Source organism: Zingiber officinale, chromosome 7B, assembly GCF_018446385.1.
Source record: "Zingiber officinale cultivar Zhangliang chromosome 7B, Zo_v1.1, whole genome shotgun sequence".
Taxonomy (NCBI): domain Eukaryota; kingdom Viridiplantae; phylum Streptophyta; class Magnoliopsida; order Zingiberales; family Zingiberaceae; genus Zingiber; species Zingiber officinale.
The window spans coordinates 119,263,831-119,402,984 of record NC_055999.1 but is presented as its reverse complement, the minus strand read 5'-3'; the positions used below and the strand labels follow the sequence as shown (position 1 = coordinate 119,402,984).

Sequence of the window (139,154 nt, the reverse complement as noted above, 5' to 3'; positions counted from 1 at the left end):
GCAAGATTAGATTCAGAAAAAACAACCACACCCGTAACTAACTTGAAACTAAAAAAGGGCATGACGCAATTGGTTTTATATCAGAATTAAACAAAGGGAAATCAAACAACATATTTCAACAAAAACAGCGTTAATTTAACCGAACCTTGAGATAAACCACACAGGATCGAAGAATAAGTTGTTGAATAAGTGAATTGAGAAGAAATGGAAAATGAAAGAGGTTCTATTGTAAATGAGATTTTAGTTTCATATTGAAATTTTTAAGATATTTTTATTGATTTATATTGATTCACATACATTAAGGATGTGAACAAATATATGATGAGAGACTTTCTCTCACGCGTGGGTGCATAATGGGTGCAAATCTCAGGTTTGGATTGCACTGAATCAAGTTGAACCAAGTGGAGCAAAGGCTCTTCATTAGAAGACACAACAAGCAAAGCCTCCTCCTCTGTCGTGCATCTCCTGCTCGACGGAGTGACCGTGTCGTGACCACCTGTGCTGGGTCGGATTCACGATTGGACGTTGTATCCTGTGAAATAGACAACCCTTGTAAGCCTCGAATCACAGTCGGAAGTAGATGAATCTGTTTCAAGAAAACTACGACTCACAGTCTGTTTGCTCGGCGGATCATAAGTTTTGAAGAGGAATAGCATATACAAGAGAGTGGAGCAAAGTAACCCTCGGAAGTAAGAGTGAGCATTCGGTTAGCAGAATGCTAACCGAATGCTCATCCCTATCCGGAAGGGACCGCCCAGAAAGTCGTTTTTATAGAGAATCCCGGGTGGGGTTAGAGTGTTAGACAATGGCGTCTAGGGATTTTTTCCTTGACCGCCCGATTTGTCCATCCCACGGTCTTAATTGATTTCCCTTTCATCTCCGTTCGATACCAATCCAATGGCCATTATAAAATTGATCGACTGGAGATTTACACTTTGGCCCTTATACTTTGCTCATAGACAATTGAATTCAACTGAATTCAATTATTCAAATTAAAACCTTCTCGACCCATTCCACTGTTGATTTCTCCCTCGCCGAAACCCTCGCCGTCGTCGAGCTCCAGCGCCGCGGCCGTCGTTCTCGAGCTCAGCGACCCTTCCTACCCACTCGTTCTGCACTTCCGTCGTTCTCGTTCTCTAGTTTCTTATCGTTTGCCTACAAATATGCCAATCGCTCAGACAATGCCGTGACGGAGTGAAGGAATAGCATCACCATCTTTGATTACTGAAGACCTGAAAACTATGGACCTTGCTCTCCTTGCGCGACTGCAAAACCAGCTCTCTTCCTCTTCTGCCGACTCACCTCGTTGCCTCAGGGCCCTTTCCTTGGCTCGATCTCTCCTTACGCACCCCGATTCCACTGAGAACACTCGCCGCTCCATCGTTGACATCCTCATTGGCTCCCTCCGCCACCGCGCTGACGACTCTACCATCCTCCGTTTGAAACTCAAGATCCTTGGTGATGCAGCCATGCTATCCCGAGAATTCGCCTCCGCCGTGGTCGCTGCTGTTCGTCCTTTCCTTGATAGTTGCGACAACCTAGCGGCGGATGCCCTTGCAACTCTTGTTTCCGCCGCGGAGGCACATGCACTATGTGCTGATAGAGAAGCTGGTGATAAAGGGGGAGGAGAGCTTCCTCTTATTGCATCCGTCTTAAACGGCGATATTCTTATATCGCTTGCTTCAAGCCCAATTGCGGCTGTTCGGTCGGGGATACTTGATCTCTTGGTGAGGAGTGTGGAGGGAATGCGTGGCGATTTGTTTAGGCGTCATCTAGTAATCAGAATTTTTCGCAGTCTTGTGATGGATCTCTACCCCTTGGTTAGGAGACGTGCGGTTGATGGCATGATAGCTTTGCTAAGGTATGCCGGTGGTGGCATTGATAGTTTGGACGTGGAGCATTTTTTTGATCGTGCTGTTGAGCTTCTCAAGGACGAAGCGGAGGTAGTGAGATTGGTTGCTGTTCGATTGGTAAGGATTGGTTTGACATGAACTTGCATATTTTTTTTGGAAATGTTTGATCTGAACTAGCTGATATGCTTGAGATGTTATGATTAGATCAGCGAATGTGGGGAGATTTTTACTGCCAGCCAACAGGGTGCTGAGCATAGTGACCAAATGACTATGATATTTGTTCAGGTGAGCACTTTTTTCTTTCCTTTCTTGATGCCCGAGTTATTATCTTTTCTGAGTTTATTTCTATCTCTTGTTTTTCTCTTTTTGTGTATCTGTGGCATGTTAGATTCAGTATTCTTCATAAAAGTTTTTGGTGATCTCCTATCATTTTTTTTTTTCAAACAGGTAGCTCTTATATAAAACTTTATAGTGAATTTAGAGAATTTGTCTGATTGTTTTGCATTTTTCTTTTTTGCTTCTTTACTTGTCATTTGAAGGGGAGCATTGGTGCAACGGTAAAGTTGTTGTCATGTGACCAAAAGGTCACGGGTTTGAATCCTGGAAACAACCTCTTGCAAAAAGCAGGGTAAGGCTGCGTACAATGGATCATTCCCCGGGACCCCGCATGGCGGGAGATTCGTGCACCGGGCTGCCCTTTTTTTTTTTTTTTTTTCTTTACTTGTCATTTATATGCTTTTCATCCCAGCTTATTCGAGATTCCTCCATTTGCTTGAATGAATTAAGCTTTAAAATAGTTGTTCCAATGGCCAAGTTACCTGGAAGTAGGTTTCTTTTATCGTAGCTATGTCTTGTTGATCTATAGATTTTAGTATCTCACATTTGGTCTACTGGGAAAAGACAAAGTGATTTGCTACCATGTTGGATGCATTGTAATATTCACGTGCTATTCATTGGTAGCTTAGCAGAATACTATAATTTTAAGAATCTAGCTTAACCTGCTTGAGTGCCCCCGATCTCCTTTCCTATAGTTTGCAAATGTTTTATTGACCATGATTTGTGTCTAGCTTGTCACACTTTATTGCACCACTATCTTGAAGTTTAATTTTGTATATCTAAACTATATATTCACAACAAAATATTGTTCTAGACAATAGGAATGAGATTGCTTTATCAATCTTTTGCTAGTTATTATTTTTTGTTCTATTACTGATCTCTATCATTACTTGTGTCTAAGTCCATTATTCATATTTCAGCTTGGTTCAATGGCAAGAGATATGTGTGTGGAAGTTAGATATGAAGCTTTTATTGCTCTTGGGAGAGTAAGACTAGTACAGGAGAATGTCCTGTTACAGTCTCTCTCCAAGAAAATATTGCGCGCCAAGAGTGGATCTCATGTTGAAAGTTCTGTCAATGGAACTAAAATTTCATTGCAATCGGCTGCTGGCATTTTTGTGCACGGGATTGAAGATGAGTTTTACAAGGTGATTTCCAACTTATTATTCTGTTTTTCCTTATCTTTTCAGTGACACATTATAATTATGTACTTCTGCTTTGTAGTTTCGATGAAGTGTTGACTGTTATCTTTTCTAGGTACGGGAAGCTGCCTGTAGATCAATGGGAAAGCTAAGTATTTCCTCCGCCCAATTTGCTAATGAGGCCATAAACTTGTTAATGGATATGTTAAATGATGATACAGAGGTGGTTCAATTACAAACTTTGCAAACACTGTGTCATATGGCAACTTGTAACAGCCTAATAATACAGAGTAAACACACGCAAATGGTATGTGATCTAATCTTATATTCCTTTCTTCGTTATTGTAATGTGATTTATTGCTGCATCATGATTCATGTCTCACTAATGATCTAATGCTTATTGTTTATTGCCACTGCGTATGATGTGAATTATGGATAGATGTGATATCATTCATAACCTTCATGATTAGTCTTGCGCAATAAATAGCATAAATTAGCCATGGTTGAATTGAATTCCAGTTATGTTTTACTCTTCTTGTTTTTATGTGATCTAAATTGTTTGGGAACCTCTGCAGTTTCTTTGGCTGTTATCAGATATTAATGCCTCGATAAGATGCAAAGCAAGGAAACTGCTTCAGCTAGTGAAGTTGCCTGATCTTGTGACATTCACTAAAGCAATTGATTCTCTCATCACCAATTTAGAGACATTCCCAGAGGTTTGACTTTGTAGGATTTGCTTTAGTGCATTTCCATGTTACACTCTCTAGAAGTATATTTTTCTTGCCATTTCTTGTTTTATGCACCTCAATAGTCACTCTTTATGTTGATCCCTTAATTAAATCCCATTAGATATCTGTTTGTTTATAACTGCTAACTCCAATTTGTTTATGGATCTTGTCGCAAGACTACTAATGCTTTTCTTTGGAGGAACACGGACAATGATAAAATGCATTTCTTTGAAAGAAATTAAACTTTCATTAATCACAAAATTGATCTCTGTACTGTAATTGGTAAATTATATGCTGAGTTTTTATTGCTGCGGGTAGTAAAGGATATCATCCATGCACTTGGTTCTGGCATGGCACCATAGTTCATAGACTCAACAGAGCTCGTTTTATTCCTCTTGTCCCATGGAACCAACCATTCAAGTGGATTGTTTAATTTCTTGTTGGCTGAAAAAACAAATCGAGGTGAAAAATAGATCCCCCTTGTTTGAACAAAACAAATCTGATTCTTCTATTTTCATCTTTAAAGAAAGAAACTGTTTCTGAAAATGTGTTCATTGTGGGTTCAATACAATTACCTGCACAATATACAAATATTTTTGTTATTTTTGGGAAGATCAATTGTTCTTCCTATAAAAAATAATAATTCTTTATCATAAAGACGGAAAAGGGGCTGTGCCATTGATATATGCCATTCAAGTACAACTATGACAGTGATGTTTCCCCCTTTGCTTTGAAATTTTTTGCATGTTCTTTTAAGAGATTAATTTAAATGTAACTATGTTTATTCTCTAGTTAATGACCTCTATCATTTTCTTTAAATGCTTTATTTATCTTTACTTTGGTAAACTTTTCCCTGTTTCAACTTATATTATCCACTGTTATGTTCTTTTTCTTAATTTCTAGTTGAAATAATTTTCTTCTTTACCCCTGTTTTTGAAGTTTTGACGCTACATCATGAGAAAATTACTGAAAGAGAAAATAAAAATATTTACTACTTGCAAGCAATTACGTGTAGCTTTGATAGGCAGATAAACAAAAGATGACATAAATTAGATTAAGTTAGTATATATTTATAATAATAAGATTCATAATTATGTAGTTTGCATTAGTTTAAATCAAGGGTGTGAGGGTGGATCAAGACAAAAAAAAAAATGCTAAACATTGGCAAAAAAGTTAGGTGTTTTAGGTGCCACTAACAATATGGTCGTACAAGATTAATGATAGGATAAGGTCCATTTTGCCGGTTCCAAATAATTTGGAGATATCCAATAATTTATGGAAGCTTCATACCACTATTGTGTTCCATTTGAGGATATCTTGATTAGCATTGCTTTCAAATAGTGTCTGGATTACTTTCAATCTCTGCATGCGGTCATTAGTTGTAATAAAAATATAATCTCTCTTTATAAATTTTTTGGCAAGAATACCTTTTCAGAATCCTCTGATCAAACTCATGGTAAAGCCAACTTGGTGATAGAAAAATGGCAACTGACAAATTCTTTATTTTGCTATTCGTTCAAAATCTTCCTAATTGGTCCTCAAACTGACTTGTCAAGTATGCCACATCTTGTTGCAGGAAGAAAAAGATATCTTCTTTGTTCTTTTCTTTCTTGGTAAGAATCACAAGAAGTTCTCGACTAAGGTAGCTAAAGAATTTGCGAAAAAGGTATGTCATTTTTTTATAGATATAAAGGAGCATGTTGCCATGTTCATAAGATCCATTTACTTCACAATCCATGTTATAATTGTTAAGATTTGACTTAACTAAATGCACTGGGACACTAATGCTAACTTTCATTTTCAATTATCCAGACAGATCTCTCATGTGGAGAGCTGATCTTAGATAGTCCTGGGGCAGCAGCAAAGTTAGTGTTAATCATCTCATCATCTTTCTTCAATGAACAGCGAACTACTGATATACCTGCGGTTCTGTTTTCTTATGCAGTTCCTCTTTGTGGAAGAATTGCCTCAGCTCTTAGAGGTGCTATAAGCCAAGATTCCCTTGTTGCTTATTTATGCTCTCAAAGCAAAGAAGTCAATAAGTTATACAGTTCTGCTGGCCCAGTTGATTTCACAATGTTTGATTTTGCTTTCAAGGGAAATACATTGGATTTTAGCGAGATAGTAACATTCCCTGAGCAACTGCAGGACAGCAGTGAGCTGTTGAATGATGAAATAATGCACTCCATTAAGCTTAATTTGAAAACTATTGGTGAAGCCTGGCCCTTGATCAAGTCACATCAGCTACATAAAGTGCGAAGCTTGTTAAGGTACTCTTTGTTCTTTTGGTGTTTAGTCACTCTTACAGTAAATGCATTTCAATGTATTTCAAGTTATGTTGTATGATTTCTATTTCACATAGGGATTGCAAAGAAGAATTAGAAACCATTGCTTTGGATGTTGACCAATCTGCTTGTGGATTTTTAGACTTTGTATCATTGTACATTGAGGCAATCCATTTGATTGCTGAAGTGTGGGAGAGGTGTCTATCAACTGGATCTCACTTTATGGGTATGACGGCACTGGATATCAAACTGGAAAAGTTAGACTCAAATCTCAAAAGATTGAGGAATGCCTTCTGTGATCTGCAGAGCGACGAAGAGTGTCATGTTCTAGAGTTGACCTTACTTAGTTATGCTTTTAGACTCACCGAGATTGGGGTACACCCTGAACCTATATTCGCAGAGCTGAAATCTATAATTTTGCGCTTGGAGTTCCTTTGTGAAGGATCATCTAATCTTTCTGCTTTTGCCAAAGAAGTCAGGCGTGTTTGCAATGGATGCACAACGGATACAGACTTCCATCCACATGTGTTCCGAAAGATGGTGGAACTCTTCTATCCTCAAAAGGTGACATATTCTGGAAGATTCAAACAGAAAAAAGCCGAAGTTCGAGTTATAGGAAATGATTCAGAAAACCCTCTGACTTTTATTCCAGGACTACCAGTTGGCATCCCCTTCCACATAACTATATACGAGGTTTTAAACAATGACAGGCTCTGGATCTTAATGGAAATGGGCAAGTCAATTAACTATGTCTTCCTTGATCTAAGCCAATTCAAAGGATCTGAGGCAAAGAGAAACCAGACTCTCCATGTTCCATTTTATGGAACTCCAAAAGCACCATCCTTTTCGTTGAAAGTTTATATAGCTATGGAGTGTCCTGACGATCCCACAAACCAGAAGAGAGGTCAGGGCGGGCCAATCAACAATTTGGCTATAATATCTATCGAAAATAGTGTTTATTTTGTTAACGTCAGTAACAAATGACACACTGGAGCCTAAGCTTGGACTTGCTGCTCCATTTCTCCATATGTTTAGTGTGATGAGAAAATGTGATCAGCCATCAGCGACCCAGTATGGCATTATGCAGAATTTATTCATTTACTCAAAGAACACCACTTAAGGGATGTTTATCTTCCCGACATTTGCAACCTAGGATTCCCATTTATCCAAGAGCTGCAATAATTTACATCAACCCAAATACTTGCAGAGTGGTGTGAGGCAAGTCCTAAAACTCGGTATGAGATTCTTTCATATGTCCATGAGTGCAAGCAATGCTTCAGCTTTCTATTAGAGGATGCCCATTTCGTCATGGTTGAAGGAATATCATGCTGACTTCTATTTACCTGATACCAGTACATCTATCCAAGATCTGCAATAATTTACATCAACTCATATACTTGCAGAGTGATGTGAGGCAAGTCCTAAAATTCGGTATGAGATCCTTTCATATGTCCATGTGTGCAAGCAATGCTTCAGCTTTTTATTAGAGGTCCATTTCATCAGGGTTGAAGGAATATCATCAGCAAAGCTACAATCCGCTTAGAGGAACTCAGATTTTAGAGAAGAGCCCTCCATAGGAAACACCAGAGCTGAGATGGTTCATAGGTTAAAGCTGTAATCTTTACTATGTTAATTAACCAATTAGATTCAATTAAATCCTCAAATGTATCATAATGGCTCAGGTATATCCTATGGAGGTTCCTTTTTCAAACGTTGATTTTTTTTTTTTGCAACTTCGAGTTGTAAAATAGAGTATGTATACGGCACGATATGTTAATTAGAGGTGGTTATGGGTTTAGGAAGGCTGTTTTCTTATTATTGTAATTGTTACGTGTTGGATTTTATATTTGGGAAATTTTGTATGCAATCCTCAATGCAGTCTCCATTATATAAAAAAATTTATTTTCACTCTCTACTCAATCATATTTACCTAATTGTCCCTGATATTTTAAGTATAAAAAGTCTAAAAATGAATATAATTTTTCTTAAATTCAGTATATTAAATTAGAAGAACGATTTTTTTCCCATTCAATTGGATAGAAAATATATTATATTTCCTTTAAATAGTACTCAATTGGATGGAAAATATACTAGATTTTTTTTAAATGATGATAATTTATGAGTAATTATATTAAGTAGGAAAAAAATCGTACTCAATTTAATAGAAAATATACTCAATTCTAGTTTAAAATGTTGAATTTAACAGAAATTATACTTATTTTTAGACTATTTGTACTTAAAATATATGAGAGACAATTTTAATAGAAAATATATTTAATTCTAATAAAAGTGTTTTTAAGAGGAATTATATTCATTTTAGTATATTTTCTATCAAATTAAACACGATTCTTTTTCCACCTCAATTGGATGTAAAATATACTAGATTTTCTTTAAATGATACTTAATTGAATAAAAATATATTAGATTTTATTTAAATTGTGCTGAATTTAGAAGGAATATATTAAAGCAAGAAAAAATTCGTGCTCAATTTAATAGAAAATATACTCGATTCTAATTTCAAGTGTTGATTTAAAAGGAATTATACTCATTTATTGATCTTTTGTACCTAACAAATCTAAGGGTCAATTAGATAATAATATTTGCATGAAGGAGTTAAGGAAATAAAACTTTGTATGCATAGAATGGTAACAAAGTTTTATTGTGATTAGAGAGTAGGGGCTGCATGCAAAATTAAAATTGTGATAGTGTATTTTTCTCTACCTAAAGCTAGCCTAGTTGATTTTTAAAACTTTTATATTTTCTCTAAAAAAATCATCTAAAAATTGCTTAAATTTATTTATTAAATTTTTTTATCGAGTTCAATTTATATTATTTTTATTTTAAAGATATTGTAAATAATTTAATATTATAAATTTTTATACTTTTTAAAAAGAAAATTTATAGTCTTCAAATTTTTTTATTTATTTATTTTATTAAACATATATAAAAAACAGAAGTCATACATCTTGAGCTGATGGTCATCTTAGAAACCCAATATCTGCTTCAATCTTTATAAATTTTTGTCATCGAAGCTTCATCAAAAATCATCATGATAGGACGTTCTATTTTAAAATATAAAAAAGATGTTTCATTTTAAAATTTTTTCTTGAATGATCCTTTTCAGATAATATATAATATTTTTACTCAAAATTATGTTGGGTGATGCTAGGGATATAAATAAGTCAAGCCTCTTGTGAACTATTCGAAGCTCGATTTGATAAAAGTTCGTTTGAGCTCGTTTAATGAGGCTCGTTAAGATAAACAAATCAATCTCAAGCTTCATAATATTCGGCTCGTTAGCTTGTGAACATGTTCATTAAGCTCATGAATCAATTTTTAAATAAAAAAATAATAGTTTTGATATTAAATTTATATTCTATTTATGAAAAATATAGATAAATATATTAAATTTATTTATTAGAATAAAATTATAAATTTTAACCAGAATATTATATTTTTTAAAAAATATATAATTTAGTTTTTAATGAATATTTAAATTTATAATTTATAATTTATATTTATTAAGCTCGTTTAGACTCGATAAAAGCTCGATAAAGCTCGTGAGCCATGAATATATTTGTTAAATAAAGGTCGAGCTCGGCTCGATTATAAATGAGTCAAACTCAAATATCCAAGAGTTCGGCTCAACTCGATTATACCCCTAAGCGACGCGCGTCACCCCACGCGTGTTGTCGAGCATATGCACACAGCAGCGATGGACGACATCCGACGTTAAAATTTAATTTTTAAATCTCTACATGTAACAACTTTTTTTTTTTCTTTCATCACATATAAGATGGTGCTAGTTTATACAAATTAGTACCAAGATGATATTGACTTTTACAAATCAGCTCCACTTTCAATACTAAGGTGGTGCTCACACCACCCATCTTGGTGCTGATTTATATTATGTAATCTAATTATATTATGAGGTCATCGTTTCATCAAAATTTAAATATCGAATATACCCCTAATTCGCTGCCGACCTCCAGTTGCCAGCGGGCCGCCGATTGCCTGGGCTAAAATGTTGAACCCAGTAAAACCCAGCCCAACATAGCAAGGTTAAGACCTAATTAAAATTGCTAGGCATTGCTTACTCACCTAACCCTGGGCTAAAAATGTTGAACCCAGTAAAGCCAAGCCCAGCATAGTAAGATTAAGGCCTAAAATTGCTGGGCATTGCTTACTAGGTGAAGCTAAAATTACCGGGCATTGCTAGGCTGCACTAGGCTAGAGCCCAGTAAAGCCCAGCCCTGGCTACGCCCTTGGCGGCTGGTGATTGTCAGCGACGGTCGGCGGTTACCGCAAACTCCGACAAAGGTGCGGCGGGCACCAGTAAAGGTCACGGAATATTTTTATCATTTTATAATAATACAAATTACATATCTTATAAAATGAATTTGTAATCAAAAAATATAATCACCCTAAGGTATGTAATCACCTTTGTAATCAAAGTTTACTTACATTACATTATCAAATATAGTAATGTAATTAAGATTACATTACATTATAAATTTGATTATATTACAAGTTAAATTGCATTACACCTAACCAAACGTATCCTAAGTGCTTGTTTACAAATCAAGTACTGGTTTCTACAAATTAACACTACTTGGTGTTGATCATTAAAGACCAACACCAATCGTTGGAGTTGATCTTTAAAGACCAGCTCCAAAAGACCAAGATGCTGGAGTTTAATGACTAACACCACTTGACAGCACCAACGTTGGAGTTGATTTTTAAAAACTAGATTCAAAAAACCAGTATGTTGATACTCGTTCATGGAAATCAGTATCAAGGTGATACTGATTTTTACAAACTAATATCTAGGTGGATGATACTGGGTGTTAGTACTATCTTGCATGCACTACCTTACTAAATGCACCTTCGGTTTAGGATTTACATGGTGGTAAAAGGTGAATATGCTCGCCACCAGCGGCTCTGTCCCATGGTCAACACGGTGAAGGTAAATCACGGACGGTTACTAACCTTTGGAATAGTGACTAGCACATAAGAAATACATTTACCTTGGTTTTACCGAAATTCTAATCCCAGACCTCATGATGATAATACTTCATGTGTTAGTAACTAGACCCATGCGAGGGGACCGGTTTAGGATTTATATGAAAATATAGATGAAAGATAATAATGAAAATAATGGAGTGGATAATTATTTTACAAAGCAAGCTGACGGTATAGAGTGCCCTTTTGAGAAAAAAAATAAAAATCAAAATGAAGTGCCTCTTTAAATAGTTGGAAAAAAAATATCCTTTTATTTTTTATCCAAATGGTTCAAAATTTAGAAAATAATTAGAGCGATGCAATGAAAGGTTGTTGTGCTATTTTATAAGATGAGCTAGTGGTGGGTGTCCTTATGATTTTTTATTTTTTATTTTTTAAGTGGGAGATCTGTTGGAATTTGAAAAAAAAAATACCTTGATTTCTGTCAAAAATATTTTAAATAAAAAATTATAAATGAGATATTATTTTAATAATTTTAAGTGTTAGTGTCTCTTTATCGTTAATGTTATGGATCAAAGCGGCTGTTTTAATTTTTTTGTCTAGACCGTTGACCGTTATTTTGGTGTTCGTATGGATAAAAAGCACATGCATCGCTCGATAGGAGCGTTCGTAGAAAATTAACGGTTGCGATTGAACTCTCCGAGTCACCACACCCGTTTGATAGAACAAGCCAATCTAGGGTTCTAGCAAAAACCACCACTTCCCCCAAATAAACTCGTCTTTCCTTCTCAGGAGAAGCCAGAACAGCCTGAAACCCTGCAATTTGAGGTATGCAGCAGATCCTATTGCAATTTTCCGGCGGCATCCACTGCAAAAGTATCATCTCCTGTTAACCAGCGGCGATCTTCGAGCTTTGAGGAACCGATCATGACACTTCTCTTATTGATTCGGGGCATTCATTCTACCAAAATTCTCTCCCGACTGCGTGCGTCTCTGATTCCTCCTAGTGTTTCTGTTGGTTTTCCAAAACGTTACTTTTTCTCCTGTTCTTCTCTTCCTGCCTCGTCCCCTAGAGCGAAATTCCCGTGTAGAGGTTCCAATCAGCGTAACACCTCACCAGCTGATCACGGAAGCGCGTGGCTTTGTCACAGAACCTTACTGTTTTCCACTAGAGATGCCTTCGTTCTCAAGAGCCATCTAAATCGGCAGCAAGATCGGTTTTTTTCTAGCACTCGAGTTGCTCTGGCTGCTTCAGTGTGTGCAGAAGAACTTCCTGATGCTTCTTCTGGACAGAGAATCACTCGCTCTGACCGAACAGATGCTCAAAATGCTTTCGTTGACTACCTTCATGTTACCAGAGGCCTGCCTTTCATGGACGCTGAGCACATTAGCAAGAACTCTCCTGAGTTCCTCCAGCGCATACTTGCGAAGATTGACAATGATGATGATGTAGGGAGGTCCCTCTCTAGATATCTTCGCTATCACCCCATCAATGAATTTGAGCCCTTTTTTGAAAGTTTGGGTCTGAACCCATCAGAAATTCAGCCCCTCCTTCCTCGAAATCTGATGTTTCTCGAGGATGATGATGTTTTGCTCGAGAACTATAATATTCTTTGCAACTATGGAGTTCCCAGAAGAAAGATTGGTAAGATGTACAAAGAAGAGACTGAAATTTTCAGGTATGATTTTGGTGTTTTGCACTCAAAGCTTTGTGCTTATGAAGCACTTGGGCTCAGCAAACCTACCATGATCAATCTTGTTACATGCTGTCCTTCACTTTTAGTTGGTGGTGTAAATGCAAACTTTCATAAGGTTCTTGGGAAATTGAAGAGCCTAGGTATTGAGCTGGATTGGATCCGAGGATGTTTGTCAGACAAGAGCTTTTATAATTGGAAATGGATTCTTGGTATGCTGAATTTTCTTGATGGAATTGGTTGTGATAAGAATGAATTGTCTTCTCTGGTTAGAAACAACCCAAATTTTGTTTTTGATGATTCTGGAAAGAAAATATACATTGTAGTTGCAATCCTGTTAAAGCTGGGTCTTAGAAAGTCCAATATATTAGTTTTATTTGTGCAGTACCCGCAAATCCTGGCTGGGAACTTCACGAAAAACTTGTTGCAGTCTGTGCATTTCTTAGCAGAGATTGGAATGTTGAGCGATGATATTGCTAGCATTTTGTCTTCCCATGCCCAAGTTTTGGGTTCTTGTTCTTGTAAGAAACCTGATGTTGTTTTGACAGACCTAAATGTATCCAAGATAACGTTGTGTGAGATTATAAAAGAAGATCCCAGTCAGTTTGGAACATTAGTTTCAAAAAAGAAGGTTGATGTTCTCATTTTCCGTAACATGGATGGACATTTTCTTCAAGAAAAGACCAATTTCTTGTTGAAGCTGGGGTTTATAGAGAATTCTGATGAAATGGCTAAAGCACTGGGCAAGTTCCGAGGGAGAGGGGACCAACTGCAAGAGCGACTTGACGTCCTAGTGAATGCTGGATTAGATTGCAACACTGTTTCTCAGATGATTAAGGCAGTTCCTGCCATTCTTAATCAATCAATAGATTCAATTGAGAAAAAGATTGACTTTCTTCTGAATCACATGGGCTATTCGATTGAATCACTTGTTGACTTTCCAGCATTCTTGTGCTACAATATAGACAAGATCAAGCTGAGGTTTACTATGTATGCTTGGCTCAAAGAAAGAAAGGTAACAACTCCTAGGAAAGCTGTCCACTCAAATGTAGCCTTGAGTACGATTCTTGCATGCTCGGACACAAGGTTTGTGAAATACGTTGTCAATCTTCATCCCGACGGGCCTAATGAATGGGAGAAGTTGAAGCTGGGGTTTATAGAGAATTCTGAAGAAATGGCTAAAGCACTGGGCAAGTTCCGAGGGAGAGGGGACCAACTGCAAGAGACACTTGACGTCCTAGTGAATGCTGGATTAGATTGCAACACTGTTTCTCAGATGATTAAGGCAGTTCCTGCCATTCTTAATCAATCAATAGATACAATTGAGAAAAAGATTGACTTTCTTCTGAATCACATGGGCTATTCGATTGAATCACTTGTTAACTTTCCAGCATTCTTGTGCTACAATATAGACAAGATGAAGCTGAGGTTTACTATGTATGCTTGGCTCAAAGAAAGAAAGGTAACAACTCCTAGGAAAACTGTCCACTCAAATGTAGCCTTGAGTACGATTCTTGCATGCTCGAACACAAGGTTTGTGAAATGCATTGTCAATCTTCATCCCGACGGGCCTAATGAATGGGAGAAGTTGAAGAATTCCTTCTCATCAAAATAAAAGGTTAGCAACATTGCCTACCCTTCGCCAGTTTCCATCCTCACAAACATTCGATGATGCTCGTTTGGCACCAATGTTCTTCAAAGTGGTATAGTCATAAGCAATGGCCGGTTTCTGAGCTTCTAGCAGCTTCTCTAAATTATAGATCTTCCTAAACCTTGTATCACATTCAGTTAGTTTTTTGGATTAGTAGGCACCATTTTTTGATCGGTTTGTGTTCCAGGGCCACAATGACAACTCATTGTAGACTTGTAGCAACTGAAAGTTTTTCATAATGATATAGCATCTCTGAGGCCACAAAAAACATTCCATGTTATATAACTTCAGTTTTATGGATTCTGAATTTCTGGTGGATTGAGTTGGAGAATTGTATCATCCATAAGTAAAGTGGATAAACAATTTCCAACTGAAGTTACTTAAACTCGAATATAAAAAACTCAAAAAGAGATTCTTTGTTTTTTTAATTTTTTGTGATCCAAGGTTTTGCAGATAGCAAGATGGCAGTAGACTGGTTGCATTGTTGGGTTTCCTGGTTGGGTTTCCTGGATGAAGTCTTCTGTCATGGTAAGATCGATCATGTTAAATTTAGACAATTAAGGGGTCACTTGAAGAATAAACTTTAACGTGTCTACCTAAAAAGAGATTTTTGCTTAATATTATAATTTAACTTTTGAATCTTTTGAATCGATCCCTGATCATTGTATCAGAGATGTCATGTATCCACCCGTTTATGCTACATATATCTGATTAATGGTTGAACATTTTAGATATCTGATTAATCATTGAGAGAGTATAATTGTTATACAGTAGTCTCAGGGTTAATCAAAAGTATTACATAGTATTAAAACAGTTTGGAAGAAACAGTGATAACAATAGTGGGGCAGTTTCAATCGACACTGGAGGCTGGAATAACTTTGATTTGTGCTGTGGCAATTTTGATCAGCAGTTTTATTTAAATTTGAAGTCTTTTTCCACATCATTTTAATAATAATAATAATAATAATAAAGAATATTCTTAGTACCTGAACTCTAAAGCCATCTTCAATCGTGAGCACTTTTTTTCCTCAACCATGTGATATGTCACATAAATTCCATATTTAAATCATAAAAATATACTACTCGTGGTAAAAAAGTCATCCTATAATTTTTATTTTCCAAACATTAAAAAAAAATGTTTTGAATTAACAGAAGCAATATATTAATATCTTTTTTTAAAAAGAATTAAATAAACTTCTCTAGTCATTATACCATAAATGTCATACACACGGTATCCGGGGCTATAAAAACTATGCATTAAAAAATTGCTATCGTAGTAGCTCTCTTAATATCAGCCTCACAAATATAGAAGGAGATAAATATATATATAGGTCATAGGCGTATAGTAGAGTAAACTTCAGATCGTCAATTCCTAAGAATCAATCACTGATCATTACGATAAAAATGTCATATGTCTACCGTCTGTGCTATGCCGAGAGACATAAACACTACTTACTAAAAAAGGTAGATCCGCTACCTTAGCGGCCCCCTAGTGCCGACATAAGCACTACTTACTAGCTTCTATAACATGGAGTGCAAAAACTATTAGGTAGTCGTTATATATTGTAAAAGTTACATGTTAACCACTACATGCTCGATGATGATTAAATTATGTTAATTTAAAATATAATGAGTATCATAGAGCTCCATCTTTTGATTTACTTGTTAAAATATTATTTTAATCAGGTTAAAATCAAAATGATATAAAGTTATCATTATAAGCTAGCAACTAGCTTCTATACGTTATAGAAGCTAGCAACTAGATTTTGCACGTTGTAGAAGCTAAATGCTAGCTTCTACACAATCGATCATGATAAGATAATATTCATTTAAAATATAATAAGTGTCATGAAGTCTCAATTGTCTATTTGGCTAGTTGAAATATTATTTTAATCAGGTTATCAATCACATAAGTAAAATTAAAATGATATAAAGTTTGTACTCTAAAAGCTAGTTGTTTGCTTCTATAACATGAAAATGTTAGTTATTAGTCTCTACACAGCCGAATAATCAAAAAATATATTGTATAAGTAGCTCCTACATGTTATAAAAGTTAGATGTTAGCTTCTATAATTGTAGAAGCTAGTTGCTAGGTTCTACGCAGTTGAATGATTAACTAATATAGGATATTTTGGGTAGATCATTTTAAAAGGGGCCTAGAGAGGTGTTCATTTGATTTTTAATCATAAATAAAATACACGAAAACATAAATAGGTGCCCATTTAATTTTTGCTTTTTTTTTTTTTTAATGATCTTACGTTATCAAATCACTCTTCTTTATTTCGAATAGCTCCACCCATATTATATACTAATTTCAAGAGAGAAAAAATAGATTTAAAACTTCATAACTACTATTGAAATAAAAACCTCAAACCTTCCGTCTACCATGATTTAAACTTTTTTATCAATTTTTTTTTTTCATTTTACAACCTCTTAAAAACCTTACTCTGGCCGTCTGATCACGCACAGACGGCCAGAGTAACAGTAGGGCCTATAAAAATAAGCAAGGTGCATGCCAAACTTGTAGCTAGATCCTATCGAATCTTTGGTATATATTGGTGTCTCAGTATTTATTCCTTACTAAAGACCTTCCCCAGTAATAATCAAGTCTTCCTCTTATTAAGTGAGATTTATTAGTGATCGAATTAGTAATATAATTAAATTAATTTTGATCGCTAATTAGTGATGAATGTCAACTAATTGTTTCTTGTCATAGAATGAACCTGTGAATGCAATGGAAGGGATCTAAGCGACAACCAAAGTCCTCGTCTCAATGGCAAGTAGAGACTAAGAAGAAAAAGCTCATATTTTAATATCCTAGTCTCACGGAAACTTTCTATTTATCATTAGGGTAAATTTAAAAAGTACAAATGGGCCCTAACGAATGACCTAACATCATGAGTGATTCGAACGCCGATCATATGCATGATATGTCCTTTGAGAGATTGGAATCTTCATTACATGGGAGCCCGTCCTACCTCTATCGCACCGTGTCGAGGGAGACTTTAGTATCATCTATTATAGCAAAGGTTATAGCCCTCATCTGGGGGCTTCTCCCAGACTATCCCATGCGATCTAGAAGGAAGATAAATTAAGTGGCCCTTTGCATGGGGTCAGGTGACTCACGATTCATTTCGCACACGTTGATAATCGATCTCATGATCTATTACAGCAACATCACATGTAAGTGTCAACTGTGTCAGTCGGTGGGAGCAACTTCAGTATAATCTAACATCATGCTCAAATTGAAATCAACTCTCTTCTCTTATATCAAAATCATCGCCATGGAAGGAAGATAAATTAAGGAAGATTTCGTCAAGCACAGTAACCCTTTGCATGGAATCAGGTGACCCACATTTCATTTTGCATATGCTGGAGAATCAATCTCATGACTTATTATAGTAACATCACATAGAAGTGCTAATTGTGCCGGTCGGCAGGGGCAATTTCAACATCATCTAACATGATTCTGAAATTGAAATCAATCCTCTCCTCTTATACAAAACCTACCCTACCCTACAAAGACTATACATCTTAACCGTTATTAATATTAACCAATCAAACTATTGAATCTACACATGCAATCCACATCTGATAACTTAATCCATTTAATACCACATGTATGAGACTTAATTCTTCAGTTTCAGTCAAAATGACTTTATATTGTAATAATTTGAATCAAAATGACTTGATATCATTTCATTTTACCATGTCACAAAGGATGACTAGCTCCATCACCCCAAGTATCTTTCATCGTCGGTTATACATCGTCAGTTATGCAGTGAAATAAAGACAGTAAATCATGATGACTAAAAAATCTCTTTAGATAAGAGAGATTTTATTCTTTAAAAATTATTCCTCCGAGTCTTCGATCCTTACTTTTATATAGTAATCTACCTATCAAATACTAATTCAGTTATGCCCGAAGGACCGGATTTCATTTTACTGGCTGAAACATGGAGAAACATTTGAAGCCCCACACACTCATTTGTAAATTTCATCAAATGCTTTGCTCCCACCACAAATCATATCTGCATGCCCATCATTAACAGCCCTTACCCATCGACACCTGTAAAACAATCAAGAAACACTCAGACCCTAGATATCGATATGAATTAATATGTGTGTTCCAAATTTATAGAGAAGACTGTCTATCTTCCGAATTAATGGCATAAAATCTGAACTCTTAAATTATAAAGGGTAAAAATTAAAAGACGTCTTGTTACACTGTAACTACTGTTTAATATTATTCCCATTATTATTTTATATCAAAATCTCCCGTCTAAATTTTAAATCGATCAAATGCATTATAAAAAAACAAATAGATCCATTTTCTTAATGTCTCCAAGTGATAATCTCATGGATATGAAGAAAAAAAATATATATATATATATATATATATATATATATATATATATAAAAGTAAAAGGCGTATGGTGAGATAAATCATGTAGATTATTCTGATAATCGACCCTTAACTATTTCGTTAAAAATATCATACACCGATCTTTTACGCTACGTCCTGAAGACGTACACATATTATAACAGTGATAGTTTTGTAACTATTATAACGTAAAGAATAGATTGACATTATTGAGATCTTGTTATAATAGCTAAGAACGTTAGTTGCTATAACATGAATATTTTTAAATATGTTAAATATACATTGTAACAATTATGAAATTATAATTGCTATAATATACATGATCATGTCCGAGTGCTAAGTCGATGGTCGTGGGAACGTGGCGCTTTCGTTGACTCCGCGTGACCCTCTGAGTGACGTAGACCTCCGGCGAAAATCTACAAGCACAAAACCGAGCTAGGAAGGGGTTCGGGTTCCCGGCGGCGGTCCTCCGACGCTCAAGTCAGCTCCCGACGACAAGAAATTGAAAGAGAGTGACGAGAACTGTAGCTACAGTGATGAATCGCGCATACCTCCGTTGAAGTCTGGACTCCCTGAAGGCGCATGTACGCTTACCGAGACGTGCATGCTTCTCAACGCATACCTGTAATAAGTGTGTCAGAAAAGCACGTCTGACGCCATACCTCAATAGGACGAGCATATCCTTGACGTGACGGTGGAAACTTCCGTCGTACGATTCTCTGTCTGATTCGGCCGCCGACCATGCTGCCTGTCAGCGACGCTTGTCTCGAGGAAGAGAGTTACCTGCCCCTTTTGTCTTGTCCCAAGCCGAACGGAAGAACGGTTCGGTTGACGTCGCGGTCGGTCGAGCGGGACATCTGCTCAGCCAATCATACGGCGGCCCCGGCGCTGCCCAGGCGAACGGGAGAACCTCGATGACCATGGTTCCCGCTCGGCCGAGACAAAAACCACTCAGCCCTGGTTCCCTGCTGTTAAGCCGTGCTAGTCACCTGCCGAACGTCAGGAGCTCGGACCCGAGCTGAACCGTACTTAGGTGATGACCGTTGACTTTTACCTTGACGGTTGACTTTGACATCACACATAACCTAAGACCCTCTGTCGGACGAGGGCCTATCTTACCGTTGGATCAATACATAACACCTATTAAATGATAGCAATTATAACATATCCTACCGACTTAGGATTTACACATGAGATAGTAATATAAAAATGTTAAAGCAGTTAAGTAATTGTGAATAGTGGGGTGGAAAGTCTTTTGAAAAAAATAAATAAAATGGGGCATCTCTTTGTCATGATTAAGAATAAAAATGTCTTTTTTACTTTTGCCCAATTAGAAATGTATATTTTTCTTTTAAAAAAAAATTACGCATCTCTCGTAAAAGTTGGTGGCCGTAACCACATGGGCAATGATTTGAACTTCCTTTCATGAATACTGAGTTTTCTCTGTGATTGGGATCTTGAATTTTTATTTGAATAGTTAGCAAGTTTAATATTATAAAATTAATTAATTTATTTTAATTTTTGTGATGTATTTATCAGTCTGTATTTATTATGAATATTTTATAATTTTATTTATAAATATTAACGAGCTCAACATAAAGATATATTCAAACTTATTCATATTAAATGAGTGACCTCTCAAAGTCCCCGCTTGGAAGACAATTCACTACAAGAAAACTGATATTTAGCGACGAACTATTTCGTCGCTAATATATTATATTTCGTCGCTAACCATTATTTGTGACGATATAATTTCGTCGTCAGAATCGTCGTTATAAGCTTGTCGTAAACAATTATTAGCGACGATTTTATACGGTTTCGTCGCCAATATATTAACGACATAATTAACTATTCGCTAAGTCATTTAAATCGACGCTAAACCTTTAGCAACGAATTAAATTTATTCGCCGCTAAGAAATTTGTTTGCAACGAATCCAACTTTTGTCGTTGCAAACACGTTAGCGACGATCTCCCGAATGTCGTCGCTAACGTGTTTTATTTGGCCGCAAACGGCCACGAACGGTATCGATGATGTTAGCGACGAATTAGATTAATTTCGCAGCTAACATTTTAGCGACGATTTAAATCGTCGCTAACCAAGTTTCCTTTCGCCACAAACCGCTAAAATGTTAGCGGCGAAATATTTCGCCGCTAATCCCATTAAAATTCGCCGCAAACAATGATAAGGTTTGAGTTTTTAGCGACGATATTGCTGTTTTTTGCTGCTAAAATATTAGCGGCGAAATATTTCGTCTCTAACCCCATTCAAATTCGCTGCAAACAGTTACAAAAGCAAGTTCGAGTTTTTAGCGACGATATTGTCGCTAACCTTCATTTTTTTAAAAAAAAATATTTGCTGCATTATCTGAATACACATCTACAAACTCATACAATAATCATAACTCTAACAACAATATTCACAAACTTATACAAATACTAACTCAAATAATAAACTCACAAACAACTCATACTTCATCAAAGTATAATTCACAAATCTAGCAACATTTACAAAAAAGAGATACAAGTACTCAACATCAATGTCTAACATCAAGTAACATAACAAATAAAGTACACAAGTAACAATCCGAATAAAGTACAAACAAGTAACAAGTTCAAAACATCAAGTTCACATCCAGAAATCCACAACATCATAGTGGACCTAACTTGCTAATTGAACTTTGGTGTTTGCTAATTATTCTTGAGTGGATTCAAGTTTTTCATGTAATACGGTGTTAGTTGATTTGCTTGAGGAGGTGGCATCTGAAGAAGTGGACTTAACTGGCTTTGGCCCACTTCCAAGTCCTCTAATGTATCCCGAACGAGTACTGAGGACCTAATACAAGTTTCAACATATTTAAAAATAGCACATGATTGTTTAATAATTAGTAATTATGAAAATCCTAGAAAAGAGTAACAGCATGTCATGTCTGATGTTTCCTCATAATCTTAACAGTAAAGCAAATCAATATTGAGTGATAATCTAAAAGCCTCAGATATAAGACAAGAGATACTTCTATGGATGACATTGACAAGTATGATAAAGTTGAGCTTTCTGTGTTGCTTTGTGATGATAATTTTATCCGAAAGATAAATAAAGAATGGCGGGATGTGGATCAGGCTATTGATGTTCTGTCTATGTCCCAACATATTCCTGAGCTAGACCTTTCAATTGTAAGATGTTGTTGACCTCTTTCTTGTTGGCTATGTTATCTTCTTGTTTGTTTAATTAGATTTCTCTCTTTTTGTAGCTTTCATTGGGTGATGTAGTTATGTCTCTGGAAATAGCTACCAAGCAAGCAAAGGAAAGAAGTAATACACTTATCGATGAAATCCGAGTTCTCATGGTTAAATAGATAATTACTTCCCTTCACTCATGGGTTCATTTTCTGTTCATAGCATATATGTTGTATTCTAAGCACACGAAGTTTTGTTAGACATTTATTGGCTTGTTTTGCTATTCACTATCATTTTAATTCCCTAGACATGTTGAAATTGTTGACACGTTGAAACTGTTGGACATGATTACTTGTTGAAACATGATTTTAATTCCCTAGACATGTTGAAACTGTCGGACATGATTTTAATTCCCTAGACATGTTGAAACTGTTGGACATGATTTTAATTCCCTTTACCTCTTCAATGCATAACAACATTCTAAATTAACCCACTCAAATATTGAGTCCTTAACCTCTAAAGATATGACTAAAAAGAAAGATCATATAATATATTTTGGATGTAAGGAAAAGATAACAATCTGTATGGCAGAAAGATAATATAAATAAAATTTATGTGAATAAAAATTTTAGTATGGCAGGAAAGTATAAGAACGAGTATCGCGGACCTGATCACAAACTGTATACGCAATTTTTACTACATTGATGATCTCTTCTGGATTTTGTGTTTGAATACACTCATCACGTAGTCTCACCATATCATCCTAGAAAAAATAACATGTTAAAAATATCATAAAAAATAATTATACACAGTTAAGAACAAATTCACTAACAAACAATATATGAAAACTATAAAAGTAGCACTTACACTATCGTAACTATATTGAATGAATGATTTAGAACCTCCACGATGGTTATATGGAAGTTTCCCTCGATTTTCAGCATTTATGGTAGATCGTTTCTACAACACAAAATTTCATATAAATAAAATAATAGTTATAGAACAAATAATTAAATTTTTATATAAAAAGACATTTATTATAGAATGAGTTACCTGAAATGCCTCAGATTCAAACAAAACACACATATAGTCCCAAACAAAGCACTTACACCATCGCAACTCTTATAAATAAGTTTGATGATAAGTTTTAATGAAATTAATAAGCAACTTACATTAAATAACTTAAATAAGTCAGGATTCTCTTGATTCTTTTGACTGTTCATGTAAAGAAAGACATGTCCTTTGGACTATTGTCTCAACTTCAAAATATTCATCTCTGATGTGAATAAAATCCTATATGGTCTATAGTTCAAATAGGAGTAAGCAGAAATATTTGATAATCCTCAGGCAAACTAGAAAAATAGATTTGAGTCAACCTAGAATTTTAACTATTTCAAGTTTCAGCTCAAGATTGAAATATTTAAAGTGGTATTTGGATTTTGGTTTTAATTAAACTTTCAAGATTCTGAAACCAAAAAAAAAATAATTGGAAACTCAAAAACTAAATGGAATACTTTTTTTATTCATATCTAATCTGACTATTGTTGAAATTTCTTGATAATTAAAATTAATTGGGTTGGATCAAATTTTCCAAAAATCTGACTTGACCTATTAGGATTCCCACTTCTAATATGGATCCTATCTAGTAAACATGTCATCATAACAAGTATTTATTTTCTGTTTTCTTGCCTGATTTTATAAGGCTTTACACGTCAAGAATCATCATTCCCCATATTCGTATATAGATCAATGTTCCAAACTCTTTGCAATGAAGATAAGATGACCATAATATTTTAGCAAAGTAATGAATGAAAAACAACATTTATACTTCATTTTAATGGTTTTGAAATATTGCAAAAAAAACAGTATAAATCCAGTCATTTTCAGTAGATGAGAGGTGCAAAATATTTATATGGATAGTTGTTGAAGTATGCAAGACAGTAGTAACCATATGTTCCCTTATCAACTGTTGGTTCACTAGATACTTGAAGTACATGTGTAACTGAGACAACCAGTAGAAAAAGTTATTAGAACTCTTGCTCAGCCATATTAAGATCAAGTTTTTCACTTCATGCCTTGCTAAATTAATGTTGTAGCACAAACATTATTCAAATGGAGAGAAAAAACTGATATATTGAAAGTACCTTTTCTCAGAGCGGGAAAGAAGCAGAGGAGGAAAACCTGAGCTGGGTAAGAGCAGAAGTCACCGGAGCCGGAGCAGGATTCGTCAAACAAAGAAGATTCACGGCGGCGTCGGAGGAGAAGAGATGGCACACCCAAACCCTAAAATTGAGGCAGCGGCGGAGGAGAAGAAGAGATGGCGCACCTAAAACCTAAAATCGCGGCAGTGGCGGAGGAGAAGAAGAGAGCGCACATGGAGACAGCGAGCGGACGGAGAAGAAGAGAGCGCGGAGAGAAGAGAGCACGCGGAGGAGAAGAAGAGGATCGCGACGCGGAGGAGAAGAAAAATCGCGGCGGATTTGGGAAAGATCGCGTTGGGGAGAAATACGAGGATTAGCGGCGAATTCTATAGAATTCGCCGCTAATTCTTATTATTAGCGACGAAAATATCAAATTCGCCGCTAATGGTAATATTGGCGGCGAATTTGCAATTTTCGCCGCTAACATATTAGCTGCGAATTTTTAATTCATTATTTCGCCGCTAATAATACAAATTAGCGGCGAAATTATATAAATTCGCCGCTAATAATAAGCTTTTGCGGCGAAATATCGGATTCGTCGCTAATCCGTATTTATTCACACCGCTAATATTAAAATTTTAGCGGTGAGTTTGATAATTTCGTCGCAAATATAATGACCTTGGGAAAAAAATATTTTTTAATATTATTATTTGCGACGAAATTGATTTCCGTCGCTAATAGTCTATTTTTGCTACAAATAATTATTTCGTCGCTAATATTTCGTCGCTATTTTACTATTTTCTTGTAGTGATTGCTCCATAAGACCAAACCACGTGACCGACAATATGAGATGTCGGTTAACATTCTATGACACTTTAATATTCTAAATGATTTTTTTTATGATTTTAGTATACCATATCAATATTATAAAATTTTATTGAAACATCTCCAATGATTAAAGTTCTAAATGAAATTTTTTATGATATAATTCATAGTATGTAGTTGCATGACTCCATACATATATACAAAAGAACAATTTGAGTTTTCATTACTGTTCTTGAACTATAAATCTCAAATCTCAAATCTCATATCTACAATGGTTTAAACTTTTTTATACGAATTTTTTATTTTATAAATCTCTCACAAACCTTGCATTAGAGATCTCTTAGTATCTTATAGAAGCCAGCTAGCTAATCCAACATTGTACATTTCTACTACTGCAATATGGTTCGGCCTGAACCGATTGAGAATTAAACCAGACCAGGACGAGGGGATCCGATAGGTCCATCTGCGATGCTGAGCTAATAACAACATGTCGCCACCAAGCAAAAACCGTATTGGAAAAGTGTGTCATTATGAGTACTCATCAGTCGCGCTAGATTGAATCTAGATCTAGACACACCCATCATTGTTAGGTAAATAATTAATTTGGCGGCCAATGATTTCATAATAGAGCGAGATTGGATCGTGCTTGCGGCTGATGGAACAATATCACTCTCATCTTTATGGGGATCGCAATGGATGTGCTCATCAATCTTACTTGGCTCATCAATAATTTGTGACCTAATTTTACTATTATCTTAATACTCTCCTTCGATGGTTCTTATGCTCGAAGGAATTTTTTTTCACATTGCCATTTTGAACACTAAATATCATGATCATCATCATTAACGAGCAACAGCATTAGTCTTTTATTGTAGAAAAATATAGAATTAATTAGGGTTGACCATAATCACTATCACTTGCATGAGTACTTCATGACGCCAGGGATATGGATGGTGGAGAAGTAGAGCTCCCAGTCAACGTGCTTGGGGTCAAAGTCAAACATGTTGACCTCGCAGTCAACTCTCGGCGCCATGCTCCTCCTCAGCCCTTCCAAGTTCTTATCGTCGAACCTTCAACCAAAAGCAAAACGTTTGTTAAAAATGTATGCATCGAGTGAATCGATTATCTTTTTACCGCGCGAAGATGTGAAGTTACAAGTGTGCAAGTCATTTTACTCGATTGAATGAAAAGATTTATCGAGATATGATACGCCTACCGGCCTTTGAAGAAGACATATGGTTGGTAGAGGTCGACTAGATGCATTCCGAACTTATAGATCCGGTTGAGCTTCTTGTATTCGCTCGCGAAGATGGCTCCGCCCGAGAGGAGACTCACAAGGTGCATTAACTAAGTAAATAAATTCATCCATGAAAAAAGATTTAAATTAATTAGCTTCTAATAAATGATTTCTGAAATATAAATATAAATATATATATATGATATTTTAATTATGAAAAAATTATAGTTAAAAATAACTAATAATTTTTCTCATCAAAACTACTTCAAATTGATTTAACATTAGTCAAAAACTACTCTAACCTAATTAAAATTATTTTAATATTAATTAAACTACTTTACTTTACCTTTATCAAAACTACTGCACATAAAAAATTAAATTTCTATTAAAACTGCTCCGATCCAATCATATAAATAAATAAAATTAAAGGAATTGTACTTTATTTTTTTATTTTCTCATTCAATTACATTTATTAAATTGTACCACTGTAGTATTAGATTTGTACTTAATTTGTACTTATTATTATTATTATTATTATTATTATTATTATTATTATTATTATTATAAACTGACCTCTAGAGGGAGCTTGAATCTGAGAGCCATGAAGGCACGGAAGAAGAACATGTTCTTGAACACCGGCATCCTCTTCGTCTTCCTCGTCTTTCCGCTCTTCGTCACGCGAGGGTTCTCCAGGAAGTATCGGAACCCGCACTGCTCTATCAGCGAGAACGCCACCGGGTTCCTCACCGACGACCCGACGTGGTAGATGAACTCGCCCCCTTCTCCCGCGTGCGCCGCCATCGCCGCCGCCATCGCGTTCACCACCATGTCTCCCGGTATCTGCACGTCCGCACTCAACCTGTTCGACGATATGCCAATACCAAAAATAAACATAACAAAGCTCAAGGACGATCCACCACTCACCACGTCGCTGATCAGGTCCAGGTCTCCGAACAGGCACGACAGCTTCCCCTTGGCGTACCCAATGATCAGGCTGTCCACGGTCCTGATCCATGTCATGAACAAAAATCTATATTATTAATTTAATTACGACAATTATCGTAATTATTTTCTTTCTATATATATATTCTTAATTTACTTTACCTGGTTCCCTCGATCCAACCAGGCAGGGGCTCTCTGAGTGTACTCAGTATGATGGTCGGCCGCAGAATGACCAGAGGCAGCTCGGCCGGCCGCAGATGCCCGAGGACCATCTCGCCCATCGCCTTGGTGAAGACATAGGTGTTTGGCCACCCAAACAACTTCGCTCTTCATTCAATTTGGTTCATCAATAATAACAATAACAATAACAACCAAGTCTTATTCTAATTTGTCGCGACTAATTAGCCGCGACTTACTACGATAGGAAAGCAAAAGAGATGCATTACCTTTTCAGGCCTAATTCCTTCATTGCTTGCCTCTGGGCTGCTTCAGTGACATTGGGATCGGCTTGCAGCTCCATCTTCCTCGTCTCCGCCAACTCTATTTCTGCCTCTATGTCGAGATAATGATCGGAGCCTCCTCGGAGAGTCTCCCCCATTCCGAATCTCTTCTCCAGTATGAGCCCGCTTTGTTCTCCCACCACATAAGCTGCAGGCTCGGTCGATCGGAAAATCAGTAACAAACTTTTACCTTGGAGCATGAATTCAGTCGACTAGACTACTACCGGTGGAAACATGAAGGAGCATTTCCAGTTTCGCGCACCGTCTCGCGAATTCCAGCACACGCTTAGCTCCGAGCACGTTTATACTCAAAGCGACATCGTATCTACATTCAAAGCTTGTTCATTTAGTTTAACGAGTTGTTCAAGTTTATGATTGTGGATGATCACCTATCGTAGAAGTTCGTGGTGGCCGCAACATTGACGACGATCTCGACTTCATTGCACAATTTCTCTTGGAGATCGGGGTCTTGAATCCCCAAATTTGGATAGGTGATATCCCCGGCCACGGGGCACAGCTTGCTCGCCGCGAACGCCGGGAACCCATCGCCGTGCTTCTCCTTCAAGATCCTGAACAAATCCTTGTCGAGTATCTGGAACAAAAATTAAGTCAAGATTCGTCTTACTCCGATGGTGGTGCTGTTTTTCAAAATCAATATAAATTTTACCTCATTTTGCAAGCGCTGCTGTGCGGCCGATATAGCGTCGGCCGCCCTGATGAGAAGGAAGAGCCGCTTCACTTCCGGCTGGACCCTCAGCAGCTTCTCCACAAAGACTGCATCAACAAGAAACAATCAATCAGTTTTGAACACAAAGAATTATAATTGCATGAGAAGTTCAAAGCTTGCTTAATTACTCTTCGCCAAAAAGCCGGTGGATCCGGTGATGAGGATGCTCTTCCCCTTCAAGAACTCCAGAATTCTAGTGCTGTCCATCATCATCGTGGTCGTTGTCGTCGTCGTCGTCTAGCTCGCAGTTTCTTAGCTTCAGGAAAAGAATCATAGCTGCTGCTTCAGCTGGTTCATATATATATACACAAGCCAAGCTCAAGAAGAACAAAACGGCACTCTTTTTTTTTTAAACAATATTACTAAAAAAGGACAATTCATTTTTTTAAATTATTAAAAGAATACTTATTTATAATTTTTTACTGAACACATTAGGGTTTGTGTGTGTTTTTTAAAAATAGTGTTTAATTTGTATTTTCTATGTCTATTTTTTAAAAACAATAGATAGCTTTTTCTAGAAAAATAAAAAATATCTAAAAATTATTTTCTATTTTTTAAAAAATATGCTTTTTCATAAAATGAAAAGAAAAAACATGCAAATTTAGTTTTACTATGAACTGGACATTCGAGAAGAAAGGAGAGAAAGGGAAATTGCTTTCTAATGAAAAAAATAGAAAATCATAAGATATTGAAAGGGTTTTTCCCCAATTTTCAGTAGGTATAGTTTATAAAATTACGATCCTATTAGGATCGAACAACATTATCTATATCAGTATGCAACAAGTTATTTAAGTTGTTATATTCTTGATTTAATCCTCAATTATAATAAATTTATAGAAATTTTTCTTTCAAATGAGATGTTCAATAAGATCAACTGAATTTATTATTTTTTAAAATACTCCTTTATGCTTCACCTTAGAGCGATTTTACGGAAAGCTAGCGACGCGCAATGAGAATTTGGCATAGCTTTCTTAGAGCATTTTTTTTTTTATCAAAATGAGTTAATTTATAACCATTTTGATCAAAATAACTGATCATGTAATCTCTCAAACATTCATGGTTCACTTCCTAATTACCAATATTGGAATGACAAACAGGGTATTTTTTGGTTAATTTTTTATTTTTTTTAACCAAAGATAGTTAATTCATAACTCCTTAATTTAATCAAAACAGCTCTAACATGATATAATTTTAATAAAAAAAAATAGCTCTAGAGCATACAAAAAATAATGATAAAATTAATAAATAAGGTATCCTCTTGATATATAATCTTTTTTGGTTGAAAATGAGGTATTTTTATAATGCTAAAAAATACCTATCTAATTAATTAATTAACTAATTTATCTATTGAGCAATATTTAAGAGTTGGAGTACAAGCAAGAACAAGAATACTTAATTAATTAAGCATGGATGGTGCTACGTGGGGCTTAAATTGAGATAAACTTTGTTCTTGCTTCCCTCAACCCTCTCTCAGAGTTGGTAACTAGATTGGATTCATTAAAGAAAAGAAAAAGAGAAACACTTAAAAACTTTGAATTTTGAGAGAGAAGAAGAGAAAAAGATTTAGGTCATCCATCTTCAACTCACTTTCACCAAATCAGATTAGTCTATGATCTTTGTCTCAAATCCATGAAGAACACCTGGATTGTTTCTTAATGAATATTCCACCCATTAGACTTTCACAAAATATAAAAAACAGGATGTCATTTGAAGTCTTAGTGGAAGCATCAGAAACCATAAGCATTCAACTAATTAAAGATTTAGCTCTGAACGAATTAAGAACACTGCTTTTATTAATTCATTTTTATTGTTGTTGAATTGGTGAATTATAAGTAGATGGAGAGAGAGAAATAGAGATGAATTTCAGTTCAAATAAAGATGATTGCTGTTAGTTTACCTACTTTGGTTGGCAGATTCAATTGTCTATATTAGAGTAATTGGTTGCTATTGCTTAATTGGCCAACAGCAGTTCACCTGATTCATTAAAGCCTAGGATGCCGACAACTTAGTTTGATCGAAAGGTTAAAACAAAATAATAATAACTCGGTGTACGAAATTCCTACCGCGATCCAACTTTCTCTTGTATTGCGAGAGATTATTTTCGTAACTAGAACTCAGGACCTCCGTATCATACGGTACTAATTTTACAGTTGTCTAACTAGTTCAGTTTTAATAAAAGTAAAATATTATGTGAAGAATTATCATTTTCATCTAGAAAATATTTTGTGCTCAAGGGATAATTAAAATATCTCAGTATATTTTAATTATGAAAATAAATTTGTTAGACTTAATTAAAATTACTCTTTGATCAAATTGTTTAAACGAAATTATTTTAATTTAGTTAAAATTACTTCAAAATAATGTTTGTAATAGATGTGCCATAGTTATTACAACTTTATAGTAGTTATTGTCAATATATAACTACTATGAATCATGAGTTATAGTAGTTATGGACAATGTACAGTTGCTACAACCATATTGACTCGATTTTATTTGAGTCCAATTGTAATTTTGATCCAACTTAAATAATTTTAGATGACTATTAATACAGGTGGTCAAAGTATAGAGGAAGATATGCTCAGATTTATCGAGTTTCAATCCTAAAATCTCATATGCGACAACCTCCCATGTCTCAACCACCACACCGCCCGCGGAAATAAATACATTAGAATAGTAATATTTTATGTTAGACGCTATTTTAGCTACGATTTTAAATGGATCAAATATTATTTATCTATATTAAATACACATAAAGTTAAATAAATAAATACATTTAGCAATTAGTTAAATTAAATAAATAAATTTAAACACATATATATTTAATTCGTTAATATTAATAAATAATATACATGAACAAGATTTATAAATAATATTCATCAATAAAATTATTATTGGTATAAAAAATTTATAAAAACCTTTAAAATGAATAAATAAACCTATATTATCAACTAAGTTTTTAAATGTTAAAAATTTCAAAAAATCATACCATCTTAAATTGAGAGTTCAATAACATCTAAAGGAACCAAAATCAAGTTCATTTTTGACTCAATGCACTTGATTCGATTACTTTATTAAATAAATTTTAATACCATAAAATTTAGCCCTACTTGACTCATTTAATACCCTAATTTTAACATACATGATTCAAGAGATTTTTATTTTTTTAACCATAAGACTATGATATAACTGTAACGAACTATAGAGATTTTTCTTCTATTGGATGGCATGCCTAAAAACATTGGCTACTTAAATGGATCTCCATTATCATTTCTGGTTTTATTTTGATAGCTGATGATAAATTTCTATGACTGAACGGATCACCTAAATTAATTGATTTGAAAAACTAAATACCTAGATCATTATTGTTTTATTTTCACCCTAAAATGGACCGAATTCCTCGCTGTCTGATTGCTAGATCTAGAAACACAGAAAAGGAAAGGTTTAATTGCGATAGACAAAGACCGTGACCACCCCTCCTCCTTTAATATCAAATATTCATAAGCAGTCCACAAGTTGTTGTGCAATAATTATAAGCACCCTCGATTACACTCTATATATTAAAGCTTGGTATGTTCGATTAACCGTTAACGTCCTCCCAGGTTATGATGTTGTAATAGTATATTCAGGTTGTCATCCAACTATGACGTATTTGTAGAAATTTTTTCTCCAAATAAAAAACGTAACCAAAGGATACTGGATTTTTGGGTTCGTCACCGCGTGTATTTCCCGATTTATCTTGATGACCAGTAAAAAAATTTCATAGAACGAAATTGATCACATTAGATATAATAAATAAGATTAACTGAAATTATTATTATTTTTTAATATATTCGGTTAATCCATAATCACGTGGTTGATACTTGAGGTGGGCATCGTGTTCATCATCATCATACTGGTTGTGACCATTTCGACAATGATATACAACTTAATGTATGGGAATAATTCAAGATGTAGTTGGTCTTCCTTTATTTAGTAGGCGGACATGATTGATAGCATATTCCTGTGACTTTAAGGCACGTCACTTAGACTCCTTATTGCCCCGGCAAATATAGTCGAATTAGTACTTGGAATTAGTACTTGGATAAGACTTACAAGACTTGTTTATGATATAATAGTCGAATTAGTACTTGGAATTAGTACATGGATAAGACTTACAAGACTTATTATCATAAACATGATATAATTTGATGTTTGATAGGTATAAATATTATTTTAAATTATCTGATGCCCTCAGTTTAAAAGAGTTACTTAGATAAAACGGAATAAACGTTATTCTAAAATATATGAAGTCAGATTGAAGGGACCGTTAACCGTGACATGTGACAACTTAGAAGGCTTGAGAAAATTAATAAATAAAAAAAAAGTAAAAAATTGTATTTACTATATGACCGAATAGTACATCTCATGCATCTTAAAAACACTTATAAAATATTTAAATACTTTTATAATAAGAAAGTCTTTAAGCAATTTTTAGAATGATATTAAAAATATATTTTTCTTAAAATCTCAAATTTAATTTAAAAGCATTGGAAGCTCATTGTAAATGAAATACCAAACCCTCCAATGGAATTTTTTTTTAAAAAAATTTCCCTCTAATGAAATTCAGACTTAAAAATACTAACCATCTAGATAAATCTCTATTACCACTTTCTAATTTATCCCAATAATCGATAAAAAATTTTACAAAATAAAACCAATCTTCACAAGATTAACCAATTTGAAAGAATGGATATCCCATGTCAACTAAAAAACATTGTTAAACCCCCAAATAATGGTGCAACGACCTAACATTTTCTTAATTTTCAAGTATATAAAAATCAAGTCTCAATTTTATTACAAGTACTTTTCAATTTATCATAATAATAGATTAAAAATTTCTATAGTTCAAACCGATCACCCTCATATTAGTCGATGTACTCAAATTAGTTAGTGTAAGATAAATATCTAATACCAACTAAATAAAAAAATGAGAAATGCTTTAAATAAATTAAAATTATTTATATAAAATATGCTATCCATAGCCATAATGTAAACTATAAATAAAAAATAAGATCATAAATTAGTTGTTGAGGGGATTTTTTTTTTGATAACCAAGAAACAATAAGATTTTTTACTTTCAAAAAACCCCTGAAACAATCTCCTACCACATGAGATGCGATGAGAAACCATAATTATTTTTTTTTTATCTATTTAAAATTTTAGCATTAAAAGATTATTTTTGAAACATACTATTTTGAGTTTATGGTGAGAAAAATCATTAATATTTATTATTTAGTTATTAATATTTAGACAAATTAGTTAAAGTTAAAAATAATATCCCAACGATTAATAGATCAAACGATTGCAGACTGACATAAAGAAGATAAAGATGTTTGTCATTGCCATTGGAAGCAAAAGATCTCAAAAATCTTCAAAAAGTTTTCGGTTTCGAAAGCTCCGTCTAAAGAACAGAAAAGAAAAATAATAAACGAGAATGACTCTGGAGAATTACAAACTCAGCGAAACTTGAAGGTGCGATTGGTCTTTCGAGTGGCTTATTGGCATGCTAAATATATAAGGAAACATGATACCTTTGAAGGTTCGTCTACTGTCCGACCTTCTCTCCCACCTGCACAAAAACAAGAAAAGAAACATGTTATTTCGGTGTGAGATCGATTTGTTGTAAGCTTTACATCGTTGTGAAACTCGGTGGATCGAGAGTTATAGCGAGTTAAATGTACCACACTTGATGGAAACACTCCATAGGGAGGAGGCCAAAACTGCAGAGACCGGCAAGCTGCAGGGTCTAAGCGGGAGGAAATCAAGGGCAGTAAGGAATTCTATGGACATAAGCAGCAGATGGTCGATAGAGGTGGAAGATACCGGTGATGATAATAGATGTGGCGCTTATATTATTTTGCAAGGAACAGTTGGATGATTATCTGAAAGTGACAGAAGATGATGGATCGATAATCAGTATAATTTGGTCCTAACATTCCTACTGCTTCCTCTTGTGATCAAGTAACCGATCTTATGACTTAACTTTCCTCCCTCCTCTCCTCTCCTCTCCTCTCATCTGAAATACTAGTCTTAATCCTTACAGTTCCACATAACCGTGATCATACGAATGGCATCTTCTTAAAGAAAATAACTGAATAAACGTTTGAAATCGAAGAACTTTTGATTTCTGTGGTAATTAGGCATAAGAAGACTGATATGCGAAACTTATGTCAATACCTCTTGCTTGCTTTCCTTCTTTCCGCTAAAAGCCTTGTATCCACTATAGATGAGCAAACCCCAACCGGATAGACAGATAATTACCATCTGCAATAAGATAAATTATGATGTTACTTGCATAGCTCGTATCAGGGCAAACTAAAGTAAAATGCTTGGCCTACTTGAATTTGACGTTTAAAAACAAATGGCACAAGCAAATAAAAGACTAGACGAAGTTCTATAAATGTCTCAATGCTAGCATCTGAAAAACTAGGTGTACTAGGGAAACAAACTTAAATATTTTATTTCCAAAGACCAATCCATGTGTTTGAAGTACGTCCATATTCCATATAAGACAACAAAATGTTACGATTGAGGGATAATGCCAAATGAAGATAATCAAAAGAACAACTCAAACTCTAGCAAGATAGCTCCTGAATTGATATTACTGACTATTACTAGATACGATACTGAGAAGATTGAAGCATAAAACAAAATTTGAGATAGGGATATGAAGTCAAAAACCCCAAGAATTTTCATTAAGGTAATCGCTTTTTAAATCCACTTAAAATAGGTGAACATAAAAACTTGATCACTATGATAATCGAACTTATATAATTATTATGACAAAGCATTTTGTTTTCAAGCACAAATCATAGTCTAAGATTATTATAAACACACATATATTCTGTTATCAAGCAAATTCAAGTGTGAAAACTGGTAAGTCATAAAACAGAGCATCTAAACTCAATTTCACATGATTCCAAGATTCTTTTCTTATCTAAAAAGTTGTCATAACCTAGAAAATGAATGATTTAAGCTAAAAAAAGAAGTTGAACTCGTGGAAAAGAACAAATTTTTATTAAATTTTATGTTCCAGATTCATCAGATCCGGATTTTCAAGTCACAATAAATAAATAACCAGTTTTATTAATTTGATAACCAGTTTCAAGTCTTTAAAATTTCTCTTTTCTTAAGATAAATAGATATAAATATTAGGTTTGATTTGGGTTTTGAATAGCAGTAAAAGTATTTGAAACTTACATGTTCTTCCTTCCACTTAGCAGGGCTGAGTGGATCTTCCCAAAAGTTAACCTTCGGAGGTCCATGATGATCTACAGAGATTGAGGTCGAATATTAAACTAAGAAGTCTATACAGCTATATCATAGAATGACTGTAGTGAAAGTATGAAATAAAAATAATCACCTTCAAAACAAACTCAGAAAACAAAATTAAGAATAAAGTCAAAATCAGGACTCAGCATTAATTAAGAAGACAGCAGGTTTGAATGCAAGTCTAGCTGGAAACATTGCACATTACAAGTTGATGTATTAGTATTTATAAAAGAGTTAAGCCTTGTTTTTTTTTGTTTGTCGTTTCGAGAAGAACAAAAGGAACTTTAATACTCAAGGCAATAGGCAAATCAAGAATACTGGATACAGATTCCTGTAGCTGAGATCTTAAAAAAAATATCTATCATAAAATTGAATTCACTAGATAATCTAATGATCTGTGGGCCTATTTTGAATCAGAAATTAGACTTAATTACCATCAACTCTATTGATCATCATCGCAATGCATTATCTTTTGGACTGCCTTATATTAAAATTTCATTTTGCAGTTATCCAACGGTCTTCGAGTCATGATATCATCGTGTTCTTACTTCCATTCTTCCTTCATGTTCCTTACTTCCATCAAAATCGAACTTTATTAACTAAGATAAAAAAGCAAACAGCCAAATCAAACTCCAACTTGGAGGCCAAACCCTAACCTTGGTCACAGACAACCATCGGCGCTTGGTAATCATGCCAACAAGAGATAGTCAAAAGGTATTTTCGAGAAACAACTTTATAAAACAAAACTATTGCTGCAAAATCACGATATTCTGATCAGATCCTTTGAGTCACAGCCCAAGAGCAAATCACACATTCAGGATGTGAATTTAGTGCCTAAAGAATCCCATAAAACCACAAATTGTCAAACAAGATAAAACTTTGTCGAAGAAATCGAGATGAAGAGGCGCAACAGGTAGTCGGACAAGTGACGAATCTAAAATGTCGATGTACTAAAGAGGAACGAAAGGTACAGTAGACCAACCTCCGCCTCCGGCTAAGCCCCTGCGCGGGACGAGCCTCGCCGACTGCGTGGCCGCCGACGAACGGGAGATGGAGAAAGCCGCTGCCTTGAGCGCCGCCCGTGCCGCCATCAGTGTCGATCGGTGTCCCTTTCGCTCCCAGAGAGTTACCAAACAAAATCTAGGGTTACTTGGATTTCCAACTGGAGCAAATTGTTATTACTACTAAAAGATTTTAATTTAATACAAAGTCATAATTAAAATGTCTAAATTAATTTTTGTGAATCAAACCAAACCCGGTTCGGGTTGATTTTTTTCGACATTGTACTAAGCCGCATATGTAATTTTCAAAATTTCTCATTGGCGTATCTAACTTTTGTAATACCAAAATCATCCCGCACATTTCTATTATACTCCTCCTCTCACCTCTCTCTAAAGATTTTTTTTTTAAATTAATTTCTTTTTTTTACTTTACCTATTAAAAATTGACTCAATTTACATTGTGGAATACAGATGTAAAGAGCATGAATATATTTTTAAAAAAATATCCCAAAATATATATATATATTGACTCTAACTTCCTTCATCAATCAATTTCGGACAAATTGTCTCGTTGAAAAATTTTAAATCGTCTCAAATTAAAATTAATATATTTTTTTAAAATCTCATTTAGGACGATAAATAAATCAAGTCGAATTGAACAGGATGGATTCAGGATTTTAGATCTAAGAAGGTCGTATATTAAATGACGAGGATGAATATTAAATAATAAAAATAATTATTAAACATATTCTATTATAATGATCTTTTCAAATTTCCATGAATATTATATATTTAGTTAAATATATTATATTATAATGATCTTTCCAAACTTACTATATATTTAGTTAGAATGTGAAATATAAAGGAAAAAAATATGTTTAGTTAGAATGTGGAATATAAAGGAGAAAAAAATTAAAATTCAATCCAACAAGAATTCGAACTTGAGAAGCGTGTTTGAAAAAAATATAATCTTACCATTAGACCAACCATACACAACTAAATCTAATGGGTCAAATAATATATATATAAATATAAAATAATATTATTTAAAAAGGGGGGGGGGGGGGGTCGTGGCCCCCTTGGGCCTTAACGTAAATCCGCCCCTGGAACAGAACTTTGGGATATTTAAACTTATTTAATAAAGTAATTAAGCTGAATCGAACCAAGCTGAATTTAAAATGAACTAAGCTTTTAAAATGATTGTTCAAGCTTGACTTAATTTATTTTGTATGAGCTTGAGATTATTTGAATTTGGCTTAAACTTGGTTCGTTTAAATATTATCGAGCTCTTAATTCAAGTTTGGCTTGCGCTTTGTTCGAGATCGAGCTCTTAATTTAAGCTTGGCCTGAACTTGATTCGAGCTTGGTTTGAGCTTGGTTCGTTTAGATGTTATCGAGTTCTCAATTCAAATTTGTTTGATTGTTTGAAACTTTTAGTTGTTTGATTGGTTATTGAGCTTGATAATTTAATTATTTTATTTTATTTTCTTGTGTATTTAGCCTATTGCAAATAGTTTTATTAATAAATATGGTTCGTGAACATTATTGATGAACGTTGTTTGTGAATACTATTCATGAACGTTGTTCGCGAATACTATTCACGAATGTTGTTCACGAATGTTAACGAGCTGAACACATATATGTTCAAGCTTATTTGTTTAGCTTAACGAGTTGTTCAAGCTTGTTTGTTTAATTAATCTTGTATATATTGACGAATATAAATGAGCTCTTATCAAGCCGAACACCAAACTTGTTTAAGAACGTTTGGTTCATTTATAACCTTAACCTCGTTAATATATCATGCCTTTAGATTTGAATTTCATAATAAATTGAGAATAGTGAATGCTTAAACTTGTAAAGACCTAATAAAATTTATCACAAGTTAATTACAAAATATAGGACAATAACACTCACTAATTAACAATATCAAGAATTTCCTAGTATTCCTCTTATTTGAAAATTATCAAACTTTTAAATTTTTAAAATTGTATAGACAGTTTAACCTAGAGAATTCTTAATCAATTCAAATCAAAATTAATATAGTTCTAAAGCCTCTTTAAGATATCTATGCCCAACGTAAATTTAGAACATTAAATTTTTAAATAGATTGAATACAATTTTAAAGAAGAAAGATAAATTTTTGAGAGTAAGGGGTATAGAAATTCACTATAAGATTTTGATATCATGAAAGTCAGATACATGAAGAAATCTCATGGGGGTTAGCGAATATTATTTTGACAAATTATTCAATGGCGTAGTTAAAGTTGTCGAATACTTAAATTCCATAGCTAACTTTCAAAATTATCAAATGGCCTACTCCATTTCTATTTTTCCTTTCGTATTCCCTTATGCGTACCCGAATTGATTGCTATAGTGTGAAAATCAATTAAAAACTTGATTCGTAATAAAAAAAAATATTACTTTTATGAAATATCTGTTGGATCGAGACGCACATGCATAAGAGGGGGTGAATCAAATGATTTTTAAAAGTTTATCTTTTTATTTTTTTTAAAATAAGAGTACGCGGTGGGAAAAAAAAGGTAGAAACGAAAAAAACACGAACACAAGAATTTTACTTGGTTCGGAGTTTTCGGCTACTCCTATTCCAAGACTTATGTCCCGTAAACTTATTGATAGATAATTCACTAAAAGTATCTTCCGGAACCATTGGAAGAGGGGATTGAGTACAAAAGAATCGGAGAAGTTTAACAGACTACACCTTTCGTTTATAGAAATTATGTTATGTTATCAAACACTATCGTAAATGGTCTGCTTGAGTTCGGTGTTTGGACGGCTTCTCGGCGGCAGTCAGACATGTAATAGAGTAGCAATAAGGCGACAATCAGGCGTAGTAGAGTAGTAGCAGGAAGCCGAAATAGTTGGAAAGCCAAACCGAACACGTAGGAGCTCGGATTGAAGTTGATACTTGAAACTTGGTCGAGATACCCTTATAAAGGATGTGGAAGGCGCCTTCCATTGCCTTAAAGGCGCCTCTAACATGTGGAGTTTGATCCTAAAGTTCTTGCTCCTTATCTGTGACGAAATCTGAAGTTTATCCTGCGTAAGGCACCTTCCACAGTACTGAAGGCGCCTTCCATGAACAGTACGAAGACGTCTTCTAATGCTTGAAGGCACCTCGGGTATTATTCACCCGAGGCCTTTTTGCTCCTTTTACTCTGCAAAAAGTGTTAGTCTAATAACCTGCAAGACAAATGTTAGCACAATAATAATGAGTAGTAATTAGACATTGTCTCCTCGAGACCAGGATCTAGTTAGGGTCTCAATTTATATTTTCGAAATGAACCTAAATTAGACCAACGCCTACTATCTCTTCGAACGGGGACGCGTCCTCACTTAGTCATACTCCTCAGTGACTTACCTCTACCTACCATGTGTAGAGTTACCTTCGGAATTACGCATATGAAGTTCGGGAATCAAACATTCCTGCCTACCATTATCGCACATCCGATATTTTTCAATCGGGAATCGCACATCCTGAATTATCATAATCGAACATTTGGTCTTCTTCAATCAAGAATCACACATCTCGACACTTGTCAAAACCCTATATCTGGAATTCAACCTGTCTGGAATCGAACATCTTAACTTGTCGGAATCACACATCCTAATCTTTAACCAATCAAGAATTGAATATCTTGACTGAGGTTAGTCAACTTTGCACACTCGGTAATAAGATTAGATTGTAACACATCTAACTTTAACTTATTTGTCATTCATCAAAATTTTGATTTAATCATTGTTGTCGATTGCACCAAGAATATCGAAATAATATTTGAGAGTGTTATGCAAATAGGACTAACATGAAAGAATAGTATGAAAGAAAGAAATTGTGGGAAGTAACTAGATAAAGACACGCAAGAATAAGCAAACGCAAGGGGAAAAAAAACAAAAAGAGAGGAGAAAAATTATCATGATTGAATGGTGAACCTATTCAACAAAATAAAATGATCAAAAGTTTTATTAGAAAAAATCATAATAAAATTCAGTTAAGAATAAAAAATCATAAACTTCTTTCATGCACAATACTGTCTCGTTAGGTAGGCGTGAAGGGAGAAAATGTGTAATAGTCATTTTGACTAGCTCACGAAGGAAATCACCTGCTGCAAGCAAAGTCCCAAGTACCGAAGTGGTATTACCCATTTTACGCGTCTCGCTCCTCGCGTCGCCGACGATCGGGCAAGAAGCGCCGCCGTCCTGCCTACCGAGTCCCTGAAACCAGCTTGCCCCTGTTCTGAGCACAAGAGACGCTGGGAGAAGGTACTCTTGTAAACATCGAGGTGTTTTTTTTTTACCCCCTTTTGCTGACTGCAAAGTTGATTTACGGAGGAAAGTTAAATTTTTGACATAAAATTCACCGTGAATTCATTTCATCGGTTCCGATCGTGAATCGGCAATCGGACTGAGCGAATTATCAGCTCGAGGTTGACCTGAGCCAATTAGTGCACTCTCGGTTTGATGCCTAAAAGGGTCGTCTTCGCCTTCGAGTTGCTCGAATCATGGGGAAAGTGCGCTTGTTCTGGTTTGCGAATGTTTGATGAGCGAAGAACAGGAAATATGCGTTCTTATTTTCACTTAGGTGATGAAATTAAATAAAATCTTCTGAATAAATGTTTGACGATCAGGGTTATCAAATTTAGCAATGCTTCTTGTAGTTTGAAACTTGGAATATCACTATGACTTCACTTTGCTGTTGCTGATGTCAACTACATTTTTTTTTTCTTTCATCCTGGATCAGCGTTTTTTTTTTCTCTGTAATACAAGACGCGCAGAAAACAGAGAGGAATCCTACTTGGCAATAGAAATATAAACATAGATGCTGAACATATTATTGCAAGTTTTTTCCATTGTTTTGAGAGTGCAACTTGTTTCTCATTTGACATTTATGTTCATGTATTAAAGAAAATTGTTAACTAATATATACGTTTCTTCTTTCACTTTTTGCTTAGATTTGACAATTCAAGGGAAGTGAAGGAGGATAAAATGGGTGGTAATAATAATGAAGTGGCTAAGGAAGCAGCTCGCGACATGAAAAAGTTGGACATCACTGATTATGAAGCCTCACAAGTTAGCTCTTCTTCAATTATATAACAAAGTGATCTTATGAAACACAACTTCGATGTTCTTTAAATGTTAGTTTGTGTGATTATTTTCAACTCTTCTCTTATGCATGATTTATCGAACTTGGAACTGTGGAACTATTGTTTCTGAAAAGGCTATTGGACAATTTCTTTGAATATGTTGGATACTGGAAATCTTAACTATGGTTGTTGACAATATGAGGTTTTGGTCTGATGAGAAGGTGAAAAACATAAGCTGTAAAGCTTCTTGTTGCTCATCTACTTATCTTTTCCCCTCATTTATTTGGTAAATTTTGCTCACCTAGCTACTTGAGGGTATTCGAGAGTTTTCCTATTAGTAAAGGCCACCTGATCACCCATTGTTGGGAGAGGATGATTGTGCTAAATTAAGCGCTGCTGATATAATCTCTTCTTTTACATGGATATTGAGAAGGAAAGTTGCATAACACAACTTTACTATTTGAATGGGACAATTAGAAAAATCTGGATACTAATGGGGTCTAATAAGACTGCTTTGACTTTATGGTCTATTCCTCACAATGGATTATATCTTTTAAAATGATATGTCTTTAAATTTCTTTGCTATGTGATTTTGATCAGAACTGTTGTGCAACATTGAATTACCAAAGTTTTCTTTGTTTTAGTTACTTTTGTTGTTTGTCTTTCTGCCATTCTCTTACTTTGTAATTTGTATACATGGAAGAGATGTTAAAATCTGAAAGTTTTAATTACAGGTATATGCAACTACAGGAAAAAAAGATGCCAAGTTATTCGACAGCAACAATAAAGTGATCCTGTCTCAGACTACAGAAAATAATGACGAAGAGGTTCAGGCAGATGATCCTCCTTTAAATGGATCTGCAGGTATCATGCAATATTCTTGGATTTGATCATGGTAGATGTTGACTATTGAGATGCTTGCTGTTGCTTTTAATGGATTCGTGTGGCACCTTGTACTCTGTCTAGCATGAATTGTAATGCTATTACCTGATGGTATTGGAAGAAATAATGCCGGAGATTTATAGGGTATTAGCTGAATTTAAATTACATTCAACTTACAGTTGAGATAACCTGAGCGGATAATCTCAGGCTATCAGCAGGGGTTGGTTTCTGCTAATTGCTGAGTGCAAACCGAGCTTCGAGTCCGAGTTGCAAAGTCCGAGCGGACTTAATGGCCGGGTGGGCAAGCAGTAGATTGGCCGATCGGGCAGTAAGACCGAGCAAGTTCGGCCAGACAGAGAGTAGACTGGGTGAGAGGCCGGTCAGGCAAGAAGACAGGTTGAGTGAGAGGTCGGTCGAGCGAGCGAATAGACAGGCCGGTCGGGCAAGCTTATGCCGGTCAGGCGAAACAGAAATGCAAGGACCGAGGCCTGCAAGAGTCGTAGCTTCCTTCCTTGAAACAGATTCGCTCACCGGTTGTGCTTCGAGGCTCACTAGGGTCGCCTTTTCCCAGAATACAATGATTGGTCGTGATTCCCACCAAGCACTGGTGGTCACAACAAATTAAGTGACACCCAATTGCTATCATTGGCACTCTGCGTGAGTCTCTCCCCATACATTTGTTCTCATCCTCAATGCATGTGAATCAATATAAACCAACCAACATGCCATGAAATTCCCAATGTGGGACTAAAGTCTAATTCACAATGGAGATTCTATCCTCTTCCACATCTTTTCCATTCACACATATTCAACCGATGACATATATTTCCTTGAAACATTACTCACTCAGGATTAGTTATCTTCTGTAGACTGTACTAGTGTTCTCTTGGTAGGATTTATATGCCAAATTGAATAAGAGTGTACTAGATAAATTTAACTTCAAGTTCTGCTACTAGCAGCCATACACAGCATGAGACTGACTGTCTTGCTACTATCTTAACATTATATTAGAGTCTCCAGTTAATTCTGATGGTACCTATGAGGATTGAGTATACAGAAATATTTGCATCTTTTTTTTAATAACAGTGTTGTTTCTGAATTTATAATCAAATATGAACTACTTGTGTACAAATATTTGGCTGTGGATTTCCTTAGTCTTTCTGTTACGTTTGTTGCTGGTTAATCTTTATTGCTAAGCTGCTTTGACTTGATTCTTGGACATAGTTTCTAAATACGCATGACAAGCTTTGCATTGTTTGAATATTTTCCTTTGTTTTAAATCCTCTCTGGTGTTTCTTGGAATCAGAATCTGCAAAAAAAAAAAAAGAAGAAAAGCAAAGCAAAGTGAGTGCTGTCTAGCCACTGAAGTTTGCAAGTATTTGTTTCATTGTGATTTTCTGTAATTGTTTTGTTCTTGTCAGGAAAAAGAAGGAACCACTTCAACAAACTAATCCACCTTCAATTCCTGTTGACGAACTTTTCCCTTCAGGGGAATTCCCTGAGGGTGAAATCCAGCAATACAAGGACGAGTAAGTTTACTTTTACAGACTAGTTGCACATGGAGCAAAAGTGAATTTCATGAGCAAGCAAAATCTTCACATAGTTAGATATCCTCTTACATTAAATTTGTGATCAATGGCGATTTCTTTGGTTAGATATTCAAAATTAAGGTTATCTTTTTTTTTTCTTATTAAGAAAAGATTTTAGCAAGTATCTGCATGAACTATAGCTTTCACTATACAAAATGAGAGGGACGAGCATTTAATCTCCTGATCATGATGCCTAAATCACGAGAGTTTGGATCAAGCAATGGGTTATTGTGAGCTGTTTCTGTAACCAAATTATCTTGAGTTGGTCTTGTTTCAGAACCATGGTTCCGTTGCTGGATATTGTTTGATACATCTCTCCATATTTGATTTTAGTTTCTGTGGATTTAATTTGAAGTTACACATAAATTATGTTTCTTTTTTTATCTGATCATAACTCAGAAGTATTTCTCTCTTTAGTTTTCAAAATTTTATTTAGTTGTCAGTTTACCGTGTATCAGTTGGAATACAATTTAAATCAAGATTATGTATTTCTTCTCCAAAAATAGAAAAAATCAACTTGTAGGAACCAAGTAGCTTGTTGGTAAGGTCCTTTCAATTTGTTATTAAGGTTTTACATTTGGACCCCACCTGCAGGGATTGACCTTCCCTTTTCCTTTTGCAAATTGTTTGTGCCAAGTGTCTATATATATATATGAATTTACAAGCACGAATAATTGAAAGAAGCATTAGAACATTGTCATGCAGAGTGGACAGATGATTATCCTTCCAATATGTATACTTCATTTATTCATATTATATCTCCTAAACTTTAATATTTTGTAACTGTAACCTGTAATTGATTAATAAGCTTCCACAATGCATAAGTAATCAAGAGAGTTGCTTTCTAGTAACCTCTGGAGGACAACATCTGAAGAGAAAAGAGAGCTCGAGCGCCTTGAGAAGCCAATGTATAATTCAGTCCGCCGAGCAGCAGAAGTTCACAGACAGGTAAGTTTCAAGCATGTTTCTGGCATTAAGAAGATGCCAAGTGTAAATTATAATGGATCTTCAAATTAGATTTTGGGATTTACCATATACATGATTTTGGTGTTCAGGTTCGGAAATACATGAGGAGTATTTTGAAGCCTGGCATGTTAATGACTGATCTATGTGAAACCTTAGAAAATATGGTTAGGAAATTAATCAAAGAAGATGGTCTCGAAGCAGGAATTGCCTTTCCAACAGGATGCTCCCTGAACTGGTAAGATTCTCATTCTTATATTTCTTTGTTTTGTTTTTTGATCATCTTGCATATTGTCTTTTCTTTTTCTAGGGTTGCAGCTCATTGGACCCCAAATTCTGGTGACAAAACTGTACTCCAGTACGATGATGTCATGAAATTAGATTTTGGAACACACATTGATGGTGATGCTAGTTGTTTTACTTTTTTTTTTTTTCTTTACCCTGTTTATCTACATCTTCACTACATATTCATTTCTGATATATAGATGCTCCCAAAGATTTTATCACTAACTACACACTGATTTGGTGATATCTCAGGGCGCATAGTTGATTGTGCTTTTACAGTAGCATTTAATCCCATGTTTAATCCACTACTTGAAGCGTCTAGAGAAGCTACAAATGCTGGAGTTAAGGTAACTCATAAAAGTTTCAGATGCCTGTTCCAATAAGATTTCAGTGTTCTAGTGCTCAGGCACTAGTGTTTTGGGTTGAATCTTTCACTAAAATTACTTTAAAATAATCGAGTAGACTATTTCATGATAATTTGTTGTTTCTTCTTTTTATTAGATGATGGCATGCTTATTCTCACATATGCAGGAAGCTGGAATAGATGTGCGATTATGTGATGTTGGTGCTGCAATCCAAGAGGTCATGGAATCATATGAGGTTGAAATCAATGGCAAAGTGTTTCAAGGTATTCGATAATACTTTGATATGGAAGCCCCAGCTCTCTCATGTTGAGTTCTGTTTTTTTAATTCAAACTATTTTTCTTATTTTTTTTGTTGTTGTTCTAGTAATGCATATGTGTATGCATTTAGTCTCATATTGCTAAGCTAAGAAGGTTGGAAGATCTTATATATGGAACTCTTCCATCCTTGCTAAGCAAAGTTAAGGAGACATACACGCATGCGCGGGCTGAGCCCAAATCAGGTGGTTTTGAGCCGGAAATCCATAAACCGGGCATAGGGGGGGTGTAAATCCCTAGCTTGTGGGCCTCACGCTTGCAAGCGGCTTGGTTTGTTTTTGTCATTCTTTGGTTTTGGTTTGGTTATGTCCCGGATGACGCGAGTGGTTGTCGGATCTTGGGAGAATTTTGCCGGAGAACCTCTGCACCGTGGGCGACAATATATTCTCTAAAGACAGTCGATTTCAGCCGGAAGATAACAATTTCTGGATCTTACTCTTTTATTTACCTGTTTATTGCATGTTTATTATTTTGGTGCAAATATATTACCGTGATGGTGCTCTCTTTCAACAACATCTCAATCTGTACTTATTTTCATTGTCTGTCCTGTAGTTAAAAGTGTTCGGAACTTGAACGGGCACAGCATCGGGCCGTACCAAATTCATGCTAGTAAGTCCATTCCAATCGTCAAGGGAGGAGAGCAAACAAAGATGGAGGAAGGTGAATTTTTTGCAATCGAAACTTTCGGTTCAACAGGTAAATCATCAAATCTGCAATCTTATGACATCAAGTATTCATAAATTGCTAACTAGTGTTCAGTATTTTTTATATCGTTTGACTTGTTAAAATATTATCTATCTGTTCATCAAATTACATTTCCTGCAAGTAATGAGAAACAATTTGTAATGCCTAAATTTCATTTTCTTCCATTTCTGTAGGAAAAGGCTATGTCAGAGAGGATTTGGAGTGCAGCATTTACATGAAAAACTTTGATGTGGGACACATTCCGCTGAGGTTGCCTCGAGCAAAGCAGCTTCTTTTTACAATCAACAAAAATTTCTCAACATTGGCCTTCTGCCGGCGCTACTTGGATCGTCTCGGAGAATCCAAGTATCTTATGGCACTGAAGAATTTGTGCGATACCGGCATTGTGCAGGTACATGTTCTATCCGAAGTCTTTGATTGATTTCATTTAGAGAAGCTTTTCAAGACCCTGATTCGGCAAGGTGTGGTTATACTGTCTTGTGTAAACTCTCTTGTGCCAGAATCTACTACTTTGGTTGATTCTATTTCGCCATTTTCTTGCATTACTGATTATGATCTGCCCTTCGCAACCTTCTTTCAATTTTATCGAGTTGCTAAATTCTTTCTGCTATTGATCAATTTCTTCCTCACCGAAAAATTTTCCGCAGCCATGCCCTCCGCTTTGCGACGTGAAAGGAAGCTATGTGTCACAGTTTGAGCACACAATCTTGCTCCGGCCGACATGTAAAGAAGTCATCTCACGGGGCGACGACTACTGAGCATACTATAAAAGCTTGCTATTGCCATCCTCTTCTAAAATTTCTCGTTCTAAGATATCGACTTTATATTCTATATCGTAACCAATCCTTGGAGTGCCAACTCATGTCATAGTAGTTGTTTGGTTGTAAGAAAATAAGGGGATTCAATCTTTTTATCCTAAATTATAGATTATAAAATATCTATGTAAAATTTTCTTACTGGGTTTGAGTCCGAACAGTCCTATCTTAGATCTGATTCTAATTTTACCCTAATCTAAAATCTCATATTAATGAGAGCACGGATCCTCTGGATCGTAAAATATAATTTAAAGGATGAATCATATCACTCATAGGTGAGGTTTCATAGATTCCACCTATTATATAGGTGGGATCCATAGAATCCTATAAAATGACTCCTGTCCAAGAGTAGATCAAGGGTTGTAGTTTAGAGAGGAGCCTAGGTGTGTTAATCAAACCTCCCTATATTCAAAGGGAGCAAGTCTTTTGGTCCCTTTTTTGTGGATCAGGGGATGAATCATTCATAATTATGGCCTGATTAAGACCGTGATCCTATCGTAATTGGTTGTGATCACTTCTTAGATTTATCGTTCTCTCCAGATTATAGTTTGGTTCGGAGAGGACGATCGGATGTTGTCCAGAGGCCACCGGTGGTGGACAAGTAGTCAGATTGTTGGACGTCGAGCGAGGGTGATCTACGAACGACTTCCGACCATCCTCTCTGAATGAAATTATAACCTGAAGGGGACGGTGAATCCAGGAATATGGTTAGATCATGATCTGATGACAATTATGAGGAGTCCATCTACTAATCTATATAAAAGGAGATCTGATGTTTCGAAATAAAGTTTGAGCTTAAATTTAATTCGGTTCAAATATTGATTTGTACATAATTAAATTATAATTCGACATAGTTAATTTGAATATATTTACATTAAATTTATGAAAAGGAATTCAACTTGAATTCTATAATTTCAGATGTAAATTATACTGATTGATTCATCCAAAAACACAAGCGACTTGTCAATCTTTCAGTTAAGATGAATATTAAAAAGTCTGCAAAATGCTTTTTCCTTGCTGCACTGCCCTCGGATAAATGATAATTACCATCAACTCTATTGATCATCATTTATTTAATACAAAATCATAATTAAAATGTCTAAATTAATTTATGTGAATCAATCTAAGCCCGTCTCAGGTTGTTTTTTTTTTTTGACATTTTACTTAACGGCACATGTAAAATTTGAAATTTCTACGTATCTAATTTTCATAATTTTAAAACTATACAACTCATTTTCATTATACCCCTCTTCTTTTCAACGCTCTTTAAAAAAATATAATTAAAATTTTACTAGACCATAAGTTTCGATGACTTACGTTGTCAAATTTAAATACGAGGCTATGAATATATTAGTACCAAGATAGTTTTAATATGAATCAAGTTTAATATGACTCAAGTGAGGTTAGATTATATTAGTATTTAATTTTTGTGTCTAAGTATATAAGAATTTAGGAGTATAGAATATCGAGTGAAAGACGTAACTAGTAAAAAAGATGGCACAGGAGAGAGTTGACGGGCTCGGTGCGTCCGAGGTACGAGGTACTGTGGAAGGATATGCGGACGGACGAGAAGGAGGTGCGCGGCGTTCTCCGAGGGACGAGAAGTTGGAGCGGAAGTTTGCTCAAGAAGGCTGGAAATTGGGTTCGGGTGAGCTCTATTCCGGATGACCAAAATCACCTAAGCGAGTGGAACCGAAGCGGAAGATGCGGACCAATGTGAGTCAAACCGGAGCGGAAGACCCGGACCAAAAAGTCAACCAAGGGTTGACTTTTGGTTCCGAGTGTCTGGACCAAGTCCAAGTGCCAGGAGCTAGTCCATGCGCTTGGATCAGCTGGGTGCCCCCTGGGCACCTCGCCCAGGTGCCCGGATATGGTTTGGGCGCTCGGATCAACTGGGCGCCCCTGGGTGCCTTGCCCAGGGGGAGCCTTATTTGCACGGTCTGGGTGCCCGGAACCTTTCTGGGCGCCCGGACCAAGAATTTCATTCAAACGCTAAGTGTCGCGAGCCGTTGCGATGGAGATAAAAGTTTATCCCCCTCCAAGAGTCTAAACCCCTTCTAGGCATATCGATCAGGACTATAAATACATCCCTGATCTCAGAAGATAGAACAACATTTATAATTTATTCCTTTTCAATCTTGTTCTATAATTGAGTGTTTCAATTGTTGTAAGAGGCTTCTCCGTCTGGAGGAGATCATTTAGTAAGTTTTTCATTTTCCTTTGATTAACAACCTCCCCGGTTGTAACCAAGTAAAATCTCTATGACTCTTATTTCTTTGATTAGTTTTTTTTACAAGTGTTTATATTAATATAGCTATAAAGTTGAGAATGGTTTTTTTTTTTTGTATAGACTATTCACCCCCTCTAGCCGATCGCCAAGAGTCCAATAGAATATATTAGAAAGACTTTCAAAAATACATTATATTAGTTTAAAGTAATTTAAATTCTCTAAGTTCGTTCATCAGCTAGTTTTGGAGAAATTGACTTGTTAACTTAGATAATTTTAAATCACTCTTAACTGTAGGACCGTGATCATTCGATAGAGGGGGGGTGAATATCGATTCGAAAACTCGAGTGTAAAAATATGCAGCGGAAAAGTAAATGAACACAATTGTTTTTACTTCGTTCGGAGCCTGTGACGACTCCTACTCGAAGGCCCGTGGTCCTTGACCACTTTCGTTGGGCAATCACTATCAATTCGAATATTACAGAGTTAAGTACAAGAATTGACAGATAAAGAAAATACCGACAATAGAATTAAAACAAAATCAGCACTGAGTCGGAGAGCTTTTCGTGGCGTCGCAAGAGCACAGAGCAGCAGATCTTGGATTCTAAGTTCTTATATTGATGATTCTGAAGCTCCTGCCTGGGGCTTCTTTTATATGTTGCTCCGGGCGCCTGGATTCCTTCCGGGCGCCTGGAATGTGACGTAGCTGCTCAAACCGAGATGCTCCATGTGGCGACGACTTGGCTGGATATAATTTGCCTTCCGGGCGCCCGGACCACCTTGTTCCAGAAAACTCCCTTTTCCTGCAAAACAAAGTTAGTCCGAGGCAATATATATCCTGCAACATAGATTGTTAGCACATTTTATAATAGTATGAATTAGCACAAATAGTATGACTTAGATTCCGTCTTTCCGAGACCGGAATCTAGTCACGATCTCGATTAGACATCCGAAATGGATCTAAGCCGGATCGACGCCTAATGTTCCCTTCCCGGGAACGCGTCCTCGTAGTCACTCCCCTCCAGTGACTTACCTCACTTACCTGCCAGACGTCCGGTCAGCCCTTCGACCCGTCTGGACTTCTTGCCAGCTATCCGGTCAGCCCGTCGACCTAGCTGGACTTCTTGCCAAGCGTCCGATTAGCCCGTCGACCCGCTTGGACTTCTCGCCAGCTATCCGGTCAGCCTGTCGACCTAGCTGGACTTCTCGCCAAGCGTCCGGTCAGCCCGTCGACCCGCTTGGACTTCTCGCCAGCTATCCGGTCAGCCCGTCGACCTAGCTGGGCTTCGTGCCAGACATCTGGTCAGCCCGTCGACCTGACTGGGCTTCTCCTGCACACTCGATCAGAGTGTTAGACAACAACAGACTAACTTAACCTGATTTGTCATTCATCAAAACCAGGTTAAATCATTAGTGCTAACCGCACCAACATTAACTCCTGAAACGCCCTTGATATGGGTTATGATCACCGAGCCCTAGTAGTAAGGTAGGAAGTCAAGGTAAGGGGATGAGAAGGTGAGCACAGTTAGTAAAATATGTCACCAGTATAACCGGGCGGATGAAGGTTGGACGAGCACAAAGGTGCTCGTATACGCTCGGACAGAAAAGGTTGACCGAGCGTGAAGGCATTTAGCCTTATAATGCTTTCAATATATGACCGGCCGAGCGAAGGCCGACCGAGCACAAAGGTGCTCGTATACGCTCGGGCGGCAAAGGCCGACCGAGAGTGAAGACACTTAACCTTATAACATCTTTTAGTATACGATTGGTCGATTCAAGGCCGAGCAGGCACCCGTGTACGTATATGCGCCCAACCGAGCAAAGTCTGACCGAACATATAGGCACTTAGCCTTATATATAGTTTTTAATATATTATCGGCCGATAAAGGCCGAGCGAGTACTATTGTACGTATATGAGCTCGGTCGGGCAAAACTCGATCGAGCGTAAAGGTACTTAACCTTATATATAACTTTTAGTATATTACCACCCAATTGGAGGTCGAGCGGATACCCGTATGCGTATATGCGCCCGGCCGGGCATAGCTCGACCGAGCGTAAAAACACTTAACCTTATATATAGTTTTTAGTATATTACTGGTCGAATAAGGGCCAAGTGAGCATCAGTGTATGTATAGGCGCTCGGCAGGTAAAACCTGACCGAGTATAAGGGCGCTCAGCATTATAAAGCTCATAGACATTCTCGACCGAAACATGCTCAACAGAAGATATTCTCAAAGTATTCTTAATATATATACGACTGACTTTGAATGATTGGGCGAGACATGCCTAACAAAAGTATATAAATATGACAACCTGGTAAATTTGGCAGGAAATATCTTCTAAAAACTTCTTTAGTTATAGTGACGTGTTCCTATGTATATCTCATCATAAATATAAGTCACAGACGATAAAAGAGGTAAATCTGGGGTATAAAAAAGATTCCTTAAATGATTATTGCACGAAACTTAGAAGGTGACTTCATCTCCTAACAAACTCTAATAAACTGAGAACTACTTCATGACTACGGAGGTCACATGAGGTAGTATAGAAATAGGGATATTCTCCGTTGACAAGGTAAGCAAGTTCTAACATTCAAACTTTGTTTAAAAGTACTTCAGTTACTGTACTTCTTCTTCTTCTTCCATCTTTCAGAGAGGAATTAACTTAAACGTCAGAGGACTTAACCAGAGATCCCTACCCCAATCTTAAATCACTAATACTTTATTAGCTTATCTCATTATGCATATGATCACTGAGGAGTTTTTCTGACTCCTCAATGTAAATTCATATGTCAGTTTCATTTGAAAACGTCTCGCCTAAAGAATTGTTAATTATTTTAAATTAAAATTAATATATTTCTAAAAGCTTTTAATGTAGGTATACCCAACAATGTAAATTGATAACATTGAAATTTTAAACGGGTAGAATAAAATTTTTCAAAAAGAAAGATAAATGTTTGAGAGGAAGGGGTATAATGGAGATGCACTATACCATTTTGATATCATGAAAGTTAGATATATGAAGAAATTTTATTTGGAGTTAGTAAATTTTTTTTTTGTTGACAAATTACTCAATTGTGGTAAAAAAAAAACAAATACATTTATCTCAATTTGATCAAGATTTGAACCCCAAACTTTATTATAACAACATCTCATATGCTAACCACTAGACCCATCTAAGAATACTAACAAATTACTCAATCATATATTTTATACTCATTTTACCCTTTCATATTTGCTCGCGTCTATCCAAATTAATTGTTTTAGTATAGTAATTGATTAAAAAATTCAATTCGTATTAAAAAATTATTACTCATAATATATTTATTGAAAAGATATTTAAGATCATGAGCACATAGACTTGATTATATATTATTTCGAGCTCTCTAAATTTATCATCTGATGCATCGTATAAGGATTTCTTAATAATAAATTTTTTAAATATGAATTAAAATTTTTAATAACCGAAATAATCAATTCAACAACGATAGATATGAGCGAATCTTGAGGGTAAAATGGACATACAATACATGATTTGGTGATTGAAAGTTAACTATATGATTTAAATATTTGATTGTAACTAAGGATAATTATGCTTATGTCCTTCACAGTCCTTTCATATAAAATGAAGGAAAATAAATTAGGGATTAATTTATAATCGATTGACAGTGACTAAAAGATGATTTTTTTTTCTTCTAAAGACATATGACTATTGGGAATTAACTTTTTATTTTTTTTTATAATAAAGCTTTCCTCCTTTAATTAACTGCGCAATGTATGTGGACTTATTTGAATATTCGATAACTTTAAATACGTGGTAGTTCAATAATTTTATTATTATTATTTTCAATCGCATCGGTTCGGTCCGACCTACATTTCGGTCGGAACCAACATCCGGTCCGATAAGAAGGGCACGGGTGTGGGTCCTCACCGTTTGATGCCTGATCTGCTTGTTCTCGATCCAACGGTGACGCTCCGTGCTTGAAATCCCTAAATCACATAGGAAAATCACCTGCAGCAAGCAAAGTCCGAAGTTCGGAAGCGGTCTTACACCACATCACGCGTCTCGCTCCTCGCGTCGCCGACGATCGGGAAAGAAGCGCCGCCGTCCTGCCGACTGAGTCCCTGAACCCAGCTTGCCCCTACTCTGACGGAGGTGCTCAAGGGACGCCGGGAGAAGGTACTCTTGTAAACATCGAGGTGTTTTTTTTTGTGTGTCCCGATCGTGAATCGCCTAAACTTCGCTGACTGCAAAGTTGATTTATGGTTGAAAGTTTAAATTTTTGACATAAAATTCACCGCGAATTCGTTTCATCGGTTCCGATCGTGAATCGCCTATCGGACTGAGCGAATTATGAACTCGTGGTTGACCAGAGCCAATAAGTGCACTCTCAGTTTGATGCCTAAAAGTGTCGTCTTCGCCTTCGAGTTGCTTGAATCATGGGGATAGTGCGCTTGTTCTGGGTTACGAATGTTTGATGAGCGAAGAGCAGGAAATATGCGTGCTTATTTCACTTTCGTGATGAAATTAAATAAAATCTTCTGAATAAATGTTTGACGATCATGGTTATCAAATTTAGCAATGCTTCTTGTAGTTTGAAACTTTGAATGTCACTATGACTTCACTTTGCTGTTGCTGATGTCAAGTACATTTTTTTTCTTTCATCCTGGATCTACATTTTTTTTCTCTGTAATACAAGACGCGCAGACTTCAGAGAGGAATCCTACTTGGCGATAGAAATATAAACATGGATGTTGACCATATTATTGCAAGTTTTTTCCTTTGTTTTGAGAGTGCAAATTGTTTCTCATTTGACATTTATGTTCATGTATTGAAGAAAATTGTCTACTAATATATACGTTTCTTCTTTCACTTTTTGCTCAGATTTGACAATTCAAGGGAAGTGAAGGAGGATAAAATGGGTGGTAATAATAATGAAGTAGCTAAGGAAGCAGCTGACGACATGAAAAAGTTGGACATCACTGATTATGAAGCGTCACAAGTTAGCTCTTCTGCAATTATATAACAAAGTGATCTTATGAAACACAACTTTGATGTTCTTTGATTGTTAATTTGTGTGACTATTTTTAACTATTCTCTTATGCATGAGTTATCAAACTTGGAACTGTGGAACTATTGTTTCTGAAAAGGCTATTGGACAATTTCTTTGAATATGTTGGATACTGGAAATCTTAACTATGGTTGTTGACAATATGGGGTTTTGGTCTGATGAGAAGGTGAAAAACATAAGCTGTAAAGCTTCTTGTTGCTCATCTACTTATCTTTTCCCCTCATTTATTTGGTAAATTTTGTTCACCTAGCTACTTGAGGGTCTTTGACAGTTTTCCTGTTGGTAAAAGCCACCTGATCGCCCATTGTTGGGAGAGGATGATTGTGCTAAGTTAAGCGCTGCCGATATACTCTCTTCTTTTACATGGATATTGAGAAGGAAAGGTGCATAGCACTAGCACAACTTTACTATTTGAATGGGACAATTAGAAAACCAACCACAGCCCAATCTGTATACTGATGGGGTCTGTCAAGACTGCTTTGACTTTGTGGTCTATCCTTACAATGGATTATATCTTTTAAAATGATATGTCTTTAAATTTCTTTGCTATGTGATTTTGATCAGAAATGTTGTGCAACATTGAAATACCAAAGCTTTCTTTGTTTTAGTTACCTTTGCTGTTTGTCTTTCTGCTATTCTCTTCTTTTGTAATGTGTATACATTGAAGAGATGTTAAAATCTGAAAGTTTTTATTACAGGTAAATGCAACTGCAGAAAAAAATGATGCCAAGTTATTGGACAGAAACAGTAAAGTGATCATGTCTCAGACTACAGAAAATGATGATGAAGAGGCTCAGGCTGATGGTCCTGCTTTAAATGGATCTGCAGGTATCATGCAATATTCTTGGATTTGATCATGATAGATGTTGACTGTTGAGATGTTTGCTGTTGCTTTTCTTGGATTCGTGTGGCACCCTGTTCTCTGTCTAGCATGAATTGTAATGCTATTGGCTATCAATCATCTCTGCTGTTTATAGATTTCCCAATCCATCGGACCTGATGACACATATTTCCTTGAAACATAACTCACTCAGGATTAGTTATCTTCTGCACTAGTGTTCTCTTGGTAGGATTTATATGCCAAATTGAATAAGAGTGGCATTAGATAAATTTAACTTCAAGTTCTGCTACTAGCAGCCATATGCAGCATGAGACTGGCTGTCTTGAAACTTGGTGCTATTATCTTAACATTATATTAGAGTCTCCAGTTAATATGATACCTATGAGGACTGAGTATACAGAAAATTTGCCTTTTGTATAATAACATCAAGTTCTGAATTTATTAATCAAATATGGACTACTTGTATACACATATTTGGGTGTGGATTTCCTTAGTCTTTATGTTACGTTTGCTGCTGGTTAATCTTTATAGCTAAGCTGCTTTGACTTGATTCTTGGACATAGTTTCTAAATACGTATGACAAGCTTTGCATTGTTTGAATATTTTCCTGTGTTTTAAATCCTCTCTGGTGTTTCTTGGTATCAGAATCTGCCAAAAAAAAGAAGAAGAAAAGCAAAGCAAAGTGAGTGCTGTCTAGCCACCGAAGTTTGCAAGTATTTGTTTCATTGTGATTTTTTGTAATTGTTTTGTTCTTGTCAGGAAAAAGAAGGAACCACTTCAACAAACTAATCCACCTTCAATTCCTGTTGATGAACTTTTCCCTTCAGGAGAATTCCCTGAGGGTGAAATCCAACAATACAAGGACGAGTAAGTTTACTTTTCCAGCCTAGTTGCACATGGAGCAAAAGTGAATTTCATGAGCTAGCAAAATCTACACATAGTTAGATATCCTCTTACATTAGATTTGTGATCAAGGACGATTTCTTTGGTTAAATGTATTTTCAAAATTAAGGATATCTTAAATTTTTTTTCTTACTAAGAAAAGATTTTAGCAAGTATCTGCATGAACTATGGCTTTCACCATACAAAATGAGAGGGATGAGCATTTAATCTCCAGATCATGATGCCTAAATCATGAGAGTTTGGATCAAGCAATGGGTTATTGTGAGCTGTTTCTGTAACAGAATTATCTTGAGTTGGTCTTGTTCCGGAACCATGGTTCTGTTGCTGGATTGCTGGATATTATTTGATACATCTCTCCATATTTGATTTTAGTTTCTGTGGATTTAATTTGAAGTTACACATGAAGTATGCTCTTTTTTTATCTGATCCTAACTCAGAAGTATTTTTCTCTTTACTCTTTTTTTTTTTACTTTTCAGATTTCAAAAGATTTCTTTAGTTCTCAGTTTACCTTTATCAGTTGGAATACAGTTTGAATCAAGATTATGTATTTCTTCTCCAAAAATGGATAAAGTAACTTGTAGGAACCAAGTAGCTTTGTTGTTAAGGTCCTTGCAAGTTGTTATTAAGGTTTTGCATTTGGATTTTGGACCGCACCTGCAGGGATTGACCATTATCTTTTCGTTAAAAGAAAAAGATTTTGCAAATTGTTTGCGCCAAGCGTAATTACATGTGTGTGAATTTACAAGTATGAATAATTGAAAAAAGCATTAGAACATTGTTATGCAGAGTGGACAGATGATTATCCTTCCAATATGTATACTTCGTTTATTCATTTTATATCTCCTAAACTTTAATATTATGTAATTGTAAGCTGTAATTGATTAATAAGCTTCCACAATGCATAAGTAATCGAGAGAGTTGTTTTCTAGTAACCTCTGGAGGACAACATCTGAAGAGAAAAGAGAACTCGAGCGCCTTGAGAAGCCAATGTATAATTCAGTCCGTCGAGCAGCAGAAGTTCATAGACAGGTAAAGTTTCAAGCATAATTCTGGCATTAAGAAGATGCCATGTGTAAATTATAATTGATCTTCTGAAATAGGGCCCCGAATTAGATTTTGGGATTTACTATATACATGATTTTGGTGTTCAGGTTCGGAAATACATGAGGAGTATTTTGAAGCCTGGCATGTTAATGACTGATCTATGTGAAACCTTAGAAAATATGGTTAGGAAATTAATCAAAGAAGATGGTCTCCAAGCTGGAATTGCCTTTCCTACAGGATGCTCCCTGAACTGGTAAGATTCTCTTTCTTATATTTCTTTGTTTTGTTTTTTGATCATCTTGCATATTGTCTTTTCTTTTTATAGGGTTGCAGCTCATTGGACCCCAAATTCTGGTGACAAAACTGTACTCCAGTACGATGATGTCATGAAATTAGATTTTGGAACACACATTGATGGTGATGCTAGTTGTTTTACTTTTTTTTTTTTTTTTTCTTTACCCTGTTTATCTACATCTTCACTACATATTCATTTCTGATATATAGATGTTCCCGAAGATGTTATCACTAACTTCATTGATTTGGTGATATCTCAGGGCGCATAGTTGATTGTGCTTTTACAGTAGCATTTAATCCCATGTTTAATCCACTACTTGAAGCGTCTAGAGAAGCTACAAACGCTGGAGTTAAGGTAACTCATAAAAGTTTCAGATGCCTGTTCCAATAAGATTTCAGTGTTCTAGTGCTCAGGCACTAGTGTTTTGGGTTGAATCTTTCACTAAAATTACTTAAACTATTTACTTGATTATTTTTCAATAATCAAGTAAACTATTTCATGATATTCAGAATTTCTTCTTTTTATTAGTTGATGGCATGCTTATTCTCACATGTGCAGGAAGCTGGAATAGATGTGCGATTATGTGATGTTGGTGCTGCAATCCAAGAGGTCATGGAATCATATGAGGTTGAAATCAATGGCAAAGTGTTTCAAGGTATTCAATAATACTCTGATATGGAAGCCTCAGCTCTCTCAATTGTACTTATTTTGATTTTCTTTCCTGCAGTTAAAAGTGTTCGGAACTTGAACGGGCACAGCATTGGGCCATACCAAATTCATGCTGGAAAGTCTGTTCCAATTGTCAAGGGAGGAGAGCAAACAAAGATGGAGGAAGGTGAATTCTTTGCAATCGAAACTTTCGCTTCAACAGGTAAATCATCAAATTTGCAATATTTTGACATTAAGAATTTAGAAATTGCTAACTAGTGTTCACTATTTTTTACGTCGTTTGACTTTGTAAAATATTATCTGTTCATCAAATAGAGTGAAAATAAATGAAATGACATATATTATTGTAGTTCCATTTTATTTCTTCTATACTACTCTTTTGTATTTTTTAGATGCTTAAACTTCATTTTCCTCTATTTCTGTAGGAAAAGGCTATGTCAGAGAGGATTTGGAGTGCAGCCATTACATGAAAAACTTTGATGTGGGACACATTCCGCTGAGGTTGCCTCGAGCAAAGCAGCTTCTTGTTACAATTAACAAAAACTTCTCAACGTTGGCATTCTGCCGACGCTACTTGGATCGTCTCGGAGAAACCAAGTATCTTATGGCACTGAAGAATTTGTGTGATACCGGTATCGTGCAGGTACAAGTTCTATCAGAAATTTTTGATTGATTTCATTTGGTTATACTGTTTTGTGTAAACTCTCTTGTGCCAGAATTTACTACTTTGGTTGATTCTATTTAGCTATTTTCTCGCATTACCGGTTATGATCTGCCCTTCGCAACCTTCTTCCGTGAACTGCATAATAACTTTTTTGCAATTTTATCGAGATGTTAAATCCTTTCTGCAGCCATACCCTCCTCTTTGCGACGTGAAGGGAAGCTATGTGTCCCAGTTTGAGCACACAATCTTGCTGCGGCCGACATGTAAAGAAGTCATCTCACGGGGCGACGACTACTGAGCATCCTAGAAGCTAAGCTATTGCCGTCCTCTTCTAAAATTTCTTGTTCTAAGATCTCGACTTTATAATCTATATCATAACCAATACTTTGTCGAGTGTCAACTCATCTCATAATAGTCGTTTAGCTTCGTACTGGAATTGAGAAGTGTTACTTGTCTATGTTTCATACATCGATTCATACCGACAGGTTTGTGCTTGAGATGCGTTCTTTCGAGATTTGTGATTCAATCTTTCTGTTTTTTTTTTGATTAAATATCAATGGAAATAATCTGCTCTCGTCTCATTGTAGATTTAAATTGAAATTTTTTAGATTTTGAGGGGTAATGCAAAAGAGAGAGAGGATCCTCCCCATTTTTTTTTTTTGACAAGGGATGATCTACAATATAATTGTGATAAGATTACAGTTGTAATTGGTTGTAATTTTTGTTTGGATTCACTTTTCTATTTAGGTTGTAGTTTGAGTTGGGATGGACGGTCGGAGGTGTCTGGAGGACGCTGGCGGTGGGCGGGTGGTTGGGCTGCTGGGCACTAAGTAGGGGTGGTTTTTGGTCGTCCATTTCGACCTAAATTATATCCTGTGTGGGATGATGAACCTTGAGAGAGATCATAATTAATTATGATTGAATCATAATCTAATTATAATTATATTATGGACCCTCCCTTGGTCTTTAAAAATGGACTAAGGATCCGGTCTGGTAAAGCATCTCTTTTTTAAAATTTAATTTAATATTTTATAGAATATGTATATAATTTTTTTTTATAAAGTACATGTTTTAAAAATAAAATATTATTAACAAATCTGAATTTATGAAAGGAGCATTTATGTCTTTTGTATTTATCAAATAGCATATTTACTTTTTAAAATACTATTTTTTTAAAAAATAAAATAATAACAAAAAAATTGTCTATCGACGTAGTGGATATATTGGATGGCAATAACGATCGTAAATTTGCTAGATTACAATTTGCTGAATTGTGATCTAGCAAATTGTGACTTCTAGTGGTGTTCTTGCTACCTACATGGTTTCGTGGAATCAAGTTTGTCTTTGTTAACGGGTGAGATAAAGGTTAATACGAGAGATATCATGGAAGAAAAATTTATTAAGATTTTTTATAACAAAATTTCGTTACGATTTTATGAAACAGAATTCTGTTATAATTTTTCATAATAGATTCTATTACGATTTTTCATAACAGAAATATGTTACGATTTTATCGGGTATGAGATTTAGACACTATTTATAGGGATTATTATAAACATATTAGATAATAAGATTCATTGAATGTGATTTTCTTGTGTAGAGAGAATTTTAATAAAGCTTCAGTCGTTTTTGTGGAGTAGATACGTCGTCGAACCACGATAACTCTTCTTCTTTCTCTTCTTCTTCTTTCTCGTGTTTGCTCTTCTCTTGTGCGTCTTTGTTTCGTTGCTCCACACGATCTCTTTCTCTTCTTTCGCATTAGAGGTTGAGAGATGTTGCCCCCTCTTTGTGCAACAATTGATATCATAACAAGGTTTTGACGGATTTCTTCAACATGTCAGGGACGACTTATGCGAAGTTTGATATGGTGAAGTTTGACGGAACCGGGAACTTCAGATTTTAGCAGACAAGGGTCAAAAACTTATTGGTGCAACAAGGCATAGTGAAGGCGCTAGGAGAAAGGAAACCAGAAATTAAGTATGGAGATATTGGATTAGGAAGTACTTTAGGCGATAGCAATGACAACAATCAGGCTTTGTCTTACGGATGATGTAATGTACTATGTCATGGATGAGGAGTCACCAGTGGCAGTTTCGCAAAAGCTAGAAAGCCGGTACATGTCAAAGTCATTGACAAACAAGCTGTATTTTAAGTAGAAATTATTCGGGCTAAAGATGACAGAGGGAACCGATCTGAGCCAGCACATCAGCGTATTCAACCAAATTATGAGTGATTTGAAATGGGTTGATGTGAAGATCGAGGATGAAGACAAGGCGCTGATGTTGCTAAATTCTCTACCTTCATCTCTTACATACGAGAATTTGGTTACTACTTTGATGTGGGATAAGAAAACTCTTAAATTGGAGGAGATCACAGATGCATTGTTAGGTTTTCACCAACGGAAAAAAAAAAGCGATGAAATTTCTCAGGGAGAAGGGTTTGTGTTAAATAGCAACTAAGAGCATGATAGGAGCAAATCTCGACATGGATCAGGTAACGATAATAATGCTCGTTATAAGTCGAGAAGGAAAAAGGTGATCACGTGCTATAAGCGTGGAGACAAAGGTCATATGAAGAGAGATTGTACAGAGATAAAGAAACATATTGCAGAGAACAAAGGTAACTTGGCAAAGTCTGTAAACATAGTTGAAGAAGAAAATTTAGAAAATGGTAACGGAGATACGCTATCAGTTATGTCGAGTTCAGAGCAACTGATGGATGCATGAATTTTAGACTTTGCATGTTCATATCACATGATTCCAAACAAGCAGTGGTTTGACACCTATAGGGTAATTGATTCTGATTCAGTATTAATGGGAAACGATGCATCTTATAGAGTCATCAACATAGGGAACATCAAAAATCAAGATGTTTGATGATATGATCAAAATTTTATATGATGTTAGACACATACCAAATATAAAGAAGAATTTGATCTTGTAGGACCGTTAGATTCGATAGAGGGGGGGTGAATATCGATTCGAAAAACAAGAGTATAAATACGCAGCGGAAAAGTAAATGAACACAGTTGTTTTTTACTTCGTTCGGAGCCTGTGACGACTCCTACTCGAAGGCCCGTGATCCTTGACCACTTTCGTTGGGCAATCACTAGCAATTCGAATATGGTTACAAGATGAACACAGAAAATGCTAATGAAACAAAGTAATACCGACAAAGAAGTAAACTAAAAACCGAATGAGCACTTTGTCGGAGCTTTATCAGCGTCGCAAGAACGTAGAGCAGCAAAACCAGCAGTAGAAGAGTTCTCAGATTGATTGTACATTGTTGAAGCTCCTGCCTGGGGCTTCTTTTATATGTTGCTCCGGGCGCCTGGATTCCTTCCGGGCGCCTGGAATGTGGCGTAGCTGTTCAAACCGTGATGCTCCACGTGGCGACGACTTGGCTGGATATAATTTGCCTTCCGGGCGCTCGGACCTCCGGGCGCCCGGACCACCTTGTTCCAGAAAACTCCCTTTTCCTACAAAACAAAGTTAGTCCGAGGCAATATATAACCTGCAACATAGATTGTTAGCACATTCTATAATAGTATGAATTAGCACAAGTTAGTATGACTTAGATTCCGTCTTTCCGAGACGGGAATCTAGTCACGATCTCGACTTAGACATCCGAAATGGATCTAAGCCGGATTGACGCCTAATGTTTCCTTCACGGGAACGCGTCCTCGTAGTCACTCCCCTCCAGTGACTTACCTCACTTACCTGCCAGACGTCCGGTCAGCCCGTCGACCCGTCTGGACTTCTCGCCAGCTATCCGGTCAGCCCGTCGACCTAGCTGGACTTCTTGCCAAGCGTCCGGTCAGCCCGTCGACCCGCTTGGACTTCTCGCCAGCTATCCGGTCAGCCCGTCGACCTAGCTGGACTTCGTGCCAGACATCCGGTCAGCCCGTCGACCTGTCTGGACTTCTCCTGCACACTCGATCAAAGTGTCAGACAACAACAAAACTAACTTAACCTATTTGTCATTCATCAAAACCTGGGTTAAATCGTTAGTGATAACCGCACCAACAGATCTCACTAGACACACTGGATGGTATTAGTTGCAATTACAAACCAGTGAGTGGAGTGATGAAGGTCAATAAGGGAGCTCTAATAGTAATGAAAGTATAAAAAGTAGCAAGGAACATCTACAAGTTGATAAGGAGTACAGTTGTAGGTGGAGTCGCATCGGTGGAGTCTGAAACTCTTAATTAGACAGTACCATCCTGTGGCATATGCGACTAGGGCATATATGTGAATAGAGCCGTCAATTTGGGTTAGGCCCGTCGGGTGGGCCCGTCCCGCCAAACAATTTAAGCGGGTTGAATTGGAATTTTATCAACCCAAGTCCACCGCGGGCCGACCCGCCTAGGCCCGCGACCTGCGCGGGTCAGCCCGCGACCCGCGCGGGTCAGCCCACGATGGGCTTGGGTTGGCCCGCGGGTTGAGAAACACATGTAAGCAGTTTATATCAGTAGTCAATCTGCAACTACGAGAGTACCAAGGGTTAAATTGTAGCATTTCATTATCTTCTTCGTTGAGAGGAATACTAATTAGGAAAAACTCATACTTGTGAAGTTGAGTGTGATAGACAAAAGTTACAGAAATATATATGCACACAAAGTCAATTATTTTAAAAGTAGATGACCTTCTTATTTGATTCATTTATGAGATAAATCTGAAACATACATTATGCACAATGAAGAGCTTGGTGTGTGTACCCAAACTAGATGGTCTTCTTAAAAGTAGATGACCTTCTTATTCGATTCGCTTACGCACGCACAGCCAGGGTACCACTAATCTAAACTACTCGACGCACAGCCAGGAGTCCTAATTACTATCCTCTTCGTTGCACAATTTTATGCAGTTTATTATCTTTTTTTGTTATAATTTAAAAATAAAAATAGTACTTTTGACCCAACATAAGTACTTGTTTATGTTCATTTATATTTAAAATACTTGTTTATTAATACATTTGATTGATAAAATATTTTCAAAGTAAAACATTGAAGATATGAACTATTTTTTTTTAATTTTTTAAAAAAATTTGATAGGCCAGCGGGTTGGCCCGCCAAACCCACGACCCGCCTTGGATTGGGTTGGGTTGGAAATTTCCCAACCCGCCAAGTTGACGGCCCGCCCCTCCCCGCCCCGCCAAATGGTTGGCCCGCCACGGGTCGACCCGCCCCGCCATGGGTTGACTCGTCTGACAGTTCTATATGTGAATGTGGGATGCTAGAACTTCACAAGAGAGATTTGTTGAAGAGTGTCAAGACGTGCAAGCTTGAATTCTGCAAATTCTGTGTTCTTGGGAAATAAAGCAAAGTGCAATTCAAGATGGCAACAAACAAGACGGAGGGGATTCTGAACTATGTACATACGGATCTCTAGGGTCAGCTAGTGTAGCATCACGTACATATGATCAGTAGACAGAGAGCCATATGTTCGACCGGTCTTTGTCCAGCCAGTCTTATACTAAAAGTTTTATAAGACCAAGTGTCTTTAAACCCGCCCGGTCTCTACTCGGTCGAGTGTACACGGAGAGCCTTATGTTTGGCCGGCCTTTGTCTGACCAGTTTTATACTACAAGTTTTATAAGGCCTAAGCACTTAGAGCTCGGTTAGGTTTTCACGGGCCAGGCTCCCTTGCACTTGGTCGACTACTTGACTAATCAGATACATTATTTCTTGACTTCCAGAGTAAAAACACTAGAGTTCTTATATCCGATCGGCTTTATTCGAGCATCCTACTTTGTAGTCAAGTAGGATGCTTTATTCAAGTAGGAACTTTTGGAGGAGAATTTTGTTCATTCAGTGGTGCTTGGTGATTGGTGTATGACAGTGTAATCCTTTTTCTTGCTAGATAAGGTAAGGTGTTGTTTTTCTTTACTCACTTGAACAATTACTATTTCTTAATAATTTTACTAATTAGTTTCAATTTGATAATGATTTAATTAGTCATCTATGGAAAATTTAATTATTTGTTATAGTATGTGTATTTAACTCAGAATTAAGTCTTTCTTCTTCTTTTTATTTTTATTTTTAGTGTTTAAAAAATAAAACTTGTTTGTTGTAGCATGATGACCTTAGAACTTGTGACCTTAGTAGCACAAAGTAGTTGTGAGTTGATTTGTTACAGAAATTTAAGATGAAATGAACATTTTTTTATTAGGTTTCTGACTTCCATAAAAGTTGTAGCATGTGTTTATAATTCCAAATTGTTTAAAGTCTTAAGGCACAAGTTGATTTGTAAATCTGCTTTACATCACGGAGATCATGGAAAGATAACCAATAGGCTAAGATTTAACTGGATATGGATATCCTGACAACAGATTGAAACTATGGGGTAAAATGATGATTCAAAAACTATGGAGGCATTCAAAAAACAGTAGTAAACTATAATGGCAAAATGAAATTTTCCTCTCTCTATTTATAGCTTATACATAACAAAAGTGCAGTGTCAAAATCTAGATCTTAACCGTCACCTCCTTTTTCTATTTACTTTTATTGCATAATTGATATAGTTGAGATATACGAACATGTATCCATGCTCTAAATAATTAGTCATTTCTTTATTAATGTATTGATAAGAAATTTCAAATTAGGTGAATGAACTATCCCTTTAGTCAGTGTCAAATAAACTATCAATAATCCTACAAAAAAATTAAGAAGAGAAAATTGCCAAAGGACTTATGATTGAAGCCATTAGATTATAGATCTTAGAGAATTATAGCACTTGAGTACTTACTATATGAGAAATAGAAATTCATAATGTTTTTAATACTCTTGGTTGTTCAAGAAACCTCTAAGTATTTACTCTGCTTAGACTTATGCGCTTGAACTTGTGTTGTTATAATTATTATTGTTGTTTCTTTAAGTATCATAATTTTACTAATTAGTTTTAATTTGATAATGATTTAATTTTATTTTAACAGGTGTTGTCTGATGAGGTGCTTAATTTAACAACCTAGGATATTTCCATTAATATTGAAAACTATCATATTCCAGGTGTTATTATTCCTTTACTAGTGAAATAATTTGAATTATCTATTTTTTTGTAATTATTGTGGTTTTATATATTATAATATGTTGCCTAAAAAACATCTTTCTGGATGTAAGAAAAGGAAAAAAAGAAAAAAAGCTAGAATAATTGACTGAATCACATAGAGGTGCTATTAATAAATTCTTTATTAAAAGTTCTTATGAAAATCCACAAAATTCAACTATGACTGTGAATGATATAAATGAGTGTAATGAGATTCACGATGTTAATGAAGAAAGAGAAAATTTGAGTGAGCATAAAAATGTTTTAAATAGGGTAGATAATGAGAATATTGACATTGATGAACAATTTATTTCTTCACTGGATATATATGATCCAAGAAATTATGATAATCTTGATAACAATGCACGTGATATTTTAGTTGAAAAATGACCTATAAGAGAAATGAATATTGTATATCCTTTGGACGACACTTCTAGGCATTTTTCTTGTGCTCATTATTCTAGCCGTAGATCCAGCCGTAGAATTCAAACCGCCAGACATCACATCAATGCATGTCGCTTTGGACATGCGGCGACTGCGGTGGTGACATGTGGCATTTCCCCATTGGTCCGCATTTAATGAATGCCATTAACAGGCGTGGGCGCGTGCTTGTTCTTAATGGGGGTGATTTGCACGAATTCTCGAGAGATTCGGGCGACGTTAGCATTGACCACACACATTCGAAGACACCGAAGGAGAAAGCCCAAGTACAAACACGCGAAGCGCCGATCGGCTTCAAGGATCGGTCCTATGGTTGACCGACACTTTTCGGCAGACCGACTGGAGTCCACCTAGTATCACAACCGATCGACCTATTGATCTCAAGACTTCTTCTGTCCAGTCAGTCGGACTTGCAGCTTTTTTCGACTAGACTTGAGGGAGAGGCATGTGATGCGGACATACGGTGATGAGGAGCCCACCCAATGGAGGATCATTACCACGGTGGAGGTTAAAGGTCAAAGTCAGGACGGTCAACGCCCCTGTACCATCGGTCGGTCGGGCAGCCCACTCGCCTGACCGGGATAGAGAAGGTCCGATCCTACATCATCATAGTTCGGCCACATACCGAGCTTTTGATGCTCAAAATAGTGTGTCGGTGAGGCACACGCCGAGCGGCCAGCCCGCTCGGACTTACATCAAATCTCAGAACCAGCCAAGTGGAGTCACGACCGAGCAAATTACATTCAAAGCGAGGCTCGGGCAGTGGGAGGTTGGTCGAGCAGCCATCCCGCTCAACCCTAGAACGATAGCATCCAGACGACTGATGGTTGGCCGAACGGCTCACCCGCTCGGCCCAGTAACGGATAAAAGGAGGATCTGCGATATCCTTTTGGGAGCCCATGTCACCGACAGACAGCATGGTCGGTAGCATGGTCAGGTAGTGAATTGGACGACGGAAGCTTCTACTGTCACGTCAGAGATATGCTCAGGTGTTAAGGTATGATGTCAGGGACACTTTCTTGACATGTCTTTTCGGGAAAACTTTGAGAAGCATGCACGCCTCGAGGAGCGTGCACGCGCGCCCCTGGAGCCCTATATAAAGGGCCCTAAGCTTCAACGAAGGTATACTAGTTTTTATTGTAGTCACACTGTTACTCTGCTCCGCTTTTTTGTTTCCACATCGCCGGTGGCTGACTTGAGCGTCAGAGGACCATCGTCGAGGAACACCTCCCTGGCTCGGCACTGACGCTGCTGTGGTTGCAGGTCCCTCTAGTTCTAGTTCGAAGTCCACGCACAGTCAACAGGAGTACTACATCCGCCAACATCCATCACTTTGACTCTCGGATAGGATAAATAGTAATAATAATAATAATAATAAAGTCTTATTATGTTAGATAGATGAGATCGGCTATAGAATATCTATGTAAATTTTTTTCTAGGTTAAAACCTAGGACATTCCTATCTTATATTGACTCAGGGTTTTGCCTTTAGCTTAAAATCTCATATTGATCAAAGTTTATATATTCATGTTCGAGTTTAAAAAATATAAACATGATATTCTAATTTGATTCGAAGCTTAACAATATAAATAATTATGACTTTTGAAATAAAATTTGAGCTCAAATTTATTTCGAATGGTGCGAATTGGTACCTAATTGAATTATAATCTGAAAGGACTTAAATTCAAATTGGATTCGAATTATTAGAACTTTTAGCATATTTACATTATAAAAAATTATTTCAAATTCAATTTTAATTTGGTAATTTTAAATATAAATTATTCTGGTTCACCCAATAAATTTGAAAGCACAAGTTAATTCATATCTAGCAATTAACTTTTTAGATTTTATCCGACCATACAATTTTTTTTTATCCGACTAATTTTTTTTAAATGGTTGAAATTCGAATCTGGATATTTTAATGTCTATAAAATGTTTTTTTTCAGCAAAATGTCTGTTTCTCGTAATTCTTTTTTAGTCACGTGTCAAAATATGATTCGTTCATATTTAATGTCTCCATCGATTCATCCTGACCGATATAAAAAAGATAAATCACTGATAAGATCATTAATAAAAAATATAAAATCATCATATCAACAATCCAAAATTAATTCTATAAATATAAAAAAAAGATAAATATAGATACATAATTTAAAACGTATTAATCATTAATACGAGTAACCAAATATAAGAGGATATATTTGAATGTACCAAATTTAATCTTAACATCTCATATTCGCCCTCCAAAATATTTTTCCTGTACCATGCCCTCGGTCAATGATTATTCAGCTACTGAACATGTCGGTTACCTTCCCACTCCCATGTTTATCATCAAATTCTTTTAAAAAACACGTGGGTAATTGCTTTACAATTTTTATTGTTTTTATTTATAAAACATACTTAAATCTCAAAAATCATTTGCCTTCCAAAAATTATATTTTAAATAACATTTAATCGTAGACAAAAATAAAAAAAAAATTATTATTTTTATCAAAAAAAAAAAATAACAACACTGATCACAATTTTTATCTTCAAAATATTTTTATTTAACTTTATTATAGCAACTATATAGTATAATTATTATAAAGTATTAAAATAAATTATGTTAATTAAAAATATTATATTAAACATATTTTTATATCATTTTTATTAAATTAGTTAAAATTATTTAAAATTTATCAAAATTATTTTAATATTACTTAAAATTTTATAGCAACTATTTAACTTTATGACGACACCAACTTAACTAATTTTTGACTATTTATAACAACATTAAAATAAAAATATTAGTAAGAAAAAGCTATTTTAATTCAAAAACGTTTTTTTACCAAATTTATAATTACAGCACCTTTATTTTTTTAATTTTTTTTATCAGTATATATATATAATAATAATATTTATTGCGGGAGTAACGGATTCTGACTAGGGGCAATTTGGTAAATACAGACTTACCTCTCTCTCTCTTTTCTCTGTTCTTGAGCTCTTCCTTTCCTTTCCAGTCCACTCCATTCCCTTCTTCAACATCTCCAACTCCATTATCGTCCAATCTAGTCGAGTTCAACTCGAAATCCATCAATTTTGCTTCGAAAAAGCGTTTTTTGATCGGATTTTCGTGTTTTATGGAAGGAGAAATGGAGTTTCCGGAGGACTTCCGGTGCCCAATCTCGCTGGAGGTGATGACTGACCCGGTAATCCTCTCCTCCGGCCATACCTTCGACCGCTCCTCCATACAGCGTTGGCTAGACTCCGGTAACCTTACTTGCCCGGTCACCAACCTCCCCCTCCCTCCCTCCCCGTCCCTCATCCCCAACCACGCCCTCCGCCGCCTCATCTCCTCCTTCCTCGCTCGCCGACCTCCTCCCTCCGCTGACGCCGACTCCGACGATTACTATCACCATGAAAGTTGCCGCCTTTTTACCCGCCTCTCCTTCCCCTCCGACTTTGCCTCACTCTCCGGCGTCCTCCGCCTGGCCCAGCGCGGTGGCGCCGCCGCCCGAAGCCTTATCCTCGACTCCGGCGTCGTCGCCTCCGTCCTACTTCCTCATGTCGCCGCCTCCGACCGCCCCGACCTCCAGGACCTCGCCCTCCGCGTGCTCCTCCACCTTTCCCTCGAGGGCGACGACGCTCGTCTCGGCCTCGTCGCCGAGGGCGCCATCGACCCAATAGTCGCCTCCCTCGTCTCCTCCTCCTCCTCCGCCTCCCTCGCCGCTACCCTCCTCACTAGCCTCGCCGTCGTCGAGGTCAACAAGGCCACCATCGGCGCCCACCCCCTCGCGATCCCCCGCCTCGCCGCGCTCCTCCTCGACGGAGGCGCGCGGGAGCGCCGCGAGTCCGCCACGGCCCTGTACGAGCTCTGCAAGTTCGCGGACAACCGTCGAAGGACCTCCATCGCCGGCACCGTGCCGCAGCTCCTGCGCCTCGCCAGAGAGGGCTCCGAGAGGGCGGTCCGCGTGCTGGTTCTCCTCTCCAGGTGCCGCGAAGGCAAGGACGAGATGATCAACGCCGCCGGGTTCGCCGCCGCCATGACCGAGGCGATAAGAACCGGCACCCTGTTCACCATCGAGCACGCCCTCTCGCTGCTTAACTTGGTCTCCTCAGAAAGTAAAGCCGTGGCTCTGGAAGCCATTAAAGAAGGCATTTTGGACCTTTGCTCTGCTTTCTCCGGCGACCTCAACCAGAAGACGAGGAAGAACGCCAAGCAGCTGATCTTCACACTGCAAAATGCGCGGTTTCAAGCCTTCTTCCCATGACTTCAATTCCTCACGCCTCATACGAGAAGCAAGCATAGGTTAGCAAAACTCTCTCTTGTCGCTAGATTTCCTTCTTGCTAGAACACATTGGAGAAATCTTAGGAATAATTAGGCTGTTTATAGTGAAAAAGCTTGTAGTTTTCAGGAAAGCAATTATCCAAAAGCTCGAAACTAGTTAGCTGAATCTGTTATGTTTCAATGAGATGATTTACTCTTAGCAACACAGTTCAGTGGTAGTGCCTGCATTACTGTCTTTCTTTGAGGTATATCTACTGTCAAAATGCTAAGTTGATAGGTTTTAAAGGTTGGACAATCGATGGAGCAAGACGAAGGAAACTTGTTATGTGCTGTGTGGCCGATCAAACAGGGACGCGAACTTGGTTAGTTACTAGAAAGCTGAATCTGAAACAAATAATTCAGCCATTTCCGATATCACTGAAGTACTCTTTTGATACTAGACAGAAATGAAGATTGGATCACTTATCACTGTAGATAGAATCGTTCTGTTTCAGTCGATGTCGGTATTGGATGAATTGCAAAGCTGCAAGTAGTTTTTTTCAGCAGAATTTACATTTCTGCAGACTGGTAACGATCGTATCGAACTGGAGTGACAAACCGGTTCTTGTGAGTGAACTTGGGTTACCAATTATTTGACGCGCCATTTCAGAATCATCCAGTTTTAAAAATCTTTCAGTTTTCAAAACAGATGCACAACTACATCCAGTTTATAAGGAGGCTACAACCACGAACACAAACAGATAATACACAAAAGTAGATATAAAAGTCTTTGCTAAACAGATCTTTATATGATAGCTCTCTGATACTAGCTTATCGAAAAAGAGTTTGATTCAATAACAAAAGATAATCAATAACATCAACTAAATAGATTTATATAGACCCAAAACTTTAATTTGTAAAATACGAAAATACCTTTAAATATAAAAAAAAAACCCCAAAAATTATAAAGAGATGCTTAGAATCTCTAAAAAGATCCTAAACAATGTTTTTTTGACCCGAAAGCTGACGGGTTAAGGGTTTCACTTGATAACAAATATAGATCTCAATTCGTATTATAGATCGTCTCGTTCTAATATCCAAGTTAAAAGTTATGATCAGTTGAAGTTTGGCTTTGCCTGCATTATTCCTGCATCACTAGATTGGTTTGTCATGAACAATTAGTTCTTGATTGTATATTTGATTATGTTATTGTATCTTAGAAAATAGACATCTCGAAGTACTGTCAAAGGGAACTAATCTACTTTAAAGAAACAATGTCAACGGAAGCTACGGTGGCTTAATTTCACACTCGGACTCGATAGTCGGGCACACGACGTCCCAACTTGACATTTGACTTCCCGACTTGCAATTCGCACTCAGCTTCCCACTTTGACTTGTGAAGTACTCAATACTTGAGCCGCTCAAACTTTGTAGCACTCAGGAGCATTCGAAGTTTGTCCAATGACATCTCATTCAGACTCAGAAAGTCCACTTAAAAGTTCAACATTAGGCGACTCGATACTAGACGGTTAACTACTCGGCCAACTCAACACTCTCGACACTCAACAAGACATGTAAATTTTTATTTTATTTTATTATTTTATCTTTAGCTATATTATTATATTAGATAAAATTAATAATATGAATAACTGCTAAAATGTTCCTAAACCATGAAAAAAATACTTATTTTCGAACGTCACTACAATTTTCTTATATTTTATTATTGATCCTCGCTTGATAGAAACTTAAAAGTGTTTCTCAACAAGATTTATATGTTGGTTGTTTTTTTTTTTTAAATGAAACGTTTGTGTTCTTATTGTTCCTTTTGCTATTGTAATATCGAAATTACTATGTTGGGTTACTATATTGTCTATGAATTATTACTAAGACTAATGAACCCAAAAGACAAAAAAAAGTTTAAAAAAAAACGAAAACAAAATGAACACAGTTAATGAGAAAGTGAAAAAAAATGAAAGTAGGAGACAAAGAAAATTTACACTTGGATAAAGATTTCTATAATTTTTTTTAAAGATAATATAGATATTTTTTTTATATGGAATATCATTTTTAGGCATGTGCCTAAAAATGGAAAATTGTTGGAGAAAATCAAAATCTAATTAAATTCCACAAAATATGACAGAAGGCGGTTCGGACCGACCAGCCTCGACCCGGCCGGGCTAAGTCACCCCGATATTTCGAATGATTTTATACGAGTATACGCGGTAGAGTTACCGCATACCGGTATCTGACTTCCTGTTGTTCTCTATAAAAGTTTATCAATGCGGAACAAGTTAAATAAACGCATCGTAATTCTCTCGTCTTCTCCCCCTTCGCGAGGGAGCGTGTGCGACAAAGCGAAGCGGCCGAGCCAACGAGGTAGCGGCGAAGTAGGGCGCCGAAAGCCACCGCAAGCGGAAGCTCCGGCGGAAGGGAGGGCGAGCACCTCGATTCGGCCTCACCTCCTCGTCAGATCCCCGGATCGACGACTCCGTCCTATCGATCTCCTGCCGGTGCGCTCCCCCGTGGTTATTCTCCCCGGAAATCTTTCTTTATTCTTGAATTGTAGGATCTTTTGGCGCGGAATTTAGGTTACCGGTTCCGGCCTGTTGGAATTCTTGCATTGTTTTCGGCTTGCCGCTCGATTAGTGTCTGACCTCATGTGGCTGAAAAGATTTGGTTTTTCTTCTGAGTTAGGGTTTCGATCTTGGAGCACGGGAGCAGACAGTGGTGACCTGGAGATGAGCGTCGAGAGCCCCGGAGCAGTCCGAAGGTAGGGTTTTGGCTGCACGGGTCTGGCACTGGACCCCCATCTAGGGTTCCGGAGGAGTTCCATGGGAGAGGGGGGAGTCGCGTGTGCACCCTCGCAGCGTATCATGGATCGCTTCCCGATTCCGGAGTCACTCTGTGGGGGCAAGTACGTGGTTTCTTCGAATTCCTTTAGGGCGGAGAAGAGCTCGAGGAATGGCGAGAGGAAAGATGATGTCGAGAGGAAAGGTGAGTATGGTGGTGAAAAAGAACTGAAGCTGGATAAGAAGGTGAAGAAGATGGAGTTGGAGAAAGGAGAGCTTGTGCTGGAGAGGCATCGGAAAGGGGAGTTGGAGGAAGGGGAGTTCCTTAATGGCGAATTGGAAAAGGAGGAGCTCCGAAATGGTGAAGTGGAGAAGGGGGAGTTTGTTCCTAGGAAATCACGGAAAAGTGACGTTGAGGTGGGAGAACGACGAAAGAGAGATGAGGCGTCAAGAGAAGTTATTTCAGATAGACGGAGTAAATTAGAGCTGGAAAGAGGGGAGTTTGTTCCAGATAAATGGAAGAGAACAGCAGAACCGGAGAAGACACAGACTCAGTCCAGCAGAGGAAGGAAGTTGGACAAAGACAAAAATGATGTACCGGAGAGATTGCGGAAGCATGCCCGGGATTTTTCTCCAGAGAACAGTCACCGGAGAAGTGATAGACACACAAGTGATGCTGACTCCAGGAAGCGATCGTCATCCAGATGGGATGGCAGTGTCTCTGATAGGGATGCTAGGAAATCATCAGGCGAGGCTAAGCATGATAGGCACCATTCTAATTTGCCTGATCATTCAGGATCAAGGACTAGTTCTGCTAATTCTGAGAGATGCCGTAGAACTGAATCCTCCTCTGCATTCAAGGTCTTATCTTCCAGCAAGTATTCATCTTCTAGATTCACTGATCCATCTTTTTCTTCTGGAGGTACCCATGATCGCCACAGTCCGGGCCATTCTGAGAAGTCACCAAAAGAGCGCAGCAGCCACTCTAATAGCAAGGACCTTAGTCCTCGACGCACCAACCGGTCCCCACACGAGAAGAGTCGCCACTTTGATCGTAGGGATCGTACTCCAAGTCGTTCAAATAGGTCTCCACGTCTACGAGTTCGTCACCAGGATCACAGAGACCGAACTCCTGTGCGCTCAGTGCGGTCACCAAATCCACATGATATACGGCATTCTGCAGATCACCGAGAATCAAGCAGGAAAAATAAAGTCGGCGAAAAGCATCAATCTAGCAGAAATGATGATAAAGTAGGAGGAAAGGATCATGGTGAAAAAGATATTACTAATGGTAAGTCAAATAAGAGTCATGCAGACAGAAGTAGTGTTGATAAACTCTGCAAGGAAAAGCTGTTACATAATTCAAATAGGCAGTCTAGTGAAATTCCGCCTCTGCCGCCTCTGCCACTACCTCCTCCTCCTCCTCCTCCACCTGCTCTTCCTCCACCACCACTTTCTGCACCAGGAGGTTTTGAAGATCCATCATCAATGGAAGAGGATATGGATATATCAGACACTCCACCACGTGACCCCATCTCATCTGATATTGACGCGTGGAAATGGTTTTATCTTGATCATTTTGGTACTGAACAAGGGCCTTCAAAACTGGTTGATCTCAAACAGCTAGTGGATGACGGATTCCTCCTTTCTGATCATCTGATAAAGCACGCTGACAGTGATAGATGGGTTACTGTTGAGAATGCAGTTTCCCCCTTGGCGCAGTTGAACATTCCCTCCATTGTTTCTGATGTGGTAACCCAGATGGTAAGTCCTCCAGAAGCCCCAGGGAATTTGTTAGTTGATGCTGCTGTTCTTTACCAGGAAACATCCGGTTCTATGCCTCTGCAACAGGCACTTCTTACTGATGAACCTTCAATTTTACCAGAATTTATTCAAGATTATCATATAGATGAGAGGGTGAAAATGTTGTTGGATGGATACAGTATTGTAGATGGAAAGGAGCTCGAGATTATAGGAGGTAATTTTATTATTCTATTTTTTTTTTTAAATTTCATCTTCAAAACCTTTATTTATAAATGCAAGGTTAGGCCTATCTTTGCACTTGCCTATTCAGATTCTACTTATTTAAAACAAGAAAAATTTTTACTAGAACAGATTCAAGCTGATCAAATATCTTTCTTTTATGAGTGGTGATAAAATACTATTTTATGTTAACGGTTGATCCTAATTTTATTTGTCTTGTGAAATTTCACAATCTTGCAGAAGCTCTGAATGCGTCATTTGAGCATGTGGACTTGGAAAACTGGGGTCAATCTGAAGGTATTATATATTCCTACCTTAATGTCTATTTTGACAAAATAAAAACATATGAAGAACCGTTCTTTTGATATGCTGTAGTTTGAATATGCAAAAATTGACTTGTGATTCTCTAGTCTTTTCGAATATAAGCTTGTGGCTGGTCATCTTCCCCTCCCTCTCTGGTTTTTAATTACTTTACTAGGTACTAAAATCTTCGATCTGCTACTTCTTCCATGGTCCTTCAAAACAAAAATCGTAAGTAGAATGACATGAATCTGTCATATATACAAACAAGGAGAGATGATGTTGGATGATGGGAAAATGTTCTCTCATTTTTGTTGATGTTTTTTATTGTTAGCAGAAATGTTTCCTTTACACTTTTGACTGAATTTCTAGGAAGACCAGTGACTTCCAAACTGCAATAATTAGACTGTCTCTTCATGTTTGATTTATTCATTTCATTATTTTTATTATCTATGCGTGGCTTGTAGGTTTCTCAAGATTCAAGGCTCAAACGCCATTCATGTATCCAAGAAATGAGGTTGCTAGAGATCAAGAAAATTTCTCAACAGAAGCTACCGAAATTAGGCCAGTTTTTGCATCTTCTGAGATGGATCATTTTGTTCCTGGTGGTAGCCATAGTGATTGGTTTGCTGGGAGGTGGTCTTGCAAAGGTGGTGACTGGAAGAGGAATGATGATGTTAATCTTGAGAGATCTTACAGACGGAAACTTGTCATCAATGAAGGTTATCCTCTTTGTCAGATGCCAAAGTCTGGGATTGAGGATCCTCGTCGGCAAAGGAAGGAAGATCTTTATTATCCTTCCCGCAGTAAAAGGCTTGATCTGCCAGTTTGGAGTTTTTCATCAGCAGATGATAATAGTGATAACAACATTGATCAAAGTAAAAATGTAGTTAGTAGCAGATCAGTCCAAACTAAACCTTTGCCTCCTAGGGGTACGAAGGGTATACTTCTTCCTGTTGTCCGGATAAATACCTGTGTAGTAAAGGATCATGTTTCTTCAGAACCTTCTGGAAAGGTTAAAAGCATTGAACTGCACCCTTCAAGATCTTCACGATCACACTCTAGTAGCGAAAGGAATTCTCTTCGTGAAGGTTCCTCTCGGTCAAAGAAGTCGCATGAACATGACCAACAAATTCTGCAACGATGCAAGACTGTGCTCACTGTTCCCAGGGATCGGATTTGTACTGTCGATGATTTATCTATTGATGCGGGTGATTGGTTCTATCTAGATGGTGCGGGCTGTGAACATGGACCTTTCTCATATTTGGAATTGCAAGAGTTAGTTGGTAAAGGTACCATATTGGAGCATAGCAGTGTCTTTAGGAAGAATGACAATACTTGGCTACCAATTACTAAAAAACTGAAGTTTTCCGAAACTATAAATACTGAAGGTGGAGCAGGCACATTCGCTGAAAAAGGTTGTTCTACTCTTGATCAGTCATTTCTAAACAGTGCTAGTAGCTCTTCTCATTCACTTCATAGCTCGCACCCTCAGTTTGTTGGGTTTACACGTGGTAAGCTGCATGAACTTGTCATGAGGTCATATAAGAACCGGGAGTTTGCTGCTGCTATCAATGAGGTTTTGGATCCATGGATAATTGCGAAGCAACCAAAGAAGGAAATGGATAAACATTTTCCATTTAACTCATCTATCACAAAAAGCTCTGCTGTTTTATCTCATGATTTGTCAAGGGATACTAGCTGGAAATCAGGTTTGTTTCTCATTAATGCTTTGGATGGTATGCTCATCCTCTGTTCTCTATTCTGTACAATTCCTCATACATCTGAGCATGTATTGAAGTCCCATTGGCTGGTAAGACATTAGGCACTTTATATGCATGCACACCATCACCAATATACATGTGTTATAAATTAACCAATGATAAAAGTTAAATACCACATTGATAGGATTGATCAGGAAATCAGTTGCTAAAATTAGTTGAAAATTTATAATCATAATGTGAATTCAACGATATAGATTGTTAAGTAATCCAAACTTGCCTAATATCATCCAATGCTTTATTATAACGCATAAATATTAGTCATAATTAAAGTTGCAATAAAACTAACTTCAATTCCATAATTTTTATATGTTTAATATTATATCGTATTTGTTTTATTTAGTGCTAGGAATGAACATACTAGTGATCTCACCTCATAGAAGCACATAGAAACATTATGTATTTTGAATTGCATTACTTTTTTTTTTAAACATATTTATTATTTGAATACTTATTCAGCAATTAGTACTATTAAATATACAATTTTAAATTTTAGAAATTTTCTGTGAGTTTTTAAAATTCTGGATATATGATATTTTGTAGCATTTTCTTTATTATTTTAATATATTGATTATTCAAAGAATTTATTATGTCTAGAGATGCCATTTCTATTTTGTATTAACAAAATCTAATAATCCTAGCAGTGAAAATATTTGTGTCAGGTGTATTTGTTAAGTAATGTGTATTGTATATTATAATATACTCTATAATCCCTTTTTCACTTACTCTTGCCTACCTACTTCTAGTGTTTCATGGCAGCCAAAGCCAACATATGCACTAAATACTATATACTACTTTATAATATTGCCTGCTTGATGTTTTCTTCACCATCTGTCCATTTCCCATCAAGAAGTAATGACTAATTCACTCTTCCTCTGTGACATTGTTGGTTGAGATTTCGCCACCTTCAATATATCAGGTTCCAACATCAAGACTCACCCTTGCTCCACAACAACATTGGTGGAGACCTATTTGCTTTTGAATGCAAGTATATAAACTATTGTAATCTTTGACAAAGATTTTAATTTCTATTGGTCTGATCTAATGGCATAATGCAATCAATGTTGTAGCAATTTTGCTTGATTCAAGAAACTTTCACAAGTTGGTCCAATATCTTGTTAGTTCCATCTTATTCACATTAGCAAAACTTCTGGCAGATTCACGCATTTCTAACTGCCGAACCTTATGAAATACCACCGTTGCCTAGTTCCTTGTACCATTTTTCCTTCCCTCTTTTGTTTCTTAATACTTTGTACGTGTAAAGTCTAATTAATTAGTTCATACCTTAATCCTAAAATTACAAAGTACACTTGTTCACCTCAGCATCAAGTGCTTGGATATTCCTTAGCTGCTTATCCTGGATCTTTGTTGGAGCTACACTGTTAAATTCTGTCACACCTGCATTTAGCTCTGTAAATTATCAATCTCAGTGGCGAATTTTCGGCATTTCTGCAATTTGTGCATGCTCCCTTCAACTGTCTTAGAGTACCGCTCTCACCAAGCCTTCAAAAAAGAAAAATAACTAACACACACGCGCGCGCGCGCACACACACACATCAACGACGACTTGTGCATTCTTGTACTTCAAGCAGAATCTGTTAGATATGAGGTACTTCTAGCCATTTCTAACTTTATTCTAGCATGCCTCAGAAATTTGTCTGATTCATTGGTAGATCTAGGAATACCTTGTGCATCCTGATTTGGACTAGTTCTTTCCACAACTATGCTGTAAAGGACTTGTAAAACACATGAGGATTCACCTTAGTCACATCAATTCTTTTAATGGCTGTGCATTTTCTTTGTTTTTGTATAAATTGGGCGGTCAATATTTCTGCTTTACAATGATTGGATGGGTGTGCTATTTACATACGAGCAGACTAATCATGATTTAACTTTTCCTACATTGGTATACCCAGTGATAGTTTACTTGTTCGTTCATATGATACTGCTCTCTGGTTTTACTTGTTCCTACATATGGTATCGGTCTATGTTTATTTTGTTCCTTGAATAGAATCCAATGGTTTTACTTAGCTCCTGATTTTTTTTAAAAAAAAACTTATCCTATGCGCTTATGCAGAGGATTTGTTGTATCGTGATGGAAAAAGAGCTCGATTGCTAATTGGAGATAGTGATGAGGACTCTGAAATGGGGGAGGCTGTAATTCCCAGTGAGAAGCTTGACTGCTCATTTGAGGAGTTATGTGGTGAATGTGATGTCTTTGCAGATCTTGTTACTACTTCACAGGCAGAGAATGAAAACTGGGGTCTGTTGAATGGGCGCATTCTTGCTAGAATCTTTCACTTCCTAAAGAGTGATATGAAGTCTCTTGTCTACTCTGCTTCAACATGTAAACATTGGAATACATTGGTAAATTTTTACAGAAATATTTGCAAACATTTTGATTTGTCCTCTGTTGGACCAAAGTGCACAGATGCTATCTTCCACTTGCTTATGGTATGTTTACTTACAGTTTTTTTAAACTAACCTGGTTTATGTAATTGGTAAATACTAATTTTAGATGGCCTCACAGGGTGGTTGTGACAGGAAAAACCTTATGTCCATCAGCTTAATGGACTGTGTCAATGTTACTGCCAGTGCTGTTGAAGAGGTCCTCCTGGTGTTTCCACACATATCTTTTATTGACATCAGTGGATGCTGTCAGTTTAAAGAACTAAAAATTAAGTATCCAAACATTATGTGGATAAGAAGATCAGGTTCAGCTAAAAGTAAAAATCTCGAGGAATCTTATTCAAAAACAAGAAGCCTAAGGCAGATAACAGAAAATTACTCATTGTCAAGAACGTACCAGTTGTTGAATGGTTATCTGGATGATTCTGATGATCTAGGAAATTTTGCCACTGATGAGCCAAATTCCTTCAATAGAAACAATATTTCAGGCCTCCAGTTCAAGCAAGGTTTTTACAAGCGACCCAAGCTACTTGATGCTAGAAGGTCTTCAGAACTTCTATCTAGGGATGCACAGATGAGACGCTGGTTGCATAGAAAATCTGAGAATAGCTATAAAAAGATAGAGGAATTTATTGCCAATAATTTGAGGAGCATCATAAGAGGGAGCAAGTCCGAAATCTTTATGCCCAAAGTATTTCCTAGATTCTTGCATTTTATTTTATTTTCTTTCTTTTTGATACCTGCAATAAACATATTTTGCATGTATATGGATTATGTTTCCACATCATATTAATGTTTGATTTCTGTTTCAGATTTCAAAAATTGAAGATAGGATGAGAAGTGGCTATTATGTTCGACATGGCTTGAGCTCTATCAAGGATGATATTAGTCGGATGTGCCGTGATGTATTCAAGTAAGATAGTGGATTTTTCTTTTCACCAGTTGTGAAGCATTAAATATTTTTATGGCTTCTCATTATGTCAATCTTGGTAGCTATAAATTATAAGTTTTAGATTAAGTTTGCTTAGCTTATCCTGTTAGATTTTAACTGAGCAATGAACATTTCGATAGATCAAATAGACGGAATGATGGAGACATGAAAAAGATTATCATTTCCTTCCTTCAATTGATAAAGAAGTTGGACAACCCAAGGTTGATCAGTGAAAGAGATGAGATGGGAAAGGCAGGAAAAGACAATTCTGATGCAGGAGCATATATATCTGAAAAATACAAAAAGAAACAAAGCAGAACTTTGGGTGAAATTAAGAGGAGTCTCTCCAAACTAAAGCAGAGAGCAATGGATTCTGAAAGTGAAACATCAGAAGAGAATGAAAATGATTTCTCTGATGAAGATGAAAGGGCTGACGATGAAAGTACTGCTTCTGATACAGAAAGTGACATGGAAGTTCATTCAGGAAATTCAACATGGGAGTCAAGAGGAGATGAGTTCTGCAAATTGGAGTCCATTGAGTCAGTGGCAATAGATGACCGGGAATGGGGTGCTCGCATGACTAAAGCTGGTTTTGTTCCTCCTGTTACCAGAAAGTATGAGATCATTGACAAATATCTTCTTGTAGCAGATGAGGAGGAAGTACAAAGGAAAATGCAAGTTGCATTACCTGATGATTATTCTGAGAAACTATTAGTCCAAAAGAATGGTATTGAGGAGTCAGATATGCAAATTCCTGAGGTTAAGGAATACAAACCCAGAAAGTCTCTTGGAGTTGAAGTAATAGAGCAAGAAGTATATGGAATAGATCCTTATACGCATAACCTCCTCTTGGATTCTATGCCAGATGAACCAGAATGGGTTCTTACAGATAGACATAAATTTATAGAAGAGGTCTGGTGAATGTATATGGTTTACATTTAAAGTCGTCTTTCCCTTATATTGTTGCTTTATTGAATTTTTAATGCCACGTGCACTTTTCTGCCAGTCTCTTCTCCGGACATTGAATAAGCAAGTCAGACAATTCACTGGTGCTGGTAACACTCCAATGGTTTATCCTTTGCGACCTGTTTTAGAAGAAATGCAAATGAATGCAGAGGAAGGAGGTGATAGACGAACACTGAAAATGTGCCAGGCCATCCTAAAGGCTATAAGGAGCCGTCCTGATGATAATTATGTTGCTTATAGAAAGGTATTTCTTCCAAATCAGCTGCACGATACTAGGTAGGACCGTATTCGATGTGGTTGCCATTTTGCTAATCTTAGCATTTTCATTTGTTCTATCAGGGCCTTGGGGTTGTCTGTAATAAGAAGGAAGGATTTGAGCAAGATGATTTTGTTGTTGAGTTCTTAGGAGAGGTACTACTTTTCTAATTTTCTTCTTTTACATAGCAGTATAATTTTGTAAGTTATATCATAAAATTAGTGCGGCGAATATGTGTAGATCACTTTTAAGTGTTCACAATAATCCATATTCTATATGAGAAGGGACCATGGTCAAAGACATGATAATCTGGGTCCCTTGGTTTAGTTTCACATGCAATTGTACACAAATCGTAAAAGACTTGGTATGTTTAAATAATTCAAATCTGTGCTTGTCTTAAGATAATATAACAATGTTCTACATAATGCAACTCTTTTATTTTGGTGACTACAAATAAACCTTCGTTTCACAATGCTATAGAGAAAATGATCGTGCAGAGAAAATGAAAATTTTGGAACTAAATTATAGCAATAGTATATAGTAATACAATGTACCTTGTCACTGTGTTTCTACTCAAATGTGAATTGTTGGGCAACACAGGCAATTTGTACTTGAATCTCTCTGCTCAAGCTGAGATGTTTCATTTTGTTTAAATTCAGGTTTATCCAGCCTGGAAATGGTATGAAAAACAAGATGGTATACGGTCCTTGCAGAAAAATAATCAAGAACCAGCACCTGAATTTTACAACATATATCTGGAGAGACCGAAGGTGGTATCATGCATTTTCAAGCTAAATACTAGCTTGTCGCATTTCATTCAAATAGCTAATTTCTATTTTTATATAATAGGGTGATCGTGATGGGTATGATCTTGTTATTGTTGATGCTATGCACAAAGCAAATTATGCAAGCAGAATTTGTCACTCATGCCGACCTAATTGTGAAGCAAAGTAAGCCATATCTTATATGGGCCTTCCTCCAGCTGCCTATTTATGTTTTAAAAAGTACTATTATTAATTATCAGCATGAGTAGCTGCTTACAAAACTGCATTCCATATGGGGTAGTAGGCTAGGTTACCATTTAAAATTTCAGACTGTATTTGTTTGCTAATGTCCAAATTTACTAGCCAAATGAGGGACTGAATTTGGCATTTGAAAGAGAAATGTGTTCTTATGTCAGTATGGGCTGTGCACATGCAGTACAAATGGGCAGCCCGGTGTACGAAGCTCCCGCCATGCGGGGTCCTGGGGAAGGATCCATTGTACGCAGCCTTACCCTGCTTTTTGCAAGAGGTTGTTTCCAGGATTCGAATCCGTGACCTTTTGGGCACATGCAGTACAAATGACTTCATAAAAAATAGGATTGTTTTTTTTAGGGTATTTTTGTCGATATGGTTAGATTGGTATGTGATATCTGACATGAAATGCACCAATCTGACAGATCAAGAAGATCAGTATTGAGCCTGTACTTTTAAATGTTGGTGGTATTTGTACAATATATTTTTAATTGCATTTGAATTTTTGTTATCCTAAGAAAATCAAGGGTTTCTAGTGGACTCCATAGTTTCAGTGAAAGAAAATTAGTAAAATTTCTTCTTTCTTAAGATAAAAAGGGAGTTGGTTATGATCATGTGGACTTGTTCTGACACTTCCATCTTTTATTCTTCTTGTTGTTTGCTGAAACAACCTTCACAAAATCAGTCATATGTCCCATTATTTGGGCTAGCTGTATGGATCTTTTCTTGCCTTTTTTGCTTTGTATATAGCCTTTCATCAATAGAAAGGTCATTTTGTTTTTTTAGTGTAGAACTCCAAAATCACGGATGCCAAGTCTTAATATTCTCACATTCCATGTTACCACACTCTTCAACATCTGGTTGAACCACCACTGAGCATGCTCCAAGTTCCCACATCTCATGTACAATCACTCAAAATTTTAGAATTATGCACAACACTGAATGATGTGCAATCTTCTCGTTAATAACAACCTTAATATTAATATCAAGGACAATCTTTAGAATTATGCAAGATGTCCCATGTCTGGATTTTTTTTAACTTTCTTCATCTAACTTTGTTAATACCCCTTTTGACTTGTATAACGGTTGGCCTGATATAAATATCTTCTTTATAAGAAATTTTTAAGTTGCTCATGCACTTGCTGGCATTAGCATGCAGGGAATTTCTCCTTTGCATTTTTTAATGTTAAAAAGAAAAAAAAAAGTATTAGTCTATGTAATTATTAATAGGAGATATCTTTTGCTGGTCATTAGAGACAAATTTTTAACTGATCTTACATTTTTCTCTATGTGATTAATATCCACGTGTAGCCTTCTCTCTGTGGGCTATGAATGAAGCAGCTAGGACTAGTAGTTCAAACAAATCTTAACAGGATTACTTCATTTTTTTTTTTTACTTTTTTATCAGCTTAATTTTTATTATGTGGTGGATGTGATATTTATTCTCAAATCTTGCGCTGATGTTGTCTCAAAATGTCTGTTTTAACTGTTGTTTATTATTGCGAGACAGAGTTACAGCTGTTGATGGTCAATACCAGATTGGTATTTATTCTCTAGGACCAATTGGTTATGGCGAAGAAATCACCTTTGATTACAACTCTGTGACAGAGGTGTGCATCATGCCAAAGAAACATTTTGTCCTATTAAAGTATCTCGACTATTTAACCCTTACATTCCTTGCAGAGCAAGGAAGAATATGAATCCTCAGTTTGTTTGTGCGGTAGTCAAGTTTGCAGAGGCAGCTATCTGAATCTTTCAGGAGAAGGAGCATTTGAGAAGGTAATGCTGAAAATGTGTAATGATCCAGTTATGTCATTGATCAGATTTTGAGGTGTCAATTGGCCATGTTTGGTCAATGAGGCTCTGCTGCTATAGCCCTGCATGCCATTTTTTTTTTTTTATAGATTTTCTAATATGCATTTATCCCCTCAATCATGCCAATAATCTATTGAGAGCATTCGCTCATTTTTATGGTGGGATTTAGATTGACCATAGCATTGTTATTGTATTTATACCATAGCATTGCTACATGACATTCCATGTCTATGCAGTGATACGTCTAATCTGGTATTCATGGTTGCTCTCTTTTGTTTGTTTAACTGATTCGCCGTATGCATCAGGTTTTGAAGGATTGCCATGGAGTGTTAGACCGTCATAAGCTAATGCTAGAGGCTTGTGATTCCAATTTTGTCTCCCAAGATGATTATGTTGACCTAGGAAGGGCTGGTCTGGGACCTTGTTTGCTTGACGGATTACCTAATTGGCTTGTTGCCTACTCAGCTCATCTGGTAGTATTTCTGACCATCTCACATATTTCTGTCCTATGTATATTGGCTTATTAGCTGACAGTTGCTGTTCCAAATCATTGAAGGTGAGGTTTATCAACTTTGAGAGGAAAAAACTTCCGGATGAAATTTTAAAGCATAACCTAGAGGAAAAGAGGAAATTTTTTTCAGATATATGTCTTGAGGTTGAGAAGAGTGATGCTGAGTTACAGGTACATGCCAAACTTGAAGTTCTGTTATACTGTTTATTCTGTCTGATTTCCTTCTGAGTACTAATCCTTTCTTTGAATATATAGGCTGAGGGTGTATATAATGCAAGGCTTCAGAATATTGCACTCACTCTTAATAAGGTAGTCTTTTTTGTTTTCTCATTGGTAAAATGCCACCTTTTATCCTATATTCAGGTATATGTGTGTTCCATTGGTTGTTAATAAGTCATTCCATGAGCTTAACCTATGGCCAAAGTGGTTACTTCATTCCAAGATAATTTTTTAGGCTGTGTATTGTTGGAGGGGTTGAGAGTGAGAGAGAAGAGGAAGGACAGTGGGAAGAATTCTCAGAGGGGACATAAAGGACATTCTTTCTCATTCTCTTTGAGGTATGAATGAGAAGGGCAAAGAAAAAGTCTTATCTATATCCTCATTTTCCTTGCCGACTTCCTTGTTCTTATCCAATTGCCATTTCACCAGAACCTTCGACAGGCCCCTTTTGGCAATCTTCCCACTTACCAATCTGACAAGAGCAGTGCCACGACCACCATCATCCCTATGCCCTGCATGCTTATAATTTTGCTTTTCTTGGCAATATCGGGGCTGGTCGTGATCCCGTCAATGAATAATGTATTGTCAACTTGATGGAGTGCCAAGACTAAATTTGAAGAGATAGGCTTAGCTCTTGTGCTGCACCAATGGATAAGCAAAACGGGATCACACACAAGAAAGGGGTATCTGACTTTTTATCTCCTTCAAATGAAATCATCAAATTTATCTTTTTCCTCATCTCTCTCCTATACCTCTTTTCTCTTTCCCTCAAAGGAAACATGATAGCAAAAGGTGGAATCTGTCATCCCAACGGCCTTACACGATCGGCCCCACAACCATCTGTGAGGAGGAAGCTGTAGTTGGCCAATGTAGAGGAGTGCTTTTTTTCTTTGACTTTGTCGAGATTCGAATCCTTATCCTATAATAACAACTCTGCTCCGCACTAGTCAACTCAACCTTAGCCCGGGGACAATTTATCGTGCAGAAGTTCCCTCAAAGGAAACATGTTAGTAGAGCAAATTCCAATTTCTAGAAACATGGGACTAAATTAGACATCAATATGTGATTCGGTAAAATGATTTTGTATTTTCTTCAAGGATGCTTTAATCTTTTCTGTGGATGAATGCCTAAACAAATTATTGCTGGTTGATTAGAACTAATTCTATTAAATGCTGTTTTTATCTAAACTTAAATGCCGCTTCACACATGACCTAGCCATTTTGGAAAACCCTTGGAACCTTTTGATCTTACATTAGAGATCTTTGTTACCGTGTTGCTTGCTAGTTTTAGCTCTAAGAAGTTCTATTTTAATATGATGCTAGCATTTTGAAACTGATCTATGGTAGTGTTATTTCTACACGTCAGAATCTAAGTACTCATAGGAGCCATCTTTCAGAGATTGCAACTCTCATCTCAGAACGTCTTCATGTTTTTTTTTACCCCTCAAATTGATCTACAACACATTTGATCATTGTTGGACTATGCAGGTAAAGTATGTTATGAGGTGCGCATTTAAGGATGCAAAGAAAGCTCCACCTCCGATTGAAAAATTCTCGGCAGAAGGCATGGTTTCAGTCCTTTGGAAAGGGGAGGGTTCCTTGGTCGAGGACTTGCTACATTCCATGGCACCTCATGTAGAGCCAAATGTACTTAGCGACCTAAAATCCAAGATTCAAGCCCATGATCCATCTGGTTCCGATAACATCGAGAATGCAATCCGCAAGTCTTTATTATGGCAAGTCTTCGTGCGCAATCAAATATTGCTTTCCTGATAACTTTGCTACACCTATATTCTAACCGAAGTACTTTCTTTTACCAGGTTGAGGGATGAATTGCGAAATCTTCCATGCAGCAAGAAGTGTCGGCATGATGCTGCTGCAGACTTGATTCATATATATGCTTACACAAAAGTGTTCTTTAAGATCCGGGTAAATAATCGACAAATGCTTCTACACATAATAAGAAAGGGCCATGTTTGACATTTTGAGGAATGAATGCAGGACTACAAGTCTGTTACATCTCCCCCAGTCTACATCAGCCCTCTGGACTTGGGTCCCAAATATGCCGATAAGATGGGGTCAGGTTTCCAGGAATTTTGCAAGACCTACGGCGAGAATTATTGCCTGGGCCAGTTGATCTATTGGTACAGCCAGATGAATGCTGACCCAGAGTGTCGACTAGCAAGAGCTCGCAAAGGTTGCTTATTGCTGCCCGATATCTCTTCCTACTACACAAAGTCCCAAAAGCCATTGCGAGAACATTACAGCCTTCGGACTGTGCGGTTTATGATGTCGCGGATGGTGAGTGCATTCCCTAATACTGAGTTTTCTCTGTTAGCTCCACAAGTTCCTCGTCGAATTATCTGACTATGAAAACTCTGTGACGATGGTAACAGGAGAAAGAGCCACAGCGGCCATGGCCAAAAGATCGAATATGGCTTTTCAAGAGCAACCCTAAATTTTTTGGCAGTCCGATGCTGGACGCTGCCCTCAATAAGTGTCCATTAGACAAGGAGATGATGCACTGGCTCAAGACCAGGCCGGCAGTGTTTCAAGGCTGACAGACCAAGCGTGCAGCAACAACATGCTTCTATAGCCCTCACGACATTCCTGGTGCGTCCATTGACAAAATTCTTTTGTTCTCTCTCACATAGAGCCCACCCTCTTTTAGCTTGTGGAGAGTTTGCCCTTTTGTTTGAAGTAGCATTTCCCCACATGTACAGCTTCCTCAGCTTGTAATTTGTATTGATTATTTAGGATAGCTCATCATTGATCCAATGTAGAAAAAAAAAATCTCTTTAAAAAAAAAAACCTGTTTCTTTTGCTAGTTCCTGGAGCTGCTGTGCTGACACATTGTACAGATATTGATGATATGTAGCATGCAATCACCATATGGCAAGTTCTTGTGCCTTGTTTCTTTCTGTATTGACATCTACTCTTTTGCCTTAAATACTAACCGAGTGTTCCTTTTGTTATTTTGTAGCCTCATTTACTATCTCTTAGGAAGCATTGCCCTGGATAGCTCACACAGAACTGCATAAACTTGCGCTTTGCAAGGATGTGAAGTATCTCCATTGACAAACTCATGAACACAACCATCCACCTCCACTGCACTCCTCCCAATCACTTTCTCCATTCCTCTGCAGCTCATCGATCTCCTTATCAATGATGCCTCGTTCCACTTCCCCTCTGCTGCATATATGTTTGATATCAGCACATACACTCCCCCGTCGTCTGCCCCTACCTTCCTCAACTGCTCAACTGCAGCCTCTGCTAGCTCAGTGCACTGATGGACTCGACAGGCTGCGAGAAGTGAACCCCAAATGCTTGCAGTTGGCTCCGTCGGCATCGTCTCGATCACTCGTCTAGCTTCCTGCAGCAGCCCTGCCCTGCCGAGGAGGTCCACCAAGCAGCCGTAATGCTCGGCCTTTGGCTCTATCCCGAAATCGCTCCTCATCCTCTCAAAGATGCACCGCCCCTCGTCAACCAAACCAGTGTGAGCACAGCCTGTTAGGACAGCGACGAAAGTCAGATCATCCATTGGAACCCCTCCTTTCTCCATCTGGTGGAAAAGCTCGAGAGCTTCAGCTCCAAAACCATGGATGCCGAGTCCTACCATGCTCACGTTCCATGTCACCACGCTCCGCTTTGGCATTCGGTCGAAGATCAACCGGGCCTGCTGCAAGTCCCCGCATCTCATGTACATATCGACCAGCGCTGTTTCCGTGACACCGTCCAGCAATCCAGTGTTCTTCTTCAGGTAGGAGTGTATCCATCGACCTTGATCAAGAGCACCCAACTGCGAACATGCAGAAATGACACCTACTGCACAGACTTGATCAGTTCTAATTCCTTCAACGAGCATCCGCTGGAAGAGCTCCAAAGCTTGTTTTGGGTATCCACATCGCACGTAGCCATGGATAAGAATGCTCCAAGACACTACATTTCTTTGTGGCATTTCGTCGAACAGTTGTCTGGCAGGGCCTATCATGCCCCCTCCAACATACCCATCGATCATGGAATTCCAGCAGGCAACGTCTTTGTTGGGCATTTCATCGAACAGCTCTCGAGCGCGGCCGACATCCCCTGCCTTCTTCCCGTATCCGTCGATCAAGATCGTCCAGGAGAACGCATCCCTCTCCGGCATCGCGTCGAACAGCTTCCGAGCCTCCGATGCGTCCCCGCGATCCACATATCCAGTCATCAGAGAGTTCCACGATACCAAATCCTTGAACCGAGATCCATCGAACAGCTTCCGAGCGGAGGCGATCTCTCCGCGCTTGCAGTAAAAGTTGATCAATCCGTTCACCACGAAGGAGTCTTCGGCGAATCCTTCCTTGAGAGCGCTCCCGTGAACAGATCCCCCTTCGTCGAGTCCGGGCACCAAGGAGCAGGCCTTGAGGACGAAGGGGTACGTGTAATGGTCGGCCAAGACGCGATTTTGACGCATCCGGGCGAAGGTCAGAAGGGCCTTGATCGGGGAGGAGGACCGAGCGTGGAAGCGGATGATATTGTTCCAGGCGAAGGCGTTGGGGCGGGGAATATGGGAGAAGACGAGATCGGCATAGGAGGGCCGGATGCGGGCGGGAAAGGCGCCGCCGGGGAGCTCGCAGACGGCGTAAAGGAGGCGACTTGCTACCGAGGGACGGTGCACGAGGGATGCGGCGACAAGCTGCGCGTGGATCTGGAGGACTTGGGAGGCGGCGGCGGCTTTGTGAAGCAGGGAGAGAAGGTTGGAGAAGGATGCGGCCATGGCGCAAGGAAAGAGGATGCGCAATATTTTAAACTACTCCAAATTTTAGAATTCTCAAAATACCGCTTATAATTGTCATTCTTTATTATGTAAAATTTTAATAATTTGAGGATTATAAAATAATGAGAAATGATATATATCTCGAATCTTCATCTCGAATTCCTATCTCGACTCATGTGGCCTCCAGCCTGGACATTTCCACATCAGCACAAATTTTCTCTCCGCCCGCCTCTTCTCCATCTCGAACTCTATTTTCTCTTCTCTCCACTTACCTAAACCCTAAGAGCTCTCTCCGCTCTCTGCCCCATCGTGTCTCTCCGCTCTCCTCCCCCATCCAACGCTCTCTCGTCGCGCTTCGCCCCATCCAACGCGATCTCGTCGCTCTTCGCGCTTCGATCTCCGCTCTCCCCATCTCGAACGCTCGGCCCCAAGGCAACCTAGATTCTTCCCCTCGCCCCCGCCCTGCCCGAAATCTGTCCTGAGGCCAGGTATCAGGTATTACTTAGCCGATTTTACGATTTTTGTGATTTCTTTTTGTCCAAATCAACTTGCTTCGATTTTGATCTTCATTTTCCTCGATGTTCTTCTGTTTAGTTGCTCGGCTCACCTCAGGATAACTGCTGAGTTCGACTCTCCTTGCAAACAAGACTAGACTGTGGCACAATCCGGTCAGTGGTTTGATTCTATCTCGGTCAGACTTAGTAAATTTTTTAGATTTTTTTTTTTTGAGTATTGTGAGGGGGCTGCTGTATCGCATGTGCCTAACACGATAAAGGGGAAGACTTTCATTTTACAGTCACGGTCACTTTACAGATAAACTAGAAGATCTAGGATTGAGTTGTCGGGGTTCTCCTATGAATAAGACTCTTTTCCTTATTTGATTTCAACTCCCTCCTTTATTTTATGGAAGAAAATTCTTTGCTAATTTCACTGGATACTTCACTTTTTGAATCTGTTTTCTATTTTTTTATATAAAAAAAAATGTAGGTGAATACTTATCTGCCTTCTATTTTGAATAAATGTAGGTGAAAAATAGTCATGGAACAAGGAAAAAGTGATTCAAATGAGGTAAATGATAACAACGAGAATGTGCATCAAGACCTATCTCCGTCTAGTTTAAATGAAATCATGATTCCTAAGATTGGAATGACTTTTTTATCTGAAGATGAAGTTCGTAATTTTTATAAATCCTATGCTCAGAATGTTGGTTTCGGTATTTCCAAATTAGGTGGAAAGAAGGGAGATGATGGAAAGCAAAAATATTTTTGTTTTGGATGTGCCAAAAGTGGTAAAACAATATCTCAAGGAAAAATGCTTTGTACCCTAGACCTTCTACTAAGACGAATTGCAAAGCTAAGATTAATGTTGTTATTCGGAATGATGATAACTTTGTGATAAATAGTGTATCTCTTGAACATAATCATGTCTTGAGCCCGGGAAAGTCACGACATTTTAGATGTAATAAATTATTGGATTCAACTACAAAGAGGAAACTTGAATTAAATGATCAAGCAGGAATAACTTTAAGTAAAAGTTTTCATTCATTGGTAGTTGAGGCTGGAGGCTATGAGAATTTGTCATTTGATGAGAGAAAGTGTAGGAATTTTATTTCAGAAGCTAGAAGGTTGAGGTTAGGGGATGGAGATGCTGAAGCCTTGAGTAATTATTTTTGCCGCATGCAAAGTCGGAACTCAAACTTCTTTTATGTGCTTGATTTAGATGAAGAATCTCGAATAAGAAATGTTTTTTGGGCAGATGCAAGATGTAGGGCTGCATATGATTACTTTTCTGATGTCGTGACTTTTGATACAACTTATTTAACTAATAGTTATGACATGCCATTTGCTCCTTTTGTTGGGGTGAATCATCATGGTCAATCCATTTTGCTTGGATGTGGATTATTATCAAGTGAAGATTCAGAAACATTCATATGGTTGTTCAAATCTTGGCTGACATGTATGCTTGGACGTGCTCCAAAGGCCATAATCACAGACCAATGTCGTGCCATGGCAATTGCTATTGAAGAGATATTTCCGAATTCTCATCATCGTTTGTGTCTTTGGCATATAATGAAAAAACTACCAGCAAAGTTAGGTGGTCATGCTCAATATAAAATGATAAAGAAACAATTGAAGAATATTGTTTACAACTCGCTTACTGTTGATGAATGTGATGAGAGATGGATGACAATGATTGAGCATTTTAATTTGGAGAACAATGACTGGTTGAAATCTTTGTATGAACAACGGAATAAATGGATACCTGTGTACGTCAAAGATAAGTTTTGGGCAGGTATGTCCACATCTCAAAGGAGTGAAAGTATGAATGCTTTTTTTGATGAATATGTTCATTCCAAAACTTCTTTGAAGCAATTTGTTGAACAGTATGATAATGCTCTGAAAAAGAAGATTGAAAAAGAAAAACATTTGGATTTTGGTTCATTTAATTCAATGATACCGGTAATTACTGGTTATCCTATTGAAAGACAATTTCAAAGTTTCTACACTAACAACTTATTTAAGTTGTTCCAAGATGAGATAAGAGGGTTGATGTTTTGCAATACCTCACTAGTGAGGCAAGAAGGGGTTGCTTTTATATTTGAAGTGGTAGAAACTTTGTTGGGAAAAAATGGAGACCCTATAAGAGATGCTTCCTTCAGGGTACACTATACCGAGTTAGATTGTCAAGTTAAGTGTCTATGCCATCTTTTTGAGTTTCGTGGAATTTTATGTAGGCATGTGATCTCTGTATTGATACGAATGAAGGTGATTGAGGTTCCTATGAATTATATTATGGATCGATGGCGCAAAGATATTAAGCGTGGTTATCAAAGTATCACTAATATTTATGATGAATATGTTTGTGATGAAGAAAGACATCGGTATAATATTCTCACTCCATTGATACAAGAGGTTCAACAACTTGGAGCAAATAATGATGACAGTTGTTCTATTTTGGTTAAAATCTTAAAAGATGCGAAGGAAAAATTGATTGCTATTCAGACAGATCATTCAAGGGCGGACCAACTGAAAGAAGCATCTACATCGAGTTCAAAAACAATACACTCTCCATTAAAAGTACGATCTCGAGGTCGTCCACCCACAAAGAGGAAACAATCTAAGATTGAACAAATTGTGAAGAAATCAGTTGCAAAGGCCAGAAAAAAGGTATGTTTTATTATGTTTTAAGCGATAGAGGATTATTGTTCGGTACCTATAAGATAACTTTTGCTTGATATACTTTGTTGTAGTCAAATATCTCTATTTACTATTTATAGGGTTCTTTGTTGGATACAATTTCAGGTGATTAATTCTGTGACAACTAGCCAAGGAACATCATAATATGCGTTTCTTAAAATATGATGTCAAAGCAAAGGTTAGTCCCTATAATTTGTCCAAATTGTTAATAACGTTTGTACAATATTAAGTAGTGTGATTCACTTCATCTGTCATCAGTAAATTAGGTTATTTTCTTGAGATGTTGTCAATACACTGCTATGTTGTCACAAATATTATTGAAAGTTAATAGGAGGATTCTCTGGATCATTTTTTGTGCTATTCCTTTTTGCCATTTTGGTTTACATGAATGACATTCCATCCCCAGTGACTTTTCCAGCCGTCTTCTTTTGCATGTTGGCACACAGAATTTTCAGCTACGAAGAATGGTTGTTTCTCTTTTAGCTTGGGCATTCCTCTCAATTGGATATCTTCTAACTAGTAACAAAATTTTTCGGATAACAAATTAACTGGATCAATTGAAACTGATGAAGAAATGATAAAGTCTTTGGTCACGCTTGGACATTGCAAAGATAACACTACAACTAAAACAGTCAAAACTATCAAGTTGGTGGTTCCCACCTTTTCTTAGTTAATTTCTCTATAATTATTTGATGATCCATCATGCTAAGCTGATTTGGTTTTCATTGATTTGCTTGCAGGTCATCGAGGGCCCAACGGTGAGTGTAGAAGAGCTCACCAACATGGAAAATGGCAAGCATGATTCCCTTGTACATTCTGATGGTGAAAAAAGATTTGAAGACTGATCTGGAGACTAAGCAGAAGCTCTGAGAGACTATATATTCTGCTTACATTCTCTCTTAGTTTGTTTCTGATGGGCCCACCTTTTTTTGCTGGTTACTAAAGACGAAGTTTTTTTTGAGAAATATGATTTGAACTTTTGTTTTGATTGAGCAGATTTGTTGTGATAATTGATGCTTATTCTCTAAAGTTTATAAGGTCATGTAATGCGAGTTCAATACTTTGTATTCTTCCTATTTCCACTCTAGTTGGTGATCATACTCTAGTTCTGTCAATTTAATATGTGAAATTCCCCTCACTTATACTTCCGGCCTTACCTTAAAGAGGGGCTTTGATAATTCTTTTTTGCACGACATTGATTGCTTAGACCTGTGAAGATCTTATATTTTGAAGACATTGATTACATTAAACCAGGATTTATTTATTTATTTGTTTTTGCAAACAGGACAGCCTGATTAATATTCTGCTATTTGAAATTTACTTTTGGTAACCTGTGAAGATTATCCATGATGAACAACTTACCAAAACCTTTTTCTCTTGCTGTGCAAAAAGCAACCCAAGGAGAAATGCTGCTTCAGGCGATGATTGGAGATTTGCCTTTGCCGCCGGCACAAAAGGACCAGTCAATGACTCTTTCAAGAGTTCACCCAAATCAAAAAGTGTCGATAGCCGTGGTAGTTCTCGATACAGTGACCCGGCCCAAAATGGTGAGACCAGTCTGAATTCTGATAGTCGACGGACACCAGACAGATTACCTCCACAACCACCACACTAAGATTCTCTACTAGGACGCTAAGTTGTGACACGAAAACACAACCTTCTCTTGTCTCTCTTGCATTTGCATTATTTGGTTCAAGTAAGAGTAGCAAAACTGATGGATCTTTTTACCCAATCTTAAATAAATAAATCACGAAAACTTCATGACCTTTGATATGAGGGGTCAAATGATCTACAATGCATTTCGTACACAAATCGATCTCATGACCTATTAAAACGATACACATACAAATACCAACAGTCAACCTTGGGGCCTTTCAGCCAACATAATGATTATACACTTCGTTCTCGCTGATCGTTATGACAAAATTAATACCCTCAACCTACACTACTCCCTTTCTCATCACCTTGGCCCCTTCTCATCACCTTTGCCTAATCCACAAATAATCTCAAGGAATCGATTTAATCCTTCCAAGGATCATCCTCTGTCCTCACTTCTGATGGTTCGACCACCTTTGCCTCTACTGTCTCAAAGCTGCCCTCAGAGCTTGTTGCCTCGGCATCAGCTTCTTCTGCTGCTCCCAGTGAGTCTGTTCTTCCCCACCTTCCACCAAGTGCAATGACCATCATCTCATAGATTTTGTTTCCCACTTTAGCAAGATTGTCAGGCTGAGGAATAAACAAAACTTGGTTATTGACGAAATTGGAGAATTTCTTTCTTAAACAAAAATTATTATATTTGATTAACCTAAAAGTCTGGATAGAGAATATCGGTATATCCACAGAAAAAATACAGGTGATATGACTTGATGAACAGATGTGAATGAAAGAGGTCGAGCTGTGACTCACAGTATAACCACTGGATATTAGTGCCGTGTCATATGGTAAATCCACGCCCCTCTTTGCTTCTGCACTGCTTGGATCATTCTTGTAGCCATGTTCTAGAACAAGCAATTTCTATTTGCCATATAGAAATAACTATTTTTGCTTCTTTCAGGCATGTTTTGGAGGGAGATATAAACTATTTTTGCTTGGATTTAACATAACACGTAATACTGCCATACAATTTCACATTCTTGCTTGGCTAAACAAGTATCAGAGATGAGAACTAAGTCCCGAAAGAAAAACAACGCTAAATAAATCATTACAAAATGTTCAAACCATTATATAACATGTTTCGCATCATCCATCTTAACTAAAAACTAATTATCCTATCACATTACAATACCAACATTAGTCAACACTAATTAACCACCTAAACTAATAAACCAATTAGCCTTCAGCTGGTTCTTACAAACATTTAATCTGTCATATTACAACAACAACATTACTCAAAACTAATTAACAAGACCGAACTAACAGAGTAATAAGGTATACGGCCAAAAGAGTCAAATTCACTATAACTAATATCCAGACCACTGATGGTACATTCCAATTTCCTAGAATATGTCCACGAGAAGCAATGTGTTCACTTCCTAACCTTGACTCTATTCTACCTAACCTTCCACGACATCTTTCACTGCTATCTTCATTAGACAAAGTATCGGCTACCACCCATTTTTGCCAACCATGTTGGCCACATCCATAATACCTCCTTCCGGGATTTTTGATCGATCTAGAAACACATACCAATGTTCTTCGTCCGCAGACTCTGCATGGTACATGTTCAAACTTCGTATTGTCGATGGAGCTGTAACTTGATGATGACATGAAATACCACCCTATTAAGCAAACGAGAATTACTTAGATTCAAATGTTTTTTAATGGTCATAGATTGTATGCTAAATCAATTCAAAAACAGAAAATAAGCAATTTTTGCATTACTGTATAAATCAGAGAAAGAACATCTCTTGAAATATTTTTGCATCTCTTGAAATACAAGAATGAGGGTTCACTTCATGGAAAGAAAAAAAACCGATAGAGAAAGAACATAGAAAAAATATATCAAAAAGACATAGACTTAGAAAAGAAGTTCACTAATAGTGATGAGTAGACCATAGTTTAATTAAGGGAAGCAAAAGGGAATGGAGTTGCTAAGAGATGCCTATTAGTGCAGTACTGCCCTCTATCAAAATGACTTTTGTTTCGGTTGACTCTGCTCCAAATAAATTCTATTGATCTGATTCATAAACTTTTTAGATTACGTCTCAGTTTATTAAGCTTAAACATAATCAAACTTTGCTCTTAACTCAGTTTAATTAAGTCATTTTTCAGGTTGAATGTCCTGTGGATTGTAAAATGAAAATCTTCCCCTTTATCGTGTTAGGCACATGCGATACAGCAGCCCCCTCACAATACTCAAAAAAAAAAAATCTAAAAAATTTACTAAGTCTGACCGAGATAGAATCAAACCACTGACCGGATTGTGCCACAGTCTAGTCTTGTTTGCAAGGAGAGTCGAACCCAGCAGTTATCCTGAGGTGAGCCGAGCAACTAAACAGAAGAACATCGAGGAAAATGAAGATCAAAATCGAAGCAAGTTGATTTGGACAAAAAGAAATCACAAAAATCGTAAAATCGGCTAAGTAATACCTGATACCTGGCCTCAGGACAGATTTCGGGCAGGGCGGGGGCGAGGGGAGGAATCTAGGTTGCCTTGGGGCCGAGCGTTCGAGATGGGGAGAGCGGAGATCGAAGCGCGAAGAGCGACGAGATCGCGTTGGATGGGGCGAAGCGCGACGAGAGAGCGTTGGATGGGGGAGGAGAGCGGAGAGACACGATGGGGCGGAGAGCGGAGAGAGCTCTTAGGGTTTAGGGAGGCGGAGAGAAGAGAAAATAGAGTTCGAGATGGAGAAGAGGCGGGCGGAGAGAAAATTTGTGCTTATGTGGAAAGAGAAATGATTGTCATCTAGAATTTTCATCTAGAAAATTCATCTAGATAGACACATAAATGATGGGGCCCACAAAAAGTGTCAAAACGAACATCTATATCAATTTCTCTATTATTATATTTAAAATTTAAGATAAATAATTTATTTTATTAAATTTAGATAATCTCTTTTCACTATATACTATATTAAATATCTTAATATTTTCATCATCCTTAATTTTTTATTATTTTCTTCTCTTTCTTTTATTTTTTATTATTATATTTATAAAATAAGTGGAAGGAGAGATTAAAAAGAAATATTATTTTATTTTTAGGATAAATATTTCATTTTCTAAATTTAGATAATCATAGAATAATTGATACAGATGATTTTTAGTTAACTTATTTAAAATTTAAAATAAAATTTTTGAATAGAGATAATTGATGTGGATGAAAACAATAATTTCAAAGTTCGCTTTTACCCCAAAACTCGTTTTGTTTTTAAAATTTAAACATAACCAAATAAGTTTCATTCGGAAAATAAAAACACAAGTGAATTATCTATTTATCTTCTTAGAGAAATATTTGACTTGAGCAAAGAGACAAATATTTATTAAGATTTTTTTGAGGCAGATTAAATATATAAGTGTAATTTACTATGCACTCAATGACACAAATATTCAATAACAAAAAAATGGAAAAAGGATTTTAAATATATAATTTTTAAAAACTAATTAAGTTACAAATATTTACTTATTTAATTATTTATTAAATTTGTGATCTGTCGCTAGCAATAGGAAATGTGTGCCATTGATTTATGAAATTTATTAAATACTAATTACCATTTTATTATTATTATTATTATTCAATAACAAAGTCAAAGTAATTATAATGACAGGTTTGCACGATTTATACTTTGAAGATTATACGCGCAAAAATGAAATTTGATATTTTAAAACAATTAATAATTTCCCTGAAGAAAAATAAAAATAAAAAATGTTACAAAGAATAATTCTTAAGGATGGAGGAGACGCGATCGTGACCGCCCATTTCGTCTTTAATATTCGTGGTGCATCAGAGGGTCATTTCCGTAGAAAAGGTCGTCCCCGCTTCGAGTTCAAAAAAATTCGAAGCCAATCTCGATCGATCGCCGTCGAAGTGGAGCAGGAAGAAGACGGCGAACTCCTCGGCGTTGTCGGGAAGAAAAAGGTGCGATTTTTTATTCTTTATTTTTGTCCTCGATCCTTCCCCTTCCTCCTGCCTTTCGAGTCGTCGAAGTGACGGCTCGCGTCGCTCCTCAGTCCTCCCTCTTGCCTTTCGTTCCACTCCATCTTGCAGCCACCCCACCTCACCCGATAGCTCCACCTCCCACCTTAAAAAAAAATCCTACCTTTACCTTTTATTTCGGCAGAACCAACTCCTTTCCGCTCATATTCATGCCCTCCTTCATGTTTGGTAGATCCCTGCTGCGCTTCAGGGTTGTTTTCTAGGGATTTAGCTCGATCCACAGAAGAGTGGTATCGGGGCGTCTTGGGGAAAATGGTGGGATCTGCGACCAAGGGTCTGGCGGCGAGGCAGGCGCTGTCGTGCGTCAGTGACTCTCCCAACTCCGGAGGAGTGTGTGAGCTGGCGGCTGCTGCACAGAGCTCAGATGCTGGAAGCACGGATGGTATCGTGTTCGGGTCGAGGGAGGACGTGGAGAGACTTTTGGCCGAGAAGATGAAGGGCAAGAACAAGCACGACTACAAGGTGATAACTTTCCTTGTTGAGGTTTTCAGTTGATTTTCTACTGCTTTTGCATGATTTTGTTGTTTATCTCGGCGATTCCTCAGGGGAAGAGCGAGAAGATGATCGAATATATCAAAAAGCTTCGGATTTGCATCAGAAGGTACATGGAGCTCAATGATGGGTACACTGAGGAGGTAGAGAAGCTTAGAAATTCGTTGGAGACTGAAGAGAAAAGGCATGATGAGATTGGTATTTACCCTTTTTAATCTTTAACTTGAACGAAAATTCAACAAACTTTCATTTGATTTGATTGTGTCAAGTGTTATCAATGGCTCAATTGATATCTCATTTTTCATAGAGTTCCAGATGAGGTCTAAGATCGAAGAATTGGATGCAACCACATGGGAGCTTCAAGGACAAAATTTATTTTTGCAAGAGCAGATCAAGAAGGAAGTATCTGATAAATTGGTGAGAGCCCTGAATACTCTCATGCCTACTAGTTGATTGATTTTCTTGTGAATAACGAGAACTAGAAAACCTGCATAGGTTGCTATCGAATCTCATGAGAATGAAAGGCGCACAAGAATTGAAGTTGAGAATTCCCTAGAAAGTGTAGCAGCAGAGTTTGAAAGAGTTACTCAAGAGAAGGAATGTATGAGTGACCAGGTACATGTTATAGTTCATTTCAATAATTCTTTTGATGATCTTTATTAACTTTTCTCTCTTATATATTATTTTTCCAGTTAAAAATATTACAAGAAACTAATAGAAGATTACAAGAGTACAATACCAGTTTGCAACATTACAACAGTAATCTTCAGAACGAGGCCAACAAAAATGGTGAAACAATCTCAAGGCTTCAGAAGGAAAAAAGTTCTCTAATGGAAAACCTGGCTAGTACAAGGGACCATACCAACTCACTGAAAAATCAGTTGGATGTGTCCAGGGTTTGTTGTCTACCTAATATACACTTTATTACGTTAGATGTCCTTGCTTACTGTCTCAATATATTGCCTTCTTTCCTTTTACAACACTTTTCTAATCACATGAGTAGTATTGTAGTAGTTCTATGCATTTTTTCCCCTTCCTTTTGTGTTTTTTAATTTATAGGTTAAATTAGTAGCTATTTTGTCATTTCATTGCTTGTGAAGTCTTTCATCTTCCGATTATTGGATCCAAAGGATGCAACAACTCGTCTTTATCACATCCTTCCATAGCTAATCATTTGGCATGAGTTCTCTAATCTGATTATGGACTATCTTAGTATCTTATGTCTTATTGTGGAAGCAATTTCTCCTTTGCATCCACCTTCCATTTAGTATTAACAATCTTTCAACAAATAACAAATTTGAGGTGATACTTTGGTAAACTTCACTTGACCATTATTTTGTACAAGTACAGTCGTTAACATTTCACATTCATGCTTGTTTATATTCACAAAAATGTGGTTGCTTTTGGTTCTATAGCTGTTTTGGTAGTTGTAGTTTGATAGCGTTGCCCATCTTTGCAATAATTTGTCTGTATGTTTTTTGCCTCAGTCATCTCAGCAAGACGCCATTAAACAGAATGAAGAGCTAAAGAAGGATGTCAACTTCCTTAGAACTGAACTGCAGCTAGTACGTGATGAGCGTGATAATTTATTACCACAAGTGAAAAACTTGACTATAGAAGTTGATAATTACAAGGAATTTGCTGGCAAATCATCCAAAGATTTGGATAGTATATCCACAAAGATTATTGCTCTGGAGGTTTGTTTTCAAATGAGGCAATCTCATCACGAAACCTGCTTCTTTTATGGATTAACTCTTTATTACTTACAGGAAACATGTGCTTCACAAAGAGAACAAATACTATTGTTGCAGCATCAGCTTGCTGCTTCTCGTGATATGCTTAAGGTCGGTGACTCTTAATACTTTGTAATAATAAATATCATCATCATTAAGTTGTGTTTGTCTCAACTATATGGGATTGGCTAGAATAGTAAATCACATTGGGAAAGTGCAATATTGTTTTTCTATCGTGTTAATGAGAATTAATATATATTTAGCCAATAACTCCAGCTTGTCTACCATCAAACTCCATGTTTCTGACATTTTTGCTGATTTTATAGAGAGCTGACTTGGCGACCATTGAGACAATGACAGAATATGAAGATCAGAAGAGAATTATAAAGGATTTGCAAGATCGCCTTGCAGATTCAGAATGTCAGATAGTTGAGGCTGAAAAATTGCGAAAAAAGTTGCATAACACCATATTGGTATTTATGCCACTTCACTAAATGTATTCATTGTCAAAAATAATCTAATTGATCATGAATTTCTTGTAAACTTCATGAGAATCTCATTACTACAGGAACTCAAAGGAAATATTCGAGTGTTTTGTAGAGTTCGCCCTCTTTTACTTCCTACTTACTCAAATGGCACAGATGGAGCTGTTGTTTCTTATCCAACATCCCTCGAGTTTCTTGGGCGTGGTATTGACTTGGCACAAAATGGTATGTCAATGTGTGTTTTCTTTCCACAGGATTCTTATACCGACAACAATGTTCTATAATATGCAATGTCCACCCTAATACAAGATATTTTCCGGACCAATGCAATGACGAACAGCCCAGGTGTATTCCTTTGCTTTTGACCAAGTGTTCAATCATGAAGCTTCACAAGAAGATGTATTTGTAGAAATCTCACAGCTAGTTCAAAGTGCACTGGATGGCTATAAGGTGCTTTATTTGATCTTCGAACTTTATTGCTTCTAGAATTATTGTGATACAAAGATTGGTTTATCCAAAGCACTTCAATTTGGTCATTTTTTTTTACCTTTTAGAGATGCTTCTCTTGTTTCTTATCAAAAAGAATTTTTGTATGATGATTTCATGTTTTTAGAAAGATGGCATTGTCCTTTTAGGTTTGCATATTTGCATATGGGCAAACCGGTTCTGGGAAAACCTACACCATGATGGGCAATCCTGAATGTACTGAGCAGAGTGGCCTTATACCAAGGTCACTGGAGCAAATATTCCAAACTAGTCAATCATTAACATGTCAAGGTTGGAAATACAAAATGCAAGTAAGTTTATGGTTCCTTCTTATTCTATTCGTCCTAATGCTTTCTCCGTTCATCTTCTTAGCTTGATTTACTTCAGAAATTTCTATTTCATAGGCGTCTACTCTTGAAATATACAATGAGACGATTCGTGATTTACTATCTCCAATTCGCGGTAGTAATCCAGAAGCAAATGGTACCAAGCAATACACGATCAAGCATGATTCAAACGGAAATACAGTTGTATCAGATCTTACGATAGTAGATGTTTGCAGCATGGAAGAAGTCTCATTCCTCCTACAGCAAGCTGCGCAGAGCAGGTAAAGTTAGGATCGTCTTAAACCTAGTTTGTTCATCTTTTGCACTTGTTTCTTTTGTGTAAATTCATTCATCCATTGGACTTTCTGTAATGCTTACTCTGGCTTGCTTGAACACATGCATTTCATGTATTTACAGACTCACCACAAAAACCTTAAACACAACTAATTCTATCTAAAACATAGGCATAATACTAGCTATGTCAATATACATATTATCACCTAGTTTCTTCGAAAATAGTGATTGCTAAAGTGAAATTCAAGCCTGAGAAATTCATGTGAATTCTGTGAGTAGGTCTGTCGGCAGGACCCAAATGAATGATCAATCTTCAAGAAGCCACTTTGTCTTCACTTTAAGGATCTTTGGTGTTAATGAGGTTCGCTATCTCAACTATAAGTTCCATAAGAGGTTTGCTTTGTTTTGAACTCTGAAGCTAAGTGAAGATTATCAACTTCAGGATACCGAACAGCAGGTTCAAGGGGTGCTTAACTTAATTGATCTTGCGGGAAGTGAGCGCCTAGCTAAAAGTGGCTCTACCGGTGACCGCCTCAAGGAAACTCAGGTAGATATATATCTTTTTGTACTGACTGAATTATAGAGAGTAACTTGTATGTTTACTTGCCTTTTATCTCATTGTTTTAGGCAATCAACAAAAGTTTATCAGCCTTAAGCGATGTAATATATGCGATCGCGAAGAAAGATGACCATGTGCCTTTTAGGAACTCTAAGTTAACTTACCTTCTACAGGTAAGTATCATTATATATTTTCAACCGAATAATCCTCCGTTTGGCTGATCAACACTTTGTTCATTGATAGCCGTGCCTCGGGGGGGATTCAAAGACATTAATGTTTGTCAACATTTCACCAGAGGCATCATCAGCTGGTGAATCTCTTTGCTCACTTCGCTTTGCTGCCAGGGTCAATTCGTGTGAGATTGGCATTCCTCGACGCCAAACACTTACATACTCATGAGAGAAATGTTCGAAGCCTGCTAATTGCTGCTACCGCCATTACACGATACGCAATTCAAGTTCTAACATTGTTTTTCTGCTCACTTGTATAGTTTGGAACCAAACTTGCATATTGGAGTTGAATCTGTAACTGGAATTCAAAGTGCTGTTATTTGTAGCAACGGGAGCTGTTTCGTGCTCACACCATGTATTTTATTTTCGATCGTTTTCACACAAACCTATGAAGAGTTAATTTGTGAAGAGTAGTGGTTTGATCACATGAAATGATCAGATAAATCTTTTCATCTTGCTAATCTTTTTTCACAGCATTGATTTCTTAAGAACCGTTTACGACGGCACAATTCTTTCTAATTTCACCTGAAGAACCGGTCTTCACTCGTATGCTGCCCATCCTCTCCATTGACAATGCGAACTGGCTGAAGAACCTCTCCAGGGGGCCTTCCACGAGACTCGTAATGGCTTCTCGGGCTGCCTCATTAGTCATCAGAGCTGCGTCCGATCCAAAAAGGCCTCTTCGCTTCAGTACATTCCGGTAGTACCCGACATCAAATGTTCGGAAACTTCCTGGATCCATTTCGATGATTGTTGTGTTGTCATTTGATGACTTGCATTTGTTCTGCTTCAGGTTCACGGCGTAGAGGCTGTCCATGGAAGGATCTTGCTCACCTTTGCCAGAGAAGTTGTAAAGCCGATCGTGGATCGATTGGCAATGAGCAATTCCGATCGTGTGGGCTCCTGAAGCACCAACAAAATGACTTGTAAGTTCAATTGTTCGATGTGTTTTTCAGTTATTAGCCAACAACTACTTTGTCAAACTTTGCTGCACTTGAACATCAGGGTAATTTGTCGGTAACCGAAAGAATGCTTCACATATTTTGCCATACTTGCAACTCACCAGATAGTAGAACAAGGTCTGTAACATCTAGTCCTTTTTTGTTAAAAGAACTCAGCAATGTGCTGAAATTCGATGTCGGGGATGGAATCTCCGACGATGCTTCTGAGAACTTTGATACTAGGCCATCGCGACGGCCGGTAGGAACTCTCCAAAATGGTCCTCCCTATCATCAAATAAGTTGTCTCATTAAAACTTCTAGCACTCTTTTTTCATTCAAAGTCTCAATATGATGTATCACATAGACTTACTATGATTCCAACAGCATCTCGAGCAACCAATGAAAGAATGTCAGCACACGATACGATTCCCGGGCATTCTTCTTCGACCGAGCTCTTCACCCGATCAATGAAGTCAAATCCACGAAGTGTTTCGTTCGGGATGGATGCCTTCTCCGCTTTGTTCTTTCTAGTTGAATTGATGAGGATAGAGCCATCACAACCCTATAAAAGGAATCAAGACATGCTCATTGAAAGCAAAACAACAACTTGTCGAAAGAGGTGAGTCGATACCCTGACAAAGCAGTCGTGGAAGTGCATTCGGAGAAGAGAGGCAGCCAAAGAGGGTGCATTGGAGATGTGCTCCCTAACAAAGTCTAGGATCATCATCTCAGCTCGCGGGCAACTATTGGCATAGAAACCGATCTCTAAATCGGCTTGAACACAGCTCAGGAGGCCTAAAATTATCGGTATCGCAGAAACTGAAAATCTCATGTTCCTTGTTGTTGCAGAGGCAAAACAAAACTGTCATATGATGGAACTGGTTTGGCAGCATCAAATATAATGGTCTCCAAGTTATACCAAACTGTAGACTTGGAGGAAGCTTTATACTCTTTAATAAGCTAAAAGAGGAAGAGCATATGTTCTATCTTTCCAAAGGCAATGAAATTATACAAGAATCTTTGCAGAAAGAAATTTGGTTTGAGATTAAAATGGATAGATGAACATTAAAAGATTGCAGTGATCATTTGATCATGCTAATTCTAATCATTGTTTAAGAATGTTGTTTCACATAGTTGAAGAGAAAATTGGTATATTTTTCTTTTATAAAGGAGGAACTGTTGTGTGCGTGGACGGAAAAGTATCTGATCCTTTTGTTTTCTTTGTTTTTTTAATCATGGTATCCGGTTCCTCGAACCAACTCATTCTAGAAGTGACAGATTCAATCTTACAAAAATTTTCTATTGACCACCAGGATAAATCGAAAAATATTAAAAAAAATTCATTCAAGCGACCAAGTTTCTTAGATTCGTCGTCCTTGGAGAAAAATCTATGCAATGCTCCGTAGCTGAGATTCAAATATTACATGTCTGATTAACTGTTTAAAGGATCTAACCAACTGTTGTACAGTAGCCCCCAAAGTTATTTGATCCATTTTCTCTTCAAAAAAGGTAGGTAAAACATATATAAATGAACGCATGGAGTTTCTTTTCATTGAAATAAAACTAAATTCATTCTTAGAAAATAAAATGTTGAACAAGATAACATTGAATCTGGGGCGATCTGGTTCAGTCCTATGAAAGTTTTTTATCGGTTATCATGATAAATCAGGAAATACTCACGCTGTGCGACCCAACCCAGAAATCCAACATTCCGTGATTGCACATCTATTTAGAGGAAAAATCTGTATAAACACATAGTAATTATGGATCAAACCATAAATACTTAAGTGATAATTTGACATCCTTTCATTGTACCATAGTTTCAAGGGCAAATTCATTCTTACATATCGTACTTAAAAGAGCAACTAAGATTAAAATTCTTTGAGTATGCATAAATTATATTCAGAAATTATTTGATAAATGGTAGGTTATTTTCACCCATCTCTATATTATACGAAGAAAGATAAATTATAGGATCATTTTATCTAACTGTCAAATGAATAACCACATGACGAATTTATTTGGATTAATTGTTAATCAGATAAAATTTGATTTTTGAGTGTATATAAATTATGGTTCGAATTTATCCAAGTATATTTTGTCTATTCTCAAAATTAATTGAGTAAAATCTTAACGCTTAATTTTTTTAAAAAAAAAAACCTTAGAGAAAGGGACGATCATATTATGTGAAAATTTAACTATTTAAAATAATTATAATAACTTTCAGTTGTCAATTTTATTTCTTAAAATATAAAAATAAAATCAAACTATCTTTTTTCTAGTTCTATTGGTAAGAATGTTCCTCTTTTAAAAATTATATAAACATAGCATCCCACCTCCCCAATTTATATTTCTATAGTTAGATCAGCCGAAAACCAAAAAACTTATTTTGAGTATGAAATAAAAAATGAGGCATTTTTGATAAATTTTAAAAGAAAATACCCTCTTAATAGTGTGGATAGAAAAAGTGTTGCCAAATATTGATATCTTTAATTGTTTTTTATACCATTCACTTCAAACATGTATTAATTTTTTTTTAAAAAAAAGCTAATAATAAACATGTACTTAACTCTTTCAATTTTCAAACTCTATTTTGAAGAACAAAATCTAAAATTAAACAATTTTCAATGGCAAGCAAAGTTGGTACAACATGAATTGTAAGCCACTATAGACCTTATGATCAAATAGCAACACTCGAGCATAAAATTATCATTACTGAAGCAGTCAAATCTCATTTAGAAAAATACAAAAAACAGTGAAAAGAAATATTTGAGGAAACATCCAACAAGTCATTAAGATTTAAGATCCTCAGAGTATTGCTACTTGTCTACTACAGAACAGTCAAAATCCAATATATTGCAGGTGTTCTTCTAAAGCCTCTTGGATCCAGATAAAAATCAACCAAGTAGTTTACTTGATCTTCTTCTTTGGCCTCAACTGCAAATTGAGAAACAGTAGGAAATAGCTTAAATATCGAAGCATTCTGATCGACAAATTCAAAATAACAGAAACATAAATAAAAATTGCCTGATTGCTGTGGCCACACTTCTTTTTCCGGCAATTGACTGCCCTTGGATGCAGACGTGCATAACACCTGATGAGATGAACCGATGGTTTGGTTACTGAATATTGAATAAATTTAAGTAATTTCATGTAGTGACGAACAAAGAAACTTGCAGAATATCGATTCCAATAAAATCTATACTGTAATCAGCAAATTACAGTACTTCAAGGAATCACCAAACTGAGGAAAACATAGAAGTTTTTAAAATTTCAGAGATGTATATGACTAGAGCCAATTGGCATTTGGCAGGTCAGAATATTAATATGCCTCAAAAGTTCAGCTCATTAGAAAAAGTGTTCCTTAGCACATCTAATTGATTCATCACCCCTGCCAATTACCATTGTTTAGTTTCAATATTTGCCATATAGAACATACAATTGAGGTAAATCAAATGAAAAAACATATTTTAACTTTGCTTATGTTGGCAATCAGAACCTACGATGTGTTCAATCTGACCAAACTGACAATCTTGGCCAATTTAATAGCCCTGTTCTTTAGTAGAAAGAATCAACTTTTCATAGAAATCTAGATGGTTTCTCTTTTATAAACATCTAATGTATGGATAGATCTTCAACATTTGATAGAAACGTTATCAAAATATCATCTAAAAAGAACTACAGAATACACATATATAGGGCCCTAACAAGTGCATTTACTACAAAATGCATGTAAAGGATTAGGACTTAATGTTTTGCATGTTACACCTGTGAAAATCAACTGCGAATAAATTCAAGGCAGCTGATAAAGTAAAGGAGTGTCAATCTTTGGCCCTATGGCAACCTCTACTGCACGATAAGGCTTGGAGGATTTAATCCATAGTTCCATCCAAAACAACTTCAATCGAAATTCACGTTAAACCAATATGGAATCACACAGGCTCATAGACACAATCAAGCGAACCAAGGAACGAAAAAGAAACATCAAACGTTTAAACAAAACAGTAAATTGAGGAAATTGCAAGCTTACTTTCTGCAGATCATCTTCTCTTGGTTGTACTTCCTAGCAAGTGCCATGAGAGAAGGCTCAATGATTCCACCCCTCAGCCTCAGTACAAGATGCAGTGTAGACTCTAAAACCCAGAAAACCACCCATATAACTCGTCGTATTACGAAAAAAGTATGCAAATCCAAGTAAAAATCATAAAACGCGAACCTTTCTGGATGTTGTAGTCAGCGAGGGTCCGCCCGTCCTCGAGCTGCTTACCAGCAAAGATCAGCCTCTGCTGGTCCGGCGGGATCCCTAGAATCACGAGAAAATGAGCAACGCAAAAAGGGAAAACAACTATCGAAATGGATCGAGTAAGTCAAGCAGACGGATCCAGCGATGAACACCTTCCTTGTCTTGGATCTTGGCCTTGACATTGTCGATGGTGTCGCTGCTCTCGACCTCTAGAGTGATGGTCTTGCCCGTGAGGGTCTTCACGAAGATCTGCATCGCGCCGGCTTTCCTCGATCGCGATCGTCTTCGCCACCGCCAACGAAAGCCCTAGCCTTCGAGCGTTTTATAGTGTTCTTAGTGGGGCTCGCTAGGGTTTCCACCTAGTAACTTATTTACGAACTGACTAAAATACCCTTTACAGGCCGGATAGAGTCCGATTCGGTTTTCTTTAACCCGGTTCGATTGGCCCACGGCTCCCTAGCCCAAAAAATAAACGGGTGCGGATTTTAAGTTGAAAGATATCCAAACCCGTACAAAATTGGCTATAAATAAATTAAATTATTCAATTCTTTTTGTGTTCTTCCTCGGTGCGTTCTGAACCTTCTCAACCTCAAATCCCTCGTTCCGGATTCTTTCCGACGCGCGTGGAGATCGTCGAGGTAGAAATCTGCAGTCTTTGCTCTTCCATAGGTTTCAATGCGATTACTTTTCTAGTGAGATCGATTAGATAGTAGCAGAACAAAAGTTTCCAAATCCTCTTTCGTTTAGAAGTATTTGCATTTTGTTTTTGTTTCATTCTGATTGATTGAGGAATTTTAAATGAAAAATAAAAACATCTTTTTGTTCAGTTATTTCATCTGCTTGATCCACATTTCCCATTCGTCGGTAGTTCTTATGTGATAATGGTGAGGATCGACGTTGGTTAGGCATCGGCACCCGAAGCATCACCTTCAACAGATTAACCCACTACTTTTCTGTTTGAATCATCCATTGGAAGTTTGAAAAAAAAATATTCATCCAGTGAGCGAATTGGGCAGAAATCTTTAGTATCACTTACATTTCATTATTTTGACAGGAAATATTGATCGCATTTTGTTTATATAACACATACTTTCCCCCCCAAAACATGAGAGATTGCTGAACATAGAGCGCTCACATTCTGTGAATGCTTGAATTTCCTTTTGCAGATAGCTTATTCTTCTCTAAGAATATTGCTTTTGTTGAACAATTGGCTACTACAAATAGAAAGCTTAAGAATGCTTGATTGGATTGCTGGCTTTTATGCAGGTGATAATGAATGGCCACCATCTGAAGGAAATGAACCTTTAAGTTGTTTGTCACTCAGATTCTTCTTGATCGTTAACTCAAGCTCTTCTTCCTTCATATCGGCAAACTGAATCAAATGCTTAAAGCTCTTTAACCTGCCGAGATTTCGATGGTTTGTTGCACTTGTCTCTTCTTTGATAATTTCAACTTCTGTGCTTCTGTACCTGGCATACTGGTAGCACAATTTTATGCAGAATAGAACAAGGGCAAGACCACAAACAGTACCACATATTAGGAAGAGACCCCAGAAACTACTGAGACTTAGACGGTTCGCTTCTATGTCAGAACCTCCATAAGCACATCCACCATGCGATAACCATTTATCATGGATTTTCTGGAGTTCACCATCTTCAGACAATGATAGAATTGCGGTAGACATATCAACTGCAAGAGGAGAGTCTCTTTGGAAAGCCTATGAAGCAGGAAGTGTGTTACCGTATTAAAATTGACAACACAAATTATATCAGCAGATAGAAAAGTCAATGGAATTGAGATGCTATTTTCTAGAAGAAAAGAAAAGAAAAATAGGACTGGAAATTGAGTTACATTCAAAAAGTGTCTAAAATATAAGATTTGTATAGTTTCATTATTTGCTAATACTATTTGTTCTCCTCATTAAAGAAGCATCCTGGTCTTTGAATTGTCAAAAGTTCTTATGAGATGTATTTTGTCATTGGATTAATGTGAACTCTAGAAACTTGTGCTTTAGGTACTGATGAATAAGAAATTTCTATGAATGATTTATTTTGATGCTAAAGGTAGCAATGCATGCATTATTCAATCGAGGAACTTACAAATCCCCATCCATTTTTTGTGAATTCTTGGCCCACTATCCTGAACTGGCAGTAGGTGGACAAGAACACGTCAATGTATAGAACCTCATCGACTATGGCTGCAACACCTCCACCCTTTGGTCCAAGCTCGAGTGCCTTAGCATATTGTTCGGGGGAGTTCAAAGGTACAAGCCTGGACTCAGCAATATTGAGATCTTCTATCATATAGTTTCTTGAAAACTTACCTTCCTGGTAGCCGATAGGTTCAGAGGTCGCGAGCAAGCTATCAAGCCCTGTGATCCCTGATGAAAGCTGTTGAACAGTCAGGATGGATGTCAAGCTTGCTGTGTAGCTTGAAGTGATGATCAGGACTACAAACATCCACACTATCAGCACAAAGCGGCCCAGCGTACTAACTGTGTTCTCTCCTGAACAATTTCCAGACATAAAATGAACTAAATCTCAAAGATGGACGAATCAATTGTGTGCTATCAAATGGAAAGATCACTTACTGTGGGCAAAAAACATTGTTGAAAAGCTAAACCTGCAAGTGTACAGGTCAGTATGAGTTGTCTCATATACCATGCAATTACCTTAAAGAAATAGCTAACAGAACTTTGTATGAAACAATGAAACATGCTTTTTACAAGTGGACTGTGCTCTATGTCAGATCTTTCGAAAGTTCTTTTACTGAGTAGCTGATAAATTTTATCATATACATGGTCAGTCAGCACAGATATTGAATAGCAGAGATATTGAATAGCAATATAAAAACATTAACAATAGTTGAACTCCTATGTGATGAACTTATGAGAGATGACCTTCAACTAGCTAAAAAGTTGTATATAAATAGCTCAAACAGATAGTGTATCACTAGATGTGTCAATTTTTTGAACTAGTATTGTTGCATTAGATGTGTTGATTCTTGTGCAAATTAATGACACTTACCAGAACATTGTTGCTATCTGTCTTCTAGGTTTCCCTCGGAACTCAGGGTTGAGTCGATGTTCAAGAATCCAAACAACAGCCCCTACAACCAAGAAGAAAGCTCCCGTGACACACCACATTTCAGCTGTGAATGGCTTCATGAAAGCCCAAGCACTCGAGCTCTCCTCCCTAACCCGGGTGACTATTACAAGTCCTGATTCAGCATATGGCTGTGTGAAATCCACAAGTCTTGTCCTGTTCCTCACAATGGCCATATCCCCCACCACGGCATCAAGTTCCTAAAAATAGAGAGTGATCAGAAACCATGCCACTGATGGAGCAAAACAAAAGGGGAGTTACAAGATTCAAAACTTTAAAAAAACTCTCACATTTCTAGCAACCATTCTGACAATCTCGTCATAGTTTGGATTCTTGGAACCATCTCCTATCAGGATGAACTTGCATGGAACCGGGTACGGCAGCTGTTTAATCGCAGCATTAAATACATCAATGCAGAACCCACTTAGATTGTCAGGGTCTGAATTGTTGGTAATGAACTCTTTGAAGCTAACTTTGTTGGGCACACCAATTCTCAAAGGCTTGCCATTGTTGGGGAACACCCACCCACGGGGCTGCGTTGTGATCTGGCCGGGCCACACCACAGCATAGAGTTTCTGTGTGCCATCATTGGAGAAATTCTGTTGCTGCTTGTACAGAATCTCAGGAGCAACAACTGATAGCCTAGAGTAGTTTGACCAATACCCGATCAGCTGTGACCCTGTTCCTCCTACATTAAGGATGTCATAAGCTGGCTCAACCAAGTTGCGGTCCGAATCAAACTCGATCCGACCGGTCAAGCCGGTAAAGTTGGTGACCAGTAGCTGCCGAAGCAACTGCTCGCCGCCGGTGAAGACTTTGAGTGTCGAAAGGCGAAGAGTGCTTCCCTTCTCATCGTGCAAGTTACGGTCATCTGTAAAATTGATTGTTCCGCCTGAATTCAGAAATTGATCGATGGCTCGAGCTGTTAACCAGATTGAGTCATAAGCATATCGACCATAACTGATAAGAAATCTCTTCCTTGGATCAGGTTGTATTGTGTGCTGCCGGAGCATGATGACTCCTTCGACAAGGCTCAGTGTGCTGGAATCAACGCCACTAATTGAGTCCAATTTCGAAGAAAGCCAATCTGTAGCAATCCATACATAGCCAGCGGCCATCATGCCAAGGTCCTTCGCAAGGGAGAACACGTTTAAACCAGAGTCTGGGTTGACATGGACCACATAGACCCGAGACTCCATCAGGTTGACCTGGACCAGGAGGTTGTTGATCATAGTGGAGTCCGCGTGTGGCGGGAAGCTAGCCTTGTACCCGATCTTGGATCGCTTTTTGGCAAGCGCATCGCCGAGGGCAGTGATGCCGCCGCGGCCATAGTCATCATCGAAAAAGATGGCCGTCACCTCACGCCACCCGAAGTGTTCAACAAGGTCAGCAACGGCGTTCATCTGGAAGGCATCGCTGTGGGTGGCACGGATGAAGTATGGGTACTCCAGGGGGGAGAGGGTTGGGTCGGTGGCGGCAAACGACACCAACGGGACGTGGAGCTCATTGACAACATGGGAGATGACATGGCCGATGCCAGAGGACTGCGGCCCAACAACCGCGATCACATTCTTCTCCATCAGTTGCAAGGCTGCAAGGGGATTCAATTGAATAAGAACATCAATTGTGAAGCTCACAAACACAGCTATTCATCATTAGTTTACCTTCCACTGTGCCGACAAAGCCACTGCAATTAGTATCTTGTTTGATGACATTGAGTGTGATCCCTGCAAGGATTGTTGAGTCCCTATTGACATCCGCCACAGCTTGCTCAATTGCAGGCATTGCAGCTCTTCCAATGATGGAATTGAAAGTGAACAGAGCACCAATGTTGACCTCACTTGGCTTGGAATCAGCAGCAGCAGCAGCAGTCTGTGCCATTGTTCCATTTAACCCAAGCATGAAGTAGAACCAAGCAACCAGTAGTGGGGGAGCCAAGCCCATACTTCCTTGCTGCACAAAGTTCAATGCAAATAGTTAGGTATGATCGGTAACGATAGAAAAAAAAAAAGAGAACTTTATTAGAGGCCATGAAACCTGGTTTGATTGGGAGAGAGTTAATGTTGTGAGACCAAAGTCTGAAGTAAAGAATTCAATGCCTGCTTGCTCTGTTATATGCTGCACTGCATCAGAGAATCAGAATCACCTTTATAAGCTTGGCAAAGAAGGAAAGAAGTAGTCTGAGCTTCAAGAAGAAGATTGTTTTTCTTTGTTATGTCAATTAATTGGACAACACACAAGTGTTTGGTTGTGTGGATTGCATTAAGTTGGAGAGAAGTCTGTCAACCACATAATTTGGATTGGATTGGACTCTGAGCACTATTTAATCAAATTATGGGCGACACTATGACACTCTGTTTTTGTTGTTAGTGTTATTGGGATAAATTAGAGATCAGAATTGGTTCGCTTATGAAGGAAAACTCATGCGAGAATGGGCTTGATGGAGTCCAACTTGAACGAACCAGTGCAAGTCTTTGACAGAAAAGGTTTTGTGGAAATTTTACTGAAACAGTTTAATGAGCATTCATTTGAATGTTTTGTTGTAGAAGGTGGTTGATTTGATGAACTGAGGTCAATTTATCGCTACTGATGAACATTAGGCGATAGAGATCCACATATACGATGGTGACTTTGGAAGTGATACTGATGGTATTCTTTTGTTGTACCTAGAGGAGGATTTTGGGAAAAGGCATAAAAGAAAATTCTACAATTCGATACATGTTTGTGTATACTTGTCTATTTTACCACCTTTGTATTGAAGGCTCAATATTCTTTTGCGCGATTGTTGGTTCTTTAGTGTTCACTTGTCGACCATAATCATATTGTTGCTAGTTGAGTTCCACATTCTTAGTTTGCTCGTACCAAGCTAAATATCAAGTCTTGACTAGTTAGGACCGTCTGATCCTGTCCGAAAGTTGATGAGATGGATGTTGGGGATGTGGCGCTCCTACTGATCTCATGTGGTGTGGACTTCGCTCTCGCTTGCAACACAAGTAGCGTCAGTGCCGAGCCAGGGAAGGGGTCCCGGTGATGACCCTCTGACGTTCAAGTCAGTCTCTGACGAAGCAAGAAGAAACGAGAAGAAGCAATGAGAGCTGTAGCGTAACAGTAAAAATCGCGTGTAAAGCATACCTCTGTTAATGCTTGGACTCCCCTTTATATAGAGCCTCGGAAGTGCGCGTTCACGTTTTCCAAGGTGAGCACACATCTCAAAGCTTTCCCTGAAAAGATGTGTCAATAAAGTATCCCTGACACAGCACCTTAACGGACCGAGCATATCTCTGAAGTGATAGTGGAAGCTTCCGCCGTACGATCTTCTGTGTGACCATGCCGCTTGTCAGCGGCATTAGCTCCCAAAAGGATGTCAAAAGATATCCTGATGTGTCTATTGCTCGGCCGAGCGGAATGACCGCTCGGCTGAAATTTTGCTATCCCTGCGCTGTCTACTGTCACGCCGAGTGGGATAGCCGCTCGGCTGAAAGTTCACTGTCCAAGTGTCGTCCACTGTGGGACCGAGCGGGATAGCCGCTCGACGAGTAGTTCACTGTCCGCGTGCACGTCTAATGTCGAGTCTGCTGCTAGGTCGAGCGGAGGAGTCGCTTGACTCGGCTTCTGCGCGTCCCTTGAGTACCGGTTTGATTACTCCTTATGTTGAAGGTGGTGGGTCGATGTTTAATCCTTGGTCGGAATATGCCTCGCCTAATTGGCCAACATTGTTCACTCAATGATCATCTTGACTTTGACCTCCACCGTGACAGCAAAGTGAAATCCCTCCTAATCACCGCATCACCGCCGATAGAGGCTAGCTTTGAAAACCATCTTTAACTCCACAATGCGGTTGTGCTCGTCTAAACATGTGAGAAGTGTGAAACAAAACTAGAGAATATTTAGACTTGATGGGGAATTTATAGTTATTTTCAAGTATATATTCTCCTTTAATGGGTGTAAAAGAGGAGAAGGAGAAGAATAGCATGCCATTGGATTAGACAAGAAAGCGATCACCATTTTGCTAAATGATGCATGTTTAATGGACAAGAGAAGATTTGCGTGTTTCAATTTCAACTCCATGCTATTTTTTTTTTAAAAAATCAAATCAAATAGAAAAACATTTTGAAAAAGTTTCACAATTTGATTTGGATGATGTGATCACAGTGATGCTTATTGTTTTTGTTTATGAAATAAAGATGCCCGTTCTTTTTTATGTGATTGAATGAAGTTTAGATGAAGCTAAATGGAGATTCAAATAGATTGTTTTATGTTAGAGGTGAAATAAAAAAAACCCAAACTAATAGAACAATTATACAAAAATTTTCAAAATTTTAATGATTTTAAAGATTTAGAATAACTTTTTTACTTTAGAATAAAGATTTTAAAGATTATATATATTTATAGTACAAAACATGCCGGACATACTTTTTTTATAATCGTATTTTTTGTTTCTTTTGACTTTGAGGATTCTCATAGCACAAGGAATTGAATAACAAAAAAAATAGAATCGAATTCTAATTCTTGATGTTGAAAATCATTATTTTGCAAGAACACTTAATAACCTAAAGAACATCAAGATTTACTTCAATTGAATTGATCAAATTATTTTTTGAATAAAAATTTGTGCTTTTCAATTCTTATCATCTGCAAACCATGAATTCATGTCAAAGACTGCTTGCATTTAAATGTTTTGTCATAATTATCGCGTGCTTAAAAACAAAAGTTGATAGTTCGAGGTGCTTTTTGTAATAAATAAAGCGAGATGTCCGCAAGTCTGAGAAGAAACCTACGTAAACAAGAAGTACCATGAATTGATAGTTTGAGGTGCTTAGAGGGTATAAAAAATTTACGACAATGGTGTAGTCAGGATCTTCAACTGTCCTGGGCTATTGTTGTTCTATCACTGTGTTTTCTATGATTTGCTACTTCTCGATGCGTTGAACGACAAACAAAAGAAAACTCTTTTTGAATTTGAGCTGAATATATAAGTCTAAAAATTACTAGACAGCTAGATTTGAACTGAATATATAAGCTAAAAATTATTGGGTTACTGGGTTTCACTGGTATGGAAGCCTAAAAATTAATGGGTTGCTGGGTTTCACTGAGATGGAAGCCTAAAAATTAATGGGTTACTGGATTCGGTCTCAATAAATAAGCCTAAAAATTATTCGACTACTACGTTATACTGGGCTAGAGCCTGGTAAAGTCCAGCCCTGGCTATGTCATTGTGTCGAGAGTCATTTGTGCTTCCCGAGTTAATCGGATAGGAGGGGTGCTTCCATCCTCGCAAACTAGAGTGGTTGAGTAATTAATAGAGTAAGACTGATGGATGCATGAGCTATCTCCTCGCGACTGAACTGCCAATCTCTGGATATGCTCGCAGAAAACTTGAAGGTTAACATCGTCAGTGAATATGATATTGCTGCCTGGAACGATCTCGTGGGCAGAATTGTATATTGCTGATGGGTGCAGCTTAATTGCCAACAAGAATCTCGCCTGAAGAGTAAACAAGCAAGCACACACAAGTTAGACGATCACCCGTACTGTCATGGTTGATCATTATTGTTCCTCCGTGTTGGCCCTGGGACGGATTGACGGGGGCGCTGGGGTGAGCGTATTCGTTTTTTTTGCCACCATGATTGATCATTATTGCACCACCACTTGTCCTCTCGGCTGTCGTAATTTACCTCTCTCATGATGGTCTAGGGTCGGATGTGACGGGGGCGCTGGGGGTGAGCGATTTCATCTTTTTGTCACATAGTTGATCATTATTGTTGATGGGTGATTCATATTTGGATAAATGTTAATGCGAGAGATGTTATGAAAGATTCATATTTGGATAAATGTTAATGCGAGAGATGTTATGAAAGAAAAATCTGTTAATATTTTTCGTAATAAAATTCTGTTACGATTTTATATATAACATAATTTTATTATGATTTTATATAATAGAATTTTATTACGATTTTAATCAAAGTCTCACATTGAAAAGATTTAGTAAAGATCATGAGTTTAATAGGATGTAAAATATCTTCATTGATATGAGATCTTTTGAAGAGAGTCCAAAAGCAAAGCCATGAGGGTCTAGGCCCAAAATAGACAATATCATGTCATTGTGGAGATATGTGAACATCCTTCGATCACAACAAATGGTATCAGAGCCATGATTCAGATCAGATGCAATGTGTGGGGTGGCCTTGAACGAAGTTGAGGGAAGACCCGAAGTAGGTCGGGGTGACCGGATGTTCGGGAGAGGCCCGAAGCAAGTCAAGAGTGACAAGATGCTAGCTGTAGTCCGGACCATGAGAGTAATTATGGTATTTCGTTTGAGGGGAAGATTGTTAGGATTCAATCAAAGTCCACATTGAAGATTTGGTAAAATTATGAGTTTAAAAGGATATAAATATTTCCGTTGACATGAGGTCTTTTGAAGAGAGTCTAAGAGCAAAGTTATGAGAACCTAGACGAAAGGATTATTAAGATTCAATCAAAGTCTCATATTAAAAAGATTTACTAAAGATTATGAGTCTAAAAGGACGTAGATATCTCCATTGACATGAGGTCTTTTGGAGAGAGACCAAGAATAAAATCATGAGAACCTAGTCTTAAAATAGATAATATTACACCATTATAAAGATATGTGAGCATCCTTCAACCACAACAATTATCATCGGATTTTCACTTCTAATTCGACCTAGGACAAAGAATTTTTTTATGCATGTTTAGGAATTGCAGAGTGAATACTGAGAACCATGCTTGATGTTCAGACCGGTCAGAAATCAAGTTAAGTTATAAGTCAAGGAGAAAGAAGCTCGGCTTTGGTGAAAGGGGACCCAAAACAGGTTAAACTCTCTCAGCTCGGTTAATGTCGGATTCCCTCACCTCAATCTCAACCAGACTCCATGAGCTCGATGAAACATCAAAGAAAATTATATATAAATAACTTGTCCAAAAAAAAATCAAGAATCCTTAAAAATTGAATGTCCAAAAGGCAGCTATAGCCTACTTGTTCTTTCAACTGCTACTTTCATCTCGGCAACCCCAACCTGCATATATATTCATAAGCAAGAAAATCATTCGAGTTCATCAAATTTATGATAGATTTGCACTAGAAAAATTCAGATGAAGAATACAATTTTTAACTTATTTGTCATTTTTTATGCATCTTCCAAATTAAGAACTCCATGAATGATAGAGCAATTTAAGGTGCTATAAAGCAATAACTTGTTTTCTAGCATCGCAAGGACTATATCTTTAACAATACGTAGCAAAAGGTAATTCACTCGTTCCCGCGTCCTCGTCAATCCGTCCCTAGGCCAACATTGAGGAGATAAATCATGGATAACTACTAGTCATTAGTGCAAGTGACCAAGATATAGAAAAGATATACTCAAATGCATTGAGTTTTAACCCTAAAACCTCACGTAGCATTAGGCCTGGGTTGCTATGGTATACTGTACCCAAAATCGAATACCGTATATCATACCGAAAAAATCAATATTCTAAGAAATCATACCGATACTGTAACGACATTTCGGTATATCGAAATGTCGATACGGTATCGATAAAATACCGTCATGCCAAAGTTATATATATTACATATAATATATAAAAAATCATTCTCTTGTAATGAAGGGCAGTGATCACTATTCGTCAATACAAAATAAATCATTCAAGAAACGCGGTGTGAGCGTTGGCTGCGCAAGTAGATAATCACGACGTGACGTGAGCGTCGGCTGTGCAAGGAGCCAAGGAGAAGAATCGCAATGTGAGGGTCGATTGTGCAAGGAGAGAATCGCGAGTCGCAACGTGTGCGTCGGCTGCGCAAGGAGAGAATGTGGTTTGGGGAAGAATTTAGTCGTTTAGGGTTTGATTTAGGCTTTAGGGAAATCTAAATTAATCATTTAATCTAGAGTTACTCGGTATTTCGGTATACCGAAATATTTTAAATTGTTACCGTTACCGACAAATTCGGTACGGTATCATACCGTACCGAATTTTTCGGTATACCGAAAATTTCAATATATACGGTATTTTTTCAATATGATTTTTCGGTATTTCGATATTTCGATATTTTTTTCCAGCCGTAGGGAAAGCTAGTTAGAGGGTATCCGCAAGGATAAATCACGAAACGCTAAAGATTCGGCTCTCGTCGACAGCCTCTTCTCCTCTGCTCCGCTCACCTTTCTAATTAACGCTTCTAGCGTGCATGCTGTTATCCTCGTGGGGTCAGACCTTAGGCTCGTTACGTTAGCTCCCTCCCTTGAGCACACCTATATATATAGGTAACAAACTTAAACACCTCCTGGCGCTAGCTAGTTGGTACTCTCTTCTTCATCCTGGGTGATGTCGGAAGTGTGGGAGTTCAAGAACGGGGTGATACGGAAGGTGGAGAACCCTGGTGGTCGTCAGCCCCGAAAGGTGCTGGTCCACCTGTCAACGCGGAGGTGATAACTCACACAAGATGCTAGAGAATAGGAGGAGGGTGGGAGCACTACTCCGACATGCTGCCGGAATTCATCCAATTAGGCCTGGGTCGGTACGGTATATCGTACCTGATCCTGTCCGAAAGCTGAGTCGGACGAAGGCTGGTCGCGATGGCCTGGTTGTTGACAGAAAGTCGTGGGTGATTCGGCTCCCACGGGCGGCTGACGATGCTGCAGGATCCTGCACACACTCAGACGATCTCCCTCCTCACGTTAGAGACCAGAACCCAGGGAAAAAGTCCCCGGATCAGGCCCTCCGACGCTCAAGTCAGGTCCTTTTTCCCCAGAAAAATCAGAGAGCTGAAAAAAAATGACTGAAAATGAAAAGTTGTGGAAAAGTGACCAGAAAGCGTACCCGCGTACGAGGAATCCCCTCCTTTTTATGCACCCGCCTCGCTTCCAGAACCTGCAACCCTCTCCGAAAACGTTAGACGCTGGGCTTTGTCGTATATCCCGGACACCTGTCGTGCTGCTATTGGTCGTGAAGGCATCTTCTTGTTTAGAAACCTCCGCCTTTACACATGGGTTTTGTCTTGTAGCGAAGGACATCTGTCAGGCTACTATTGGTCATGAGGGCATCTTTTCGTTTAGAAACCTCCGCCTTCGCACATCTCACTGGTATGTAATGATTACCCTTGACGGACAATTGTGATCCTCCGACTCCTGCACAGCTTAGCTCATCCTATTTATCGCGGTCTGCATCTACCTCACACCCCTCGACCAGATCCCGCCTCTAAGCGTTACTTGTCAGTCGGGCTAACCCTGAACAGCCCTGTCGATCACGGTCTGTACTCTATACCCTGTATTTCCTGGCGCTTGACCATAAGCCTGTAGATCAGGCTGTCTTTACACAGCTCTGCCGCTTCCGATCTGTGATTTGTGACTTGCACTTCCGGGCCTTCTAATTGCAGGCCTGTAGATCGAGCTGCCTCTACCAAGCTCTGCCGATTCCGATCTGTGAGTATTTGCTGGCCCTCGACCGTAAGCCTGTAGATCGAGCTGCCTCTACCCAGCTCTGCCGATTCCGATCTGTGAGTATTTGCTGGCCCTCGACCGTAAGCCTGTAGATCGAGCTGCCTCTACCCAGCTCTGCCGATCCCGACCTGTGCCCGGTGTTCCGCCTGTTATCTCCCTTTGTCTTTCAACTACTTTGCCCCCTTGATCGACAAGTCTGCCTGCCCTCTGACCACCCCATATGCTTGCCTCTGACTGCCTAGTCAGCTTGACTATTGACTGCCGAGTCACCTTGACTATTGACCGCCACGTCCTCTTGACTTTTGACCGTTATATGGCCTTGACCCTTCTCACCCTTTCCTCTTGGGCCCCTCCATTGCCAACCGTATCATAAGCCTCCCTCACAAGTCTAGTCGAAGGAGGACGACAGTCTGACTGACTAGACCTCAGCACATCTCTAAGATCTCAGCATATCTCCATCACCTCAGCATATCTCTATGACCTCAGCCTATCTCTGTGTCTTACCACACCTCTGCGCGCTCTGCTTCCTGCCTCACACACCAACCTTTGTGTAGCGTCACCGGGGATGCATGCCTCCTTAATTGCTTTGCCAGTCGCTTGGGGTACCGTGCCCACGTAGTTGCTTTGACTTGGCTACCCATCCTCTTTATAAAGAGCCTTACGATCACTTCTTTATTCTATCCTTCTTCTGTCACGCCTTCCCACTTTCTTTTGCTAACCCGCGTTCCACCAGCTTCTTCCCACGCGATGCATTCTCCTTTTTCTGAGGAGGTTGATCAACCACCTTCCCAAATGCGGATAGATCAGCTCACCTTACAACTTACCGAGAAAGAACGTGAACTAGAGCGTGTATCCAAGGATCGAGCTCGTCAGCTAGCTGCCCTGCACTCCATGGAAGCCCAGTATCGTCTCGCAAAGTCTTGCGTGCATGCTGAGAAGGCGAGGAAAGAGGAATGCCAGGCTAGCCTGCAGCGCCAACTTAGTCTTCAGGAACGTTTGCAGCAAGAGCATGAAACGGAGCTATCTCTCCTCCGTGATTGTCTCGACGATAAGCAACACACGATCGCTCAGCAGCAAACAGTCATCAGATCCTTACACGCACAGCTGGCTCGAGCCTTGAACGCCCCAGAGGCTCCTGAGTCCCCAGACATTTCTTCACACAACAGTGCTCATTCTCCATGACCAATCCTTTCCCCGAGTTAAAACTAGTTCAGGCCATAGTTGTCTCAGTGGCTCCTTTGCCGCAAAACGTTCCCTCTTGTAGCCTTAGCTGTATCGCCTGCTTATGGAACTGTGTTGTTGTACTTGTATATCTGTCCTTTTCCGGCATAGTCTTTCTTGCTCAATTTTCATCTAGCAAGAATTTTTAGAAACTGGCCCGTATGTAAGAGCCAAGAGTTGCATCATGACTCATTTTTATGTATGAATTTTGGATAATAAAACCAACATAGTGCTTGAAAATTAAAACTGCAATGAACGTGCAAAACCTGATTCCGCAGTTAATATTGATGCTTTAGGGGTAGGGTGGATGACCTCCCGTACTCCGTACCTTGCATATTTGCTGCATATTTGCAATTTGCATAAAGGAACTACAACAAGACCAGATGTAGTTAACCTGATTATTGGGAGACGTTCCGCTCATCGTGAGGCATATCCATCTGAAAGGTAGTTAGGCGTGGGCGCCGAGCTCGCTTATGATTTTCGCAGGGGAGATGATTTTTGATTCCCGCATGGGGGCCGACCTGAAAGGTCGTTGGGTGTGAGGACAGAGCTCACTTTTGATTCTCGCATGGGCGCCGACCTAAGAGGTCGTTGGGCGTGAGCGCAAGACTCACTTTTAATTCTCGCATGGGAGCCGACCTGAAAGGTCGTTGGGCGTGAGAACAAAGCTCACTTATAACTCGCACTGGGGCGAGAGTCTGGATATACCGACCTAAAAGGTCGTTGGGCGTGAGCACAAGGCTCACTTTTAATTCTCGCATGGGAGCCGACCTGAAAGGTCGTTGGGCGTGAGAACAAAGCTCACTTATAACTCGCACTGGGGCGAGAGTCTGGAGACATCGACCTAAAAGGTCGTTGGGCATGAGCACAAGGCTCACTTTTAATTCTCGCATGGGAGCCGACATGAAAGGTCGTTGGGCGTGAGAACAGAGCTCACTTATAACTCGCACTGGGGCGAGAGTCTGGAGATACCGACCTAAAAGGTCGTTGGGCGTGAGAACAGAGTTCACTTATAACTCGCACTGGGGCGAGAGTCTAGGACACTCCGGTCCGAAACCGGTGGCGATGGTGCTGGTCTGAGACCAGTTGGACCCCAAACGGCGAAGGCATAGATGCATTGCTCTTCTCCGCCTTCATCCGTCTCGCCTATGCCGACCTCATTGCTTTGGTTGATCTGGTCGTTATTGCTAGCTTTGGGCTTACTCATTCGCGTCGCGTTTCTCCCTGCAATTGCATTATGTATGGTATAGAATTAAGAATAGAGAAGGGAGCGTAAAAACCTTACTCAACCCTTGGGCCACAGTGCCCTTGCAGCTTATGATGACCCCCGCAGTTCTCATGATGCGCTTGGTTAGCTGATCGGATCAGGGGCTGCCTACGCAGAGCTACTTGCTCGGATGATCCGAGCAAGCAACACCCCCACAGGTCCGCTTGATACTTCTCTGATCTGACATTCACTTCTGCTGACCTGCCTTGTCTCATTCGTGACCCTTTTGAATTGCCTGGTTTCTGCAGCTTTATGAAACTTCCCGCCTAGCCTCGGGCCTTTCATGAAGAATGCCCCTTTTTTGGGGCCACGCCCCTTCATGATTACCTTGCCATGTCAATCTTTAATGCGCTTCCTCTCGCGATGACACCTGTCTGGCGCCTTTATTGCTCACGCCTCCTGATGCCAGCTTTCGACCCTTTTCCGCACCCTCCGACGCTTACTTCCCATCTGACGGCGCTGGGGCGTATTACCCAAAAAGATACTTGACTCGACTCTCGATGTTTCCTAGAAATGAATGGGCTTTATAAACCCTAAAGGCAGTCCGCCGTCTTCACTTCGACGCTTCGCTATCCTCTTTCTCTTGTTCGTGGCCACTTCTGGTAGTGCAACTTCTCGTCTTCCTGCTCGCGCCCGACCTGTGACCACTCTTGTCTTCGACCTCCTCCTTTGCTTACTCCTCACAATCATGGACGGTAAGGAAACCTTCTGGTATTCATGTTATATCTCTGACCTGGACCATCACGACTTGTCTTTACTGCAATCCCATTTGAAGTTAGATTCCTCGTATGAGCTTCGTCTCCCTTTGTCCACTGAACACCCCTCTTCTCCTCCCGAAGGTTTTGTCACCGTCTTTAGAGATCAAGTCTTAGGCGGCCTTCGCTTTCCTTTACACCCTTTCTTCTTCGAGCTGTGTCAGTACTGCAGCCTCAGCATTTCTCAGTTTTTCCCTAATGTATTCCGAGCTGTCTGCGGAACCATCATCTTGTGCCGCATTTATCACATTCCCTTGACCGCTCGATTATTCCATCATTTCTATTCCTTCCGACGGGCCGAGGCGGGGGTATTCAACGTTCAGGCCAAGCCGGGCTATAAGTTTTTTGATGACTTACCTTCTTCCAATAAAGGCTGGAGATCTCGCTTTTTCTTCCTCAAGCCCCCCGTCCCCTTAACCGGGCCTTCCCAATGGCGTCCCATCCTTGCTTCAGACTTCCCTTCGCACGCTCATGAACCTGCCTGCTCCGCAGCTACGGATAAGCTGAGCGGTGTTGTTGTTCACTTGTCTGTATTGATGCTAGAAGACATTCTGTACGCTTTTGGTTTTAGTCCTGTTTCCACAGAAATCGGAGCTCCTTTTGGTAAGTTGTTACTTTTTATATGCCGCTCTTCGCTAACTGAGGTGCCTTTTCTTCTTATTCTTGTAGTGGCTGCCATCCTCCGCTCTTTTGCCAATCAGGAGACACCCTCGGTGGCCGTTCTGCAAGCTCTGAACGAGGAGCTAACACAAGGCCTATCTTCTGACCCCGCTGCTTCCGCCGGTCCACAGCCTTCGGGACCCCGAACCTCAGATACGGTAGCCGCCTCGGCGCTTATTGAGCCACCTGCCCCCAGCCCTGCAGACTCAGCCCTACCCCACATCTCTGATCAACCTGCATCTGAGCCATTGCCAGCAGGACAAGTGCCTTCGCTCCCTCCTACTATGAAGCTGCGCCTTACGCGCAAGGGCAAGAGAGCGACCATGGTCACCGCAACTTCTCCTCCACCTCCTCGCCGTCAACGTGTAGTGAGTATCTCTTCCCCCTCTAGGTCCTCGGATACGAGCTCGACCCAGGAGACAAGTTTGGCCCGGGAGAAGGCCTCTGATATGGAAGTGGCAGACCCGTCATTGGACCTGACAGCTCCGGTACCAATCCAGAGTGTATTACTTGCCCCGCCTTCGTCCTCTAGCGATCAACCCCTGGGCTTGCTGACTCCCCCAGCCTCTCCTCTTCTTGCGCCTATGAGCTCAGCCATGCCGACTCTGAACCTGCCTTCCGCAGACCTAGCTTTCGAGGCTTCCTGGAGACTTCCTTCAGAGACCGACTCGGCTTACGCGCCCGCTGCCGACCTATCTTCTATCTTTGGTAGGGTCGATTTCTATGGGGACTTGGCCACCACCTGGCAATCAGCCAACCGCCAATTCCGGGAGAGCAGTTCCCCTTTGGAGGGGTTTGATCAAATTGTTCGTTCCTTGGTAGTGGTAAGCTCCTCTTCTTCCTCTTCTGGGTATTCATATGCTTCTATAACCCCCTTTCCCTTCCTATGGCCACCTGCAGACCTGTTCCGCGAGTCTGAGTGCCGTTCAGCGAGCGGTCGAGCTTCAGCGAGAGAACGCGGTGCTCAAGGCACGTCTTCAGGAACTAGATCCCCCTGTGGCTTCCTCAGCTCCTCCTGAGCCTTCCCTTGGAAGCTTGGATGCTTATCTGCGTGCCGCCGGGGAATCTGCGGCCTCTGCCCGAGCCATTTCCCATGTCGCCTTCGATAAACTTCAGAAGTTGGAGGTGACCTTAAAGACAAGTGAGTCTTCCTTGGCTTTTGAAGCGGAGCGTCATCAAGCGGCAGTTTCTGAGCTGAAAGACAAAGAGGCAGAGCTGCTCTCCCGATCAGCGGAGTTGAGATCGCTACGGCAAAGTCAGGAGCTCCTGCAAATGGGGTTGGCCGATGCCCAGGCCCTGGCTAGTGCTGCCGCTAGCCGGGAGGCAACCGTGCGGACTCAGTGGGAAGCTTGCCAAAACACTCTTCTATCTTTGCAAGCGGAGCTCTCGCAGACCCAGGAAGCAATGTCTCAGGGCCAGAGCGATTTATCTGCGGCTCGCGCTGAGGCTGCCAAGAACAAGAACAGCCTGGAAGTGTACCAGGCCGGTGAACCAGGGCGGCTGAAAGCCTACAGACTGGATGGTCTTGTTGTTGTGTCACGGGGCCGCGGGCGGGGTCAAACAGGCCTTCGAGCAAGACTTTCTACGCTCGGCACCACCTGCCACCTTTCTGGACACAGCTCGTCTATCCAGGGAATTGCCGCAGGAAACTTTCCCTTCCTTCGAAGCGGATGATGGACTCTTCTTCCTGGAGGCTCCTCACCCTGCGGCCGATCCGGCTCCCGTAGATATTTCTGCCCAGGCCCTTCCTATTGCTGCTCCTGAAGCGTCCGCTGATCCTGCGTCTTCCGCCATAGTGTCAGCCGACCCCGGGCCCCTTCTGTTGGCTTCCAGTGACCCTGCCCCTTCTTCCTCGGATGTTGTGTGATTGGCGACATGTTGTAATGTTAACTTCCATGTGCTAACGCTGAATCTTCCGTGATTGTACTTATTCGCGTGGTCCTATTGAACTTTGGATGATTATACTTATCTGCCTTCATGTCTGGATAATCGTATGGCTTCCCCTTCGTGTGTCCTTAGTTTGCTTCTTTTCTTAGTAGGTCGTTCGTAGCTTTGGTTGATCTCTGTTAATCCGCTCGCCCTTGCTTATTTTGCTCGGCTACGTCGCTCTTCCTCCAATAGTTGCCTTTATACCTAGCCCGGCCAGGGCTAGACTTTACCTTGCATGTCCCTAAAGCCCGCTGATTTAATCTACCCACCTTCCTAGTGGCCCCTCCGTACACTTTTGTCCTGCTTGGAGCAATCGCCTTAGGAGGCGCTTCGTATCTCGAGCCCCTGCCTTTCCCATAATGTCCCCTGGTTATACTCTCGAGGACCATCACAGGGCGTTCCTTGTCTATCTTCGCCCCTGCATCAACCATCCGTTGCCAACTTACGAAAGTGTCCTTCCTCCGCCATACCTATAAGTATCTTCGTAATCTTTCTCTTTTGCTGTGATTCGCCATCACCGCGGAATACTCAAACGTCGCCGCCACCGATTGACTTTCTCGGAGACTTTGCCGCGACCCTCCCTTTTCTCCAAACCTCTTCTTTTCGTTTGCTCTTCCTATCTTCTGAGATAATCTCTTCTGCAATAGCTTCTCCTTCTTGGATCTCCTTGTTGGCAGAGCACTTCCCAGGCGCTTCGACTTTCGCTGAGTTGGATTGGGATGACCTACGGTACACTTACGAAATCCCTACTAACTTTCGCCCCATCATCCCTACTGGTGTAAACTTGTACTTCGATCCTCCGCTTGGTTCTTGTACTTTCTTCACTGATCAATTTGTATCTGGCCTTCGTCTACCCCCGCATCCTTTTCTGTCTGGAGTGTGCCGCTACTTTAAGATCCCCTTAGGTCAGCTAACTCCCAACTCCATAAAGATTTTATGTGGCTTTGTAATACTCTACGAAGTTTGCGAGGTTTCCTGGTCCGCTCCCCTCTTTCACTGCTTCTTTGCTCTTGCTCGGCACGCCGATGGTCTTTTTTACTTCCAGGCTCGCAGTCATACTGCTTTCTTCTCTCCTCTTCCTCCTCCCAGTGCTAACTGGAGGAAAAAATTCTTTTTTCTCCGGTTTCCTGAAGAAACAGGCTGACCTATGCACTGGCAGTCTGAGCTCCCTCTAACTCCGGCACTGGACGAATTCCACATGGACTTCTCCTTTGCTACGGCTGCAACCCAGATGGAGGATTGGCGCTTGAATCTGACAAGACTGCTATCTGAAGACCTACTTTCCTTTTTCCTGCTGAGCCCCGCTTCCTCTGAAACACCGCGCTCCTTAGGTAAGTTCAGGCTGAGCCCCCCTCCCCCGCTTTCGACCATTTTCTCTGTGAGAATGACCTTTCGTATTGGTGCCTACAGCGGAGGTTCTGCATCGCGCCTCAGAGGTTCTGTCTTTGCCCCTCGATGATCTGGAAATACTGCGACGCTGTCGGGTGATCTTGGATAGGAGGTTACTCCCTTATCTTGGATCCACCTCATTTGGGGCAGCGACTCAGCCCGCTTCCAACCCCGCCTCGCACACAGCTTCTCCTTCACATGCCGCCCCGAACCGAGGTTAGGGTTGTGATCAAGCCAGCCGTCCGGCCAGCCGCGTCTTCCGAGGAGCCCCCCCGGGCCTCTAGACGTGGTCGCGCAGCCCTTCATCGCACAGGTCGAAGCTCGTCCGGGCGAGACGCCACAGACAGGGGTGTGCAGCCTCTTCACAGGGTCAGCCTCGCTCTGATGACTTTGACTCTAACGACCAGCTCCTGCTTCACAGGCGGCGTCGAAGACCAGGTCCGACTTCATAAACGCTTAATCCTGTTCCTTTTACTGCCATATTGCCCCTGCTGCCATCGTGGCTGACTCTGACCCCACTCCCTTCTTCATTTTTGTTTCGTTTATCTGGCAGTCTCTCCCAACCCTTACAGGGGAAGACCAGCTGCATTCCGCTCTGCCCCCACTCCTACTGAGGAAGACAGCCCAGGCGATCGTCATGACCCCGTGCCAACTGAGCCCGTTCCCGAGCCACCTCCTGCTCCTCCTGGTTCTGACGCCGACCCTTCTCGACCTTCCTCCTCCGCCCGCCATCATTACAGGACCACTATCCCCTCTGAAGCTACTCTAGCTCGGCGACACGACGCACCCACGAGCATTCTGATGATGAGAGGCTGCCTCGGCAGTTTGTGGGCGGAGAGCATGAGTCAAATGGATAGCGCGTCGCCATTAGTTCAGATGGATAGGTTCTCGAAGTCCTGGGCTAAAGTAAGTACTCTTCACCCTACACTTGGTATTAGTTTACCTTAACTGAGGGTTATATCTTCCATCCAGACTCATGCAGAATCTTTGGTGCTGAACCAATCCTTCCACGCCCTCCATCACGAAAGCAAAGAACTCCGAGAGAGAGTCTCTGAATTAGAGCTGCAACTGAATGACCCCGCCCGAGCCAGTTATGCATTGCGAGCAGAGATCCGAGCCTTAACTAATCAGACCGACCGGCAGAAAAGTTCCCTGATGCAAGTCAAAGATGAACTCCGAGCTATGAGGGAGGAAAGAGCTGCCTCTGAGGCGGGGTATCAGCAACAACTAGCCCACCAGACTTAGGAAGCACAGTCCAAAGATACCCTTCTGCAGGAGAAGAACAATAGACTGGAGGTTCAGGCAGCTCAGTTGGAAGCTCAAGGAGCTGAGCTGAGGGCCCTGAGGGAGGAACTATCCCAGTCTCGGGCGGCTTTGACGGGAGTATCCGCTGCCCTGGCGATTTATCAAGAAGGAGAGGAGGATCGTTGCCTGCGAAGTCGAATGTCTTATATGACCTCTCCTGAATTTTTATCCCAGGCTGGGGCATGCTTTTCCGCGACCATACCATACACGGCGGCTGGGGTTATCCGACAGCTTCACGCGCAGAATTTCTTGAACTCCATCCCTCCCGCAGACTTTTTGGATCAAGACCAAATCATTCAAGGCTTTCCGGATGAGATTTTTGCTCCTTTTAAATGATCTGTACCAGCCGCTTAAACTGAGAAATTTTTACATGTACATATGCGTCTTCGGATTTTGTACTTGACTATCCTACTGTCTCCAGGCCCCTCGCCTAACCCGGCTTACACCAACAGAGTCAGCCCCCTTAAACCCGATAGGGCCGTAGGTAGTTAGCACTCCAAGGTCGATCCAGCTTCCTTCCTTGAGCGTCCTGCAAATAATAGGCCCCCGATGCCAATTTCTTGATAACTTTGTATGGTCCGTCCCATTGAGGCACCAACTTCGTCACTTCCCCTAAGGGTTTCATCTGCTTCCAGACGAGGTCTCCTTCTCCAAAGAATCGGGGGATCACCCTTCTATTATAGTTTTGTCTCATCCTCTGTCTATAGGCTTCCAACCTGGCAGCTGTTTGTTCACGAATTTCGCTGATAAAATCTAGTTCGGCCAGCCGTCGCTCTGTGTTCCCTTGGTCATACATCATTCTTCTCACGGACGGTATCCCGACCTCCAGAGGTACTACTGCTTCATTACCATACACTAAATGGAAGGGTGTCAGACCTGTACTTTCTCGGGGTGTCGTACGATAGGCCCATAAAATGCTCGGCAGCTCGTCCACCCAACTGCCTCCCGTGTGATCCAGCTTGACTTTGAGCCCTCGCACTATTTCCCGATTGACTACCTCTGTCTGACCATTGCTTTGAGGATGAGCCACCGAAGTAAAGGCCTGAGTTACGCCGAACCCCTGCACCAATTTTGTATTTTGCGTCCTTGAAATTGTCTGCCATTGTCCGACACTAACTTATGAGGCAGGCCGAATCTGCAAAAGATATTCTTCCACAAGAACTGGATCACCGCATCTTCAGTGATTCTGGCCAGGGCTTCCGCTTCCACCCACTTGGAGAAGTAATCTACTACTACCAGCAAGAAACGTTTTTGCCCCGTAGCCATCGGGAAAGGTCCTACGATATCCATACCCCATTTGTCAAATGGGCAAGACACTATAGAAGTTCTCGGCAACTCTGTGGGTCGGTGCGTCAGGTTCTGATACCTCTGGCATGACAAACAAGTATTCACCAGCTTCTGTACGTCCTTCTGTAGGGTAGGCCAGAAATACCCGGCCAATAGTACTTTCCGGGTCAGCGTTCTTCCACCCGCGTGATTGCCACAGCACCCCAAATGTATCTCCCGCAAGGCCTGATCTGCTTCTTCCGTATTCAAGCACTTGAGCAGAGGTCTGGAGAAAGACTTTTTGTACAATTGATCTCCGATCATAACATAAGAATGAGCCTGTCTCCTGAGCATACGCGCCTCCTCTAAGTTGGTGGGTACAATTCCTTGTTGGAGGAAGCTTATTATAAGCGCCCTCCAATCAATTACTTCTCCCTGGTTATTTTGTAGATCTATCTGAGCTATAAGGAAGGTCTATGCTATAGATCTGTCAAGCGCCCAAGTGGTCAGGGAGCTGGCCATTTTAGCTAGTTCATCCGCTCTTTCATTTTCAGCCCTGGGAATCTTAGTGACTGTGACTTCTTTAAACTCTTCCCTCATCTTTTCATAGGCTTCCTTGTAAACTCGCATCTTTTCATTATTTACCTCAAAATGCCCGGTCACCTGCTGAGTTACTAGCTGGGAATCTGAATATATTATGACTCAGCTGGCCCCTACATGCCGAGCTACTTGCAGACCTGTTAATAGGGCTTCATATTCTGCCTCATTGTTGGTAGCTCTGAAATTTAGCCGTACAGCCAGCTGCATAATGTCTCCCTGCGGAGATATTAGAAGTGCACCTACACCACTTCCATGATGGGTAGCCGACCCATCTACATAAATTTTCCAGACCTCCTCCGAGTCTGCTTGATAAACCTCTGTCAAGAAATCCGCCAGAGCCTGTGCTTTGATCGCGGTTCGGGGCTGATATTGTATATCATATTCCCCTAGCTCGGTTGCCCATTTGATAAGCCGACCTGCTACCTCCACCTTGGTGAGAGCTCAACCCATTGTACTGTTTGTCAGGACGATGATGGGATGCGCCAAAAAATACGGTCGGAGGCGCCGAGCCATGAGAACAAGTCCGTAAACCAACTTTTCCAGGGCCGTGTACCGAGACTCAGCCCCCTTCAATAGATGACTGAAAAAATACACTGGTCGTTGTACATTGTCCTGCTCTTTAACCAGCACGGCCCCCACGACCTCGGGGGTGGCTGACAAGTAGACCCAAAGGGGCTCTCCCACAACAGGCTTAAACAGTGATGGCAAAGACTCCAGGTATTGCTTTAGCTCCTCAAAGGCCTGTGTGCATTCTTCCGTCCACTGAAACTTGGCTGCTTTCCTGAGCACTTTGAAGAAGGGCGCGGCTCGATCTGCAGATCTGGAGATGAATCGGGACAGCGCTGTTATCCTGCCGACTAGCTTCTGCGTTTCCTTCAGATTCTGAGGGATCTGCATGTTCCGAAGTGCTCAAACCTTCTCAGGATTGGCTTCTATCCCTCGTTCAGTCACCAGATACCCCAGAAACTTCCCTCCTTTGGCCCCGAACAAGCATTTCAGAGGACTCAGCTTTACACCATATTGCCTTAGAGTCCCGTAGGTTTCCTCTACATCTCTTATGAGATTGGACGCCAGGGGGGACTTGATTAGGATGTCATCAACATAGACTTCGACGTTCCGCCCAATCTGACTTCGAAAGACTTTGTCCATCATCCTTTGGTAGGTAGCCCCAGCATTCCTGAGTCCAAATGGCATGACCGTATAGCAGAAAGTACCGTCAACCGTTATGAAGCTAACCTTCTCCTGATCCTCCCTAGCCAAGGGTATCTGATGATATCCTTGATAAGCGTCCATCATGCATATCCTCTCACAACCAGCAGTTGAATCCACCACCTGATCGATCCGCGGGAGAGGATAACAGTCTTTGGGGGTGGCTTTGTTGAGGTCACGAAAGTCTATGCACACCCTCCACTTGTTGTTAGGCTTTTTTTACCAATACAACGTTAGAAAGCCAGGACGGAAACTGCACCTCTCGAACATGTCCTGCCTTCCTGAGCTGATCCACTTCAGCTCGGATAATTTTATTCTGGTCGGAAGAGAAGTTTCTCTTCTTCTGCTTGATTGGCTTGGCTTCGGGCATTAAATACAGCTTGTGCTCGGCTACCTCTGGTTTGACTCCGGGCAGCTCCTCTTGTGACCAAGCAAACACGTCCTTATTACGGCTCAGACACTGTATCAGCTCCGACCTAAGCTCCGGCGGTAAGTCGCTGGCAATACGAGTGATGCTCTCTGCTCTGTCAGGGTGCAACTGAATCTCTTCCCAAGGGATAGGCTCCTCGGCAATAGGCAGAGGCTCCTCTTGGATAGCGTGTACACCACTATCCTGCGTCCTCCGGCTTTTGCGTGCCTCCACCCGGACCATATCAATGTAGCAGCTGCGAGACACCTTCTGCTCTCCCTTGACTTCCCCGACCTGCTCGGCGACCGGGAACTTGATCTTCTGGTGAAAAGTGGAGACAGCAGCCCGGAACTCATGCAGAGCTGGCCTTCCCAGGATGACATTGTAGGAGGAAGGCGAATCCACCATGATCCTGTCCGAATGCTGAATCAACGGACGCTGGGCACGTGGCGCTCTCCGGGTTGCTGATGTAGATCTCCGGCTAGTCACACGAAGCTCCGGCAAACCTGCACAGAAGTCGGGCCGGGAAGGGGTTCCCGGCGGCGACCCTCCGACGCTCAAGTCAGGTAAGCAAGTGGTGGAAAAAGCAGCTCCAAAGCTTGTAGAATACGTACCTCCGGCGAAGTCTGCGACTCTTTATATAGAGCGGTGGAAGGGTTCCTGTGCGTCCACCGAGGCACATACATGTCCGCAGCCCATACTTGGGTATGTGCCTGTCAGAAAGCTTACCTGACGCCATACTGCTACAGTCCAATCACGTCTTCGATGGGACAACAGAACACCTCGTTGTCAGATCTGGAGTATGGCCTAGCCATAAGACTTGACGGCTGTCAGAAGATGTTCCTATCCCCCTTTACCCCCAACAGGTCGGGACGTCTATCCGTCCGGCTGAACGGGGAGTTCACGTGCCGGCCGGACGGACCTCATCTCATGCGCAGTCCGGGCGGCACTCTCCTCACGTCCGGACTGCCGTTTGCAGCGATATGCTGGAGAGAATTTCGGTAGGGTGCTATGTAAGAACTGTTAGCAGTACATCACCTTCTATTAGGCCTTCCGCTCGGTTCTTTGCTACTGTTCCATTGAGCGTCGGAACCCCAACTTTAGTCGGGGCGCCTATTGCCTCAGCTATTCACCGGTCGGTCTGCCTAGCCGGTCGACCACTTGGCCTTTTGACTCCAGCGTGGCATGGACCCCTCAGAATGGGGGTCCCCTGTTCTAATTGCTGGATCACACCACTATAAAGGTGCTCCTCCGGGTGCGCACCAGTGGCTCAGTGCCTATGGAGATGGCCAGCTTGATCTGACCCATGGGCTTGACTTCGTTGCCTGTGAACCCGTACAAAGAAGTGGTTACGGGTTGGAGCTCAGCGGCATCAATCTGCATCTCCTCGAACACAGCTCTAAACAAAATGTTGACCGAGCTCCCGGTATCCACAAAGACCCGAGCCACTCGGCTATTAGCAATAACTGCCTTGATTATGAGAACGTCGTCGTGGGGCAGTTCCAGACCCTCCAAGTCTTGGGGCCCAAAGCTAATAACAGGGCCGGACGCCTGCTCGTGGCTGCATCCCACGGCTCCCACATATAACCGCCGACCATGTGATTTACGGGCTCGGCCTGAGTCCCCGTCAGTGGGCCCTCCTGAAATCATGCTGATTTCTCGCACAGCAGCGTTGCCCCGGTTTTCCAGCTCTCCGGCATCTCTTCGATCTTCCCCGGGACCGGCTTGGTTAGAAGGACCGGCTAGGTCGGGTCGGGTCTGACGAGCACGTCCAGCCGCGGCCCGTTCTTCCTCCATTCTCTGTATTTGGGGCGCTAACTCCGGGGGGGGGGCAGACCCTGCTCGGCAGCTCGCCTGGAATCACGAGCGAATTGGAAGCAGTTACTGAGATCATGCGTCCTGGACCGATGATATGTGCAATATGGTGCCCTGAGCGGGTTGGGGGGCAGGCCTGGGTTGAACGCGCTGAAAGGGTTGAGCTGGTTGGGGTGCTCTCCTTTCAGGTCGGTTGCCAGGAGCCACCGTCTTTTCAGCCTTCCTCCTAGCGGCCTGAGCTTCCTCCACCTTGATGTAGCAAGAAGCTTTCTCCACCATATCATCAAAACTCCGGGCGGGGTTTTTGATGAGGTCCCTGAAGAATTCCCCTTCTCGCAATCCGTGGGAGAAGACGTTCATCAATATTTCTGAGGTGACGGAGGGGACGTCATTGGCCACCTGACTGAACCGGTTGATGTAGCTTCGCAGAGGCTCGGTCGGCTCCTGTTTAAGAGCGAAAAGGCAATGGTCGATTTTTTGATACTTACGACTACTGGCGAAACGACGTAGGAAGGCCATTTTGAAATCCATGAAGCGGTTGATGGACTCTGGGGGCAATCCATCGAACCACTTCTGCGCCGACCCTGATAGGGTATGTAGGAAGACTCAGCATTTGACGGCATCGCTGTATTGATACAACATAGCCGCGTTCTTGAACTTCCGCAGATGCTCTTCCGGGTCCTTGCTCCCATCATATTCTCCGATTTTTGGGGCTCGATAACCTCTTGGCAGGCTTTCCCTCAAGATCTGAGCCGAGAAGGGTACCTTATCATCCGGATCTTCAGGCAGATCTCTGGCAGAGATTATAGCCTTCCCCTTTCCTGAATCTCGGGGTGGATGTAAAGAGCTCTCCGCCACCGACGCCGGCAGCTCTTCTTTCTTCGGACTATGCTCTCGAGGTCCAGATCGATGATAGTTGCGGCGAGGCTCTCGGAATGAAGTACGAGGGAGTTCTTCCGGTTGCTTTCTCTTTGAGCTCCTGTCGGAAACAGGAGCTGGTTCTTTGGACGCTTCAGGTGCTAGGTGAGGTCGTGAAACCGTGCCTTGTTTTTCAGAGGCGACTCGCTTTCTGACCTTCTTGAAGAGCTCGTACTCCCTCGCGGTCATGGTAACGTTAATCCTCCTGCTGGAGCTTCGACCAGAGTTCTCCATCTTCACGCTTCGGACCAGACTATTGTGTTTCCCACAGACGGCGCCAAATTTGATCCTGTCCGAAAGCTGAGTCGGACGAAGGCTGGTCGCGACGGCCTGGTTGTTGACGGAAAGTCGTGGGTGATTCGGCTCCCACGGGCGGCTGACGATGCTGCAGGATCCTGCACACACTCAGACGATCTCCCTCCTCACGTTAGAGACCAGAACCCAGGGAAAAAGTCTCCGGATCAGGCCCTCCGACGCTCAAGTCAGGTCCTTTTTCCCCAGAAAAAGCAAAGAGCCGAAAAAAAATGACTGAAAATGAAAAGTTGTGGAAAAGTGACCAGAGAGCGTACCCGCGTACGAGGAATCCTCTCCTTTTTATGCACCCGCCTCGCTTCCAGAACCTGCAACCCTCTCCGAAAATGTTAGACGCTGGGCTTTGTCGTATATCCCGGACACCTGTCGTGCTGCTATTGGTCGTGAAGGCATCTTCTTGTTTAGGAACCTCCGCCTTTACACATGGGTTTTGTCTTGTAGCGAAGGACATCTGTCAGGCTACTATTGGTCATGAGGGCATCTTTTCGTTTAGGAACCTCCGCCTTCGCACATCTCACTGGTATGTAATGATTACCCTTGACGGACAATTGTGATCCTCCGACTCCTGCACAGCTTAGCTCATCCTATTTATCGCGGTCTGCATCTACCTCACACCCCTCGACCAGATCCCGCTCCTAAGCGTTACTTGTCAGTCGGGCTAACCCTGAACAACCCTGTCGATCACGGTCTGTACTCTATACCTTGTATTTCCTGGCGCTCGACCATAAGCCTGTAGATCGGGTTGTCTTTACACAGCTCTGCCGCTTCCGATCTGTGATTTGTGACTTGCACTTCCGGGCCTTCGAATCGCAGGCCTGTAGATCGAGCTGCCTCTACCCAGCTCTGCCGATTCCGATCTGTGAGTATTTGCTGGCCCTCGACCGTAAGCCTGTAGATCGAGCTGCCTCTACCCAGCTCTGCCGATTCTGATCTGTGAGTATTTGCTGGCCCTCGACCGTAAGCCTGTAGATCGAGCTGCCTCTACCCAGCTCTGCCGATCCCGACCTGTGCCCGGTGTTCCGCCTGTCGTCTCCCTTTGTCTTTCAACTACTTTGCCCCCTTGATCGACAAGTCTGTCTGACCTCTGACCACTCCATATGCTTGCCTCTGACTGCCTAGTCAGCTTGACTATTGACTGCCGAGTCACATTGACTATTGACCGCCACGTCCTCTTGACTTTTGATCGCTATATGGCCTTGACCCTTCTCACCCTTTCCTCTTGGGCCCCTCCATTGCCAACCGTATCAGTACCCAAAATCGAATACCGTATATCATACCGAAAAAATCGATATTCTAATAAATGATTCCGATACCGTACCGACATTTCGGTATACCGAAATATCGATACGGTATCGGTAAAATACCGTCTTGCCGAAGTTATATATATTACATATAATATATAAAAAATCATTCTCTTGTAATGAAGGGCAGTAATCACTATTGGCCAATACAAAATAAATCATTCAAGAAATATGGCGTGAGCGTCGGCTGTGCAAGTAGAGAATCACGACGTGACGTGAGCGTCGGCTGCGCAAGGATCCAAGGAGAGGAATCGCGATGTAAGGGCCGACTGCGCAAGGAGAGAATCGTGAGTCGCGACGTGTGCATCGGCTGCGCAAGGAGATAATGTGGTTTTGGGAAGAATTTAGTCGTTTAAGGTTTGGTTTAGGCTTTAGGAAAATCTAAATTAATCATTTAATCTATAGTTACTCGGTATTTCGGTATATCGAAATATTTTAAATTGTTACCGTTACCGACAAATTCAGTATGGTATGATACCATACAGAATTTTTCAGTATACCGAAAATTTCAATATATATGATATT

General features: G+C 39.1%; 14 protein-coding genes, 1 non-coding gene and 1 pseudogene across 21 annotated transcripts; 8 read left to right on the top strand and 8 right to left on the bottom strand.

Moving 5' to 3' along the window:
* The first annotated feature begins 962 nt into the window (after nt 1–962).
* Nucleotides 963–8,168, top strand: LOC122007282 (protein SIEL-like). The gene is made up of 8 exons (XM_042563120.1): nt 963–1,970; nt 2,058–2,138; nt 3,110–3,337; nt 3,447–3,638; nt 3,907–4,047; nt 5,636–5,725; nt 5,872–6,329; nt 6,422–8,168. Exons 1-8 carry the CDS (start codon nt 1,242–1,244, stop codon nt 7,326–7,328), a joined length of 2,826 nt encoding a protein of 941 aa, XP_042419054.1. The 5' UTR covers nt 963–1,241; the 3' UTR covers nt 7,329–8,168.
* Nucleotides 8,169–12,066: 3,898 nt separating this feature from the next.
* On the top strand, nt 12,067–14,952 carry LOC122007281 (transcription termination factor MTEF18, mitochondrial-like). The gene has a single exon (XM_042563119.1). The coding sequence runs from the start codon at nt 12,234–12,236 to the stop codon at nt 14,613–14,615; it is 2,382 nt and encodes a 793-aa protein (XP_042419053.1). The 5' UTR covers nt 12,067–12,233; the 3' UTR covers nt 14,616–14,952.
* A 10,950-nt stretch (nt 14,953–25,902) lies between these two features.
* LOC122004812 (probable fatty acyl-CoA reductase 4) lies at nt 25,903–28,841 on the bottom strand. 2 transcript variants are annotated; one of them, XM_042559640.1, is made up of 10 exons: nt 28,710–28,835; nt 28,522–28,628; nt 28,244–28,446; nt 28,079–28,179; nt 27,801–28,002; nt 27,517–27,681; nt 27,337–27,418; nt 26,986–27,252; nt 26,392–26,522; nt 25,903–26,245 (listed from the first exon to the last, which is right to left on the bottom strand). In XM_042559640.1, the coding sequence occupies exons 1-10, from the start codon at nt 28,792–28,794 to the stop codon at nt 26,089–26,091; spliced, it is 1,500 nt and encodes a 499-aa protein (XP_042415574.1). In that variant the 5' UTR covers nt 28,795–28,835; the 3' UTR covers nt 25,903–26,088. The 2 variants fall into 2 exon arrangements, with proteins under 2 accessions (XP_042415574.1, XP_042415573.1); XM_042559639.1 differs by having other exon boundaries at nt 26,986–27,418; nt 28,710–28,841.
* A 5,089-nt stretch (nt 28,842–33,930) lies between these two features.
* Nucleotides 33,931–37,085, bottom strand: LOC122004811. Its single transcript, XM_042559638.1, has 4 exons — nt 36,875–37,085; nt 35,821–35,891; nt 34,798–34,884; nt 33,931–34,189 (listed from the first exon to the last, which is right to left on the bottom strand). Exons 1-4 carry the CDS (start codon nt 36,981–36,983, stop codon nt 34,166–34,168), a joined length of 291 nt encoding a protein of 96 aa, XP_042415572.1. The 5' UTR covers nt 36,984–37,085; the 3' UTR covers nt 33,931–34,165.
* A 3,859-nt stretch (nt 37,086–40,944) lies between these two features.
* Nucleotides 40,945–48,059, top strand: LOC122007280 (methionine aminopeptidase 2B). Of its 4 annotated transcripts, none has more exons than XM_042563118.1 (13): nt 40,945–41,171; nt 41,861–41,978; nt 42,727–42,852; nt 44,181–44,218; nt 44,296–44,403; nt 45,312–45,411; nt 45,519–45,664; nt 45,737–45,828; nt 45,964–46,058; nt 46,243–46,339; nt 46,944–47,087; nt 47,270–47,487; nt 47,744–48,059. In XM_042563118.1, exons 2-13 carry the CDS (start codon nt 41,895–41,897, stop codon nt 47,852–47,854), a joined length of 1,359 nt encoding a protein of 452 aa, XP_042419052.1. In that variant the 5' UTR covers nt 40,945–41,171; nt 41,861–41,894; the 3' UTR covers nt 47,855–48,059. The 4 variants fall into 4 exon arrangements, with proteins under 4 accessions (XP_042419052.1, XP_042419049.1, XP_042419051.1 ...); XM_042563115.1 differs by having other exon boundaries at nt 40,948–41,171; nt 42,727–42,856; XM_042563117.1 differs by having other exon boundaries at nt 40,948–41,171; nt 41,861–42,006; nt 42,727–42,856.
* A 6,068-nt stretch (nt 48,060–54,127) lies between these two features.
* Nucleotides 54,128–60,123, top strand: LOC122007279 (methionine aminopeptidase 2B-like). 2 transcript variants are annotated; one of them, XM_042563113.1, is made up of 13 exons: nt 54,128–54,317; nt 55,023–55,140; nt 55,908–56,037; nt 56,696–56,732; nt 56,810–56,917; nt 57,884–57,983; nt 58,106–58,251; nt 58,324–58,415; nt 58,553–58,647; nt 58,852–58,948; nt 59,021–59,164; nt 59,388–59,605; nt 59,814–60,123. In XM_042563113.1, exons 2-13 carry the CDS (start codon nt 55,057–55,059, stop codon nt 59,922–59,924), a joined length of 1,362 nt encoding a protein of 453 aa, XP_042419047.1. In that variant the 5' UTR covers nt 54,128–54,317; nt 55,023–55,056; the 3' UTR covers nt 59,925–60,123. The 2 variants fall into 2 exon arrangements, with proteins under 2 accessions (XP_042419047.1, XP_042419048.1); XM_042563114.1 differs by having other exon boundaries at nt 55,023–55,168.
* A 9,961-nt stretch (nt 60,124–70,084) lies between these two features.
* Nucleotides 70,085–71,906, top strand: LOC122007278 (U-box domain-containing protein 8-like). The gene is made up of 2 exons (XM_042563112.1): nt 70,085–71,394; nt 71,661–71,906. The coding sequence occupies exon 1, from the start codon at nt 70,226–70,228 to the stop codon at nt 71,354–71,356; it is 1,131 nt and encodes a 376-aa protein (XP_042419046.1). The 5' UTR covers nt 70,085–70,225; the 3' UTR covers nt 71,357–71,394; nt 71,661–71,906.
* Nucleotides 71,907–73,656: 1,750 nt separating this feature from the next.
* LOC122007276 (histone-lysine N-methyltransferase ATXR3-like) lies at nt 73,657–89,221 on the top strand. Its single transcript, XM_042563110.1, has 21 exons — nt 73,657–73,863; nt 74,048–76,120; nt 76,366–76,422; nt 76,893–78,137; nt 80,284–80,660; nt 80,737–81,306; nt 81,428–81,528; nt 81,687–82,458; nt 82,553–82,756; nt 82,852–82,923; nt 83,428–83,538; nt 83,618–83,718; nt 85,295–85,394; nt 85,468–85,563; nt 85,905–86,072; nt 86,156–86,281; nt 86,366–86,419; nt 87,817–88,064; nt 88,149–88,257; nt 88,330–88,629; nt 88,725–89,221. The coding sequence occupies exons 2-21, from the start codon at nt 74,185–74,187 to the stop codon at nt 88,887–88,889; spliced, it is 6,912 nt and encodes a 2,303-aa protein (XP_042419044.1). The 5' UTR covers nt 73,657–73,863; nt 74,048–74,184; the 3' UTR covers nt 88,890–89,221.
* LOC122007277 (pentatricopeptide repeat-containing protein At3g29230-like) lies at nt 88,806–91,213 on the bottom strand. Its single transcript, XM_042563111.1, has one exon. It carries the CDS (start codon nt 91,079–91,081, stop codon nt 89,321–89,323), a length of 1,761 nt encoding a protein of 586 aa, XP_042419045.1. The 5' UTR covers nt 91,082–91,213; the 3' UTR covers nt 88,806–89,320.
* A 906-nt stretch (nt 91,214–92,119) lies between these two features.
* LOC122004754 lies at nt 92,120–95,893 on the top strand (annotated as a pseudogene).
* A 404-nt stretch (nt 95,894–96,297) lies between these two features.
* On the bottom strand, nt 96,298–97,492 carry LOC122004753 (heat shock protein 90-5, chloroplastic-like). Its single transcript, XM_042559592.1, has 3 exons — nt 97,465–97,492; nt 96,685–96,776; nt 96,298–96,504 (listed from the first exon to the last, which is right to left on the bottom strand). The coding sequence occupies exons 1-3, from the start codon at nt 97,490–97,492 to the stop codon at nt 96,298–96,300; spliced, it is 327 nt and encodes a 108-aa protein (XP_042415526.1).
* A 2,246-nt stretch (nt 97,493–99,738) lies between these two features.
* Nucleotides 99,739–104,989, top strand: LOC122007274 (kinesin-like protein KIN-14H). The gene is made up of 17 exons (XM_042563108.1): nt 99,739–99,853; nt 100,104–100,393; nt 100,477–100,621; nt 100,731–100,840; nt 100,919–101,038; nt 101,116–101,319; nt 101,911–102,120; nt 102,193–102,267; nt 102,483–102,629; nt 102,725–102,866; nt 102,982–103,091; nt 103,277–103,438; nt 103,532–103,734; nt 104,027–104,108; nt 104,190–104,294; nt 104,375–104,479; nt 104,550–104,989. The coding sequence occupies exons 2-17, from the start codon at nt 100,184–100,186 to the stop codon at nt 104,703–104,705; spliced, it is 2,286 nt and encodes a 761-aa protein (XP_042419042.1). The 5' UTR covers nt 99,739–99,853; nt 100,104–100,183; the 3' UTR covers nt 104,706–104,989.
* A 24-nt stretch (nt 104,990–105,013) lies between these two features.
* Nucleotides 105,014–106,386, bottom strand: LOC122007275 (peroxidase 3-like). Its single transcript, XM_042563109.1, has 4 exons — nt 106,109–106,386; nt 105,848–106,039; nt 105,600–105,762; nt 105,014–105,439 (listed from the first exon to the last, which is right to left on the bottom strand). Exons 1-4 carry the CDS (start codon nt 106,307–106,309, stop codon nt 105,021–105,023), a joined length of 975 nt encoding a protein of 324 aa, XP_042419043.1. The 5' UTR covers nt 106,310–106,386; the 3' UTR covers nt 105,014–105,020.
* A 1,765-nt stretch (nt 106,387–108,151) lies between these two features.
* LOC122007273 (ubiquitin-60S ribosomal protein L40) lies at nt 108,152–110,036 on the bottom strand. The gene is made up of 5 exons (XM_042563107.1): nt 109,873–110,036; nt 109,694–109,780; nt 109,508–109,610; nt 108,505–108,571; nt 108,152–108,414 (listed from the first exon to the last, which is right to left on the bottom strand). The coding sequence occupies exons 1-5, from the start codon at nt 109,973–109,975 to the stop codon at nt 108,388–108,390; spliced, it is 387 nt and encodes a 128-aa protein (XP_042419041.1). The 5' UTR covers nt 109,976–110,036; the 3' UTR covers nt 108,152–108,387.
* LOC122007624 lies at nt 108,782–108,877 on the bottom strand. The gene has a single exon (XR_006119077.1). It is a non-coding gene; the product is annotated as a small nucleolar RNA Z266 (small nucleolar RNA).
* Nucleotides 110,037–110,728: 692 nt separating the features above from the next.
* Nucleotides 110,729–114,957, bottom strand: LOC122007272 (glutamate receptor 3.4-like). 2 transcript variants are annotated; one of them, XM_042563105.1, is made up of 7 exons: nt 114,862–114,957; nt 114,489–114,777; nt 113,115–114,415; nt 112,747–113,024; nt 112,311–112,342; nt 111,820–112,226; nt 110,729–111,437 (listed from the first exon to the last, which is right to left on the bottom strand). In XM_042563105.1, exons 2-7 carry the CDS (start codon nt 114,766–114,768, stop codon nt 110,979–110,981), a joined length of 2,757 nt encoding a protein of 918 aa, XP_042419039.1. In that variant the 5' UTR covers nt 114,769–114,777; nt 114,862–114,957; the 3' UTR covers nt 110,729–110,978. The 2 variants fall into 2 exon arrangements, with proteins under 2 accessions (XP_042419039.1, XP_042419040.1); XM_042563106.1 differs by lacking the exon at nt 110,729–111,437 and having other exon boundaries at nt 111,820–111,954; nt 112,044–112,226; nt 114,489–114,865.
* Between the last annotated feature and the right edge of the window lie 24,197 nt (nt 114,958–139,154).

Bases quoted from the DNA above. Each gene is read 5' to 3' on its own strand.
- LOC122007282 (XM_042563120.1), top strand. From the start codon at position 1,242: ATGGACCTTGCTCTCCTTGCGCGACTGCAAAACCAGCTCTCTTCCTCT. The intron at 2,139-3,109 runs GTGAGCACTTTT...TTCATATTTCAG, and splicing joins TGACTATGATATTTGTTCAG to CTTGGTTCAATGGCAAGAGA. The intron at 3,338-3,446 runs GTGATTTCCAAC...TATCTTTTCTAG, and splicing joins TTGAAGATGAGTTTTACAAG to GTACGGGAAGCTGCCTGTAG.
- LOC122007281 (XM_042563119.1), top strand. From the start codon at position 12,234: ATGACACTTCTCTTATTGATTCGGGGCATTCATTCTACCAAAATTCTC.
- LOC122004812 (XM_042559639.1), bottom strand. From the start codon at position 28,794: ATGATGATGGACAGCACTAGAATTCTGGAGTTCTTGAAGGGGAAGAGC. The intron at 28,629-28,709 runs GTAATTAAGCAA...TTGTTGATGCAG, and splicing joins CACCGGCTTTTTGGCGAAGA to TCTTTGTGGAGAAGCTGCTG. The intron at 28,003-28,078 runs GTAGTAGTCTAG...CCGAGCCTGCAG, and splicing joins GCTCCTTCATGTTTCCACCG to CTTATGTGGTGGGAGAACAA.
- LOC122004811 (XM_042559638.1), bottom strand. From the start codon at position 36,983: ATGGCGGCACGGGCGGCGCTCAAGGCAGCGGCTTTCTCCATCTCCCGT. The intron at 34,885-35,820 runs GTAAGTTTCAAA...ATCTTATTGCAG, and splicing joins CTAAGTGGAAGGAAGAACAT to ATGGTAATTATCTGTCTATC. The intron at 34,190-34,797 runs GTATTGACATAA...GTTTTTGTGCAG, and splicing joins AGAAGGAAAGCAAGCAAGAG to GTGGGAGAGAAGGTCGGACA.
- LOC122007280 (XM_042563118.1), top strand. From the start codon at position 41,895: ATGGGTGGTAATAATAATGAAGTGGCTAAGGAAGCAGCTCGCGACATG. The intron at 42,853-44,180 runs GCAGGTATCATG...TCTTGGAATCAG, and splicing joins ATCCTCCTTTAAATGGATCT to AATCTGCAAAAAAAAAAAAA. The intron at 44,219-44,295 runs GTGAGTGCTGTC...TGTTCTTGTCAG, and splicing joins AAGAAGAAAAGCAAAGCAAA to GAAAAAGAAGGAACCACTTC.
- LOC122007279 (XM_042563113.1), top strand. From the start codon at position 55,057: ATGGGTGGTAATAATAATGAAGTAGCTAAGGAAGCAGCTGACGACATG. The intron at 58,416-58,552 runs GTGATGCTAGTT...GTGATATCTCAG, and splicing joins TTTTGGAACACACATTGATG to GGCGCATAGTTGATTGTGCT. The intron at 58,949-59,020 runs GTATTCAATAAT...TCTTTCCTGCAG, and splicing joins CAATGGCAAAGTGTTTCAAG to TTAAAAGTGTTCGGAACTTG.
- LOC122007278 (XM_042563112.1), top strand. From the start codon at position 70,226: ATGGAAGGAGAAATGGAGTTTCCGGAGGACTTCCGGTGCCCAATCTCG.
- LOC122007276 (XM_042563110.1), top strand. From the start codon at position 74,185: ATGGGAGAGGGGGGAGTCGCGTGTGCACCCTCGCAGCGTATCATGGAT. The intron at 82,459-82,552 runs GTCTGGTGAATG...CTTTTCTGCCAG, and splicing joins GACATAAATTTATAGAAGAG to TCTCTTCTCCGGACATTGAA. The intron at 88,258-88,329 runs GTAAATAATCGA...GAATGAATGCAG, and splicing joins AAGTGTTCTTTAAGATCCGG to GACTACAAGTCTGTTACATC.
- LOC122007277 (XM_042563111.1), bottom strand. From the start codon at position 91,081: ATGGCCGCATCCTTCTCCAACCTTCTCTCCCTGCTTCACAAAGCCGCC.
- LOC122004753 (XM_042559592.1), bottom strand. From the start codon at position 97,492: ATGCAGAGTCTGCGGACGAAGAACATTG. The intron at 96,777-97,464 runs GTATGTGTTTCT...TGCTTGTTCTAG, and splicing joins TCTGCGGACGAAGAACATTG to AACATGGCTACAAGAATGAT. The intron at 96,505-96,684 runs GTGAGTCACAGC...TTTATTCCTCAG, and splicing joins TAATATCCAGTGGTTATACT to CCTGACAATCTTGCTAAAGT.
- LOC122007274 (XM_042563108.1), top strand. From the start codon at position 100,184: ATGGTGGGATCTGCGACCAAGGGTCTGGCGGCGAGGCAGGCGCTGTCG. The intron at 101,320-101,910 runs GTTTGTTGTCTA...TTTTTGCCTCAG, and splicing joins ATCAGTTGGATGTGTCCAGG to TCATCTCAGCAAGACGCCAT. The intron at 104,109-104,189 runs GTTCGCTATCTC...TATCAACTTCAG, and splicing joins GGATCTTTGGTGTTAATGAG to GATACCGAACAGCAGGTTCA.
- LOC122007275 (XM_042563109.1), bottom strand. From the start codon at position 106,309: ATGAGATTTTCAGTTTCTGCGATACCGATAATTTTAGGCCTCCTGAGC. The intron at 106,040-106,108 runs GTATCGACTCAC...TTCCTTTTATAG, and splicing joins TCCACGACTGCTTTGTCAGG to GGTTGTGATGGCTCTATCCT. The intron at 105,763-105,847 runs GTAAGTCTATGT...ATTTGATGATAG, and splicing joins GAGATGCTGTTGGAATCATA to GGAGGACCATTTTGGAGAGT.
- LOC122007273 (XM_042563107.1), bottom strand. From the start codon at position 109,975: ATGCAGATCTTCGTGAAGACCCTCACGGGCAAGACCATCACTCTAGAG. The intron at 109,781-109,872 runs GTGTTCATCGCT...TCGTGATTCTAG, and splicing joins CAAGATCCAAGACAAGGAAG to GGATCCCGCCGGACCAGCAG. The intron at 108,415-108,504 runs GCAATTTTTATT...CTCAATTTGCAG, and splicing joins AGTGTGGCCACAGCAATCAG to TTGAGGCCAAAGAAGAAGAT.
- LOC122007272 (XM_042563105.1), bottom strand. From the start codon at position 114,768: ATGGGCTTGGCTCCCCCACTACTGGTTGCTTGGTTCTACTTCATGCTT. The intron at 112,227-112,310 runs GTAAGTGATCTT...GAAATTGTTCAG, and splicing joins AACAATGTTTTTTGCCCACA to GAGAGAACACAGTTAGTACG. The intron at 111,438-111,819 runs GTAAGTTCCTCG...CCTGCTTCATAG, and splicing joins CAAAAAATGGATGGGGATTT to GCTTTCCAAAGAGACTCTCC.